We start from the raw sequence: 144,179 nt of genomic DNA, 5'->3' as shown, positions 1-144,179 counted from the left end.
ACTTAAGAAATTTTGTTGAATGAATGAATGACTTTGGATTTCTCTAGATAATTTTGTTTAGTTCAAGAAATACACTTTCCTCCACCCACGGAAAAGTTTCTGGTTAATCACCTCAACTGTTTATTTAGTTTTAACTGCATAAAACCAATCTAAGAGAGAGCCTTGGAAAATATGATATTTAAACGTTTTAAAATAAATTTTGTGCTTGGTGCAGTATAGTTCACATGATGCAGCGTATTAAATAAGCACGTGTCATCAGAAAGCTGAAACACATTAATAAACACATTTGCATGCACTAGACCAAGGGTAATAGTACACAAGGGCAAAGGTTAAACAGTTGGAGGCCCTGGTTTAATAACAGACCTGAACTGTTATTTAAATGTCACAAATGTCAGTGTTCGTCTTCAAATGGTATTACAGTAGGATTAGTGTCCTAAGCCTTGTTCCAATTTATGGAGAATCAGGGAGAATGATTCTCATCAACTTGGTCCAAAGCAGGAGAAGATTGATTTTCCTTTACCACTCAGTCCGCTTTTATGAGTTTTCCAGACCCTACCTCTCCCAGCCTGCATCATGGATGGAAACTGCCAGATCTGCTTGGAGGCCATATGTGAGCAGTGAATCTGAAAGAGTTACGGCTCATTGAGAAACCAATGAAGAAAATCCTGCCACTATTGACCACCTCCCCCCAGCTGGGGCCCCCTGCAATTGTCCTAACCTTTAGTGGTTTAAACCCCCGGAACAAGTGTAGAACCCACCATGAGAAGGCAGAGACTACCAGAACCAGGATGGGGAAGCTCATCCTGTGTCTCCATCAGATCGTTTATCTTTGCTCAACCCCAAGAAGGTACATGATTCTGAAGCTCTTATAATCTTTATTAGAACTTCTGTTTGTTATGCTTAGTAGTAAAGCGCATGTATTTGAGCACCTACGCTGTGCCAAGTGCAACATCTCCCTTCATGTTCGCAGAGCTGTATGAGTTATTATTATTATGCCTGCTTAAATAATGAAGATAGGACTACAGGTCACACAACATAGCAAAGGTTACTTGAATCCAGGCACCCGCCAACAATTATATAAATGGAGCACCTTGCAGAGATGGAAAAGGCAAAAGATCTCAAGGCCGCAAAGCTTTACCCTTTAAAGAATTGCCCACCACAGACATGGGGCTGGAGAGCTCAAAAGGCTGTAGCATGTGAGGCCTCAGCCTCCATTAGGACACCCAGACTGGTACACCATTTGAGATTTCGAGCTGTCGAACAACCTCCAAATGAGAACAGTGTCTGTCCTTGACATAGCCCTTTCCCCTTTAGAGCTTTGGATGTATCACAGGAGTGATTTCTCAAACAGAAGGTAGAGGCTTTCCCACCACAAAGAGGACATAGGGCATGTTGGAGGAGGTCACGAAGACCGTACTGGGGGCCTCCTAAAGCTCTCATAGGGGAATGGCAGAAAATGGCTGGCCAGGCAAACCAAAGGGAAGCAGCCGTTTCTCTACTCCAGCACTTTCCATCTCCCAGGCCTTTGAGATTTACTGTAATTTCAGAAGAGAAATGACTTTCTGGTTATGCTGAGGATTATGGATGTGTGGTGGTGTGGGAAGTCTGCATGAGGTCCCAGAGGGTCCCCAATAAAAATATTTTCACAAATAGCCACTGCAAGGCAAGGAATCAGACGTCAATCAAGATGTCCAGAAAAAAGGCACTGAGGGCAGCGAGGGCCGTCTCCACTCAGTTTGAAAAGAGGCGTACCATCTATATTCCTTTTATCATTTGAGTGTGATCAGGTGACACACCTAAACAATAACATAGATACCTGTTGTTGAACTACATTGACTACCAAGGAGATAACCTCAACATACCACAAGGTGGATGCCATGTTGCAAAAAAAAAAAAAAAAATAGCTCACTATTTAATCAGTAATAATTAATCCTTTATATTCTGTGAACATGAAATGTACTGAATACTTACTGTATGTCAGGAATTATTAGGCACTTGCCCATACTCAATTTTTTTTACTCACAACAGCCCTGTGAGGTAGGTGATGCTATTAACTCCTTTTGTACAAGAAACAATTGTGTCTCAGGACTTTGTGTCACATGACTTTTCCGAAGTCCCAGGCTAAAAGATTCTGAACTGGGGTGTTCCAGTTCTAAAAATCTTGCTCTTTGTGTTTCAGAACACTGAGAGCTCAGCAAGGCAAACAGTCCATGTGGGCAGGTACAAAGAAGGGGGTTGTGAAAAGGTCATTATCAAGTAGAGATTTTTATTCTGACCAAACCTTGCCTGGGTCGGCTCAGGTTGCCAACATTGATAGTGTCAGGATACTTCAAGGGGGATTCATAGCAGGGCTGGAAGCCACAAACTGTGAGATCATGACCTGAGCCAAGATCAAGAGTCAATCGGTCAACCGAATGAGCCAGCCAGGCATCTCTATCTTCATATTTTAAAAAGTATTATTGGAGCACGTGGGTGGCTCAGTCAGTTAAGCACCCAACTCTTAATTTCGACTCAGGTCATGATCTCATGGTCCATAATGTCATGCCCCACATCAGGCTCTCTGTTGACAGTGTTGAGTATTCTCTGCTTGGGATTCTCTCTCTTCTCTCTATCTCTCTCTCTGCTCCTTCCCTACTCATGCTCCCTCTCTTTCTCGCTCAAAATAAATAAATAAACATTAAAAAATTGTTCTTGAAGGAATTGGAACTTGGTACCAAGATCAATCAACCATCATGTCATTCTATATAGTCCAAATTCACTTAATAAATTATTAAATAACTCTTAATTTTGCTTGTGCAGATGTGTCTTCACTATGGTCATTCCTTCCATTAAAGTTTCTTGTTTTCAATAGTTCATGCATACCTACAGACCCTAAACACTCACAGACACACACACACACACGCACGCATGCACGCACGCACACACTAACAAATTAGATTTGAATAAGAGGAAGGAGGGACAGCAAAATTCAAAACAATTCTTGTTTGGTGTTTTCAAGGTAGCAATTATCCCATACTAGTTTCTTTAAGTCTACCTTTCTTGGAAAGCTTGTTTTTAAATTTAAACAAACTTGGAACCTCCTCTGTTAAAAAGTTTACACACACAAAAAAAGAAAAAACTCAGCCCCAGAAATCACTGGGAAAAAAATTATAAGGTTTTGTTCTGGAATCTTATGCTACATTAGAAAAGAACTTACCGTATAGTATCATCTCAAATGATTTTTTTCCAAAAATAACAATATAAAAGTCTCTTTGAGCTGGAGTTCAGATTTGTGTTGTAAAGTGACCAGGCTTTTATCCTGGTGTCTATGCCAGAAAACTTTACTTTGCTAAGAAACTCTAGGTCTCATCACTTTTAAACATCTGCATCCCTCCTAAGATGTTTGGCAACCAATGTGTCCTAAGGAGTGAGCACGTGCTATTTGACAGAGTAGTCACTTTACTGAAGAAAAGTAGAAATCAAGAGATGGGGGACCCTCGTTCGAGGGCAGAGCAGTGCGGGCAAAGGGGTGGTAGGGAGAATCGGAATCCAGGAAAAAAATGTTCTTGGGCTACAAAAAGGCTTTTCAGCTTGTAACAAAAATCCAATTCAACTTACAAATTAACCTTTTCTTAGTTCACTAATAATCTGAAAATAATGTCTACATTAAGCTAGGAAGTAAAACCATTCAATTAAGGAATTAAAACTATCAATATGAACTAAGAACCTTCTGATGGTAAATGGTATAATAGCTCTTTTGTTAGTTTGTAAAATAAGTCCAGGAAATATTTTGATAGATTAATACTCAAATGAACAGCAAGTTAAATTTTTCCAGCACAGTAATACAGCCTGCTTTATTGAGCACCAAGCAGAAAGTTGCAAATGTCCCCACTGGATAACAATCTCTACACTGTTAAATTTTAGCAGGTGGAACTCTGGCTTGCCAAAGACTCAAAATTAGGAAACTGCTCTTCCAGCCATGTCCAGACTGCCAACTCTCTATTTGGTGAGCTGAAAACTGTAGGAAGATTGTCCTTAAATATGTGATCAGATCTTGAACCAATCTTTTGTTTTCTGTTACATTCCAAAGAGGTCTTTAGGCAGGGCAAATAACTCAACAGTCCACTATTAAGTGGATAAAGAAAGATGATGGAACATCAGTGAATGCTGATCATAAGATTTCTGAAGGCTGACTCTTGCTTCCACACACTTATCTAGTTTACCCAGAAGGCAGTAATGAGAATTACTAGACACATCAAAGAAAGGAGGCCCCCTTATTGGATAAAATAAAATAAAATAACTAAGCTACATATGGAGATTTACTTCACTATAGTATTTTCTTCCTCTAAGATGTCTTAAAATGTTTTAATTTAAATATTATATGCCATTTTATAAAGAGTTGTTTTATTGCTCCTGGACCCTAAAATAGTCATAAGTGTTATATTAACTCAGTGAGCCATGAAGAGATGAGCTGTAAAACCTTTAATATAGGACCGCGGTGGTTATCCACAACTGAATAATGAATTGCATGTCACACAATGCATGATAGTTATCTATGTTGCTGAAGTTATAGCTGAGGAATTATTGGTCTCTCTTATCTGAAAAACCAAATGTAGTGTGAGATCAAAGGAGGCAATAATTGTGCAGGAAACAACATCTTTAAAAAAATTCCTCTGAGGATGAGAAACTGATTTATAACGCTCAAGATTAGTAAATACTGAGTATCATTTTAGGTTACTCAAGTTGGATCAAACATTTTTAGCAATATGTCTAATGGATCATTTGCAGCAAGAAAAAAAAACACTACAAAGTTACAAAATTGCCAAATCGGGGATCCCTTCTGGGGACTGAACAAAACAACATATGAAGTTATTTTCAGCCCTGTACGTGGAAATGGAAAAAATCCATATAATACAACATAATTACATAAATGTCCTTCATTGGAAAGAGATGACCCTTGAAGCCCATTCCAGAAGCCCCACAGACCAAATCAGATCTCTGCAAAGGAGACCAGGGGGAATATCCGGGCCCTGCCAAGTGAACTCACTCAATGTTTTCTAAACTGTCAGCCTCTGGTGACTCAAGAAACACCTGGTGCAGACTGATGGATGGTTCATATCAACTGATGGTCAAGGAGTAAGATACCAAGCCAGATTATTTAATCCATTTACCAAAGCACGCCAACAAAGAAAACTTTTGGAAGTCATTAACAACTGATTACCAAACATAATTTATTAACGTCCTTAAAGGTCTGCAGAGGTAGAAATGCTGAATGTCTTTCCCATTTTGTATGGGCTTCCCTAGTAAAAGTTTCTCACTCAAAAAATTCTCCATTCAAAACTTGATTTACGTGAAGTGAAAAATTAGGATACAAAACTTTCTATAATAACTCCTAAACATTTAAAACTAGATGTTTGCAAAGAAGGAAAACAGGGATTGACAATGGCCATCTCTGAATGAGATTAGGAGTGATTTTTGTTTGCATTTTCATCTTCTCTTTCTTTTTCCTAGCTAAATACAAGAAGCACATATTACCTTTATAAATTCAGACAAACAAAAATTTTTAAGAAACATCCATAATGTGGACTTCAACTTCAGATAATAGATGATTTTTCATTCCCCATTTTACTTAGGTTTAATGCCTGCCTTTCCAAACACAATCATGTTTCTAATACTTTCCATTTCTCTTTGTTGACTCTTTGGAATGTTCTACAAGCACTCAGGTCTCATTTGTTTTGCCGACCAATGGGGAAAAAATCCAGAAATGTTGTTGTGCAGTACTAGGTTAAGACTTTGGTAAGCCAAGTGAGGGTTTGGTCTTCCAGCTATGCCGAAAAGATAATAACAGCCAAAACTTTTCTCCTGATTCAGATATAGTTTTTTATGATTATTTGCCTTTCTGTGATCTAACACAGATCTAGCCTTAATACTAATCAATTCTATACAATTTCCATTCTATAGTGAGATAATCTTGAAACAAACCACTTTCCTTTTACATTTTAAACAAAAGAACATGTATAATTAATACAGGATGCAAGAATACAAAAACAGCTATGAATGAGAAGTTTGCTTCATGTCAACCACTGCTAAGTTGGAATGACATTAATGTCATGTTTTTTACCTTCTGTGTTAGAGATGTTAATATAGATTAAGTCTTGTCCCTGAATGTTTATAGCCCTGTCTGGGATTTTGCTCACCTAAACCGTATATACTACCTCATACATGGACAGATACACACACACACACACACACACACACACACACACACACACACATTTCCTTTTTTCTCAAATTGATGGGGGGCTCCTTATGCCATTTTTCAGTTCCCTACCCCAGCAACCTCCCTCCTGACTTTGGTGCCTGGCACCAATGTTCAGCACATACTTTTGGCCTCTTGATTTGAAGGACTAAGCTTGACTTCACTTTCTCATCTTTAGCTATGTGCAGCCACAGTACTCTGTCATAACTGGGGAGGCAGAATGTGGGGTGAAAAGTCCAACAACCTGGGAGACAGGGAATCAGGAAGCCCGGTTCCAACTGCCTATCACCCATGTGCCCTTGGACAAGGTGTTTCACTCTCTGAGCTTTAGGTTCCTCATTTGTAAAATCAAAGTGCCAGACTAGGCAGACTAAGACCATTCCAGCTCTTAGGCACTATGTTTCTACGTGTTTAGAATACCTAGTTTAGAACTCCACTAGTTCCAATGCAGCCATTTAAATTTAAATTAACTAAAATCAAACACAATAAATAATTCAGTTGCTCCTTTGCATTAGCCCCATTCAAGTGCTCAAGAGTCATATGGGACTAGTGACTACAGTATTGGCACAGATATGGAACATTTCTATCATTGCCAAAAGTTTAATTGGACAAATCTGATCTAAGGCGATAACAAATATCATAGTTGTCCCTCTAGTGGTGTCCCAAGAAATCCAATTAACGTTTTAAGTATATTACTCTCATTTCATTGCCAGCTTTAATGCTGAATGCAATTCATACATTACAAATGCAACATGTACATTTTTTAAATGACAATCATGTATGCTTCTTTTTCTTGAAAAAAAAAATAGCAACGAATGTCTCAATTAGAGTAGCAAGCTGGAAAACAGGGGCCTAAGATCCACCATTCCCATTCAAATTCCCTAGTTTGCTGAACTATTTCCCCACCCCTCACACTTGGCAATTTCCTGTGGGCATACCTTTTTTGCTTGTCCTGTTTCTTCCACTTGGAATGGTTTCTCTTTCTTCCCACCCCCCTCTCTAGGTCCAAATTCCTCAAGACCCTCTCCAGAGTTACTTTTGGCAAAGTTCAACAGAACTATTTCAGATGCAGCCATGATAGCTTAGCAACAGGGGGCAGAATGGATAATTTAAAGGGGCTGCATGAGGAAAATGCCCAGGCAGCCTGGTACTGTGCTTGCCTCAACTCTATCAAATACGCTAGTTTCGTGGTGCATTTGCTGACACTGGGACAGCCTGAGAAGGTGCAGGCTAAGCTCACCACAAAACACATGCTAAAAATGAGGGGACAGAATCAACCATGGGGGCGCCTGGGTGGTTCAGTCGGTTAAGCCTCCTACTTCAGCTTGGCTCATGATCTCAAAGTTTGTGAGTTCCAGCCCTGCATCTGGCTCTCTGCTGTCAGTGCAGAGCCCACATCCCTTTGGATCCTCTTCCCCACCCCACCCCACCCAACCCCCCCTCTTTCTGCCCCTCCCCCACTGGTGCACACGTGCTATCTTTCTCTCTCTCAAAAATAAACATTAAAAACAAACCAAAAAAAATCAACCATGAAACAAGAGTCTTTGGATCATGAGTTACACCTGAGGCAGTCTGCCCATCCTGTGCATCTGCAGAAACACCCAAAACAGCCCCACTGGACCGCATGGAAACAAATTATGCAAGTATGTGAAGTGTCAGCCCCAGCACTAAGGGGGGCAGCTGGCAGGGCATAGTCTTTTCATCAGCTCCCGGCAATTTACCCAGTCAGTGTAGACTTCGGATAAATCACTGTATTGTCAGTAAAATATTACATTGCATTTTTGTTATTCCAATTGTCTTGTGCTCCTGGACAAATGCCACTGTCTCTCGCTTACTGAAAGCAATGTCTTCCTCTTTAGAACTGCCATAGTTTTCTAAAACGCTTTTGTTCTCCCCTGTGCACTTCTTAATTCTCCTACAAGACTCTAAGGTATTTTCCAGAGTTTTAGCACAATGATTATCCACGAATAAATACGGAAGGTGACACGAGATAGATGAATCAGTGAACTGAATAAATTGATTTATGAATGAATGAAAACCCTGTAGTGAATCCTATTGCCATAGCCCAGAAGTACACTGTCCTACCTTAACTCAGTCTTTCATCCATGACTTTCTTAACTTCTTTCTGTAAAGGTCACAACAACAAGAAATGTCCAACGGCAATTAACTACAAGGTTCAGTCATCCGTGTAGAGAGCAAGTTGAGAACTACTCAGGAAAGTGTTCTTTGGCTGTACTCCCTGAATTTTGCCTTATTTTCTACTTCTTATTTCTTCATTTAAAATAGTTGTTAGTGGGGCGCCTGGGTGGCTCAGTTGGTTAAGCGGCCGACTTTGGCTCAGGTCATGATCTCGCGGTCCGTGAGTTCGAGCCCCGCGTCGGGCTCTGTGCTGACAGCTCAGAGCCTGGAGCCTGTGTCAGATTCTGTGTCTCCCTCTCTCTGACCCTCCCCCGTTCATGCTCTGTCTCTCTCTGTCTCAAAAATAAATAAACGTTAAAAAAAATTTTTTTTAATAAATAAATAAAAATAAAATAGTTGTTAGAATTCTTCATTTCATACTTAATTGGATATCAAATAGAATTACCTGGAGATAGTCCATTCTTTAAATGGTACATGCTAATAAGCACGAACTTGTTCTCACAAAAGTTCCACCTCAGTGACAGAAGAATTTTCCCCATCATTCGCAAAGCTAACAGCATCTAAAAATTACCCCTAACTGAAAAATATTATTCACAACCAAATATTTCACTCATGCAGTTGTCACGGGCTCATACTTTTTATGTAAGTCATTTTCTGTATCTCAAACAGGCTATCTAGACTTTTTTCATTTTATTTTTTTTCAACATTTATTTATTTTTGAGACAGAGAGAGACAGAGCATGAATGGGGGAGGGTCAGAGAGAGGGAGACACAGAATCTGAAATAGGCTCCAGGCTCTGAGCTGTCAGCACAGAGCCCGACGCGGGGCTCGAACTCACCAACCTCGAGATCATGACCTGAGCCGAAGTCGGACGCTTAACCGACTGAGCCACCCAGGCGCCCCTAGACTTTTTTCATTTTAAATTCGCTGCTTGGCTCTGGCATTGCCCAAAGGACAATTGTAACCCCCAGTCACACTATTCTAAAGCTTCTTCTTTGTTGGCTTTCCCTCAGTTCTTTAATTCTTACTATAGCTCTAGAATCCATATCCTTCAAGTGTCTACACTATCATGTCAAGTGTAAAAGCAAAATAATTTATATTCTACTACCACGAAAAAATGACTTAGGCGTAGAGGTAACTTGGAACATGAAAATACTGAATTGTACAATGTGGTAAGTTTTTCATGATTTTACCTCATTAAAGTTTCCATTTTTACCTGCAAATCCTACTTTGAGTTATTAAGTCTACCTATGTCCCTGCACACATATAATACATGTATAAGGTTATTCATTTCAACATTGTCTATAAAAAAATGAAAAACTGGAAACTCAATGTCCACCAAGAGGGGACTGGATAAATAAATTATGGTATATCCATTCAATGGATAATAGGCAGATGTTAAAGAATAAGAATGCTTTCTGTGTAGTGCATTCCAAAATAATTTATTACATTGCTGTCTGTGATAGAAAATATTGGGCACCATATCAAAGTTCATCAACAGGTGACTAGATAAATAATTTACAGTACATCGATTCAGTAGATGTACTTTACAACAGTGGGGGGAAATTAGACTATTCTGCATATATAAAATGGTCTCCAAGATACATTGAGTGAAAAACAAGCAAGAATAAGAGCAATGTTTATAGTGTGTTAACCCAGGGCGCCTGGATGTCTCAATTGGTTAAGCGTCCAACTTCAGCTCAGGTCACGATCTCAGGGTTCGTGGAGCCTGCTTCGGATCCTGTGTCTCCCTCTCTCTCTGCCCCTCCCCTGCTCATGCTCTGTCTGTCTCTCTCTCTCAAAAATGAATAAACAAATTTATTTATTATTTACTTATTTATTTATTTATTTATTTATTTATTTATAGTATGTTAACCTTTCATTAAAAGAGGGGAGGGTTTAAGATATAGGTGCATTAAAAAAAAACTCCAGAAGAGTACACTGGAAACTAACAAAAATGGCCATAGAAGGGAGATAGAATTGGGTACATGAGGGACAGAGGAGGAAGCAGAACTTCTCTTAATACGATAGTTTATGTTTTTCATTTTTAACCTTGTGAATGTATTATCTACTCAAAAAATTGCAAATACATATTTCCATTACCGTATCTTATTGTCTGTTTAATAATAAATGGATTTTAAGAGAATCTTCAATAATAGTATTCTCCATCTTTCTCTTGCCAAACTTCCCTCTGTACTCTGGCCCTCCCCTCTTCTGTAACAAACGCCTTTTCCGTGCTCATAAAGATCTGGCTGGGGAAAACAGCTGAGGCAGAGCACTTTGGAATGGAGTAGATCTTGATCCAAGACATGATGCGAAATAGTGAAGTAATTTGAGGGAATATGTGTGCCTGGGAATGAACGGTGGGATGTGTGGTCTGGGTAATGACCAAAGTGTTGAATAATACAGAGTTAGTTGTAGCTGCTTCTTGCTAACGTTTTAATGGTCTAATTAACAGAAAATTTAATATAAACGTTTTCATTCTTAAACAAAGATAATGATTTTTAACCACTCTCCGAAAAACTAAATAACATTTTCTTTCACCGGCTTCAACAGGTTTTAAGGAAAAGGGGAAGGTAACTGAATACTCATACTGAATTTTTTTAATACTAAGCCAACTATTTAAATATTCAAGCCATTAATCTATATTTGGAAATATGTAATCATCTGAGGTTTATTTATTAAAAATAATTTACACCAAAAAAGCAATAATGCTTCAACTTGGTGTTCAAAAGGCCTTCTCAGCAAGAGGTATTAAAATGTCAACCTCATTTAAATGAGACATTATTGACCCCCATTAGCAGGACACGTGCATGGTTTGGCTTTCTCTAATGCTGGTGATGGATTTGCTCTTGTCCATCCACACACTCCTGCCATGTCGTCTTATGACCTGGGGCAGACATATGCTAGACAGCTGGCTGGACCAGGTCTGTGGCCACCGAACAAAGCAAACCTTTCTGGCCCACACAAAGATTGAACCTGTGACCTTGTTCTCATTAGCTCAATGCCCTAGCCACCTGAGCTAAACAGCCGCATACACACACACACACATACACACACACACACAAAGTGAAGTTTGAACACTGTGTAGATAAGATGTCTGTGTTTGGATATCAAAGCCAGGTATAATACAATATACAACAATGGACATAAAGCTGGTATTTAGGTATTAAAAGAGGGTATTATGGCTCTTATTAAGGTATATATCTTGTATCCCATTCCCCTATATATCTTGTATCTCATGCCCCAGTGGCATTTTGCAAGGTGAGAACCAAAATATAATGACCTTAAAAGTTCTGTACCACAATTCAATATGGTACCAACCCTGAAGTAAAGAAATTGGCCATCAAAATGGCACTTAACCAGAATGCATTAGGGGATCCCAGAAAGCAGTAGATTCCACGTCTCATCTGATTTGTGTTCCACCGAGCCTTGGGCTGAAAGGAGGAGTAGAGATAAAAATAGTAGCTGACAGAGATATAGGTGAGAATGGGAGCCAATAATTTGTGGCCAGAAGACACAGAAGCTGTGTATCCGGGCAAAGCTTCATGAAAAAGACATCTGTGCTCAGCCAATCTACAATTTTCCATTGAGTATCCAGGTGTTTTGTGTGTCACAGGGCCTCTGGTTACAGAGATCTACTAACAGGGAGGGGACTTCCACTTATAGAACATACAGTCATGGAGAGAGGCACTATGTCTAGATTATCAAGTTTCTCCTTAGCCCTGAATAGACAGTTATTCTGGTGCCAAGTTCCAAGGGTCATCATGACTGTAGACCCAATGCAATACTCGCTGAGTGTGGAAAATTCCAGATTAGTGAGAAATTTAACCACAACTGCCATATGAGTAGTTTCAGTGCCAAGGTTTTATGTCAAGGGATGACATAAGGTTCCATCCATAAATACTTCCTCCTCCTTCACTTGGATGGACTCTCCATCAGGATCTTGCTCAACATTACAAACACAACAAGCACAACATTAACCCCCAACCACTAGGAGACAACAACCATACTCATATCTTGGGTCACAAGAAATATATTCCAAAAATACCATCCAAAAATGCCATTTTAAAACTCCTCCCCTTTTGAAAGATATAATTCCCCTCAGCATAAAGTTCCAGTTCCTTACCCTGGCATCCAGCAGAAATTCAGGGCTAAGTCTTCTTTGTCTTTGCATCTCCACACCTAGCAAAGGGCTTCCCGTATAAAATGAGCACAATAAATTATTGAATGAAGAAACAAGTGAATGACTAAATCTGATCCTGATTTATCTTTCCACATTATCTCATGTCACCTCTCTTACTTCATCCTTCCTTCCAAGACTCCTAATAGTCTTCCCATCTTTCCATGGACATAGGCGGCTCTCTCCTTCTGTTTCTCTCCAATTAAGGGCATAGGCATTTATTATGTGTGAATGGTGTATTGCTTCCTGTATTTTATCTCATTTAAACCTGAAAACAGTCATTATACCCATTGTCCACAAGATGCTTAGAAAAGCTGAGTAGCTTCCCAAGATTACATAGCTACAGAACAACGGAACTAAGATTTGAACCCAGGTTTGAAGCCTGTCTGGCTCCAAAAAGAAATTCTTCTCCCAATTAGGGTATTCTTCCACCTTCTTGTACCCAAATTCTGCCTTTCCAAAATTGGTCTTTCTCTCAAGGTTTAGTAAAAGCTGTAAGGAGAGAAATTCTTACCTGTTCACTCTACCCCTTAATGGTCTTTCATTCACTTACCTTCATGTTATTAACACAATGTCTCAGATAACAACCAGAGACTACTTCAACACTCCATCTACTATTCCTTCAATTTCTCCTTTCAACTTTTCACCAATCCAGTCCTTTTCAGCATAACTAAATTGTAAGCTCAAAGGACAGATTCCACAAGTTATAATTTGCTGTATTTTTCCACAAGCATGGAAGGAGACCGCCATGCAACAAATGACTGACTGAAAGTGACTAATGTTGAAACCCCCATCCTCTCACCAATAATTTTTGTGCCAATTCCTATAGTCATGAAGAAACACTCCTTGAAGTATTCATCTCTTTTTTTTTTAAGTTTATTTATTCATTTTGAGAGGAAGAGAGAGAGACAGCACAAGTAGGGGACGGGCAGAGAGAATGAGAGACAGAATCCCCAAGCAGACTCTGTGCTGTCAGTGCACAGCCCAACATGGGGCTCAAACTCACGAACTGTGGGATCATGACCTGAGCAGAGTTCAAGAGTCGGCTGTTTTATCCACTGAGCCACCCAGGTGACTCTGAAGTATTTATCTCTTAAGGCTATTGTAATTAAGAGAGCGAACAAAGTTTGCAAAATTAAAAAAACTACGTTTGTAAAACATTTTAAGGCCTTTCATTATTAACCCTCTGGAGCATCTCTTCTTCTGAGATGTCTACCAAACCAGTGTTTGTGACATCATCTTGTTAAGATTTCCTTTGTTTCCTTCAAATACTCTCATTTTCAAAGATTAATTACTTGCTTGTAAAAGTGCACTCCAGAATGAAATCTAACCTATGAGTTCTTCACCTTAAGGTGAATGTTCTTAGCATTTTGTTTTGTTTTTGTTTTTTTCAAAAATAGAATGTCATCTGTTTAACCAATTTGAACACATTTTTATAGGAGAATTAAAAAAATAAGAATACAGAGGTTCCTGGATTTTAAGCACTTTTGAGTATTTGTAAAATACATTATGACTTTGATGCTTGAAAAAATATGAAGTGGTGCTTTTAGCTATAAATCAGCACCAGAAAATAAAGCTGAGCTAGAAGTTGGGATGTCTTTAGGACAAAATGTTTTTGATCATCCAAAATGTTGATCATTTGTGGGCCATAGAAAAGAAAGATTTATTATTTTTGAATGATATAATCTTTAGTAAGATAGAGTTGTATAATTTGAGAGAACATCAAACAGAATGTGGTTCTTATTAATATCACATAACCTTTCCTATAAAACTTTTCCTTTCTCCAGCCTAGCTCCCATTAGAACCAAACTAAACATGGTGACAGCTACAATTTAGGAAGGTGTTAGGCCAATAGTCTCCCCTTTTAAGAAACTGGATCATTAATTCAAGATCACATTACCAGTTTTCTTCATAAACCAAATACATGGGGACAGACTCAATTCTATAGGGTTTAATCACACACGAGTGACAAAAACCACAGAACACAGATCCTGATCAGCTGGGCCTTCAACCACAAATTCACTGTATCCACATATGTCACCTCCATTATCATTAGTATGAATAAAAAAAACTCTAACTTATTTTACACATGTGGAAGAGGCTGGATCTCAGTGTTCGTGATTAGAAATATTCTTGTAAAAATTAAATTGTTTTTATTACCAAATGTGCTTATGCATATCAATATGTTTTAGAATTTAATACCCTCCTCCTGAGTAAAATAAATAATTGTTTCCTGAACAATCTGTAACTTACTTATTTCCTATTAATCCTAAATCCTCATATAAATCTAAAGTTAACATTTTTGTCTTCGGATTTTTAAGAAAAGCAGTGAACTCTAGCATCTCAAGTTGGATTTGTTTTCGGTCTTGTATACAATAGGCATTCAATTAATACTTACTGAAGAATGAATTAATGAATCTCAATCACCCGAACTGGGGAACCCAACCCATAATCACAAACGGGTGCACCCCAGAGGAGATCCCAGATGTTTTTTTTTCAAAAATAGAAAGTTCAGTCCACGATAAAAGTCTCAAAAACTAGGCTCAGATCTGCTTCATGTAATCTATTCCACATAATTCTGAGTCTGAATCCCAAGACGAAATAATTTTAAGGTTTCCAAAAGATCCAGGCAAAATTAGTTGTGCAGAGGTGAAAGATAATAGATGTGACTATATCTTTAGAAAAACTGGCTTGGACCTTCCTTTGTATAAAAGAAGAGAACCCTTGGAGTTTTCTCCTAAATCCCCTCTGAAAGCCATCTCTGAGTTGGTGAATGCAGAGTGATATTCCAGAGTTGAATGACTCTACATCAAAAATGGCCCAACACCTAGGGCGCCTGGGTGGCTCAGTCAGTTAAGTTTCCGACTTCGGCTCAGGCCACGATCTCACGGTCCGTGAGTTCGAGCCCCGCGTCAGGCTCTGGGCTGATGGCTCAGAGCCTGGAGCCTGCTTCCGATTCTGTGTCTCCCTGTCTCTCTGCCCCTCCCCCATTCATGGTCTGTCTCTCTCTGTCCCAAAAATAAATAAACGTTAAAAAAAAAAATTTAAAAAATTAAAAAAAAATAAAAATGGCCCAACACCAATGCATTCTAAGATCACCCTGCCCCCAACTTCCACCTCTACCACCATTGTTACTGGCACAGCTTATATCCCAGTAGGGGACCTGCCCACCTTGTCTGTGACCTGAGATACACATCAGGGCCCAGTGACGGTGCCTGACATTGAGGGGTCACATTTAAGTGAGCTGACCTTCTTACATACTCAATGGAGAGCAGAAGGAAAAAGACAACCAAGGTTGTGTGGGAAGGAGTCGGGCTACCTATTTTTATTAAGGAGCTTATATCACAATCAATGTGCCATATATTTTAAATTTTTTTTAACGTTTATTTATTTTTGAGACAGAGAGAGACAGAGCATGAACGGGGAAGGGTCAGAGAGAGGGAGACACAGAATCCGAAACAGGCTCCAGGCTCTGAGCTGTCAGCACAGAGCCCGACGCGGGGCTCGAACTCACGGACCACGAGTTCATGACCTGAGCCGAAGTCGGCCGCTTAACCAACTGAGCCACCCAAGTGCCCCTCAATGTGCCATATAAATATTGACTAATACCTTCTCGTAACATCAAGTACTTTATATAGTAAGTCATTAGCTTCACGCCCAATAGGCTATAAACTCAAAGAGTACAAACATCCATCTGGATTCACTAAAGTATTGCATACATAAAACCCAATGCCTGTGGTATACTAGATGTTCAATTAGTAAGTGGCAAGTGAACAAATGAGAGTGGATAAGAGAATGCAATCAAAAGCCAGTCTGCATGAGTTTCATTCCTTCCTGTTACTCAGTAGCTGTGTGACCCTAGTAACTTCTATGTGGTCTCGGTTTTTCATCTGTAAAATAGGGTTAATTGTATCATAGTACCTGTAAAAAATGAATGAGTTAATATGGGAAATGCACTTAACAAGGGGCCTGTCAGGGGCACCTGGGTGGCTCAGTCAGTTAAGCATCCAACTCTTGATTTCATCTCAGGTCATGAGGTCACAATCATGAGATTGAACCCCCCATTGGCCTCAACACAGTGTTGGGATTCTGTCTCTCTCCCTCTGTCTCTGTCCCTCCCGCCCCCCCTTGTTCTCTCCTTCTCTCTCTGTCAAAATAAATAAACTTAAAAAAAATAATAATGATAGGGCCTGACAACTATCAACAATAACCAAATTATGGAAAGAAACCAATGTCAATTGACTGGTGACTGGATAAAGAAGATGTGGTATATAGATATACAACGGAATATTACTCAGCCATCAAAAAGAAGGAAATCTTGCCATTTGCAATGATGCGGATGGAACTACAGTGTATTATGCTAAGAGAAATAAGTCAGTTAGAGAAAGACAAGTACCATATGATTTCACTCATATGTGGAATTCAATAAACGAAACAGATGAACATAGGGAAAGGGAAGGAAAAATAAAATAAGATAAAAACAGAGAGGGAGGCAAACCATTAGAAACTTAACTATAGAGAACAAACTGAAGGTTGCTGAAGGGGAGGTGGTGGGGGGATGGGCTAACTGGGTGATAGACATTAAGGAGGGCACTTGTTCTGGGGCACTTGGGTGACTCAGTCAGTTAAGCACTCGACTTCAGCTCAGGTCATGGTCTCGTAGTTCATGGGTTCGGGCCCCACATTGGGCTCTCTGCTGTCAGCACAGAGCCCGCTTCTGATCCTCTGTCTCCCTCTCTCTGCCCCTTCCCCTATCAAAAATAAATAAACATTAAAAACAAAAAGGAGGGCATTTGCTCTGATGAGCACTGGTGTTATATGTAAGTGATGAATCACTAAATTCTACTCCTGAAACCAATACTACACTATATGTTAACTAACTTGAACTTAAATAAAATCTTGAAAGAAAAAAAAAGAAAAGGGCCTGACATACAATGTCATTACAATTATTATTCCAACCTCTAATTCCTTTTTTTTTTATATAATCCGTATGCCCAACGTGGGGCTGGAACTCACAACCCTGAGCTCGAGTCCCATGTTCTACCGACTGAGCAAGTCAGGCACCCCCAACCTCTAATTCCTGAGGTGGGGCAGAACAAGACCTTGACTAACTTCTAGGACTTCACACTCTCCTAGAGGTGCTCACTGCTCTGTGCAAACATTCACCCTGTAATAAATCATCTTCCTTTTGCAAATGAGAAGACAAGGTCCACCACCCAGTAAAACGAATTCTCCAAAAGGCCTAATGTCTTATAACATTTAGAAATATTCTCCAGAGTAAGAAGCTTATCACCACTCTTGTCCTTGATAATTAAAAAAAGAAATAAATAAAGTTGCATCCAAGTAACTAACCCAAAGTCTGCTGATATTAAACATAAAAAATCACTTCCCCACATGTGCATAATTTCCACAAAATGCCATCAGTGCAACTTTGACAGGTATGAGGAGACTCCCAATATTGCTAGCTGTTCACTGGGTTTAACCTCAGACAGTGATTCAGCTAAATGCTATATTGGATTTCATCGGTTCCATTTACACTGCCCCTGCAGTAATTCTCTGAGGGGTTTACGGTTATCTAGAAAGGCCCGAGTGCCTGGGTGTGTGCACTCGGGTCACTGTGGAAGGCCGTGTTAGTGGAACAGGAATGGGAACATCTTAAACCAAAACAGCTGCATCAGAAATGGTCAAGGATTGGGAGCAATACGATAGCTGCTATTAAACCCCACTTTGAGCTTCCCCTGGCTTTGATGATCTCTTTCTTCCTCTCAAAAGTTGATCATTCTTTCCTTGACCTCGAATCAACCTCATAAAAGCCAAATTTCTGTTTTGGCTCATATGAAAGTTTTTGTTGTATTATTGTTGGTTTGGGGATTTTGACTGTTTGTTGTTTGTGTTTCCTTTGTCTATTTGGTCTGGGAAAACTATAAATTGAGGTGGACCAGTCATGCTACAGTCTCTTATATAGATGTGGGATGAGGACTTTTTGTCCTCTGGCTTTCACCTGTTTCGCATGGCCCCTGTATCCCCTGGCACTTCCTCCTGGTAAGCAGCTGGAAATGTCTATGTGGGCTGCAATTTTTTTTTCAGGCTGTGTAGTATCAATCACCTTTTTTTTTTAATATGAAATTTATTGTCACATTGGTCTCCATACAACACCCAGCGCTCATCCCAACAGGTGCCCTCCTCAATGCCCATCACCCACCCTCCCTTCCCTCCTACCCCCCATCAACCCTCAGTTTATTCTCAGTTTTTAAGAGTCTCTTATGGTTTGGCTCCCTCCCTCTCTAACCTTTTTTTTCCTCCCCCTCCCCCATGGTCTTCTGTTAAGTTTCTCAGAATCCACATAAGAGGGAAAACATATGGTATCTGTCTTTCTCTGTATGGCTTATTTCACTTAGCATCACACTCTCCAGTTCCATCCATGTTGCTACAAAGGGCCATATTTCATTCTTTCTCATTGCCACGTAGTACTCCATTGTGTATATAAACCACAATTTCTTCTTCCATTCCTCAGTTGATGGACATTTAGGCTCTTTCCATAATTTGGCTATTGTTGAGAGTGCTGCTATAAACATTGGGGTACAAGTGCCCCTGTGCATCAGCACTCCTGTATCCCTTGGGTCAACTCCTAGCAGTGCTATTGCTGGATCATAGGGTAGGTCTATTTTTAATTTTTTGAGGAACCTCCACACTGTTTTCCAGAGTGGCTGCACCGATTTGCATTCCCACCAACAGTGCAAGAGGGTTCCCATTTCTCCACATCTTCTCCAGCATCTCTAGTCTCCAGACAATCACCTTTTTTTTATAGTTTATTTTTCAGAGGTGGGGGGGAGGGACAGAGAAAGAGGGAGACACAGAATCTGAAGCAGGCTCTAGGCTCTGAGCTGTCAGTACAGAGCTCAATGCAGGGCTCAAACTCATGAATCGGGAGATCATGACCTGAGCCAAAGTCGGATGCTTAACCAACTGAGCCACCCAGGTGTCCCTCAATTGTCTTTTTTGACATCTTTCATTCCACTGCAAGCTGGTTGAGTTGAAAGACTTCATTTTAGCATCCAACTACGGCATTCTTGAATAAATTGTATTATACAGTATTATAAGAGAATAAGGGATTAAATACATCGTTAGAATAAAAAAATCTTTTTCAGTGTGACTGAAAAATTTAAGAATTAAATTTAAGAATTTAATGCACTTAGGGGCGCCTGGGTGGCTCAGTCGGTTAAGCGGCTGACTTGGGCTCAGGTCATGATCTCGCGTTCATGAGCTCAAGTCCCCATTGGGCTCCGTGCTGATGCTCAGAGCCTGGAGCCTGCTTTGGATTCTGTGTCTCCCTCTCTCTCTGTCCCTCCCTCACTCGCGATCTCTCTCTCTCCCAAAAATAAACATTAAAAATAAAAAATAAAAAAAGAAAGAAAGAAATGCACTTTAGGGGCTCCTGGGTGACTCAGTTGGTTAGGCACATTCAACTTGGGTTCAGGTCATGCTCTCCCAGTCGGTAGGTTTGAGCCCCGCGTCCAGCTCTGTGCTAACAGCTCAGAGCCTGGAGCCTGCTTTGGATTCTGTGTCTCCCTCTCTCTGCCCCTCCCCGGCCCGTGCTCTGTCTCTCTCTCTCAAAAATAAATAGATGTTAAAAAAAGAAAACAGAATTCAATGAGCTTTAAGTTCCTTGGAAAAGATGTGTGTGTTGTAGTAACAGTGATAGAACTGAATATATTATAAAAGAGCAGTTCTAGGGTCTTCTAATGCTGCAATGAGAGAAGTCATTTAAGTGAACTATAACTAACGTTCCCTGGATTAACATATGTTAGTTCCACCACTGTATTTAGCATAATCTTCTCTGACGGTGGTATTTGATAAACCGTCACTTAGAGACTGCTCAGTGATGTTGAAATGAATCCTGGGCTGACGTTGGCCAATTCATTGGGACTTTTTTCAGCTCCCAAAGACCACCTGGGACTCATTTCAATTCTCTGATGCTGTGTTACAAATAAGCCACTCAAAGATACCACTTGCTGTCAGCAAGTCCCCTGATTTATTTAACCCTTCCCCAGAATATGTCCTGAAATTCTCCCGATGGAAGCCCTATTTGCGGTGACGGTATCTCCTCTGTGATGACGAAGTCACTCTCTGGCACTGGCAGGTGTTTGCAGAGGGTCCTGTGACTGTGCCTTTATCTTCTCAACAAATCATCGTTTTTTTATTTACACATGGAATTTCCACTATACCTCTCCAAAAATCAGAACATCCAAGCCTACTGCACGTACGCAGTACTGTGTGGAGAATCAATATATCTTTATATTCTGCATCTTAAGAATGACATCACTAATTCCATCTACAACATGTGCACTTATTGGATTTTTTTTGATTAAATAGTACAGTATCGGGAAATATGAGTTCAAATGGAATACGGGGGAAAAGAGAAAAAATAAGTTTAAAAGGACAAAGAGAAAAGAAGGATAAAAATAAATAAATACTCTTCTGTGACTTTAAGAATAGATGTGACAATAAGACCCAATGTAACCTAGTTTCATCTTTTTAAGTTTATTTTATTTTATTTTGTTTTATTTTGTTTTATTTTATTTTACTTTATTTTATTTTATTTTATTTTATTTTATTTTATTTTATTTTATTTTTAGTAATGTCTACACCCAACCTGGGGCTCAAACTCATGACCAGGAGACCAAGAGGTCCATGCTGTTCTGACTGAGCCAGCCGGGAGCCCATCTAGTTTCATCGTCTACTCTGTAAGTGAGAGAGCTGATGGACTAAAAAAAAATAACAATGGTTTGCAAACTAGAAGTCCTACGATGAAGAGGTGACATTTTTTTTCTTCCCCAAAATAGCAGTAAGAATTGCATGATAATCCATAATAAAGATCAGAAGGAAAAAATTCAGACCCAGTTTGAGCGGTGCACTGAAAATAATTCTTAAAGTTCACAATTCCCATTCTCAATCCCAACTTTCCCCTATTTTCAGGTCAGTTCTGGAAGCCACTGAAGGTCAGCTGACTTTCTTATTAAGCTTTTTATTTTGAGGTAATTATAGATTCTCATGCAGTTGTAACAAATAATAGAGACCCCTTGCTCCCTTTACCCAGCTTCTCCCTATGGTAACATGCAAAATTATAGTAAAATATCACAACCAGGATATCGACATTAATACGGCTAAGATACAGAACATTTGCATAACCACAAGGATCCCTCTTGTTGCCCTTCTGTAGCTGCACCCACTTCCTGTGACTCCCACTGCTGCTTAACCTCTAGTAAACCATTAATCTTTTCTCCATTTCTAAAACTTGGTCATTTCAAGAATGTTATGGAAATGGAACCATACAGGGTATAACCTTTTGTGGTGACCTTTTTTTTTCTTTTTAACCTGGTGTAATTCTCTAGAGATTCATTTGGGTTGTTGCCCTTACCAATAAGTTATTCCTTTTTTGTTGCTGAATAGTATTCCATGGTATGGATGTACCACGATGAGCCCTACATGCTTCACTGTTAATGAAATGGTTAAGTTTGTTTATCCCTTGAAGGACCTCTGAGTTGTTCTCAGTTTGGGGCTGTCATGAACAAGCTGCCGTAAGCTCTCACGTACAGGTTTCTCTGCGAACTGAAGTCTTCATCAATCTGGGATAAATGTTCAGGGGTCAATTGCTGAATCACATGATAGCTGCACATTTACTTTTGAAGAAACTGCCAAACTCTCTCCCAGACTGGCTGTGCCATTTTACATTCCCACCAGCAGCGTCTTTGTGATCAGTTTCCCTGCATCTTCGCCAGCATTTGGTGCTGTCACGGTTGATTTTTAGCCAAAGACAGAAAGCCAATTTGGGATAAAAACAGTTCACGAGGCTTTCAAATTTAATACACGTTGTTATGTCAACATTGCCCAGATACTGAAAATATGTATTTTTAATGGCCACTGTCTTTGGTTTGAACCCTACAATTTAAAACCTGTGCGCTTTAGACAAATTACTTAACACCTCTGAACTTTCATTTCCTTGTATGTAAAACCTATCCCTTGAGGTAAAGAACTGTTTTAAAGGAATAGTGTGTGTAATGAGCACAGGGGAAAATAAGTGCTCAATAAATGCGAAGTCCTTTTTTTACATGACTCCATTTGATCCTTATATATCCCAGCGTACCTGCTTCCTCTTCATCCCTTCCCAGCACCACTTAGAACCATTGCGTCTGTCCAGTTTTGTACCTCCATCTCCCTTCAGCTCAGACAAATATGAATACAATTCCAAAGTCAGTTAAGACGATGGGACAGAAACAGCATGATATTGCTTGCAGAAAACAAGTTCAAACACAGCTCTGCTGCCTACAAACTGTGTGAACTTGGGACAATTATTTCACCTCTCCAGTCAATGCCACCGACGGTTCATCTCTTCTATCTTCAGAATGGACAGAATCAGAACCTGTTTGTCGAGAACAAAGTCCAGGGCACCTAAGGGTCTCATTCATTCTGCTGTAGAACCTCAAAGGAGAGAAATGCCAGAAACCATAAGAATGGGGCGCAAGACCATATTAGAAATTCTCTTTATGTATGTTTTTATGTAAACAATTAGAAATGAGTTCACCAACACCTTCACTTGGTCCTGGACAATATATTCCTGAGGCGCACGTGGTATCCTTAGGGAAGGAGGAGATCTCTACTGTGGAGGAGTTTATAGTGGCCTCCACACAAGCTCACATAGACTGAGATGTGTTATGGCTTAAATGGCTCAGTTAGGTGGACGCAGATTACATACTCTAGTTTTAACCAAACTCATCTTCACCAAATGGACAGAAGTTTGTTTTTTTTTTTAAAAGCCCTACAGGGGTTCCTAGGTGGCTCAGTCATTTAAGCCTCCAACTCTTGGTTTCGGATCAAGTCGTGATCTCATGGTTCGTGAGTTCAAGTCCCGCATTGGGCTCCACACTGGCAATGCTGAGCCTGCTTGGGATTCTGTCTCTCTCTCTCTCTCTCTCTCTCTCCCTCCCTCTCTTCTCTCTGCCTCTCCCCTGCTCTCTTGTGTGTGTGCATGCTCTCTCTAAATAACTAAAAACAACTTGAAGAAAAAGAGCCCTACAATGGACTTCGGATTAAAGATAATTCAAATACGGACATAAACCATCAAGAAAGTGGTAGAACAGACACTGGAAGAGCTTTAATCAGCCACAAAACAAGGCAGAAACAATAACAAAACAAATCAACCATTAAGTCAATCAAAGCATTTTCCAATGACCAAGACCACTTATAACGTGGATTTGCATCTACTGCCAATGATACTAAATTTATCTCCCCTGATGATACTGAATTTATCTCACCTGCAAATATTTAAACCTATTGTTCAATTCTGTATCTTGCCCATTTTTAGTTCACTTTTTGAGTGGGTTTATAATGTATATATCAGTAGAGTAGTGCAGACACATAATTTGCAAATAAATATGTACTTAAATGTTTTACTGTTAGAGTGCTCAATTAAAACAATGGGGAGACCATTGGGCCTAGAGTATTTCATTTCCTTCCTGTGTCATTTTCCTCAGTTTAGACCTTTGTGTCAGGCACCCGCTGACCACACTACACATGGCCAAGATGACAATAAGCTAGATTTCCAGTCCAGCCATTGCTATCCCTGGGACCATCTCGCCATACCTTTCTAGAACTTCTGAAGACAGACAGAAGTCATTGCCTTTACCCTGTCGACATCGAGGTCTGCAAGCCAATGTAGGCTTCTCATACAAATGCCCGTGAAATCTGTGGGCTGTCAACTCAGAAAGGTATCTGTGGCATGCCACTTTTCAATGTTGTAGAGCTACGCCAAAAAGAAGAGCTAATGTTTATTAAGCATTTACTCTATGCCAGACCCTCAACTAAGAGCCTCGTGGGAGTCATCTCACCACATGTTCATCATGATGCTGTAACAGTCTATAGTCATTATCCACCTTCTGTAGATGTGGTAACAGAAGCAGAGAATAGCTATTTTCCCAAGATCACACGCTGAAACATATTGTAGTCAGGATTCAAAACCGCCTCGGGACTCCAGGAGACTTGCTCTTAATCACCATGTTATGCAGCTTTCCATGCATAATAATAGCTTAATTTCCATGTATTATTATGATGATTTATTAACAATTTACTCAAAATTCATTTTAAAAATTTGTCTCATTTTAAATGTGATTTTGCTCCATCTTGGGATCGAATATTCGCCAGAACACATCATTGATCTTGTAATAAACATCAAAATTAGTTACGATTAGATTTACAGGGATTACTTTGCCAGACTTTTTTAAATGTATCTTTCCAATTCTTGAAAATATGGCTTTAGATTCTTTCTAACATGACACAGGGCATAAACAATAATATAATAAAAGGTATATGGTTTACTATTTACTCATATGTATCTGAGATTATAAGCTAAAACTATTATTCAAGGCAATGAGAAAAATTCAGTGCGTAAACCAGTTGTTTCCACGGGTTCAGAGAGTGAACAACAGGACAAAAAACAGGAACAGCTGAGTGAGTTTCTCAATCATTAACGTAGTTATTATTAATATCATACGATATTAAAGTATTTAAGGAGAGAAAAGCCCACTGAACTACAGCAACCCTTAAAATTCTGTGACTTTTAGTAAAATATAGCAAGTAGAAACATGACAGGGCAGGGGGTTGGGGGGTAAGGGAGCAGGCTGGGAATGTTATTCTGAAGGCAAGTTTCTCTATATGATTGTGTGCTCCTGCCTGTGTACCTTGAGGACTCCTGACGTTCCCTCCAGGATATCCTCATTACAAATACCTAGGTCACAGGGAATCAGGGTGACTCAGTCGGTTAAGCACCTGACTCTTGATTTCAGCTCAGGTCATGATCTCATAGTTCATGAATTGGAGCCCTGTGTCAGGCTCCACATTGACAACACAGAGCCTGCTTGGGATTCTGCCTCTGTCTCTGTCTCTCAAAAAAGCAAACAAACAAAATAAACTTAAAAAAAAAAAAAAAAAAAAAAACCTAGGTCATGATTTAAAGGCACTAAAATTTACAAAGTGCAGCTCACACCCCACAGATTCAAATACTACTTTGGTCTCATGACTGTTTTACCTTTGACGAGCCATCATATTTATCGTTATAAACACTTCATTAAGTATCACTCTATCTGAAAAAAGAAGAATTCAGCATTCAAACAACTAAGCACTTAAACAGCCCATATATAATTTATATTTGTATTAAAGCAAAAATAGTCACTCTATCAGATTCTGTAATTTTGTTGTTAATATCATCTTTACTTGAATAGTAAAAGAAAAAATGCATAGAACTGAACAATGTTTGGAAAAACGAAAATAATTACTAGGAATGTAAGGAGGCAGTTTCTTGCTCTATTTATCCCAGAATAATAAGAAAGTCCCCTGGTTTGTTCCTGAAAAAAAAATTGTTTTTCAGTTTTTTTCTCAGCAACTTGGGAGTTTATGAAAATCATCTCATGGACATACTTCATTATTCCAGTTTAATACCAGTTTGAAAAAATTCGCTGCTTTTAGACATGTATTCCTTAAGAAAGAACAATGGTACAGTGGATTAAAGGTCTTTATATTTTAAAGCAATATTTAAAAATCATGGAAGCTAGCGTTTTCCAATATACAAAAATCTACATATATCTCCTTAATTGGGCTTCTTCATCCGGTGAAAAGTCTACTCTAAAAATCACCCAATTGAAGAAAACAAGAACAATCTATTTCATTATATGGATCCGATTCATCACCCTCCTGTTTATAGAAAAAGAGCCAGATCCTGTCTAAGGAAATTATCTTTTCCAGATTTTATGTTTCTGCATTCCCTTTTATATTTTTCATCCCCCTTTTCAAGCCATCATTCATAAAAGTACTTAGAAAAATCACTCACTCGATTTTCCTGATTTCACATTTTAGCAGAATTTCTTTTAGACGGACCACAAATGAACTCAAAAACTTCATTTTCTGGTAGATTCCACAACGGGTAGGCAGTCTGTCCATCCTACTGTCCATTTGTCACCCCACACAAATAGGGAATCCTATTACCTACAAAGGTATTAAGAAAGTGCTCCCAGCTGAAAGCATTTATCCAATTCCAATTGTTGTTTGGAAGTCTAAAATACTAAGACAGTAGCTTCCAGGAGCTACTGTCTAAAACAATGCAATGCCTGTTTAGAGCGAAAATTCAGTACTTGAAAATCTGAGTTGGTTTAAAAAATAATAACTGTGCATCCAAAAAAAGAATTCTTAAAGAAACATTTATATGCCGGGCACATGTTTTCAATTTTAATAACATTGGCTTACCTAAATAAATATGTAGAACCTAATAATTGTTCTCTATATTTTGATGTTTTTTGTATATTATTCTAATTTAGTGAGTTTTCAAAGAAGCTAATGAATAACAATGTTGAAAAAATATGTATCTGTCAGCACAAAGTTGTTGTGGTTTATAGATACTGTGAAATGCAGTGTTGAAAAAAATTGTATTAAAAAGTAATTGAAAACTGCTCTGATTTAAAGAGAAATGAATGTAGCCATATCCTTATAGGATAATGCCAGATAAAAAGTAATCATGTTCCCTCTATAATTGTGTTTGTTGGCGTTTATATTAGAATAATAATGCTTTAAGGTTATTTTCATGGTTGTTCACTTAACATGGGATTAACATCAAAATCTTCATAATTATCTGAGATCACCCATTTGAAAGCAGTGTGGTAAAACATGTTAATGGTTAAGACATAGCAGTTTTAATACTAAACAGATTAACACACATGAAAGTAATATTATAATTTGTGCATTGGATAATATGCCAGACCAGTTTTGGGGTTTTTTTTTTTTTTTTTGGTTTTTTTTTTTTTTTTGGTGAAGACAGAATTCTCATGAAATGGTACCCTTTCTAGCTACTGCTTCCTATTTCTTGAGAGAGATACACGGGCGTGCATGACATATGAACTTGAAATATTATTGTGTGGCTTTGACATTGCACAACTTTATGAAACCATTATTTCTGAGGTTTGCTTTAAATAAAACTGAAAATGAAAAATGTTACCATAGGAGGGTGATCCTGAAGAATGAAGCTACAATCTAGGTGGGATTATAAACCAAAAAAAAGTAAAGCTTTAAAGAGATTGCTGATTAACTTGAATAGCCATGAATTTATTTTATGCCCACCAGCAAACAAATGTAGGTCCATACCTTACGCATTTTGACATAATAATAAAGAAGCATATTTTAACGTGTACCCCAGAGTCCCCTAAAAATATTTCTCTGCCTCAACTCTCCCACCTCCTTCAGAAGCCAACAGGAGAGGAAAATGGGTAGTCATTTATAAGGTAATATGAAGTCATAAAATAATGACCCAAGTCATGTGCACCTCTCTGGAATCAGTGTGAAAATGGGCTTCACCTCCCAGACCTAATTATTCCATAATCCTCGTTGCATTTGCCTATGTGGGTTAGGGTGGGGTGTGAAACCTCGGAAACGAAATTGAATGTCACAAATGCAGGTGCCGCCCCCCAGACCTGAAGACTGTGTGTTAAAAGACAGTATCTGTACAACCTCAGCTGTGCCTGAGAGGAGGGTGAAGGCGTCGGAATTTAAATCACGTTGTTTCCACTTATGCAGGGAAAATCCATAAAAAGAGATTTATTATCATATTTTCTCTTTGAAATGTATTTGTTTTTGACTTTAAAAGTGCTCCTCAGTACAGAGCAGAGTAAATATTACAATTTTGTTCAACAGCAGCCAAGATTTAATTGTCTGTGAAATACAAGGCTTAGGACCTGATTTGAGTTAACTACTGTTCTGCTGATACAAACTCTGCTGGCCGGCGCGGTGACCGAACGCACCCAGCGGCAGATTTACACCAGAGCCATCCCGCAAGAACTGAGGGGGGGAAGGGGGGGAGGGGGGAGGGGGAGGGCAGGGGGGCAGCCAGGCGCCTGCAGGAGCCCATCCAAACCATTTGGAGCTTTGCTCTTCCTGCAGCAGATTTAAAGTGCCTTTGCACAAGAAGTCAAACAAGAATAAGCAGCTATGGAAAACATAACAAATCATGCTTGCAGTTTAACAGCAAGAAAGAAGGGGAAACCGGTAACCGCTAACAAATACCGAAGAAGCAGTGGAGACGGAAGTGAGGGGCAAGGGAACAGGGGGGGAAAGGAGCCGGATAAGGACACGACACTGGTTTCGGCAGGCGTACCGCACGTTTTATTGTTACTGTATGTATCGCAGGGGCTCGGCCAGGAACCTGAGAAGTCCAGCCTCCTTCCCAGGGCCCGCGCCCTTCGCACGCGGGCTTCGGGAAGGCTCCGCCGCCCGCCCCTCGCCCTCGCGCCACCTCCTCCAGCGCCACCCCCCTCCCTCCGGCGGCGCTGCGGGTCGCTTCCTCCGCCCGCCGAGGGTGCCGAGGAGAAAGCGGGCGGCTGCAGATTTGCCCCGGTGGCACCGCAGCCACAAGCCAAGCCGTAATTGCAAAGCAAACAAGGCTGAAATATTGGATTGGTCTCAATCGTGACAAGATCTACGCTTTTGCCGCCAATTTGTTTGTGCAGCTCTATTTAAAGGCACTTGATTGAGGAAATGTTGAAAATAGCGGTGAGGGTTTCCCTAATGAGACCTCAGGAGGGAAGCGGCGGCCTTCGCCCGCAGCCCAGGGCTCTGGATTGGCCGCGGGGGAGGGGGGGGGGGAGGGGGGAAGGGGTGCTCTTAACCCCTTCCTGCCCGCCTCCGGCGAAAAGTCCTCGGAGACGAGCTGGGGGAAGCTGGGGGTCCATCCGCCCCAGAGCAGTGACCTCCCCTGGCCTAAGCTGCGGCGAACCGGCCTCCTTGGTGGCGGGCACCCCGAGCGGGAATGGGGAGCAAAAGGAGAACTTAACCAAGGTGAAGGAGGCGGCCCAACAGCCAAGGCAGGGCTGGAGGGCCGGCGGCCTAAATCCGGAGCAGCGCCCCTTGTCCCCCAACATTCCCGGGTGGCGGCCGCAGCCCCACATCTCACTCTCCAGCGCCCACGGTCCTGCGAGGCCTGAGGCCCTTGCGATCCCCGCGGAACCGCGGTTGCTCTTGGCTCGGGGCATGCAGGCAAGCGGTGACCTCCGACGCCACCTGGCCCGTCGCCGTCGGGCTAGGTCTTGAGGAGGCTGGAAGGGAGGGGAGGAAGCTGAAGAGGCAGGAAGAGACAGTACATAAGTAATTATTGAGCGCAGCCTGTGTGTCAGGCGTCTCGCTCTCCAGTGCATCTTGATCTCATCTAATCTTCCCTACACACCCTCAAGGACGGCGTCATTAACCCATTGTTCAGATGAAGAAACTAAGGGTTAGAGAGACGGATGATCTGGTTCGAGATCACGCAGCCAGTATTTGGGTGCCTGAGAGTCCGCCCTGCCCAGCTCTGACTCTGGCGCTCAAGTTGTCCAGAGGGGTTACCCGGGGAGGCCAGGGCTGGGGCTGGGTTTTTCACTCTCGGCGCTGATGCTGATGGCTCAGACCCACTGCAAGTGGAATCTATCCTGAGGAAGACTTCCCTGGTTCTCCCGAGAGAGTCTGGAGATGAAGGTCCGTTCCCTAAGGTCCACCTCCTAGCTCTGGTCGCTTTCAAAATAAAGAAAAGCAATCCACTTGCAACTGGGATACGCAGAATTCACCCACTGTCTCCAAGTCATTCCTTTGATACAAGCCGTTAAATCCCAGGCTGGTCCCAATGCATTGACTGGACTCTCAAGGAACCCACAGTCACTGGAGTCTACCGGAGAATATGTGAGGGGGGTGCACCGGAGAGGGGACTTAATGTGGGGGAGCAGAGAGAGGGAAAGCAATACCTGGAAAAGCTTCCTGGAGGAGGTGGCATTTAAACTGGGCCTAGAAGAAACAAAGTGAAGTGTGGATTCTTTAAAATGGGACAGACATGGATTGTTTGATAGCTATGCTAGCAAGTCAAGGAATGCCAGACTTTAGTCCGGGACAATCTCAGAGTCACAATTTCACCACCTGCTGCTGTTTCAGGACTGCCCCTCTAACTTGGAGAACTGTGAGTTGTTCAAGCCCTGAGCCAAAGTTCCAACCTCTCCTAGGATTGAAAACCTGGGGCTTGGGCTTGACACCAGCAGCTAGACCTTGACCCTTCCGGAGACCTCGACTTGGGCCAAAAGGGATTGTCAAAGACAGGGGCAGCAAAATGGCACTAGGGACACTCTCACCAGAGTTCTGAACAATTAGAGTCACACATTCCTGAGCTTTTCCTAGAGGGATCTGGTCAGAGATGTACCTTGGCCAATCTGAAGTCTCTTTCTGGAGTCTCAAGCAGATGTAGGCTGGAAAACGAAGACTCCAGAGGGCAGGGGAGGGCTGGTTTCGGTTGGACTTCCCCGAGAATGATCTGCACCTTCTGTCAGCAAAACAAAAAAGCATCAGTCATACCAATTTAGTGAACCCTCTAAATGTGTTTTGAATGGAATGCTTTTTTTTTTTTTTTTTTTTTTTTTTTTTTTTTGTATGCAACCAATTCCTTCTTTTGAAGTTGGATGCTTCGCAAGCAGAATGCAATTCCATTTTTTGTTCCTCGAGGTTTTGGCCTGTGTTAACTTAAGTGAGCACTCACACAAGTACTAAGAAGAAAGCCATTCTTTTCTGGAAAATAGAACAAAGTAGTGCCTCTCCTATCACGGTGCAGATATATAATCTGTAACAACAAATTAGCCTCCTCGTGCTGCGCATTTCCAGCAAGCATCCTGCCATCTCTGTTTATATTATAACTTCTCTGCCTGCAATTATTTTTATTTTAATTTTCTGTCACTTTAACAGAAACCAGAGCCTTCTCTTCTAATGTTTTGTACACAGCATGTTCATTTTGATAAGATGTTCTTTCCTATCCTCTTTTAGCTTGCCTTTCCTTGTTTAGAGTTCTGTATCAGGAGTTTCTAATATTTCTCCCTCTTCTTTTTTTTTTTTTTTTTTTTTTTTAAGGAACTTGTCCCTGTCTTGCTTTATTTGTTTGTGTGAAATTTAGTTTGAAAGGAGATCAGAGAGAGCAGGAGGGGTTTGTAATAAGAGAATGACCGAATGACCCAAAGGCTGATTATCTATCATTAACTGGAGACTCGGTGTACCCAAATTACCAGAGAGACCTCAGTCTGCCAGATCCTTACCCAGCCAGAAAGGCAAGTGTGGAATGCACACAGCTGAAACAGGTCTCCGTGGCATTGCAAATGAAGACAGTGTGCTCACACATTTTGTTAAAGGCGTTTCCTTCAAAACTCAACTCAGGTTCAGTGGACGAATTTATTAGCTTCTGACACGTTGTGCACAGGTAAAATCCTTGCCGAAAGACTAACTTTAACATTTTGGTAACTAACATTTTTGTGTTGTTTCGTTCGACGCAAAATTGCAGCTAATTGTCTAAGCTCCGGAGAATATTGAGAAATCGAGCCAAGCTGCTTTTGATCTGCTCGTGCCGCTAAACCTAAACCTTGTAAAAATCGAGGTTTGCCATTAATATTGACAATAAAAGGGTTTCTTTTTGTTAACCTGAAACCTAACCATCCTGGCTCAAGTCCCTTGTCTAGAAGCAAAGGCCCTAGAATAAAGTAGAAAAGGGTTGGAAGAAACTGCCAGGGCTAAAAACAAAACAAAACAAACAAAAAAACGACATGAATTCGCAAAGGAAGCTTCCGAACAGGACTTCCTAAGAATTCTCGCTACACCGAGGTTACAACTGGGAATGCATGGGGCCTCCAGTCACAAACAAAACCTTCCCTCACTTAAATGGCTTGTCCAAAACTCCACATTTTAAGTTGCCATTCGCTTTTGTATTTCATTCTGAACCCTCTTGCAGACTAGTTGAAGTTAACGACTGCTTATTTTCCCATAGACCGTGGATGCAAAATTACAATTGCTTCCTCGTCATCTGAATGTGGAGTGCTTTCCTTCTGGCTTGGAAGAAAATATTGCCAGTGTGTATGTAATTTGCTTGAAACAAAGTAGTTAGGAGAAATCCTGTGGCATGTATTTTCTCACACCACTGGTGCTCTAAACTATCTATGCTTTACTAGAAAGCAGCAATGATCAGATCTACCTTACCTCTTATAACAACATCAATAGCACCTCCTATATACACATCTTGCTGCCTCTAGGGAGGCCCTTTCAGGTGCATTCTCTTTTGTTCCCTTTTGTTGGAATAAGTATTTTAACTTGGATAACTGGACAGGTATCAGTGAAAACCTCCCACAGCAGCAGCCCATCTGCCAGTTAATATGAAGATCTTGTCAGGGACCGTTTGAAGAAAATGCAAATTCCCACTACCTGTAAGACTGGACAGTGACATTTTTCTTGCACATTGTACGTCTTAAACTTACACAGCGTTATTTGTCAATTATATCTCAGTGTTTTACAAAAATACTTATTTTTCTTAAAGGACTAAAGGAGAAGCCAGTATCTTATTCTTCACCAGTTTCAGGTTCAATGACCTGAAGGGATCAGAAACCTCAGAAATCCAAGCACTGCTCAAAGGCAAATTTGAAGTGGGGGGGGGGGGCGGTAGAGAGGAGGAGGGAAGGAGGGAGAGAGAGAAAGAGGAAAGGGCTGGGAGGGAAGAAGGGAATATGAAAGAAAGGCTAAATGGAGGGGAGGCACTAAACAAGTCCCATTTTCTCCACTGACTTAAATGTTTCCTAATCAAAACTGGACTGAAAACAAAAACAAAAACAAAAACACTGGACTGAAGGAGTCGTAAGCAATCAGCCCCTCCACAGTCATTGCAGCTGAATCAGCCCCTCCCTCCCCCATCTCCACAGATCTGCTCTAGATTGGAAAGAAGAGGGGAGAGGAATCACTCCCCAAATACCCCACCCCACCCCAAAATGCAAAAAGAAAGTGCTCAGAACAAATAAAATCTCATAAGAGCCATGGGCAACTTCTTGTGAAACAGATATAAGAGTCCAATCAAACGTGATCCTGCATTGTAGTAGTATCCTCTGAGCACCACCACATTTCTGGAGTCACTGTCACTTGCCATGTCTGTAGACAACCATTTCCCAAAAGGCAAACCAGAAAGGGAGGGACTATGGAACCCGAGTTGGGAGATCCTTTGCCGCCACTCAGACAGTATGCCTTATTCTTCATGTCCTGAAGGTTCTAAGACCAAGTGGCTAGCTTATAAAATGACTCAATCCCACCCTAATTCAGACAAAATGCAAAGTCATCAGGGTGTCATAAGAAACAACTTCCTTGGAACAGGTGAGGCTGAGGTTACTTCTCCAAGAACACATTTCTTTTTCTGCCACCTTCTGGGTCTGGTGTTCTTTCTGGAGTTCTCGGCACTTTCTGGGGTTCATCTTATGTAAGAGCGTTATAGATATTTAAAGGAATGCCCCATCACTCCAACTATGTTGGTCAGGAAAATAAGGTAAAACGAGATTTGAAAAACGATGAAGGGAATTGAGCCATAATTCCCGTAAACATAAAATGTGTGTTTATGGCCCTCTGGCCTGGTTCTTTTCAGGTCCAGTTTATTTTGAGTTCTCATGAGCAAAACATAAGATACAAACTGCCCTTGCCTTTGTAATAATAAATACCTCCGAGAGATCTGTATTTTCCCTAAAAACAGACTGAAGTTTTTAAAAAAAATATTTAGTTTAAAGCAGATTGATTTTAAAAGGAATATCTCACAAGACCAAAACGTTTGCAAGGGAGTTAGTTCTCAGCTTCTCCCAGGCTCTTTGAGTCTTTTCCAGAGGAAGGGGTGGGAGTGAAGGGAAAGAGCCAAGAGACATGGGCGCAAAACAAATTGTTGAACCCGGTTCTGTCTGCTTAGCTGGAGGCGGACGTATCGCCCGGTACAAGGGTACAGCATCAGCTACAGCGGAGACTGGACACGGAATCACAGCATGTCTCCAAAAGGGGGCTGCCCACTTGGGTAAGACTGGTTGCAACTCAGCCCATGGCCTCAGAAAAGGAGAGGCAAGTTAGTACACCCTCACCAGGATTCCTCCTGCGGGCACCCAGGGTGGCCAACAGCCTGCATCACCTCAGATGCTAGCGCCCTTTGAGTACTTGGAACTTGTGCCCTTAGGGGGACAGCTCAGCAGCGTGCACATTAGTGCAGTCCCTGGCTGACATCTCAGCTGGGAAATTCACCCTCCTCCCTTTCTTTTCCCACTGTTCTCCTCCATCACTCTCCCCCCTCCCCCACTACCACCAGAAAGCAAAGACTGTCTAATCGTCTAAACTGGGGGTGGGGGGGGGGTGGGAGGGGGCAAACTTGAGGTGGATCTGCCTCACAGCTTTCCAAAGCAGCAGACTAACCCAGCACCCCACTAGACCCGCAGCAAAAGGTACAAAAGAGGACTCTATGAGAAAAAAAGGGGACTCATTTGGTTGTGAATTGAGAATGGCCCTCAGCCAGTCTGGTCTCTGCGAGTTAATAACTACAGTTAAGGACGCTGGAGTTCACCCATTTGTCCCCCGCCTCCAAATTGCCTTTCTGAGGCTGTATGTAGTCTCTGGGTCTGGCTCTCTGAGCTACATGAAGCCCCGGACTGTTGCACAGCATTAATTAACTGATAATGACACTGTCAGTGAGGACTGATGCTCAGATTAGCATCTTTTACGACTTTTTTTTTTTTCTTTTCTGTCCCGTGTTCTCCATCTCTTTTATCACTTGCCGTGATATCTGGGGCCATGAGGAGATTTGCCCATTTTTGGTTTCAATTAAAAGAGCATGAGAAGGCTGAAAGTGGCCAATTCTGATGGCTTCGACACTGAGGCCACTCACCTCTGATGGACAGAGCATCCCAGTCCCCAACTCAGCCGTTCTTCCTTTGAGTTCCCAAAACTCCCTCTGGGTCTGAAAGCAGCCTGCCAACTTCTTTCCCTGAGCAGTTATCTGTTGCTAGCCTGGGTGCCACCATCATACTTTGTCTACCTGCTTCCAGGGCCTCGATGTGTTCTTATAAACAGACTTAAAAAAAAAAAAAAAAGTATCACATGTCAGAGGATTGAACTACCAGTATTTACACATTCAGGGTTTGCCTCCCTGGTGAAAATGTAAACAGAACCCCATCACACTACCTATATTCTTTCCTTGAAGAACAAGGTCTTTAAAACACCCTGCTTGTGCTAAAATCTCAGACCCATCCAAGTTGGGGGGTCGAGAGCTTCTAGCTCGCTATTTTGATCCATGCCCAAGTGGCACTTTACCAACAAATCTGATTTCAGCTTCTCCCCACCCCCTGCTCTCTGCCTTAAAATGCTATGCTGGGGGCATCCAGGGAAATTGACCCCTTGCGGAGGGGAGGGAAAGGGCCCCGAACGGACACTTCACTCCCACACTGGGTTTCCTAGCCCCTCTCCGAGGATCTTCCCCCGTCCTAACGCCCAGCCACGGAAATATCTAAACAGTGTTTCTTCCACGCTGCTGCCCAGGGCTGCAAAGGCTGAGGGAGCCGGCCCTGCATCCCCCCGCAGCACAGGAGGTGGGCGCCCCCACCAGCCCTCCCGCCATTAGCACTGACCTCGCTTTCCATCCCCAACCGCGGACTCCGCCGAAAGCGCCCAGCGGGAAAGGAATGGACTGTCCTTTCCGAGTCCTTGGGGTGGGGCTCCCTTTGTGGGGTGGGGCTCCCTTGGCGGCCTGGGGCCTGACTCTGCCTGCTTCCAAAGTATGATATCCAAGGTGGAGTTAAAGGTCTCCCCTGGGTGACCCCAGCCAGGCCCAGTGGCGAGTCCCAGGCCGCCCTGGCCGGCCCACGCTTCTGTGCACCCTGCCTTGGGCTTCCTCTAATTTACGGCCGCGTGGGGTCCTGGTTGACACCCTTTTCCACACCAAACTCCTTCGGGTCGAATCCTGATCTGCATAGCCGGCTCCCTTTGCGACTCCCAACCAAGTCCTGAGGATGTTTCAGCTCCTGCCCCTGTCCATCCCCGCCCCAGCCTCTCTCCAGCTTCCTCAAGATGCTCACGCCACGCGGGCGCCGCGGCCCTGGTGCCCCGCGCGGCCCGCTGACTTACAAATGGAGATCCATTTTCCGTTATAATGCGTTCAAGATCACTAAGGCCAGCAGTCTAAACATCCACGAGCCGTCCTCCCGCTCTGCCTCTTAAACTGCTGTTTAATGGTTCCCCTCCGATAACTAAACCTGCTTTCCACAGATGCCCGCTTTTATGGGAGAGTCAGGAATGCAGAGATATATTTATATGTTTGTTCATAAAAACTGGAAAATAAGCTCTGAACACGCTGTAAAAAATATTCAGTTACTTACCAAACAGGCTAGTTAAACCAGGGGAACAGTGATACCGGCCACACCACGAATTCGGGGGATCGAGGTGCCTGCGCGTTGAAATCGTCCAAGGTCGTCGCTGGGGCTGGTGTCCCTGAAGAACATGGAAAGACGGGTATTTACAACCGGCTTGACCGTCCGTCCGGTGGTCTTAACCATGATCCTCAAAAGCAGCCACGATAACAGAAGCCACCTCAGACGGCCCTGGCCACGTAACGTGGTGGGTAAGTAAGGAGACCTCGAGGCGGGCACTCCCAGCCTGCGCCCAGGTCGGAGGCGCAGCCTTTCCGCGCCGCGCCCGCTGAGCGCCTCGGCGAGAAGACAGCGCCGGCCCCCAACCTCCCCTTTGCAGGGACCCCGCCGCCCGCCGCCTCTGCGCTCGGCCCCCGCGCAAAAATAGCACGCGGCTGCCTGCTGATTTTCTTGCCTCGGTTACCTACAAAAACACCTCCAAAAGAAATACCTGCGTCCCCTCCACCTTTTTTTGTTTGTTTTTAACCAGAAAAGAAAGCAGAGTGATACTATACCTGGTTTGAGATTCTTCAATATTTGAGACTTGGGGGGGAGGGGGGGCGGGATAATTTAATAGGACAGCATCTGTTAAACACTTGCATTAACCTCTAGCTGATAAAAAGTTTTTTTAACCCTGCCCCCCCTCGTTTTAATTATCTTATGGTTATGAAGGGGCAGCCAATCCTGGAAGAGGACTTCGACAATTAGCAACGAGAACATCAAAAAGTTTTATTGCGGAGAGCGAGAGGCACCGCCCCCGCCGCCCCGGGATTGGCGTGAGGAGCCTCTGACGACATATATTAACCCGAGCAGCCCTAAAGATGTAGCTGTACATGGAGATCTTGCTGGGAAAATCCGCTTCCTCCCCTCACGGCGTCCAGCCCAGGAGAACCGCCGCCGCCGCCGCCACCCAGGAGCTCCCTCGGCCACTGCGCGGACCCCGCCGAGAACCCGAGCCGCCGCCTTCGCGCGCCGAGGCGCCCGCAGGGCCCCAGATCCTTCCCCTGAAAGAAGGAGAGGATCTGAGAAAATGGATGCACTGAGACCTCTCTGAAAACCCTCCGAGGGAGCCCGGGAGGAGTGAGGACACGTTACCCGCTGCTAAAATCACATTTCCAGGACCAAAAACAACAACAACCAAAAATTTCATTAAAACAATAAGCGCCCAAGAACCCAGACCGGGCTGGTGGGGGGAGGGGAAGGGGCGGGAAGGGGAGGGTCGCACGGAGGTAGCTTCACAGTGAGCAGCCGACCCCGCCGCCTCCCTGCAGAGCCGGGCCGGCTCTTCCACCCGCGGCTCGGACTCGCCCTGGGATTCCGAGTTAGCTTCGGTGCCGGGATCGCGGCCGCGGTGGAGGCCGGCGACTCCGCGAAGCAGCCTCGAGGGAGCCCGGGCACCTTTGCATGAGCACGAGAGGATTCTGCCTCCCCGCAGCTGCCCGGGAAGCAGGAGCCGGCGCGCGGGCCGGGGAGCAAGGCGGGAGCCGGCGGCGGCCGCGGCCAGGGGCGCACGGTGCCGGGACCAGCTCGCCGCGCCCTATGGGGAGCCGGCGGCCGCAGTGCTGCTGAGGCAGGCCCGGCGGGCCAGGCGGGGGATCGGGGCCCGGGCTGCAGCAGCCCCCTCTGCGGCTGCCGGGCCGGCCCGGGCGCCCGAGGGCTGGGGGGCGGGGGGTGGGGGAGGCCGCCCAGCGCCGAAGCGGGGGCCCCGGCCGAGGGCGCGGCGGGGCTGCGCGCACGCTGGGGCGCGTGGAGGGGCGCGGAGGGCGATATGAGTCTGGTGGGGGGCTTCCCCCACCACCCGGTGGTGCACCATGAGGGCTATCCGTTCGCCGCCGCCGCCGCCGCCGCCGCTGCCGCCGCCGCCAGCCGCTGCAGCCACGAGGAGAACCCCTACTTCCATGGCTGGCTCATCGGCCACCCCGAGATGTCGCCCCCCGACTATAGCATGGCCCTGTCCTACAGCCCCGAGTACGCCAGCGGCGCCGCCGGCCTGGACCACTCCCATTACGGGGGGGTGCCGCCGGGCGCCGGGCCCCCGGGCCTAGGGGGGCCGCGCCCGGTGAAGCGCCGGGGCACTGCTAACCGCAAGGAGCGGCGCAGGACTCAGAGCATCAACAGCGCCTTCGCCGAACTGCGCGAGTGTATCCCCAACGTGCCGGCCGACACCAAACTCTCCAAGATCAAGACGCTGCGCCTGGCCACCAGCTACATCGCCTACCTCATGGACCTGCTGGCCAAGGACGACCAGAATGGCGAGGCGGAGGCCTTCAAGGCGGAGATCAAGAAGACAGATGTGAAAGAAGAGAAGAGGAAGAAGGAGCTGGTCAGTACCAGGGGGCAGGGGGCAGAGGGGGTGCGGGGTTCGGGGGAGCGGTACCACTGGCCTCCTTCCAGTTGGGCTGAGCAGTGACATCCCCCCTCCTTTGCCAGCATCCTAAGCCAAAGTTGTTAAAACCAGGTTATGGAAAGAGGCTGAGGAGATGGGGGAGGACGGCAGCAGGAGGAGGAGGTTAAGAGGGATGCTCCGCGCTGGTGATCTTCCCTCCGAGTTACCGCTATTCCCACAGGCACTTCGGGCATGCCTTTCGGACTCAGGGTTCCCCCTGATCTTTCGATTGCACTGGCCCAGTCATTCCATGTCTTTTAGAGCCTTCATTTGGCCTCCAATCCGATCTTGCTTTCAGGTATTTCTAAAATAAGTCGCCTGCAAGCGCTAGGTTCCAATTATTCCACTATCGGCCCCTTATCCCTCCCTGGAGAACTAGGCCACCGCTGATGGTAAGAGAGTTTTAAGGCTGTTCTCATCGCAGTGCTCAGAAGACATAGAGGTAAACGTAAATAATAAGTACTCTTAACTTCAAAATGCAGCTCCGGTTTCTCTTTGGCGATGAGGTTATACTGAAACTTCCCAGATGAGTGTACTTCGTGGGTCTTTCTTGTTTTATTCCCCTGAGCATTTTAAGACAAACAGTAAATACTAATATGGTCGCTGTCATTGTTGTTATCAGGAACACAGAACTATAACTGAAAAGCAGTTTTCTCCAGTTCCGACCAAGTGCCCACAGGTTGGTGGTGTTCAGAGCAGGGCTATTGCCATGGAGGACCTGGGAAATAGTCCCATTTGTCTAGTTTTTCTTCTTTGGGGCCTGTGGTGCTTTAGTCTGTGCATAATCGAGTGACCTCTGGAATAACTGGGGATTTCAGAGGCCTTGGAGGAGAGGCACTGCCGAGTTGGTGACCCAGAGCCCCTTGCCGGCCAGCCCAGGCCAGGGCAGAAGAAACGTCTCCCCCATCTACCCTAGAGCTCGAATCTGGGATTGCGATTGAAAACAGGGAAACCAGATTTAGCGCAGACCCCCGCTCGCGCCCCTACATCTGGAGTCAGAGAAAAGGCCCCCAGCCCCTCCATAAACGACTTGGAAACGGCTGGTTGTTTATAAGCTTGCCTATCCGGTAGTTGAGCGTTGCAGGCGCGTGGAAGGCCTGGGCGGTAGCTAGGGCTGCGCAAACCTTCGTCGTTTTCCTGCCGGGGCTGAGTTGAAACCATCCCCTTCTCATCCCTTACTCGTTCTTTCATTCTCTCCTTTTCTCCCCGGAAAGTGCAGGGGGTGGCGTGGAACCAGGTCTCCTTTATGAATTTCTCTTTCCACTTTTCTCTCCTTCGCCTCTCCTCTGCCCAGAACGAAATCTTGAAAAGCACAGTGAGCAGCAACGACAAGAAAACCAAAGGCCGGACAGGCTGGCCGCAGCACGTCTGGGCCCTGGAGCTCAAGCAGTGAGGAGGAGGAGGAGGAGGAGAGCGCGAGTGAGCCGGGGCCCAGGAGCCGGAAGCAGACCCAGGACTCCGGGCAAGCTCTCCACGCTCCGCTCTGAGGACTTCTTGCATTTGGAATCATCCGGTTTATTTATGTGCAATTTGCCTCCCCTCTCTTTGCCCCCCTTTGAGGCATCCGCTCCCCACCTCCCCCTCCAAAAAAAAAAAAAGGTGGATATTTGAAGAAAAGCATTCCATATTTTAATATGAAGAGGACACTCCCGCGTGGTAAGGGATCCCGTCGTCTCGTAGATTCTCTGTGTGTGAATGTTCCCTCAAGGCTGTGTAGACACCAGCGTTGCTCCCACCCCACTTACCCAACCCCTTCCAGATAAAGACAGCAGACAATAGTGTGTATGTAAAGTGTATCTTTAATACTTGGCCTTTGGATATAAATATTCCTGGGGATTATAAAGTTTTATTTCAAAGCAGAAAACGGGGCCGCTAACATTTCAGTTGGGGTCGGTATCTAGTGCTGTCTTTTCATCTGTGGTCGTTCCCTATTTGAAGATGTTTCCAACAGCTACTTGTTTTGTGCACTTCCGTCCTCTAAAACTAAGTGGAATTTAATTAATATTGAAGGTGTAAACGTTGTAAGTATTCAATAAACCACTGTGTGTTTTTTTACAAAAACCCCAATCTTTTAATGGTTGATACCTCAGAAGAGTTTTGAAAACAAAACTGTTATACTTGTTTTCATAATATTTAAAATATTCAGAAGTAAACTAAATTATCATGATTGCCTCTAACTTTATTTGAAAGAGTTGGTAGTTCCGATCAGTCATCAACGTGAGCTCCCGCCCTCCCAGGGAAGTGGCCTTGGTGAAAATCCTACTAAAGGACCTGGGCTCCTTGCAAGTCCTGTCTCCTTCCCCCCACCCCCCCAGGCCCCAGCCACCTGGAGAAGGTTGAGTGGTCTGTAGTAGGAGGATCTGGGGCCGAGGGACCTTGGCAGTTCGCTGGAAAGGTAGAAAGTTGTCCTTGTTTTCCTGAAATCAACCAGATGCCATTCTGTGGGGACTTTGGTTTTTGTTTGGGGAGCACCTTTTAGGTGGAGGAGATTTGAGGAAGATCCCAGGCACTATTGCAGCCGCAGGAAATAGTCTTAGAGTCTTTAATTCAAAATATAAGGTTTTCATCTAGGAAAAGAAAAAAGAGGAAAAGAGGAGGTTTTTGCTTGTAGTCTTCATCAGGGGGATTCTCCTCTGAGCCGGCCAGGGGAGGAGAAGAGCTTTGGGGGGGGGGGGGGGGAAGGTGCATGATTAGGTAACAAGGAATTTTACGTCAAGTAAGAAATCGCTAACACAACCAAGGATTTAAAGGGGGGTGAAGGGGGGGGTCTGGATTTACAAGGAGCTACAAGGAACTCAATATTAACTGTGCGGTGACTGAAGTCTTCCCGGCCCCAGGCCAGCCGAGCAAGAGGCTCCCTCCCTCGGCTACCAGCCGCGAGGGACTTTACCCGTCTGAGGATTGGTCTCCAGGAGTCCCAGCACATCCCGAAAGGAAGTCCCTGAGGCCTCCTTTGCCCGTAGTCTCGGCTAGAGCCGGAATCTGTTCTAGGAACCAGAGAAACTGAAGTGCCATAAAGGACTCCGCAGGCCAGGGAGGGGAGGGAGGAGGGGAGAGATGAAGTTGGGGGGGGGGGGCGGAGTGGAGAAAGGTGAAACGTATTAAAAAGCGGTTTGTTTCATGAAACGCCACGTATATAAATCTGGTGTTAGGGAGGTTTGCCAGAGGGTTTCCATCTTGGAACCCATCCTCGGGGTGATGTTCGCACCTCGGCTCCAGGCACAGACCCTCCCCCCGATACCCCAGAGGTTCCCACGGCTCGCGGGCGCCCACTTTGAGCCGGCCGCCTGCAGCGGGCAAATTCGCAAGTGCTGGGAGAGAGACGAGCAAGTGGCTCTGTGGGTTCCTTCTGCGGGCAGCTGACAACGCGAGGGCGAGGGGTTAGAACAACTCGGCCAAAGCGATCTGAACTTTCTCCCCTCGGGTCAGGCGGCGCTGGGCCGACGTGGTGGGCGCGGGATGTGTTTACAGACACTTGCCTTTGTTTATAGCACGGGGTGGGGGGGCGTAGGGAGGCGCGCCCTGATTTTCTATTACTCTCGGGATTCCTGATGGTTTGAGTGGCTCTCTCCCTTCCCTGTCTCCAGCGGCCTTTTGCATCTTTACTGTAATCCGAGAGAGAGAGAGAGAGAGAGAGAGAGAGAGAGAGAGACTTCAACATCCTAGGTGTGGAAGAAAAGAGATTACCAAAACAGTGGAGTGAGTGGTGGCGGAGGTGGTGAGGTTTTTAAAACAGGAACTGGAGAGAAGTTATCTTCAACCCGCAAGTGTGCCTGCGCTTGCCTTTACCATCTGGGCCTTAATGCACTTTTGCAGGTCTAACACTTTTTCTGGTTTATTAAACACCAGCAGAGGAGATCCAGAAGACCCTGGCAGCGGCATCGCTATGGGGCAGCTTGCTGCTACGCATGCTTTAAAACCCGCGCTGCAGAAATCCGTCCTCTTTGTCTGGCCCGGGCCAGGCGCTGCCCGCCTCCTCTCCTGCCTGCCGGCGCAGTTCCTCTGGCCCAGCAGCACCCGGCCGCGACACCTCAACCATCTCCACATTGCAACCTGTGGGAAATCCCAACCGGCCAGACGTCCAGCAGACCCAACGCCTCCGGGGGCCGAACCACTGACCGGATGCACACCCTAAGTGTCAAGACACCCCAGATTTTCCATCTCCACGGTCGTCCAGGACATCCCAACCTTTCCAACGCTCCCGGCCACCCAACATCCCTACCCCACGTTGTCAAGTACCGGGAAGTGAGTGCTGTGCTGGGCAGGAGTGTCTTCCGAGTTTCCATGTTTTTCTCTTCTACGCATTCATTTCTCTTTTAACTCCCTTTCTTCTTTGCTTAAAGAAAAAAAAAAAAAGTTTCCAACCTCTTGCCTTGCAGAATCGGCTAAAAGGCCTCTGTTTTAATTGCTCGGATAATGTGGTTGCTGCCATTTTGTTAAAAGCAATCACTCCTGCAGCGAAATCACAAGCTCTCTAGACAGGCCGGAGCCGACAAAAATGCAGGATTTGACGTTAAAAGCTAAATGGGAAGCTGGGGCGGCGGAAGGTAAATTGATGGTAGATCTGGCTGTCAGGGGCCGGCCCCAGACCGCCTCGCAGGCCGAACGCCTGATAACCCTTGAGCCCTGGCGGGGAGAGGGCTCGCCCGCTGTGTGTGTGTGTGTGTGTGTGTGTGTGTGTGTGTGTGTGTGTGTGTGTGTGTGCGCGCGCGCGCGCGCGGGGGAGGGGGGGGGCGGGGGCGCGCACGCGCGTGTTCCTACAGACCCATTCTCAACTTCTTTGGAAGTAACCTGGAAAACTCAACAGAGTGGGACCTCAGCACACTCCTTGCTCCCAGTCACAATTTTCCAGGACTTTCACCGCCCTCTCCCCCAGCTGGGACACCGACGGCAGCTTTAAGAGCTTTTTTTCAGGTCGAAATCATGAAAATAAGACAGCAACGTCACTAGTGGTTCTTCCTGCCTTCCAAATCCCCGCCCGACCCTCTGGGGGCTTGGTGGGAAGCTCTAGAATCGGAGTGGGTTAGCCCTTAGGTCTGGGCACCTAGGGAGGGTGGGCCTCCTGGCCTAGGCCGCCCCTCTCAGGACCAGGTGGTCTGGTCGTCCCCGCGAGGAGGTGGGTGCAGCCCTGTCGCCAGAGAGGGTAGCACGTGGGCGAGAGTCTGGGTGGAGGGTGGCTCGATCCCTTCCTCCTCATCTATGCCACTACTGGCTGCTGCCTGCTGCTGGCGAGGATCACAGAGCTGGTATCCCACCGGTTGATAAGGAAGCTGGAGGGAGAGTTGTGTGCCGATTTCGCAGGAAGGGGTGCCTAGGGTGAGAGTGAGCTCAAAATCAAAGCCACCGGGAGCGGAAGGAGGCCTGTAAGCTACTTCCGAGACTTCAGTTTTGCTGAGAGAACCCCAGCCGCTTGCAAGGGCTTGAGGTGTGCGCGCAGACGACGATGCACTGGCCAAAGGATGCCACAATAGCCAGAACTGCATTTGCGCTACGGGTCTACAAAGCGCGGGAAACCTCTCAACTATTCCTGTAGCTTTAAAGAAATGCTGTGTCTAACACTGCGCGTGCGGATCGCAATTTTCTCTTCCACAGCCGCCTTTCGTTCTCTCTGCGCGCGAGTCCCACCCACGCGCCTGGATTTGGAAAAAGAACTGGTGGTAGGTGCCAAGCGGAGATGATCTGCAAAGGAGGCTTACGGCTTAGGCCTCGTGGAGGGCCGAATCTGGACCCTTGGCCTTGCTGGTCTTCTCTGGATCTGTTGACCTGAGGAAACCCTTCCTTCCACGCAGCCCCAACACCTACGGTCCATCCCCTTGCGCGAGGAATAGGCACTAACGAGTCTCAGCGACGCACTGGATTCCCCTGGCCTGTAGCAGCCCGTGGATCCCTCGCAGAGAAAGACCTTAGAGCCGCCCTCCCTCAGACCTCGGCTCGAAACTCCAGTATCCCCCTTCCTGAGCAAGCTCAACCTTGGTGTAGGGTTTATGTCCACAGGGTAGCGGGGAGGGGGGTGGGGAGGTGGGAAAAAGAAGCATTTTTTTAACTGTTTAGAAAGGGGAGGAGGGGAGAGGGGGTAACTCCAGGAGAGGAAACGAATCGCACATTTCCGGGGGCTGGACAGCTCGGAGCGCGCAGCTCTACCCTCCAGCTTCTGCCCCACGCGTACTTTCCGCACAGCTACTGTCTGCCGGCTTCTAATTGGCCTCTAACAGCTCCGCGGCTTCGGCCAGTCAGGCTCGTGGAAGTTAAAGTGCACTGTATCTGACTTACACGCGCACAGAAGTTCGACTTCTCTCCCTGTTCTCGCTCCACCCTGCCCAAGTCAGTTTCCTTCGAGGATCCCGTCCCCCGCCTCTCCCCTAAACGTGACCCCCCTACGCACACATTCCCTTCAAATTCTCCCGGCATTTGGGCCGCTTTGATGATCAGATGGTAGAGCCCTGATTACAAATTTATTCCCGGCCGCTCCGTCCGTCTTTATCTCCGCTATTAGGGACATCTGGGAGTGATTAGCGCCGCGCCCGCGCCCGGCCGCGCTGCCTATCTCGCCGCGGCGGGGCCCGGAGCCTCGCTGACGTCAGGGCAGACGGCTCGGAGCCATCCCAGCCGAGCTGGGTGTAATCGGCGGCCGCGCGGCCAAGTCCTCCCTGGGCCAGGCCGGCAGCTGGAACGCGCCGCCTGCTTGCGCACAGGGACTTTCTAAATATGTATTTTTAGCCCAGAAGACGTTTTTGTTTTTCTTGTTGGAGGTAAGGAGGGGCCAGTTACAGTTTCTACTGGCCCCCTCCTCACTTGAAATTTTCCAGCTCGCTGCGTCTGGTGCTTTCAGCCTGGAAAAGCCTCCCACAGCGGGCCCTGACCTGCGGGCGCTCCTCTCTCCCTGCCCCAGGGTGCCGCTCTCCTACACCAACAGCTGCGGCCAGGGCCGCGGTGCCCGTGCCGGCAAGAGGCAAGAGAGGCGGCTCTTGGGGCTGCCCTTTCCGCACTGGTACCCGCTTGGGCCCCACAGGCCTCAGGCCAAAATAGTAGGAGTTTCTGCCTACTGAGGTGTCCGGACAGACGCTAATTTCCAAACAGGCCACCTCTTCGAACCTTTGTCTCTGCACCTGCTGTTAAAGCCCAATGGATCCAAAGGACAGAGACGCTAAACTTCTTCCGTCTACCCTCCTGCTTTCCCCAGTGCGAGTGGTTTGGGCTGAAACAACGACTGGCAGCAGCTTGTCTCCTACTATGTTCCAGTGCCCAGAGCAGAGGCTGGTTTCATTTGTACCATTCCAGAAGGGGAGAGGACCCCCTGGACCTCTGACTTTAGCGTCCTGTGGCACCGTCTGATCTCTAGGATGAATCCAACTCCAGAGCACTTTAGGTTGGAGCTGATCACAGTAGTTACCCAAAATCTCTGAAGAACTTGATAAAATTATAAATTCAGGCCTCATTTTCACCCCACCTTTACCAGAAATTCTGATTCAGCAGGTCAGGTCAGAGAAATGAAGGCTTCAGCTTCTAAAACTCCCTCCCCCCCCCCCCACCTGGTGTTCAGGAACCACTGCCTGAGGCCACACACACCTACGGCATGCAGCCGATTCCTCAGTCTGGGCTCTCTCTCAACCACCGCTGTGAAACACTGGACCCTAGGGATGAGGATAGCTTTATCAAGGATGGGGGAGGGGAGGGCAAGGCCTGAATCAGAGCCTCCACAGGGAGAGAACTGGCCACATCATGGATCAGTCCCACAACTCGATTTAATTGGGCAATGCAAGGACTCAAAGCAAACCCAGAAGATGTTATTTATTTACACACAGGTTGCAAAGCCCAAGCCAGTGCTTACAGTGAATTTAGCTAGAGGGAAAATAATTCATAGCCCATGATTTGAAGGTAGTGACAAGAAGATCTGTTGCAGGGGGGGGGGGGGGGAGACATCAACAATAAACAGGGAATCTGGTAGAGAAAATTTCCCAAACATTCACCCCTCTTCAATTCTTTGAGGCAACTCAGTACACTAAATTCCAAAGTGTCTTCGTGTAATCTACAGCGGATGAGGACCATTTCCTCCTAAGTCAGTGAAAATGTCACATTTGAGAGAGTTTGGCTCCCCCTTCTACCCACCCTTATCCCTGGCAGAAGGGGAAGAAAACGTGGAACTGGGGAGTGAGTGGGAGAGTTTGGGGGCTAGGAATGGAGAAAGGGACTTTAAGACAACTGAATCCTTAATGACTGGAGGAGGAGGGGCCTAACTGCTTTTAGGGGGGAGGGGCAGATAATAGCTGCATACTGTAGTTTGCCAGGGGTGCTGGTAAGTGGCTTCTCCAAGATCTTCCTTAATGATGGAGTACTCAGACAAGCGGGCAGTTTTCCGAATCATACAGACCATTAAAAAACAAAACTAACAACAAACACCCACATTACTTTTGCCTGTAATACCTTTTTATTAATACTTCCTTGCACACAACTAATCATGAACAACCAAGCCCAGCCTGACGCATCCCTGTGACCAGATGGAGTGTTTCAAAACATCATTCCTTATTGTAGAACGAAATCATCATGGCAAACAAGAACTAGACTTAGGGAGACCTGCAGATTTTTCTCTAAGAAGCGGGGTCATTCGCTGTTCACTTGTTTGCTGCTCCAACAGCTGACAGGATTTGAAACAAACAGTTTTTTATTTACTCGGGGGCAGAGTTTTCAACTTTTATTGTAAGTCACCTACGGAAGAGACCAAAAAAAAAAAAAATCATTCTAAACCAAAGTGGTGGCTAATACCTCCTTCCTGAAAAGATGGAAGCCCATGGCCACTGAGGCCAGTGCCTGGTTGGCTTCTACCCAAAGTGGGTTGTGGTTGCCTTGAGCTGATCTGTTTGCCTTTAGGATAAGGCAGAAATGCAAGAACAGAAAAATGCGTGTTTGTTGCTTTTATTTTTAAAGACGAACATGCATCCCAAGTCTGTAACTAGAATTTGGCGGAGAAGAAAGCTGGTGCGGTTTTCAGGGGAGAAAGTGGCCGCCAGGCCGCCTGACCATCGCCTTTGCTTTGCAAATCTGGTTTTCATATTCTCGCTCAGTAATTACCCAAAGCCATAACTGTCTCTGAAATTATTCATTAAAGTCATTTTCAGGGATTCTCACAGGATGACTCTTTTACGTTTATGATCTTCTGAGAGCAATGACATCAGCCTCTGTCTCCTTTCCGCTTTTAATTAATGTGCTAGTTAAAGGAGAGGGGCCGTTGCTGTGTCCGTGGGGAGGGGGGCGGGCCGGGGGGGGGGGGTGGTGTTGTGTGGATTTGCTGGCCGTTCTGCTCCCGGCGCAGTCAGCTGAGCTCCGGCGCGCAGACATCCTTTGATTAAGGAGGGTATTTCGGGGAGTGCAGGCTGTGCAGAAGATCACGTCTGTGCCCTGTGGTGCTGTCAGCAGTGACAGATCCCAGATGGGGCCGCTACTGTATGGCAGATTGAGTTTCTCAGCAGAAAACTCACCCTCCCTCCTAAACGTCTTCAAAAACCTTCTCCAGATACTACAGGTCGCTTCGTGTGAAACTGAAAAAGTCCATCAGCAAAGTCAGTTTTGCGTGCTTGTGTATGTCAACACCCCCCCCCCCCCCCACTTTTCCTTCCTCTTCTGTTTTCTCTGCACTTCCTCCTCCTCGGAGCATCTTCGACACGCTAGGCTACCCGGCTGCTAGGAGAGCAGATCTGGTGGGCCTGGTGGTTCCTGTTCGCACGACCCACGGCGCCGCGCGGTCGACACAGCACCGAGGGGCCCCGAAGGCAATCCGGTGGGTAGAGGCACGGCGTCTGGGACGTGGGGGCAACGTGGAGCACTCCAGGCGGCTGGGGTGCGCCGCAAGGCCGAACACTCCCTGTGGGGAAGGGATGGGGGAGAGGATTGACTCTAAGGCGGAAGCAGAGAGTACCAGCTCTTGGCTCCTGCCTCCCCGTCCTTGTTTTCCACAGCGGAGCGCCGTCCCGCCAGCCTGGGCAATTTCGAGGGGCAGCGTCGAGCCTAAGAACGGGGGGGTGGGCGGGGGGGGGGATGGCGCTGTCTGCAGGGATCGTGAAGCGGTGTGAAGGCCAGGTACAGGAGCCTTCCGGGGCCCAGCCGGATCCGGGATGGGGAGAAGCGGGACATGAAAGTCTTGGCTGCGACCCCAGCCGGGAAACTGGACTAGGGCATCTCCAAGGTGAGAGGGGGCGCAGGGAGACCTGGAGTTCTAAGTAATAAACATCTGCCCAGTTGAGACTTGCCAGTCTGGGTCTCGAGGTTCGCATCCCTGGGCCCACACTGGGTTGGAAACTAAGTTGCAGAAACAGTTGGACTTATTATAAGCCTTTATTTAAAAAATAAATGCCCCGTGTCCCTGCTTCCTCGAAGGCGACAGAGAGTCCTCCTCTCCTCCCTACCCTTCCCGAGGATTCCTAGGCCGGCTCCCGGGAGCAGTAGTGGTCGGGAAAGCCGGGATGAAAGGCGGAAAGGAAGGGCGCACGACACTCTGATTCTGCTCTAAATGTCTAGAGCCTACCCATTCATACCCCCACGGTATGGGGTATGGAATTTGGCGTGTTCCCATGGGCCTGGGCCAGGAGGGGGGGCGAAAAAGAGAAAAGGCAGTAAGGACAAAAACCTAGAGACTTTGGCTTTAATTTAAACGTAAGCAATTTTTTTCCCCTTCAAAATACCCATGCAGCCGCCTCCACCTACTCCCACACCCCCTCCAAGTGAGGGCAGTTTGGAGAGCCTCCGTTCGGTTTACAAAAGAGCCTCTAGGGAACCCAGAGAGAGAAGCTAAAAATACCGCAAACTCGAGGCCCAAGTCCGGGAGGAGGTAGCCGCCTCCCCCAGCCCTACCCTGCCCAGGAGGGGACCGGCTGTCAGGTCCCCTTCTTTGAGCCAAGGGCCAGAGCCGGGCTTGGCTGGGCGCCCTCCCTGCAGCCGCCCGGCCAGTTTCGCCTGGTCTTTGCGCCCTGAGCAGGGTATTTTGTAGCCATGCGGGTTGCTCTTAGAGAAGGATTCCAGTCCAATCGCCAGTAAAAATGAGATGTTACACTTCCTGACGCTTTCCATTCTGCCTCCTCTGCAGACTCAGTTTTAAAGACTCACTTTTAAAAAGAAAAGAGGTGAGACCAGTGGATCCCGCTTTACGTCAACAATAATCCGGTCACGCGAGTATTGTCCCCCAATTTGTATAATGATCTATATGGACGCATGCAGTTGTTTCCAGTTTGGGGACACAAGCTAATTTGGGAGAAACCTGTGAACTCCTGTTGCAGCCCTCTTCCGAAGTAATAATAATAAAAAAAAAATCTAGCAGTTATTTCCCCCACAGTTCCCCCTAGGTTATCAGGTAAAACCACAAAACTCTTTATATAAAAGCAAAACACACACTAAATTTCAAAACTCCCGCTCGCCCCCTTTATAAGGCAGCTTTTATTTTCACGGCCCACGCTGGATGAAAGTGGTTTATTTTGATTTTTTCCCCCCTTGTACCCACACGCCTTGTAAAAAGTTCCTGCGCACTGGCCCGGCCCCCCTCTGATGACCGCAGGGCCTTGCTTCCAGACTGCAGCCCCCCGCCACTTGGTTTTTAAGTCCTCGCCTGGAGCCGAGGTGTAATTGTGACCCCGCCCGAGCAGCGAGCCTCCCGGGGGGACGTTTGGCCCGGCCTGCGTTGGGGCCGGGACCTCCCAAGTGGCGGACCTGGGAGCCCAGAGCTGCGCGGTACTCTCCCTCCCTGCCTCCTCCCTCACTCCCTCCCCTGCGGATTTTGCTGGTTTTCTCCCCGGCTCAACAGCTCTCCTGCGCTACAGCGCAGAACGTCTCTTTCCCATTGCTTTTCTGGTTTTGTCTCGCCCGATTCCTCTCTAGCACCTTTTTACCGCTCTCTCCGTCGCCTTCACGCTGAAATCCCAGGCCCCGAGAAGCAAAGCGAGGCTTTGTTGGAATCTGGGAGAGCGAACTAGGAGCCTCTGGCCCCTGGGCGCCGCGGCGGAGTCGCAACAGGGCGCGCTTCTGCGTAACGTCAGCGCGCTGGGTAATTTACCTTCCCTGGGCGTCTGTCAATATGAGTAATTTCCAGCGGGGTCAAAATGCCTTTCTCCGGCAGTCCATCTTGGAGCGCTCTCTTACGCAGCAGACCGGGTTAGTTGTTTTGTTTCCAGCCCTAGGAATAAATACTCCTGGGGGCGTCCCTGCCGGGGCAGCCGGAGAGGAGTAGCGGAATATACACGGTGTCAATTAGACGCAGTTTTGCTTGAACTACGAATTGTGATTAGGTCTAAACGACAGCGACCTGCTTGCTCTTTAGTTCACATTACCTAACTCGTCCTTGATACCAATGCTTTCTTTAGAAACAGGAAATCAAAAAAAAGAGAGCAATAATTAATTGTTCCAGTTTTTCTCTGTCGCGTGTAGATCCCATAGAAACATCGTCTCCGCATTTCGGGGTGTGATTTAAACGTAGAATACGCGCGTGTGTCTTGCTAATCTGGCCTAAACAGACAATATATCATCCGGGTGGTGTTTTACAATAATTTCGAAACTTCTACAGCCTTCCAGGTGTGAAATCAGTGCCGTGGATTTAAGTATTCCCTGGGACTCGATACAGGCTAATGATGCTGGTTGCATAACTCCGACTCACTCTTGAGAAATGTGCTGGAAGAAACCAACGTGGCTAGCTAAGCTGAGGCAGGGCAAATCCCAGTCTGCAACGTTCTCTCCTGACTGCAACAGGGGCCGCAGACGAGGCGAGCCCTCGCCTTTGAGAGCACGGAGTCGCATCTCTTGGATGTTGGGGGAGGTAAACTTTTCCAGTCCAGGAATGGGGTCCAGCGGGGACCGAAAGTCGTCAGACAACCTCTTTCCCTGCCACCTAGGCTCAGGTACTGAGGCCCCAGCTAAAAATCTTCCACGAGTTAAATTTGTAATGAACTTCTGAAAACCACGTTTCAATCCCCCATCCCACTTCTTGTGGTCTTTAGGCAAGCAAGTACTTGGACTTGGGGCAGTTAGGCGCTCCGGTGGAACCCAAAAGAAATGTAAGAACTAAAAACAACGAAGCAGAAGCCCTAGGAAGCCTCACGGAGGATGGTTTCTACTCGCCTGTCCCTGAACTCTGCTCTCCTCAGGGGTGGCATACCCCTCCGCCCCAAGACCCTACCTCCCAACCCCCCCCCACCCCCGCCCCGCCGCTGGACTCGCACGCACGCGCGCGCGCACACGCACACACGCACACACGCACACACGCACACACCTCTTGCGCTCTCTTTCCTCTGTTGGTGCATTTATGACCTAGTGAAAGTATATCCTTTAGGGAAAATTCTGTCTATAAAACGTGAAATATGAAGAACCAGTTTGGATATTTCCACTCCGGGCCAGGCCTGATCTTGAAGTTTTTTAGCATGAACACCTTGACTCCTGCTGCTGCTTCCATAATCACTATTATTTTCACTAAATGATAAGAATTGGTTCTAAGCGACCTCTGCCCATTCCACTATGGAAGGAAGAAATGTCTCCAGCCTGAAGATGTATCTTTATTTGGGTAAAGGCATGTCTTAGGGGGGGGGAAATTTTACTGCCTATCCCTTGTCATCTTTGGAAAGCCCTGGCACCATATGTTCCAACTTCTGGGAACAGCTGGGGAAACCAAGGGCTCTTTCAACTCCCTTCCCTTTCCTTCCTACCCCCTCCCCTTTCCCCAAATGCCACATTTTGGGGTTTCACAAACATTGACCAGTTCTTTCTCCTGGTCCATCTTCTGAAATCTCTCTTGGTTTCTAATAAAAGAATACCTCCTTGGAAATCACGTAGTTAACCACCTGTTTTTGTGGGAAAAGGTGATCTGATTTTGTGTTTCGGGAGGATTTGTTTATCAACACAGGTGGGTAGAGCTAAGATTATTCCCTATTCGTTTTCTATATACCATACCTTGAAATAAGAGTTTTTAAAAGCCCCTTTTGTTTTGCAATTTGACCTTTGCCATGAGATTGGTTTCGGTTGTTTACTAGCAGGGGCTATGCAACAAGAAAAACCGTAGGAGATGTAAACACTAATGTTAGCTGATGAACTGCATCCCCCAGTAGGGTGGAGTGGTTTGTTTGAATATATTTTAAAGAGCATGGCAGTTTGGACTTCAAGTCTTTATGGCGTTCAAGGGCCATCTAAGGACCTGGGGGTGGATTGGGTTGGTTGTGTTAACATCACTAAAGGAATTTATACTCTCCTTTTTTTTTTTTTTTTTTTTATTTAGCCTGGAAATATTGTTTCCTGCATAGAATTTGCCTAATAAAAACTTTTGCATCTGGTTAAAGCCTAGGGAAAGGAGCAGACGTCCTAGGACAAGGTGTTTAGCCCACCTCAGAAGACTGTCAGGGTGTGCTCGGAGGGGGAGCCACCGAGGGCAGCCATTTCCAGGGAAGGATCTTGTCCTCTTCATCCAAGGGAGGCAAATTGTCCATTTTCAAGTGTCTGTTAGGAAATTTCAGTCTTTTTTCGGTTGTGTTCTAGCTTAACCTTTGTACTTAGGACTGAGGGCTCAGCCAGTCCAACAAGTATGTGAAACCTGACTTAATGGGAGGAGCAAATAGCTTTAAACTGACAAATATTCTCATCTGGGAATAGGAGAGGAATATTTGAGGAGATGAGTACTGTGCATTTTGCTCACCTAAAGTTTTATACTTCTGCATACATCTGCACAAAATACTATTTTCTAGTCATATTTCAAGCTTATGACCCATGAAGCAAAACAGCAAGTTTATTGCATGTTTTTCTAGATCTCCTCTAGATCCTCCTCCCTAATATGTGATATTATGTCTGCATATATTTAGCATCTAGCATCTCTCACATATGTCCTGATCAGGTTAATTTCTAAGGACTATGCAGTACATTCTCATGGCTCAAAAATACACCAAAAGGCACATGTGAATAGTCTTACTGTCAACATCTGTCCAGGTGCTTCTCCCATTGTACATTTCTTGCATATCTTTCCTGAGCTCCCCAATCCATAGAAAAGCAAATAGGAATATAATCTCTATGGATCTAGAATGATGCAAGTTACTCCGTGTGTATCCGTTTTGCTGATCTGGAGGGCTTGAGATGGGTGGGGTGGGGAGAGATCCCTGGAAGCTTTGAAGAACTTTGTGTTTTTAAGTTTACTTACTTATTTTGAGAGAGGGAGAGGGGGCACACCCGGAGTGGCAGAGAGAGAGGGAGAGAGAATTCCAAGCAGGTCCCTCACTGTGAGCATGACGTGGGGCTGGAACACAAGAGCTGTGAGATCACAGCCTGAGCCGAAATGCAAAGAGTCAGACACTTAACCGACTGAGCCACCCAGGCGCCCCTAGAAGCTTTGAAGAACTTTAAAGAGGCTCGAACCAAATACAATCTGGCCAGGGTGTAAGATGCCTCCTGATTGTAATTAAAAGTATCTGGGAAGGAAAAGACAGGGCACATGCAGAACAAACGATTTCTAAAGCTCCAAACTGGGTTGTTTTTTTCTCTGTGGCTGAGTCCAAAGAATAAAGAAACAGGAAAGAAGGGAAGGAAGAAAAGCAAGCAGAAATAGTGAGGTTATAACATCCTAGAGTTGTGGGGATATGGCTCCTCATCGTTGGAGGAAAACACATCGGAACATGAATTGGAAAGGACTAAATTGTTACGCGTCAAATAAGTAATGAATTCCTTCCCCCTATAAGAGAGGTTTTGCCATGTTCTAGCCTGTAGATATTTTGTATGGATTATAACTAATGGGGAAAGGGACTGGGACGGGCACACATATTATAAAACAGCAGATACATCTGGCAGTGTAATAAGTAAGCAGATGCAGACTTGAGAGACCCCAGGCATTTTGTCCTTTACAATTCAACAAGAGATGATGATGATAAAGCCAGAGGTGATCGCTCCCAATACAGAGCAGAGATATATATCAGTGCAGTGCTCAGAGAGCCTAAGAGGTCTTGCTGGCTGGCAGTGACTGACCTTGACCGTGCTCTATCAAGGAGTCAGATGTGGATGGAGTAAAAAGGACACCCTTTATAGGAAAAGTACCATGCGTGGGGCCCCCTGCCAGGGATGGAGCCAGTTCTGCTATCTAGGATGTTCTGTGACTTTCTGGTACCTGGCCAGAATTGTGGTTGCTAAATTGGCTCAAGCCTACGTGCTCCTCCTCACCAAGCCTTCCATTATCCTTGGAAATGGGGTTGGAAGCCTCTTCAGGTTTTTGATAAACTAGAGTCATTACAGTGTGTGTGTGTGTGTGTGTGTGTGTGTGTGTGTGTGTGTGTTCAGAGAGAGTGTGGTTAAGTGTATAAATGCTAAAAATTTCTTTTCTTTCGCTTTGGGCTTCCCCTGCCTTCTCTCTCTCTCTCTCTCTCTCTCTCTCTCTCTCGTAATGAAACCAGATGTGGTAATAACAAAAAAGCTCACTACTGATTTTCTTTATCTTCTTTGAACAAATTCTTGCCTGTCCCTTGCAGGGACCCACTGCCAGGTTTTACTCTTAGTGACCGTGGTTAACTTTCAGGGGATTGGCTTTCAGATCACCCACTATGTTCAGCTGATGCCCTGGCAGGACCAAAGGGCATTGGTAGGTGAAAAGGACCCCAAACCCTTTGCCCCCTGAAGTCCTGGAGCCGTTCATCAGGCTGCAAGCCAAAGGCCCACATAACTCTAATTAATGTGTGCATATGTTGGCCAGCCTCTTGGCTGGTTTTATGGGGTTTCACTGGCGTGCTTGAATTGGCAGGGTCAGATGAGGATTGAGGTTCCTAATGAATCATGTGACCACAAGTGGACTTAGACGCTGGCTGTGTTCAGGAGACCTATCCTTGGTGTTCTCTTTCTGCGCTCAGAGGGAAAAGCTGGTTTGGGAGGAAGCAGCCAAAGAGGGTACCGTCAGAAGTTTAAAATGTCCTCTTCGTCTGCACCTTGTCACAGAACCTTCCTGGAATGTACATACGTGTATATCTTCAATAGTTCAGAAGTAAGAAGAAACGTTGTGTCTGAAAAGTATTGAATTTAAGAGTGGAAATCAGCCTTTAGAATTCATCTCTTCTAAGCATTTCTTTCCAGATGAGTAGACTTGGGCTCAAAGATGTTCCTGGTACCTAGCCAGCCTGTGCCCCTAATTGGTGAAACTGGGAGTGGTGAGAGCCTCTCCTCTGGTTTGGTAGTTATTTCCAGGGATCTTTTCTTTAAGATAAAGGCATAAATAAGGAAGAGGCTGCGTTCGGAAAAGTTTTAAGGAAAAAAAAAAAATGATGCAGAGGGCCAGGCAAGAGCAGAGGTAGCCAGAGAAATGACAGTCTGGGGGATGGGTTACTTGAGCAGGCCTATCTCCATCATTTCCTGAAAGTCTTTACTCCACTCCAAGACAACTGTTAAAGGCTGATGTTTTCACAGCACAGATACTTTTCGTATGTGTGTGTGTTTAAACCAGTCCAGGAAAATAGATCCTTTTCTCTTGGGGAAAGGGAATGGTGTTTTCAAAAGGGAAGCAGCTCTCATCAAAAGCCCTCGTGGATCTGGTGACAACACGGACACGCGCTTCGCCTGGAGCCTGGAAACTGTCAGGCGGCGGAGGTGGGGGTGGGGGACGACTCGCATTGCGAGGTCCCAAGGTGAGCGGGCGGGGGTTGGGGTGGGGTGTGGGGGGGATAGTTCTACGCTGTACCGGGGAGAGCGCGGCCCCAGGCCTTCTCCAGTGCCTTTCTGGAGCTCCGGGCTGGCCGCGTCCCGGGACCCGACAGAGGCGGTGGCTCGGCTAGGGAAGTAGCGCCGATTCGCAGGGAGTCGCAGAGGGAGGAAGGTGGGTAGATCGCTGCGACGACAAAGATGAAATGGGGGAGAAGAGAGCGCGGGAGTGGAGGGACTGAATAGTCACGAAACAGGGCTTCCGGATCTCTACCGGGAGACAGTCCACGCGACGGGCAGCCCCATCCGCTGTGGGGCCGATAGTGTCTGGGCTGGATGTGCCCCTGTGTGTGTGTGTGGTGGGGAACCACCGAGGTGGCTCTGAGTTTTGCACAATTTCACGCTTTAAAAAAGGATGGGTTTTTTTAAAAAACTCTTTTGGCGTGAGTGTCGGTGGGATCTGAGGCTGAAGGCTCTCCAGCCTTCGGCTGTGTTTTCTTTCGCCCCGGAAACAGAACTGGACAAAATAGAAAATCAGCCAGGGAAACTAAACAACAGCTTCTCCCCCCCCCCTCCCCCCCCCCCCCCCGCCCCAGCCATCCCACAACAGAGCTGGGGAGCAGTATTCTGGCTTCAGCGCTCAGGTTCGAAATCCGAATAAATGCAGCCAAATCTTGGATTACACCCCGGGGACAGCACTTTAATGTAAATGTAAAATATGCTTGTAATAATCACTTGTGAGCCCTGAAGCCGCTCTAGAATCTCTGTTTAATTATGGGGGCAAGCGAAGAGAATTACCAGCTAATTAAACCCAATCCTATTTGTAATTCTCCCTCCGCTGCTGCCGACTTTAAAATGCGAAGTTGCTTTTTCAACGTGCTTGCATATGAATTTTTTAACGCACGTGAAGACTAAAGGAGAACAAGGGGACAAGGAGCGGGGGAGAAGGAAAGAAGACAGCCGCAGGCTGCTGGGCCCGAGTCAAGGCGGTGTCACGATGAATCTGCCCGGTCGGGCCTCGCTCTCTCGGCGCTCCTGCCCGCGCGAAGTCTGGCGACGGATGAAGCCATTTTCTCTCTTCGCAGAGGTTTCGACTTCCCCTTTCCTGCTAGTGGAGCTTCTCTCCGCTCACGGACGTCGCCTCGGGGAAGGACAGGGGCGCGGAGAAGTCGCCGCGCCCGGAGTCTGTGCGCCCCGCCGCTGCGGCCGGCCCGGGAGCCGGTTCCGGCTGACGCAAGGGAGCGGCGCGGGGAGGAAGTGAGCTCACTGGGGAAGGCAGGAAAAGAAAGGCGGTTTGGCCGGCCGCCGCCAGGCCCGAGGCGCAGGGCAGGGGTGCGCGGGGCCCGGGGGAGGAGCTGAGAGCTCAGGTCGTGCCGCCGGCGCGGGTGGAAGAGGCCGGGGGCCGAGGCTGGCTTGGCCGCGTGCTGGGGCCGCAGGCATCGACTCCACCTCGGGCCGCGCGTTCCGTCCTTCCCGCTCCCGGGAGGAGGAGCGCGGGGCTCGACTCCGGAGGTTCGGGGGGCAGAAACCTGAGGCTGGAGACTTGCGAGGGCTTTTTTTCAGGCTGACGAGGTCCCCAAGTCCCGGTGCTTCCCCGTTCTCCCGCGGCGCGAGCGTTTGCTTGTCTGTCCTGCCCGCCCCCCCCCCCCCCCATCGGTGCCCCTCTCAAAATCAGGTCCTGGAACTTTGATTTTGGATTAGAACGTTGAATGATGTGCATGAGAAAACCAGGGTGACCGCGGCCACCGATTCTGGAATAGGCCTTAGTACTGGGGAATTGGAATTATATGCTGGGGTCTGTTTCCAAACCTGGTACTATCTGCGGCCAATTGCACCCGTCGCCCAACTGCTCCGGTGCAGTCTGGTCTGCGGAAATGTTCTCAAAAGGGAGGCGGGCTATCTCTCCCGACCCCAAGCGTTTCCAAACTAGCAATGCGCCCCTCAAATGCAGTGGTACCTGTCCCAGAGGGAGGCATTCGCACTTCGGCCTCCCGGGCTGTGAGTGCTACTCCAGCCAGACGGCCCCGAGCGCAGAGGCGTCACTTGGTAGCAGAGTTCGCGTCTGGAAAAGACCTGGACGACGGTCCAGAGCCCGGTTCCGGGCGAGTTGGGTTGGGGGTTGAGAGGTAGTTCTACGTTGTACCAGGGAGACCCTGGTCCCAGGCCTTCTCTAGTGCTGTCCTTGGAGGCCCCGCTCCCGTCCCAGGGGAAGTCGCTTAGGCACCAACCTAGCCTGGGGGCGCGGCCTGGGGTCTGGCTCCCCCTGTTGCCGTTCAGTGGTTTGGGAGGCCTGGAATTTGGGATTGCCGAGGCCTGGGAGGTGGGAGAGTCTAAACCCCTGTGTGCGCCAGGATGGGGGATTATTGTCAGATGGCGAGGAGGAGTCCTTGTAGTGTAGGGATGCTTGTCGGGTTTGTGCGCTCTCGATCTGGAATTGGAGAAATTTCCATCAACGAGGACCTTTCCATTTCACCTCCACTCCCACCACCTGCAGAAAGCACCCGCATACTTCTTGTCATTTTTACTCAGTGGATTGATAGGCTGTTTCATAGAATTAATAAAAAATTAGTAAGAAGTCCGTCTTTATCGGTGCATTCGGTAGGGAGGTGGTGAATTTCCGAGAAGCTGCCAGGGGTCTGCCTCCTCAGCCAGGCAGGGAGAGCCAATAAGGCGTTGCCTAGGTTTCTCCCTTATGCTGCCAGCTTGACTCCCGACACACCTTCCGCCTTTTGTAGACTCCACACCACCCCGCTCGTCGGGTCCTTAATCTCTTGTCCACAAGTTCCCCCAGTGGTCTCAGGCCAGTGGCAGCGCCTCCTGGCGCTGCTCGTGAGGCAGCAGGGACTCTGAGCCTTCCAGGCGGGGCAGTGGAGGGGCCTCGCTCCCTGCTTTGGAAACTCTCCATTTTCCCACACTATTTCACATTCATATTCCTTTTCACACCCTGTTAGGCAGTAATAGCACTGAACCTGCTAAATACTTCCATGCACCAAGCCAGCCCTCCGGGGGCGACAGCTCCAGATCATCCGCCTTCTCCTAGTGATAGGAATGAATATTGCTCTCTCATCCTGAAGGGCAGTTTGCTTCTTCTCTTCCTTCCTGGATCTACCTCCAAAGGTTAGTAAGGTGGTGCCCACGTCGGTTGCCGCTGACTGGGGCCCTCAGGTGTGGCGGGGCGGTTGTGGGGGAAAAAATAAGATTTGGGGACTGTTTTGGCTTTTGGTAATTGTATAGGGTTAGGGTGGCAGGTTTTTAAAAAAACAAGGCCTGCCTGTAGCCCTTAAGCAAGGAGTAGGGCCTGGCTTAGGTAGTAGGCACCACCTCCTTGCCTTTGCTCCTGGACAAGCATTTGGGCATTAAGGGATGTGGAGACAGCAGAGCCCAGGGCTCCCCACGTTCCTTCCTCCTCTAGCAGCCACTCGGCAGCCCTGAGAATCCCAGGCTGCTCTGTAAATCTGGGTAAGGGGTGGGCACTGGGTAGGGGGAATTAGAGCCCAGCGCCCGGTGGGGCACAATGAGTGTGCCTGCTCTGGAGGAGAGGACAAGGCAGCAAGGCTGGCCTGGGGAAGCCACCACTCTCTGCACCAAGAGTTGCTTGCCCTTTGGCTGTCAAATGAACTCAGAGTTACTCACGTCCAACCTATGGCAGGAGCTTTTCAGAGTCTGATTACTACAGACTGGGCCCCCTTTGGTGCAGGAGGCCCTGGGCTCCTAGTTGCTATGGGGATGGGGGGGGGGGGGGAGGAGCTGAGAGTCCACTACCACAGCAGAACTCAGGTGCTGGCCAAGGGGCTCAATCTAAGTCAGGGAAGTTATGGGTGGTCCTCTGCTGCTCTTCCAGGACCTGGCCTGGGTTCTTCCATCAAGAAAACAGGAGTAGGGGTTCCTGACCGGTTCAGTCCATAGAGCAAGCAACTCTTGATCTCAAGGTGGGGAGTTTGATCCGCACCTTGGGTGTAGAGCTTACTTAATTAAAAATATATATATATTTTTTTAATTTTTTTTAACGTTTATTTATTTTTGAGACAGAGAGAGACAGAGCATGAACGGGGGAGGGTCAGAGAGAGGGAGACACAGAATCCGAAACAGGCTCCAGGCTCCGAGCTGTCAGCACAGAGCCCGACGCGGGGCTCGAACTCACGGACCGTGAGATCATGACCTGAGCCGAAGTTGGCCGCCCAACCGACTGAGCCACCCAGGCGCCCCAAAAGATTTTTTTTAAGAGAAGTAATAAAATCTGCCTGCCCCTACTTCCAGAACATGAGAGAAAGAACTACTATTAGTGAGAGCCTATTAAGGGTCCAGCATTTTATAGGCTGTACATTGCTCGATCTTGACAAACCATAAGAGGAGTATTTCCAAACCTTGTGTACCTGCAAGGACACTGAGGTGCAGAGAGGAGGCACCTGATCAGAGCCATAGGTCTGTGCATCCAAACGAATTTTAGGGATCCTTACTACCATCCTCTTGCTTCTAGCAACATCCTGAGAGTTGATGACACAGATAGGTCCTGCAGCCTGGGCTAGGTCTCTGGTTGACCTTGAAGAGAGAGATGAGCTGCTTTCCATGTGTCTCTAATATATATTCCTGGAGAGTGATGTAAGTGGTGGGAAATTGGTTCTAAGGACTCGAAGCCTTGGACACCATTTTAAGCTGTAGCACCTTTGTACCTATTCCCCCAAAATATTCATGAGAAGGTCAGTTACCAGGAATCTCTTACTCAGCCAGAAGAGTCCAAAGTCTACCCCACACTTTTCTTTCCCCATCACACCAGGGTTGAGAAGATTTAAACTCAGATTCACTGGACCTGAGTTTCTGTTCCTGCCACGAGCATCTGAACTGAGCCCAAATACTCCCCTTCAGCCTGGGGCTTTGAAGCCCGGGGAGACCTAGGAAGGAATTAACATGGTCCTAAACTTCCAAGTGCCGCCTCGGACCTTTCTCCACCTGTCAGGGCCAGGCTTTGTCCAGCGAGCAGAAGAGACCACTTGCCCCTAAATTGGGGGGAGGACTGAGTGTGGGCTCTGGAAACCCATGGTTCAACTCCTAGCAGTGAAACCCTGGGGGTTCCACCACCCAAACATTCTTATTGGCACCCCTACTTCCCAGAACTTGTTCAGTAGTTGCTTCTTGGTGTCATGGACTTCCTTTTCATCCACAGAGAGGCTGTCTGGTGACTGCTCGCCTACACTTGAGAAAATGCCTTAGATTTTGAATTTGAGGCATTTGCAGAAGGAAAGAGGGGACAGACAGAACAGGTAAAGCCAAAAAGCAAGGAGGGAGGGTGTAGAGGTCTGTGTGTGGCCCGGGGCAGGGGGAGCAATTGTGATTTGAGACTCGCTTAGGGAAATTTTTGTTTCCTCTCCTACACAGGCACAGTCCTAACCCAGATGCTCTCCATTGTCTTTTTACTTCCCCATTTTCCTTTTCCTTTAGTCTCCTGTTGCTGGGCCTGGGCAAGGAGAATTAGGGAGCCAGATGCCCACATTCTTCTCTTTTGGTCAGTACAGCTGCATGGGGCACAGACTCCAGGTGGGCGTTCAAGATGAATTGTTTTAAAGAGTCTCTAAAGCTATACTCACCCTTGTTGAGCTCCCTGTTCCCCTTGGGCATGGATGGGAAATTCAGGGGTATCAGGTGCATTTCCTCATTTTCTGGTTATTCTAAGACCTCTGGGCCCTAACTGCCCCTGGAGCACTGTTCCAAACCTGGAGGCGGCTAAATGAATGATCATTTAATAGAATAAAAAAAAAAAAAAAAAAAAAAACCCTATCAGGGTATATTAACTCACTTTATAGTCCTTGTGGTGGGAGAGGGAGAGACTATGATGATTTCCTAAATGCCAGCTAGTTAAGTCCCTCTACCTCCTCCCTCTGGAGTTAAGAAAGCCTCCCTGCATCCATGTATTTCTCCTCTATCATAGTTTGCTACATTTTTTGCGGCTGCTCATGGCACCACACTTGACCTTAGGAACGCCAAGTGGAAGAGCCTGACGATGAGACTGAGACTAGGTCGCCAATTTGAACTGAACTTGGTTTTTCCTCCTCCAACCAGAATGGCATGACTCAGGTATAAAATCTCCTCTCCTCTCAGAGACTCTGGCGGTCTGGAAACTATAAAAAGAAAAAACAAAATCAGTAAATTCAAGAGAGAAATGAAAAGAGCAAGAAAACTGTAGGAAGAGAGGGAAAGAAAAAGGAAAATACTTGTACACAAAATTGGAAGGGTGTTTGGAACCCCGCCTCAATTTCTAACAACTGAAGCTAAGTCTTGTTGGTCTCCACTGGGTTCCTCCACTGGTCTCTCCAACCCAATTCCCTTGTTCAGGATCTGTGGGGTTCTTTGCCTGGGAAAGGCACATTCACATGGTCTGGTCTATGGCAGGGCTTTACCTCCTGGCGGTGGGTAGGGAAAGGTGGTGGTGGCAGCAGAGAAGGAGGTGGGAAAAGCCCTGGGAGGTGTGGCCACGTCAGGTGGAGGCCCCTCCCCCACCCATACGGAGGGGCCCAGCATCCACCACCCCAGGGGAGCCTCTTGGGCTCCAGGCCATCCTGGGTGACTTAAGCCAGAGTGATCTTATTACAGTCATTAGTGACCAGAATGATTTCTTATGCCAAGAGCAAAAAGAAATGGATCCAAATGAGAAAACCAGGACAGCTTAGGTTCTGCGAGATGGCTGCGAGCTGGGGATTGCACCGATGATAAAGCCCATAGCTGCTTCTTTGGCATCCACTCCATGTCAGGCAAAGTCAAGCACACAGGTAGGCTCTGAGCTCCAGAGTTTGTAGTTGTGCAGGGCTGGAAGGCACTTATGGGTAACAATTAGACTATAATGTGCTTATGGGTTGGCAGAAAATGGGAGACATTCCTGGAGTACTTAAGAAGACTTACTACTCCCACTTCCTTCCCAGCGGTAGGTTTAAGGTAAGTCTCTCCTTTGCTGATGATGACCAACCCTGCCCCCAGAATCCATCAGGAGTTTGGACACATCCACAGCTCCCGGAGAAGATCCCGCTTGACCTCCCTGTCAGAGGCCAGTGCTTAGTGCATTTCTGAGGCCAGGTATACCTGGGTTGGGTCTTAGCTTCTAGACTGGAGCTGGCATCTTGGCCTCAGAGTTTATTTCTGCCTTTGCAAAACTGGGACATTTGCCCAATAAGGGGTTTAGAAGTGCCGTTCCTAGCCCTGATGATCCTCATCATAGTGCATTTGTTTATTCATCTTTAGAGAAAAGATGCAGTTTCTTTCTAGAAGCTCTAGAAATGTGACAAAACTTCCAGCTCCCCTTCCCATGCCAAGGTATGGTTGCTGGGTTGATCACCTCCCTCCCCCCACCAGTTACGAACAGCTCTGCAAAATTCCAAACCCTGACCTCTGCATCTCACCAGTGCAAGTTTGAGAACTTGCCCCCGTGTACGTTCTCTGACCCTAGTTGGCAAGGTTTGATCTCTGCATTCTTGCTATTGCTCTTCACTTACTTCTATTACCCTCCAGCTGCACTTCAGCTGCCCACATTCTACAGACCCAAAGGATGGTCCCTCAAACAGGCCAGAACCTGTGCAAATATCCAGACCTGTGATGCCCATGGAGCACGGCCTCCTACTCACGTGCCTGTGGGCCAGTCCGCACATGCATGACTAGGCGTTCTGGGAGTGGGAGGATGTGAGGACTAGCTGGCCACAGGGACTGAGAGGTAACACCTGCATCATCCTTTGCTAGGATCTGGGACTCTCTCAATGCACAATGCTTCCCAGGGAGTCTTGAAGAGCTAGCCGGGCTCCCTTTGCATTTTTTTTTTTTCCACTAAAGAAAGTAAACATCTTGCATGTGTTTCCATAGTGGTTAGGCACTGATTATGGGAGACCGCCTTGCAGAAACTTGGCTGTTGTGGCCTGAGGACACTGGGACTGAGTAAGGCGCTTGGGACTTTACGTAGGGAAAAAAAAAAGTTTAGTTTGCACCATCTGGGTAAGGTCTGGAACAAACAGTTTGGGTGCCAGAAATGGGGGACACCTGGATTCCCCATCGCAAAAAGGGGAGCCTCTATGTCACCTGGCAGGTGAAAACTGAGGAGGCAACGGATCAGTGAGACCTGGACTGCGCCTGTCCAACCTGAGCAGCTGCCATCTGTCAGGACCCCTTCGAGGGCATGCATTCAGCCAGCACCGCCATTCAATGCAGACCCAGAAAAATCTCTCAAACTCGCAGACTTGGAGAGAGAGGAAGGTAGCCAGGCAACAGAATTGCGGAAAACATCCTCTAGGTCACATGAACTTTATTGTAGATCAGGAAGTTATCTAACAGCTGCCAAAACTCTTTCTGACTCCAAATGTTGACTGTTTCTCACACCTCACCATTGGGTATGGAGTCTGCTGCCTTGGGGGTTATTCAGATTTCCCATTCCTTCTCAGACTCCATCTACCCCCACCTGCCTGGTTGCATTTGGAGATGATTTCCTTTTTTCCATTCACGAGACCATGTGGCTTCCATACTTACCTGGGCTGGCAGTTTCTCTACTCACCCTCCAAATCTCTTGAGGAGGAAAAGCCCAGTTGAGGAAGGGTCAGAAAAAGGAAGCCAAGCCCGGAAGTGCAAGCATACATTATCATATTCTTCTCAGGGTGCCTTTAGTTCATTCCAGAAAAAAAGTGCAGCACAATAAGTAATTTTAATGGGCGACCTCCCTTTCTTCCACTAATTCCCAGTCCTGAGCAAGGTTCACGAGCAAGAACCTAGTCTTCTGTGGCCTTGAATGCCCCAAAGGGTCTGGTGGCGATATTGAGCACACAGTGGGAGCTGAGACAATAGATCCTGGTTGACAAAACGGTCGCTTCAAAGGAAAAGGGGCAATTATTTGAGAGCAAATGTAAGCAAAGGCGCGGGCGCACACACACACACGTGCGTGTGTTCCGTGCCTTTTCAATTAATTCCAGGCTCATATATGAGACTACCTCGAGGATCTGCTCCCATTTCTCAGCCCAGCGCCCCAACACAAGCTGATTCCTCCTGGATAACAAGCACCTTGGCGTCGAGGGAGCCCGCTCCAGCTGACATTTGCAGATATTAGTTACTTCTGCCTCGTAGTGCTCCTTTCTTCACCCTCGACGGTCCAGAGCTGAGCTCACAAGACTGAGGCAGGCCCAGTCCAGATGACCAGGAGCAGAGACCTTCCTAGGCCAAAGCACAGAAAGGTCATCTCAGCGAATTTACTCGGGGTAAAGGGGTGACTTGGGCCGTGTCCGAGTACCTGCGATCATGGGTGGGACCAGGATGCTGAAGCGGCGCTCTTGTGCCCCCCACCCCGCCCCACCCTTCTCGAATCTCTGGGTCAGCAGAGTGTAGATGTTGACGTGCTTGAGCCCTGGGGCCTGACTACGGCTACTTAGAGGGGCCCTACTGTCACCCACCCAAGCGTAGTCATAGACCACGGTCATCGCTGTGCTCTGTTGGCGCTAATCTTCTCCTCGGCTATTTGTAATGATCTGTAAGCGCAGAAACCAGCCACGTGGTGCGCACCCCGGAAGCACTTGCCGAGACCCGGAAGCAGCGGGGCCTCGCCCGCCGCTCCTCTGGCTCGAGAGCCCTCCACGACCCGCCCACCTTGGAGGTACCCCAGTTTGGGAAGCATCGCTCGCGCGAGAGCGGGTCCCGGGTTCGCGCCACGATCCTGCCCCGTGGTAGAGAGTTTCCAGTCTGTTGGTCTGTCGCTTACGGCGGGCCCAGGCCTCCCCGTTCCCCGAGTGGATTCAGGTCCCCCGTTAAGGTCCCCGTTGTGTCCGGCCGTGGGTCGAGGGAGGCACAGAGAAGGAGGAATTTACAATCAGCCCGTGAGTGACTGATCAGCTCCCCAGAGATCGGAGTGTAAATTTACTAGGGATCTTCGGTTGTGATTCACAATTCTGCAAGTAATAAAATGCCCACCCCTCCAATTTCCCGCCCTGTTGGCCTCTCCCCAGCGAGCCACCGTGGGCGCGAACCCGGGGAGTGCGGGAGGCCCCCCGGCGCACCCCGCAGCTCGCGGAGGACCCGGGCTCGCGGGCGCCGGGCGGGCCCCGTGACCCGCCGTCGTAAGAATGCTTCAGATCCAACCTGGGCTCGTTTCCGTGACGCAGGAAACATCTGGGGAGTTTGCGCCAGGCGTTTGGGAAAGTACTTACTTCCGAACTTGGCGCGAAGATGTTCTAGGACACAGACAAACGCGGGCCTGAACGGGGGATGGGGCCCGGGACGGGTTGGCAACCCGGGCGGCAGTCGGGGTGCACACGGGGGAGCTAACTGGTGGCGAGCACTTGGGTGAAGGACGAATTAAACACTTAGAGCCGGGTCCGCTCGTTCGGGCCTCATTGTTTTAATGTCTGTAGTACTTAGGCACAGTTTGAGAAAGAATAATGTCTTTACTTTCAGAAAAAACATCAAAGACCAGGGCCTGCTCAATATGGAGCACATATGGTAGTCTCCGAAGGCCTTGCCTGCCAAAACATGTTTCTCAGTATTTTTCGCCTTTCCTTTTTCGATTCCACCCCCCCGCCCCCCACATCCTTTTTTTCTTTTTTCTTTTTTTTTTTTTTTTCTCCCCAAATGGGAGGGAGCCACGGGCTCGGGTTACTTGGGACGTCTAGCGTTCACAGGAGCAGTTGGCCGCTGCCCGAGGCGATCAATGAGGCCTTTCAGGAACTGAATGTATCCCAGGACGGGAACCTTGAAGATGGGCCGGTTGAAGAAGCCAGGCTGGGGAGGCCGTGACTTGCCCAGGACCCAGAGCCAGCTGTGGCAGAGTGATGCATTGTCAGATTCAGAGGCTATAGGTCACTTTTGGGATTATACCTGAAAAGCACGTTTTCCTGTTACTGCTTCCTTAATTGGTAGGGTTACACTGGTTGAATCCCCAGGCCTTAGTACATGGGGCACTTAAATATTTACCGAATGAATACTGAATGAACTAAGTGAAGACAGTAGCCTGCAAACCACTCTTAGACCCTAGTCTAGACAAGACTTAGGTGCAGTGGCTAAAAGTTGGGGCAGTTTGCTTTCGGAATTTCTCTAGATGACATCTCAGAATGTCAGCGTTCATTAAAATGATCTAATTCAACTTCTGAATTTCTCTGAAGATGAACTGAGACCCAGAAAGGTAAAGTTATTTGCTCAGGGCGCACAGCTGGGATGGAACAGGGGAAGTGCCCTCTTTCCCATGCCTAGTGCCCACAGGGCTCACTACCCCCACATTACCCTCAGTGGAAGGACAAGCTGGATAATTTCCTCTTTTAGCTTCTCCCATTAAATGGATCCCTATCATCACCTCTGAAAAATGATATTCTCCTTCAGCGAATTTACATGTAGCGTTAATATTAAAAGGAGGGGTAAATTCTTAGAGCCCCCATTTAAAAGAAGAAGCATGCTGTCGCCAGAACTTGCAGCTTTTTCTAATACAGTATTAATGATGGTGGGGGAAGGAAAAACACTACACATGGAGCTGATTACAGATGAATCTTATCACATCATCCGGTGTTCTGATGACTTACATGACTCATACAGAGACCAGTAGGCAAATTACCTGACATGTAGTTCGAAAATCTGTACTTTGGACCTGGCTTTGTCATCAACCTGCTGCATATCTTGACCGATTTCGCTGGATCTATTTCTCTCCCTCATGTATATACAACATACACACACGCACGCACACACACACACACACACATATGCATATATATGTACACACATGTGTGTATTATGTGTAGACAATATAATATACACACATCTATTGATTTTTAATCTAGGCGGTCTATTCATAAATCCAATTTCTGTTCTTACATTCTCTGATGCTATCACGTGTCAACATACAGTGAACCCCTTACCCGTACCAGATGGAAAAGCAACAGAGGATAGAACGCTGTTTATTCTTGTGTTAGGACTGCGTGAATGCTAACCTTGCAGAACGCTTTAGAGATGCTCCTGCCCCTTCCTTCATCCTGGAGCCCAGAGTGCTGATTTCCCCAGATTGCACAGCTGGAGAGCCCGGGGTAGCTTCTTAGTCGGGGCGCCTTACTCCCTGAAGAGAGTTAGCTGCAAATATGGGGGTCCACCAGTCTCCATGACCGGTTTAGCTGAGTATGGATCAACTCTCTAGGATACTTCCTTCTACCACTCCATCATCCACATTCCTCACCCCACGTTCTCATTCAAACCAAGAATAATTTAGCCAAAATATAATAGTCTTGGGTTCAGAAGGGCAAATTTAAAGCAAAACTGGAAGTCTGTACCATTTTACTTGGGCAGTGCTCCTTTAAATATGTCAGCTCTGTTGCATGGGACTTTGAGCCTTCAAGGGCCATTGGGACAAGGTGATGTTTCCTCTAATGAGGAGTATAGCAGCTAGTCTTACTTGTGTTTAGAGTTTGAATCCAACATAAGACAAAAACTCGAGTCAACTTTAATAACGAGGCAAAATAATAATTAGAGTAAAGCCAGTGTTCAGAATTCTATGCAACTGATCCTTTCCTGTCACACAACAAACTCCCAAATTATCAATGTTGGGCGTGCGTGGAGAGGCTAACAAATTACCCACCATTAAGTATAAGACAAAGCTGCTCTTGCTTGCTTTCGAGGAGCACCTTCTCAATGTGAGACAATGACTTGGGCAACTGTCTGCCACACTGAAAATGAAGTCTAGGGCACTTTGTCCCTCCTGCCTGCCTGGCCCTGGTTGACCTGGACTAGGCTGATGCTGCCTAGTTGGAATCCAAAGTGTCTCAAGGAACAGTTGTGATCTGTTTTCCCTGGGTGTGGAGTGGAACAGGCAGTTTTCAAGGCACTGAAACAGCCTTTTCTTCTATCACCTTCATGCTGGGGGACCTTGATGACTTAGGGGCTAAAAGAACCCCACAGGGCACCATGTTTGAGGAATCTCCCTTCGCAAAGGCTTAAGCAGGTGGGAATAGGCTGTCCAACCCAGACAGCCAATCCAGGATGTTGTCCTAGGCATGCAGAGAAAGGATGGAACTGAAAATTCCGCCAACTGGAGGTAGATATGTTGCCTCTTGTGTATAGCAGAAAGTGGTCTCCTGCCATTCCTCTTAAACATCAGCCTCAGGATCCTCTTTTGGACCTTTCCGTATATGAAAGCCACTCCCTAAGCACTACTTAATCGTCATACTTCCTTCCTTCGGCTGTTATGAGGATTAAATGAGAAAATCTACTGAAAGTGCTTTTCACAGTGCCAGATACATAACAAGTACTCAGTGCATGGTCGCAATTATTATTTGCCATTCTATGATTTCCTTTGAGGTTAATGACATATTTCTCTACAATTCAGACCTTTTCTTGGAACACTAGACCTGAATAGCCAGCTCCCTACTGGAGGTCACTTACGTGCAGGTGGACCTAGATTCGTAGAACCCACTCTGCTCAAACCAGATTGGATTTCTAGTCCCTGTTGTACACTGCAAGTGGCTCTACCACCAATTAGGCCAGCTCCTTGGCTATTACCAGTTCCTCCTAAATATCTCTCAGATCCACCCGCAACAACCTCCTGCCTTAGTAATGACAAATATTAAATTTTGTCTGCATCATTACATCATTTCTCCTCTGCCAGGGTATTCTCCAGTCTGTCCTCACAGCAGCTGGAGTGATCTTTATGTAATGCAATTTGATCGTGTCATTTCCCTACTTTAAATCTTTTCTTCATTCCCTAGAGACATCAGGAAAATCCAAATGCCGAGTATAGGGGGCTCTTTATCCTCTCCTTTCTCCCCCCCCCCCACCGCCCCCACTTTCCCATCACACGTGCTAAGCCCTAGCTCTCTTGAATGACACTGAGTTTCTTTTGCCTTTGTGTCTTTGCACGCATTGTCTTTCTGGCTGGTACACAGCTCCCTCCTTCATTAGACTCCTGCGGCTTGTGCTTCAAGATTCCGCCTGGCTGTTCTCTTCTAGGAAGCCTTCACCAAGCCTCAGGCTGATTACAGAGTTTTTATCCTACAAGATTGCAATTTCTCTTCTCCACTAGGTGTGAATTCCTTGAGGGCAGTGGAATAAATCTTGAATCTTTGTGGCCATAAGAACACAGTAGGTGTTTGCCACATATTTGCCGAATATAGGAAGGGCCCAGAATTAGAATAAAGGACTGGTTCTATAGCTTCATATCATCATCAAATTTTGGGGTAAGTTATCTTTCGGAGCCTCAGTTTTCTCCTCCGTAAGGTGAGGACTAACGGTACCCCCTAATATTGTCAAGATTTAAAGAAAAGTGAATGCAAGTCTTCTGTAAACTGTATAGCACTGTACCTGAGTCATTGTGATAGTAAGTGCAGACCCACACTTCCCATACATGTACACATTTTCATACATGCACTTGATATGTACCTATTCTATGCATCCATGTGTCTGTGTTTGTGCACCTGCATGGTTACGTGGAAAAGCAGTTTCCAGACATACTTTTCTCTAGATCCCACCCTTTAAAGTCATGATGAATAATAGGTAGATGAATACTTTTGATAACTAGTCTAGGTTCTAGATAAAACATTTTGTAGCAGTATCCTCGAAATATTAGTCATTCTGTGATTTCATTATATCCAAACACACAAATACAAACAGTGCATATTTATAGAGCACTGAATGGGTAATAACAGCCCATTACTATTTTCACTATGACTATTATTGTACCTTCCTACTAAAATAACACTGAAGCACTTTCCCTCCAAAGGGAAAGGTTTTTTCTTTTCTTTTCTTTTCTTTTCTCTTTCTTTCTTTCTTTCTCTTTCTTTCTTTCTTTCTCTTTCTTTCTTTCTTTCTCTTCCTTCCTTCCTTCCTTCCTTCCTTCTTTCTTTTTCTTTTTTACATGGGTCACTTGGAGCAGTTATTGAAGGCATTGTTTCCCCCATTTTGCATGTGAACAAACCGAGGCACAGATTTGTTTCACAAAATGCCTCCTTTCCAATGTTGCAACCGAGTGGAGATCAGAACCCTAGGATGCCCCCTCTCCCGTCTTCTTTCTTTTTCCACGGCCAGTGTAGGAAGTTTGCACAGAGTGATTGATAGAAACGAGCCAGAGCTGGCCAATGTGTAAACTGATCGGTGCTTATGTGTAACGCTTTGAATTGCCACAATTATTTCTGCACATTGGGCCTGCCTTAAATGTGGAATCCGCTATTCCAACATCAGTTCCCGGGTTTTTTTTTTTTAGTTCCCGGCAGGGTAATTGCCTCTCCTTCCGTAGCGCGCAGTTGCCAGCTGCCCGGCTGCCCTGGGAGCTTTGAAGTGGAAGGCGCACCACGGCTTTTCTAAACGCCCCTCATGCGCGCGCTGGAAAGGAGGGCGCTGGGTCATCCTCAACCTCATCCACCTCCCGATCCCGTTCTTCTTTACAAAGCCAGGTGGCGCCAACTCTCAACCCCTGCTAGAGCTGGAGGATCTTCCTGCAGCGCTCGGGGTGGGGGGAGGAGAGTTGGAAGAAGGGCACCACCTCAGGCCCGCTCTTTCGCTCTGCGCCCTCCGCTCTGCGCCCTCGGCTCTGCGGAAAGGGACGCGTGCTTTTCTCTTCTTCCGCACCCCTCGCAGGATGACGGCAAGCCTAAAGGGAAACGAGGTGTCCTGTGTGCCACATGGAGCTCGGGGAACGGAAATAGTTAAAGCCATGAGGTTTCCTGGCTCTACGCGGTGTTTACGGTGGGTTTTGATTTGGGGAAGGAGAGCGAGGAGAGGTTAAGGCCGGTTCCAATCTGCCAGCATCCTGTATCGGTCTGTGCAGCAGATGACGAGTGCGTCCGGGAGGGCTCGCGCCCCTCGGTGTGCGCGTAGCGGGGGGGTGCAAGATCGTGTCTCTGGGTGTCGTGTGGGGTGGCGTACCTACTCCGAAGTAACAGAGTAGGTGCATGTTAATTTCAAAAAAAAAAGTAGAAATCCTCCCAGCTGGGAAAGGAGGGCTCTAAGATCCCTCGTATGACAGCGGAGGGTCTGAAGCTATTAAGGAAGGCACCCGTTTTAGTTTTCAAACCCCATTTTTATTCTTGCAATGTTTCCAGTCTTTGAACTACTGTCGTTTAACAGGGGGAAGGAAGAGACTCTATTATACAAGCATATCGGCTTACTTGATCTAAACCAAACACCGCTGAACAAAAATGTTGGTTGAAGCCTAGCAAATAACTACTAATCCGGTAACGAGAATTTAGCCATACGCAAGTGCTGCTGTTGCAAATCATCACCAAATTCGAAGTTAAGATGAACTCAATAAAAGGTGTTTTTTTTTTTTCTCCTTTTCAATTCGCAGGAATACTAAAAGTAGAGTTGGTATCATGGCCTATAGCAATTTTAAGATTTTAATTGAAATGACAGTAACATACATACAAACACACAGAACACTCAACAACGTTAGTAATGATGACAGTGTGCTATTAATGCTGCTTTTTATATGGTGCTGGTGGTGTTTATTACAGTGTGCGCTTCAGAACAGTGTTTCTCATACTGCAGGTTGCCAACCATTAGTGACTCATGAAATCAGCACCGTGGGATTTTGATCAGTATTTTTTTTTAATTTTTTTTTTTAACGTTTATTTATTATTGAGAGACAGAGAGAGCCTGAGCAATGGAAGAGCCAAGAGACCGGAGACACAGAATCCAAAGCAGGCTCCAGGCTCTGAGCTGTCAGCGCAGAGCCCAACGCGGGGCTCAAAGCCGCAAACCGAGAGATCATGACCTGAGCCAAAGTCAGATGCTTAACCGACTGAGCCACCCAGGCGCCCCTGGTCAGTACTTTTTTTTTTTTTACAGGAAATGGGAAAGACTAAAAAATATCAGAAGTATGTAAGAATAAATAGTCTGTCATAAATCTTCCCCCCCCCCCCCATTTATGTGTTGTATGTATGTACTGGGTCACAATGTAAAATGTATTTCTTATCGTGGACTACATTAAAAAGGAGCTTGAAAGCTGTGGTTTTAGAAAAATCCTTGTTGCTCTAGGCAGGTTCCCATCAGTACTATGCTTTTTGACTGGGGGGTGCAAAGCTAAAGCCCCTGCTGCCCCTGCTGATGCTCTACGCTGAGCTAGAGTGGGTATTTTTTTTTTAATTTTTTTTAACGTTTATTTATTTTTGAGACAGAGAGAGACAGAGCATGAACGGGGGAGGGTCACAGAGAGAGGGAGATACAGAATCTGAAACAGGCTCCAGGCTCTGAGCTGTCGGCACAGAGCCCGACGCGGGGCTCGAACTCACGGACCGCGAGATCATGACCTGAGCTGAAGTCGGACGCTTAACCGACCAAGCCACCCGGGCGCCCCTAGAGTGGGTATTTATCACCCTTGCAGATTCCACACTGAGCATGACCCACAATGCAAATAAGATTGGGAAGTGGGTGCTCAGTTGTTTTTTTTTTTTTTAATTAATACAATTTTATTTTATTTTATTTTATTTTATTTTATTTTATTTTATTTTATTTTATAAGTAATCTCTAAGCCCAACCGGTCTGGGACAACCGGGCTACCGACTAAGCCAGCCAGGCACCCCAGGTATCCAATCTTAAAATCTCAACGTGGTTCTTTCCTGATTGCGAAGACTATACCAGATAAGAGGTGGAGGCAGGCTTCAGGCCCCAGGGAGAAGATAGGCAGGAAAGGATCACGTGGAGCCCCAGGCCTCAGAGAGGAATGGTAGCAGGAGGAAGGTTACCCTAGGGATCTTGAAGCAAAGACCTAAGCACAAGCCTGCTTATTCAAACTAGGTGTGGGAGGACGGTCTCTCTCTCCCGTCTCTCTCTCCCAAACGGTGGGAGGAGGGGTGGCTGGAGTCATGTGTTTTGGAAAAGAGACTCATCTTTTTTCCTTTAATTTTTTAAATGTTTTTATTTATTTTTGAGACAGAGAGAGACAGAGCATGAGCAGGGGAGGGGCAGAGAGAGAGGGAGATACAGAATCTGAAGCAGGCTCCAGGCTCCGAGCCGTCAGCACAGAGCCCGACACGGGGCTCGAACTCACAGACCGTGAGATCATGACCTGAGCTGAGGTCAGACACCCAACCGACTGAGCCATCCAGGGTCCCCAAAGAGACTCATTATCTTAACAAGAGCAGGTAGAATAACCTTCAACCCTGAGAAGCAAGTTAGGAGCTCAGTGATTGATGTTGGGGGTGAGGAATGCTTTTGTCCCTCCTCCTCTCTGTCCCAGCGTTGCAGAGGAGCAGATACTATTACTGTTTTAGGGCACTGATTAAACCATATTTACTACAGGCCAGGTCATTTTGTGTTTAAAGGTAATGGCTCCCTTTGGCTCTTTCTCCTATTTCCTGGTAAGTGGACCTACTGGGTACAGCCTGCCCTAAGGGATGGCAACCCTTAATTGGTTTAAGCCACTAAACCATTAAGCCCTTAATGTCAACCATTTAAGGGTTGACATCCCTTTCTCACTTCAAATACTAGGACTAGTTAGCTGAGCCGAGACTCACTTGGGTGTGGCCTTCCCTTTCTCTCTTCATCTGGTCCTGGCTTTGGGTTCCTCCATCATGTGGTCAGCCCCAGGGAGAAGAGATGTTGTTTTGGACTTTGGGAGAGATGGACCTACCACAGGCCCCATTTAGCTTGACTACAGCTCTGCGCTGAGATGTATGCTGTTTTCGCCCCTAGTAATCCTCCGGGCACTGTTTTCCATGTTTTGTTGTTCCAGAAACATCCAATTCCCTATAGCAGTTGTTCTCAAACTTAACATGCATCAAGTCGCCTGGGGAGCTTTTTAAACCACAGTCTGCAGGGTTCCACACCTAGTTTTGATTTACCAGGTCTGGGGTGGGGCTTGAGGACTTGCCTAACAAGTTCCCAACCGATCCTGCTGCTGCTGTCCCAAGACCAACCTTGAGAACCGTTTTGCTCCATAAAATTCTGAGAAGGGTGTGGAATAGGAAGGTGATTTACGGGGAAAGATAAAAGCACTCCAGTCATCTTTGCATCGAGGATTCAGGGTACAATCTAGGTTCTGAGAATGAAATGCAGTCACATAGGATCGAAAGGCAAAAAAGAGCACACTCCCTTCCTTTAGCTTTGTGGGTGCCTAAGAGGGCTCTGGAAGGCACGAGTATGGGCAGTGGCTGCATTCCAAGGTTCACTGTTTAGTCACCAGCTTTGTGGTGAGGGGGACTCCTCCAGCCCTTCCACTTGATTAACTTCTTTAAATCCCTCTGAGTTTGAAAGATCTAGAGTGTCTTCTGTTTCCTGTGTTAAACCCTGACTGACCCAGGGAACAAAGCTATGTGGGTGCTTTGTACCTGAGGTCTGGATTAGTGTGGGCAGACGGTGGCTGGCAGAGACCCTGTGCGTGGTGAGATGACTGTCCTTAGCTGGGGGAAATTTGGGAGTGGTGAGCCTGATCCCAGAGAACCTGCCTGCTATCAAGAGGGGAGTGTGCTGAACGGCTGTCATCTTGTTCTGCCTGTCTCACAACATAGCTTCACTTCTGCTGGTTCCTGTTCTGATTTTCACAGCAAAGCAGGAAAGACAGGAATTTTGGGAGAGTTCAGGCGAAAAATTTATACTAGGGCTCAGTGACTCTGTCCGGTCAATTTTGATGCTTGATTGTGTACTGTCCTGTACTGTGATCTAACTTCTGGGCATTCACTCCATGATGAGGTTATAACCTGTTGAAGGCAAGGTAATGAGTTTTCAGTTTCCGACCTGAGAGTAAATGCTGAGTTACTTGGGCAAATCTGCTTCACCCGGTGTGATCTGGGAGCTGAGTGGACATTGCAAATTTCTGCTGCAGCACAGAGAATGGGACCGTCCCCTCTGTCCACCTTGCTGCCTAAAACCCCACCTTAGGGCCCTGAGCCTGCAGATATTATTCAGGAGCTGATTCTGTGACTCATCAGTTCTTCCTGAGCAGAGACAAGAGCGAATATATATCACTTAACTAATTTCTATCCAGAAGGAGTTGATTGCTCTGGTAACCGTGTCTTTGTTCACAAATGCATGGTACCTCTCTCTGCAGGAGGCACACACATCCCCACTCTGTGGCACACAGCTGTGGTCATGAGACTGGCCCTGGTCAATGAAGTAGGCGTGGAAATGACTGTCTTTGGTCCTTAGTCCCTCTAACCACATTCAGCAATGATGCAGATACATACATCTATCTAGTGGCTCCAGATAGAGGCGGGCGCCCCAGAGTAAAGAGTGTGGAGCAGGGCTATAGGAATCCGGAATGGACATGTTGCTAAACCTTCTGTTTTTATATTAATTCTGTACTGGTTAATTTACTTCCATGAAGTGGTTGAGATTCTAGAGGCCTAATGAATCACACCTCTCATCCTAGCCTGAGTTTGGTCCCAAAGGGCTGGACTGGGCATGCCCAGGTCCTTCTTCCAAATGTACCAATCAGATTGCCCCTCCACCTTCACAGGGGCGAGAGGGGGGCAGGGCATTACTCCAAAGGAGGTCCTACCCTCAGAAAACTTTAGGCAAGGGAAATAGAGGTTTCTGAAGAGACTTTGTAGAATTATATTGCTCTATGCATCTAAAAGATTTTGTCAGAAATAGAAATATTAGGAGAGGCCATAAATAAGTTAACTTTTGTCTCATTTTTATTCTTGCATCTATGAAGGCCTGGGGGAAACATTCATGTGACAGATCAAGGGCATTGAAATAAAAGTTTAGGCAATGGTAATCCTAATGGTTACATTAAATAAAGGTAACGCATTAGCACATAGCTGCAATCGGGAAGCTACTCTATAGAAAATGAGACCCAAGGCCTGAACGTTAATATGGCGGACTTTCTGCCAAGACGTGCCTCGCTCCAAGGGCCTGGCCCACTGTTAATTGATGGCCTGTGGCTCCCAGCACAGTGCTCTGCTCTGGCTGCTGGGCCTGAGGGACAAGGGGTTGTTTTGAAACCCAGTTTCTTAATGAAGCAGATCCCAACCCTGAAATGTGCAAGAAAATAATCTGAAAGTGTGATGAAAAACTGGTCTATTGAAAAGTCAGTGACCTTTCCAGTGTTGATTTTAAGATAATAGATTTGTTTTATTTGACACTTTGGTAAATGATACAATAAAACATAAAAAGTTCAAAGAAATTACCCAGTGTGTTTCATGTCCTGCAGCCTGGCGTATCTACACTATATGCTTGCAAATAACAATTATTATTAGCGAAATTTTGTTGCAAATTTTGGCTTGGACTGTTTTGGAGTGCCAGACTTTTAGGCGCAATCACAGAATTGGCAAGATTTGAGGGATTTTTTTTTTTTTTTTTACTGATTTAATAGCATTTTTCTTTATTGTCTCCATAATCACCTGCTTTATGAACTGTGGCAAGAGCTGATGTTGCAACTGGTTAATTTTCTTAGAACCCAAATGCATTTATATTTTTCCATCTTTTGATTTCCATCATTTCTGGGAATTGTTAGTCGATGGAATAAAAAGAGAATACATTATAAACAATTCAAAACACCAAAAACAAAATTCCTTGGACCTTTTACAGATACCACACATGCAAATAAATGTGGCTTTGCATTCCAATGGCATTCGAGTGGGGATTACATTTTCCTCATTAACCTCTTTGTTAACCAAACAGTATTGCTTTTCAAGCCTGTTTTATAGAAATCAAGTTTGACATTTTAAATTGATTCACACTGACTCCGTTCAAGTGAAGAGGTAGAATGTCTTCTTTTGATCCTGGTCATTTGGGCAATCCTGGTTGAATTGCACCAAAGTAGCCTACTGGTTTAGGATGAAACCGGGAGATTGGATTGCTTGCAAAACCAAAACATGAGAGGGACTAAGTGTGCTTTGTGCTGCATTTCCAAGGAAAGAGGGAGAAGAAGCAAGAGTGATGTGCACCTGAGATCTGAACGTGCCCGCTTTCCTATGGCAAACGGTTTCTAAAAAGAACGTACTTATTTCTAATTGAAAGAATACTCGATCTGTTTTCCATCAGTCATAACCAGTAATTCCTCTGCTAATATGTGGACCTTAATGTGAAGCAGTGGGAATCTTCTCTTTTCTCGAGGAGAGCCGACAGAGTTGCTCAGAACGATTGCACAATTTTTGTAGGAGGAGAAATGTAACTTGAGTATTTTTAAAGCTTCTGTAAACACTCCTGCACGAAGCTGCAGTTTTTGCAGTGTGTATTGTTTTCGGTGTTGGTGGATGAGGAAATATTTGTGTGTTTATAGGTCTGTCTAGCTAAGTAAGATGAAAAGAGACTTAAAGTAACTCTCAGCCTGAGTTAAACCTACCAATTTTGGGAAATCCCGTATCGGTTGTGTTCACTGTGCCCTTAGCTCCGTCTTGTTTTGGCAGGCGTTCTCTTTCATTCCACCATCGTCTCATGCATTGTTTTTAAACTCCGGTAATCCCAGCTCAAGATGGCATGAGTTAGAGTCGGGGAGAGGACCAACACTAGTTTTCTTAGTGTCCACGGTTTCAAAGCACACCCTTTCGTGTCACTCGACACCATTTTCTGCATGTGCTTTCTTTAGAACGTGGAAGAACACGTTATCGAGAGTTTGTCCGATGAAAGCAAATTGCCAGACATTTGCAAAACTGAATTATTGACAGAATGCGTGTGATTCCGCGAGGGCCTGCTTGATTGAAAGCAGCCGCAGTGTTTCAACATGAGAATGTGGCGTATCCTTTCTGTTCTCTGTTTTTAGATTGCTATAGAGCACACCTCTGGACCTCCGCTATCCCCAGATAGCAGTTTCTACACAGCTAACTCAGAACAGACTAGAGCTAGCGCTTTGGGACACTGGATGCCTCTCATGCCCCAAGCGAACATTCGGGACAGTCGCATCCTCCCGTTCTCCCAGGGGCGTCTCTAATTCCCAGGAGGCTGAATGCCTGCAGTGCCGGACGCGGCCTACCCACCAAGCTGCACAAGCACGCCCCTCGGCTCCCAGCTTGGGCTGTGGTTGCTGAGACACAGCCCTGCCCTCAGTAGGCCCTTTGAAGAGATGCGTATTCAAGTCCTGCAGCTTCGGGGTTGATGTGTCGCTCACCCTCAGAGGCCCCAGTTTGGCTGACATTCAGCCTACCTCTGAGAACGACCCCTAAAATCGGCTCTGCCACTAACCAGAAGCAAGGCCGTTTCTATGGTGAAAGAACCATCGCCTCACGGAAAATTGCCTTTGCAATTTTGCAAAATTGCATTTTGCATTGGTAATAACTACCAATGAGAGTTTAAGATTTTTTTCAGAAGCCCAAATGTGTGGTGCGTGTAATGTGTGGTAAGAGTTTCGAAGATCGAATGTATTTGACATCTCAATTGCCTTTTGACGAGTGGAGAATGGGCATCCTGAAAACTGACCAAAGAAGGAGAAACCATTTGGCTTCATTTTCTCATTTTAAATATACTTCCTTTGTCAAATGACTCCCTTAAGTAATAAGGGAAACCATCGAGGGCAATGTAGTTCATCTTTATTTGGAATTTCAGAAAAGCTAATGTCCCTAATGTCTTCTGAACTTTTCAAAGGACCTTTTGCTGTCTAGTTTCGTCTTTTTTTTTTATTTTAATTTTTATTCATTTTATGTGTTTTTTTTAAGAGAGTGTGTGTGCAAGATGGGGGGAGGGGCAGAGGGACAGAAATTGAGAGAGAGAGAGAGAGAGAGGGAGAGAGAGAGAATCCCAAGCAAGGTCCTCACACAGTGCAGGGTCCCAGCTTGGGGCTGGATCCCACTACTGTAAGATCATGACCTGAGCTGAAATCCAGAGTCAGGCGCTCAACCGACTGAGCCACCCAGGCGCCCGTGGCCTCATCTTGTTTAAAGATGTTAGAGCTGTGTTGAGGTTGATATCAACAATCAGAAAGTAATATCATGGTTCTGGTTGTCATTATCCTGTTTAGACACGCTAGAACTAGATTGCCTGTGTTAAAACTTAATGGACTAGAGAAGCATCCAGAATCTTAATGATGGGGGCTTCCACTCTCCAGGCATCTGCCAGATGTCTCAATTTCTAAACTCACAACATCTGATAAATCCATGATTTGCCTCACTTAGTGTTCTCAGCCCTGGCTGCACATTAGAATAATCCCAGAATTAAAATTGTTTTTTTTTGATAGGGAGGCTCCACCCATTCTAATTTAGTTAAAGCAGAATTTCTCAGGGTAGGTCCCCAGACTTCTTTTTTAAGTACCCCCAAATGATTTGAATGTGCAGCCAGGTTGAGAATCACTAACCCGCACGATAATTTCATCTTTCAGAAGGCAGAGGAAGTGATGAGGATTAACACCCTGCTTCTAATTCTGGCCGACTCAGAGGCCCTGTGTGGAAAATCAGAAGTGACAGGAATCCTGGAAGAGGGCCACCTGGCCATCAGAAAATTCCAGAGGGATGTGGTCACTGCCAGACACACACTTGGTTAGTGGGAGTTTTAAAATATCTCAGGAAATTATAAAAGCGGGACTTTGATCCCCACACCCCACCACCCTCCCATCTGAGATTCCAAAAAGAACAGGGGAGAGTCCTCAAAATAAAATTCGGATGCTACTATTGTAAATGGTCATAGACGGTGGGTGGGGTTGGGGGGAGGGGGAGGAAGAAGAAGAAAAGAAAAAGGAAAAGGAAGGAGGTAGCCAGAAAGATTTAGTGTGTTCCTGCAGGAAGGAACTTTCCTGCTGAAAGCGGATGTATTTTTAGACGGTATATGTAAAATGTGAAAGATGATCTAGAAAAACAAGCATGGGTATAAAAACTCTGTCACGAATATGTGAGAGAGGAAAAGAGTCGGAAAGATTAAATCCAGAAGGAGGCTAACATCCTAGATGACGAAGAGGGCTGTTTGAAACAAATGCAAGCAAGTGTAGAATCCCTGCAGGGCTGTGATCGCTTCAGGTGGAGGTTGTGTCAATGGCGAAAATACAAGGTGGCCACACCCTCAGACGCCATTTTATTCTTTAGACGAGAAAGTGTGGGAGGAAGTTTGGTAAGAAGGAATTGAAAAATAAGATCACTGAGCAAATGCTAGCTGTCCTAAATAAGCTCAAGCACTGGAAATAACAGACCAGAACATTAATAGAATTTTCAAATGAAATTGCTTTAATCTTTAAAAACTAGGGAGAATGAGAGAGGAACCGCGAACTATAGACTCAAAGACCTGCTGGTTCTTCAGTTCAAAAATTCTAGAATTTACTTTTAAATGCAGTTTGAATGTAAGACTTGCCAAGTTAAATCCTACCTGTGACATAGTTCATGAAGAGACTGGAGACAGGAAACATAAAAATTTGTTTGTTTGTTTAGTCATCTTTACACCCATTGTGGGGCTCGAACTCACGACCCCAAGAATAAGAGTCCCATGTTTTTCCAACTGACCCAGCCAGGTGCCCCAGGAATCATAAAATTTTACATAATTCAAATTCAGAAGTTTACAACCTTTGAGAATTAGATAAATGCACTTTAGAAATGGCTAGATAGTATAGTATAACACACTATCCCAAAACTTAACGGCTTAAAACAGCTACTGTTAATTTGTTCAGACACAATTCGTTTCTGTGTCCATCTGGGTGGTTCTCCTGCTGGTTTTGTCTGGGATCACTCAGGTAGCTTCGGTCACGTATACCTTAACTCAGGATAGACGGTCCCAGATTGCCTTAGTCACACGTTTGGGGGTTGCTGCTGGCTGTCAGCTGAACCACGTGTCTCCAGCAGGAGAGCAGGCTCTGATTTACATAGTAAGGGCAGCATTGCAAGACAACCCAAGCAGAAGCTGCAAGATCAAGGCTCCGAAGTCACATAACATCACTTCTGTCTGGTTCTAATCGGTCAGAGCGAGTCACGGGGCCACCTAAGATCAGTGGTCAGGGAAATAGAAAATACCTTTGAGTGAGAGGTGCTGAAACTCATATACCCAGTCTACCATACCCCTCCTCAAGAAAATGCTTCTATACTAATGCTTCTCCATGCTTCTATACATCAATATTTTAGTTTCAGGGGATCCATGGATCCTTCCAATCCAAGTTAAGAGCCTTTATTCTAACCATGGCATATTTAAATGAGGAAATTAAAGCCGAAGAAGATTAAAGATTTGCACAAAGTCAAACAGATATTTATGTAGTATACAAGCGTTTGAGTGTGCCTACCGTGGATGTCTTATAACTACCAATCCTGTGCCATTTTCATTATGCCCAATCGACAATCACTTTATTATTACAGGAAATGGATTTTAGCAATTTTATAAATCACCATTTGATTACCAGATCAGGATAATTTCTTTTTTTTTTTTTTTTTTTTTTTTTTTTAAATTTTTTTTTTTTTTAACCTTTTATTTAATTTTGAGACAGGGAGAGACAGAGCATGAACAGGGGAGGGTCAGAGAGAGGGAGACACAGAATCTGAAACAGGCTCCAGGCTCTGAGTGGTCAGCACAGAGCCCGATGCGGGGCTCGAACTCACGGACCGCGAGATCATGACCCGAGCCGAAGTCGGCCGCTCAACCGACTGAGCCACCCAGGCGCCCCCAGATCAGGATAATTTAAGTCAAATGTATGTAGGAAAATATAAGTATTTAATTGAATTAGCATACTCCATACATACATCCAGATTAGGAAAGTGGGCTGGTGAAAATATCTGTGAGGACCAAATTATGTAATTAATGTACAAACAGGCACAATTATGTACAAATTATGGGCTTTTCCTGAAGTCTGACTCTCTTTTTACTGATAGGTAGTCTATGCTTCAACTAACTCATACTGAAAAATTGATTACAACAGATACCTTGTGATGAGCAAGATCGTTTTCACTTTCAAACCATCTACTTAAAAGTCATTCATTAAGAAGAACAGCAAATAATCAATTATATTGATTGTAACTTACATAAAAACCAGGCACTATTGCCATTTCAAGTTTTTGGGTTTTTTCCTCATGAGATAAAGATAATTAAAGGGAAGGTGATGTGGTTTAGTTTAAATTGTTGCCTTTTTGTTATTGTTCTTGCCAGTAGATGACTTTTCATGTGAGGGCCACAGGTTCTAGTTAAATTTTTTTTTAAATGATTAATATTTATATATTCATTTACTTTATTTTATTTTTATTTTATTTTTTGTTTGTTCCTTTTTTATTTATTTTCTTAAGTAGGCAACTTGCCCAACATGGGGCTTTAACTCATGACCCTGAGATCAAGACTAGCATGTTCTATCAACTGAGCCAGCTGGGCACCTCCACTTCATTATTATTATTATTATTGGTAGATTTGGCAGGTGTATCTGATCCACAGATGGGGAGAAACTAGTTTGAAACATCCAATTTTCAGATTATAAAAGTAAGCTTTTTCTTTTTATCATAAGAATGTTCAAACATGCAGAGAAATAAGGGTGCCTGGGTGGCTCAGTCAATTAAGTGTCCGAATTCGGCCCAGGTCATGATCTCACAGTTCGTGAGTTCGAGCCCCGCGTCAGGCTCTGTGCCTACAGCTTGGAGCCTGGAGCCTACTTCCGATTCTGTGTCTCCCTCTCTCTCTCTGCACTTCCCCAGCTCATGCTCACACTCTGTCAAAAATAAATAAACTTAAAAAAAAATTAAAAAAAAAAACATGCAGAGAAATAGAAAAAAAAAAATAGTACAATAGATACCCATGACCCAATATAATCAATAGTTACCATTGTTCTATCTTTGCCTCATATGTTTTGTTGTTGTTGGACCATGTTAAAGTTAACCACCCCCAAGAACTTAGGTATACATCTGCGAAAAAATGAGCACATCCTTCTACATAACCAAATTATAACATATCCCACTTAATAAGTTAATACTAATTCCCTAGTATCATGTAATACCCAGTCCATATTTAAATTATAAGATTGACTGGAGTTACCATTAAAAAAAAATTATAATGTTGGTTTTATAGATTTTTTTTCCAATTTAGAATCCAGTTGAATAGCACATACAACAATTATGTCTTCAGTCTTTTTATTTTTATTTATTTATTTTTTTAATTTTTATTTGAGAGACAGAGCTCAAGTGGGGAGAGGAGCAGAGGGAGAGAGGGAAAGAATCACAAGCAGGCTCCACACTTAGTGTGGACCCTGGCACATGGCTCGATCCCACGACCCTGGGATCATGACCTGAGCCTAAATCAAGAGTTGGATGTTAAACTGACTGAGCCGCCCAGGTGCCCCTTTAGTCTTTTTAAATCTAGAATATCATACATACACAGTTTCCACATGCCATGTTGGCTTTTTGAAGCGTTGAGGCCAATTGTCTTCTAGAACATCCAGTTCTGGACTTTTGATTCTTTTTTTCTTTTCCTTTTTTTTTTCTTTTTCTTTCTTTTTTTTCTTTCTTTTTTTTTTTTTTTTACAGTTTAGTTATTTATTTTTGTTTTTTTTAATTTTTTAAATGTTTTATTTATTTTTTAATGTTTATTTATTTTTGAGACAAAGAGAGACAGAGCATGAACGGGGGATGGTCAGAGAGAGAGGGAGACACAGAATCTGAAGCAGGCTCCAGGCTCTGAGCTGTCAGCACAGAGCCCGACGTGGGGCTCGAACTCACAGACCGTGAGAACGTGACCTGAGCCGAAGTTGGAAACTCAACCGACTGAGCCACCCAGGCGCCCCACGTTTTATTTTTGAGAGAGACAGAGACAGAGTGCAAGTGGGGGAGGGGCAGAGAGAAAGGAAGTCACAGAATCCGAAGCAGGCTCCAGGTTCCAAGCTGTCAGCACAGAGCCCCATGTGGGGCTTGAACTGACGAACCCTGAGATCATGACATGAGCCAGAGTTGGACGCTTAACCGATGGAGCCACCCAGGAGCCCTAGTTATTTATTTTGAGAGAGAGTGCAAGGGGAGAAGGGCAGAGAGAGGGAGAGAGAGAATCCCAGGCAGGCTCCACACTGTCAGCACAGAGCCCCACACAGGGCTCAAACTGACAAACTGTGAGATCATGACCTGAGCTGAAATCAAGAGTCAGATTCTTAACCGACTGAGCCACCCAGGGCCCCCAATTCTTTTTTCATGGAGCTTAAACCTACTCCTCTATCTTCTGTCTGTCCCTTGGGTCTAGTCTTGATGAGATTTAGGGTATACGTTTTGAAGAAGAAGTGAGATTATCTGCTTCATATTGTGTGAGATCAGCAGCACATTAAAGCTTGCTGCCCCACTGCTGTTGACACCCAGTTTGATCCTTGAGTTAATGTGATGGCAAACATGCCTCTTTTCACTAATAAGATGCATTTTCCCTTTGTCAGTTAGTAGATCAATCAGGGGGGTGGTGTTTTGGCACCATGAAAAATTCAGTTCCCTAAAGTCAGGTGTTTTTTCAAAAACAACTCATTGTGCTTTGGGTTTTATAAAGGATTATATTCAGCTTTTCAAAGTTTTCATCTAGCTGGGTCTCTTCAACCTAAAATTATGAAAACAGACCAATGTCTGTATTAATCACTTAGGTACTAATTCATTCTCTGCTCACATCTTTGTCATTTGGGGTGCCATTTTGGTCTACAAGAGTCATGCACATCTGGGCTAGTAAATTGGGCCTTGGAGGGTTCCCAGAGCCATGTGTCGGTAGTTCTTTTATTCATTCATTTTATTGTACGATTACTACATGCCCCAGTTGAGAAATGGAGCTATGTAGAGGGTTATGGAAGTGAATGTCGTATTGCCATGAACAATGAAATGCAATCCCAGCAGCACCCACTGTACGAAGAAACCAAGCACTGACAGGAGGTATGATGGCCGCTAGGCTCTTACCATGAACTAACTGTGCCACACGTTGAAACTGAAGCGTGGGTCCCTCGGAGTAACTCCTTTGAGTAACTCCTTTGTTTCTTTTTTCCAAAAGGTCAGAAGACACGAGTGAAAAAATACCAGCAACCAAACATGGTGGTATCAAGCCTAATTAGGAATAAAAAAACCACATTTCTAAAATCTGTGCCTGTTCGTTTTCTTTATTTCATTAGTTTCATTTCACCCTCATCTGTGATTCATTTGCCTTTCGTCATCTTCCACAATGGCTTCTGTAAGAATATCGGTCTTGAAACATACAACATGGCTCGCACCCACTTCAAACATTGCTTAAAATCTCATTTATTATTTTGTGCTGTGGCCTCACTAAAAGCCAACGTTACCGAGACTGCCGAGCACATACTTCAATTCCCAGGGTAAGATGGGAAAGAGAGAGCAAGAGCGAGCCAGAGGGAGGGTTAAAACCAGGAGATGCTCCGCGGCAGACACGTGAGGAAAATAAGACAATTCAGAAGTCTTACAGCCAGCTATTCTCTAGACACCATAAAACTGGAAACTGCCCAAACCTGGGCTCAGTAGAGGACAGAAGTGTGTTGAAGGCCAAGAGTGGTATTTTTTCCAGCAAGAGGTTACTTACTTAAGGACCTCATTCCCAGGATTACAAAGATTTGCCTGAGTAGCCCAGGGAGCACTTATCTGCAGGAGAATTAGTAAAATGGAGAGATGGGATTCTGTGTGAGCCACCTATTACCTGGGACTCTATTTAGAACTTGAAATGAACACTGGGAATACATATTATATATTACATACACATACATACATATTATGTATTACACAATACATATTACATTGGTATCAGCAGATGAAAACTATATTAAGTAGGAATTACATTTTTCTAATTAGCTTAACTTTTCAGATACTAAAATCCAGGTGTTTGGGGGAGCCAAACCTAATCACTAGGGTTTAGTGTCATTCCTTTACAGAAAAACAAAAACAAAACCATGTGCTGAATATCTCAGGCCGGGAACTCAATCATATGAATTCAGTTCACCTTCCTTCCTCCACCAGGGAAGAATAGTCACCTCCAGGGGCACTTGGGTGGCTCAATTGGTTGGGCACCCGGCTATTGATTTTGGCTTAGGTCATGATCTCCCAGTTCATGGGCTCGATTTGGGATTCTCTATTTGGGATTCTCTCCCTCCTTTCTCTCTCTGCCCCTTCCCCACTCCCTGTCTCTTTCTCTCTCAAAATAAAAAAAAAGGAAAAGAAAAGGTCACCTTCAATGGACGACTGCTTCTACATGGGCTGCTCTGGCCTTGGAAGGGGACAGTGTCCCAGCTGTCCATAGATTTGTGCTCTATTTTTTTGTTGTTGTTGTTTATTTATTTTGAGAGAGAGAGAGAGCGACAGTGGGGCGGGGGGAGATTTCCAAGTGGGCTCCACGCTCAGGGCAGAGCCCAACAAGGGGCTCGATCCCACAACCGTGAGATCATGACCTGAGCTGAAATCAAGAGTCAGATGCTTAACCGACTGAGCCACCCAGGCACCCTAGGTATGTGCCATATTGATATATCCCCACTTCAACACCTTGGGGAGACGTACTTTGAAGGACAGAATAAGAGTATTTACCTAAGAGGGAAGAGAAGATGGAAAGGAAACTTTCCTGTTTCTGGTGCAGTGAATATTTTTTTACCCTTTTTCTGAAAAAGTTCTAAGTCACACCTTTATACAGAGCTCAACTTCCAGACCACACATATGTTTTAGGCAATTATTTACTCAGCAGCTCACCGCAGCAGGGTGTCCTTATGCGGAAGCAGCAATAGGTATGCATATAAGAGTGTAACGGGAATTGAATTACAATTTTCATTCCTCTTGCTGAAGAGTCTTTGGCTGGAAGAGCCTCCCCAAGCCTCCACCTTTTACCTACCGTTCGTTTCAATAAACTTACTTGTGTGCAGCGCGACCATTTTCAACTTCAAATTCCGATAGATGGGCAGACAATTTCTTCCCTCTGTTCCCGGTAAAATAAAGAATCCATAGACAAGGCATCACACAAAAATGCGCATCGAAGTCACAAATGATGGAAATTCTCATACAAGTGAAAACTTCGCGTGGGCTGTTATTGTGAAGGCCCCAAGTGACTGGATAGCCTTTAGAGAGCTGGAAGGAATGCAAGGATTGATGTGGGAAACAAAAGCAGAAGAAAAAAGTTACATTTCCTTACTACTCACAGCCCATTGACAAGTCCTTGAGGCAGGCAGTGACCTTCCCCTAGGAACTCAGCTGCCTGGATGTTAATAGTCTGCTAAGGGCAAAAGGCAATCTTAGCATAACATTATCCTGACCTCAAGGATCCTGTAAGTCTCCTTTAACTATACAAATTCCTTTGGAGGGGTGCCTGGGTGGCTCAGTTGGTTAAGCATCTGACTCTTGATTTCAGCTCAGGTCATGATCTCAGGTCCATTAGATTGAGCCCCACCCCCCACCCCAAGTTGGGCTCTGCACTGACAGTGCAGAGCCTTCTTGGGATTCTCTCTCTCCCTCTCTCCCTCTCTCTCTCTCTCTCTCTCTCTGCCCATCCTCACCCACCCTGTCTCTCAAAATAAATAAATAAACATTTTTTAAAAATTTCTTTGGAAACGCATTCCAGAGGCTCACGTAGTTCTTCACGTTGTCCATCTACTCAGAGACACTGAGTTGCCCATCAACCTGGGTTGTCTCTGATTACAAATTCAATCTCTTCAACTCTATCCACCTTATGATGGGGGCCGGTTGCCAAGGAAAACTTCAGTCCCGGCCCTCGACCTCTGGGGAAGGAATTGGGGCTGGAAGTTGAATCAGTCACCAGTGGCTGGTCGATGAGTGAGTCAACTACGCTTGTGTGGTGGAGCCTCCATAAAAACCAAAAGGAGGGGGTTTGGAGAGCTGCTGAGTTGGACATGGGGAGCTGTGGGGAGAGTGGTTTGTTCTGAGAGGGCAAGGAAACTCTGCTCACTTTCCCCACACCTTGCCTTATGCATCTCTTCCATCGGGAAGTTCCTGAGTTCTATTCTTTTATAATGAACTGGTAGTCTCATAAATAAACTCTCTCTGAGTTCTGTGAGCCACTCCAGCAAATTAATCAAACCCAAGGAGGGGATGGTCATGGGCACCACCAATTTATAGCCAGCTGGTCAGAAGCACAGGCAACAACCTGGACTTGCGACAGGCATCGGAACTGGGATGGAGCAGTTTTGCGGGACTGAGCCCTTAACCTGTGGGATTTGATGCTGTCTCCAGCTAGACACCCAGCTTGTGTCACATTGGTTGATATGTGGAAAGCCACCCAGCTGGGGTCAGAAGTGAAAGGGTGTGAGGGTCAAACAGAGACACACAGGAGTGTGCTTTTCCTTTAGAGACAGGAGTGAGATTCGTCACTGCGTTCATTTTGTTAATATAGTTCATACGCTTTTTTGAAGGATGTGTTGTATGCAAGTCTAGGCCTTTTTCGAAAATCTAAATTTGTCTGACACAAAAATAAAAATGACAAAGTAACTCATAGTTACTCAAGAGAAGAAAGGAAACAAGATGAGTTCATCTTTTGAAAAATTAGCGTGGACTATTATTGACTGGGCCCCAAGTGACTGGATAGCCTCCCCTCCCTCCCTTTCCCCTTCTTGTCCCCTCCATTCAATTAAACTAGGCCTTTCTTTGCTTATTGAATCAAGGAAGTGATGTGACAGCAAGACAAAGGAATAAGAGCCTCTTTCAGGACTTTGAATTTTCAGAGACAAGACCTTAAGGCATCAGAAAACATTCAAGGCATAGATGAGGGGTTTCCAGGGGACAGCTTCCTTCCACCCCTTAGGGTACCTTTGAAAGTGTAGTGAGGGGTAGGAGTAGGTGTTTGTCACAACAACTGGGAAACATTATCCCACTCTGTGCAAATAGTGGGTGGGGCCAGGGATGCTAAACTTTCTGCAAAGAGTGGGACAATCCTGCTGACGCAAGTGCCAAGAGCACCCTGTTTAAAAACTCACTGGTAGGCAAGAATACTGAGAAGCTGGAGCTCTTGGTATTGCTAGTGGGAAGGTAAAATGAGGCAGCCACTGTGGAAATACTATAGCAGTTCCTCAAAAATTGAACATAGAATTACCATGTGACCCAGTAACTGCATGAGCCTCTGGAATGCGTTGGCTCTGTGTAAACCACCCTAGAGTTCACATGTGACGAGGGACAAAGAAAGTTCCTGAGCTGACTGGATGATGGCTTGAAATAGAATTGTAGTTGCACCATTAAGCTATTATTTCTTGTACCTAGAATCTCCAGTCTAATAGAAAAAGCCGTCCTCGGTGTGGGCTTTGGAGCAAACGGTCAAGAAAGAATTCTTGAGGCTTCTTTGGCGCAAAGAGGTGGTTTTATTACAGCACGGGGGCAGGACCCATGGGCAGAAAGAGCTGCATTGGGGTTGTGACAGGTGACTGATATATGCCTTCAAGTTGGGAGCAGGTTAGGGATAGAGTCTCTAAGAAATTTTGGAAGCAAGGTTTCTAGGACCTTAAGTGGGCTAGCTGTTGTAAGGAAAAGGCCATTTATTACTGTTTAATAAAACCGTCGTTATGAGACCCTTCAAATGTGTATCAGTGGGCCATATGCTTGAAGGATGATTGCTAACATATAACTTGGGGGATAGCGATAAAGGAAGTTTCCAAAGAAATTTTTAAAAAATGTTTATTTTGAGAGACAGGGTGGGTGAGGATGGGCAGAGAGAGAGAGAGAGAGAGAGAGAGAATCCCAAGAAGGCTCTGCACTGTCAGTGCAGAGCCCAACTTGGGGTGGGGGGTGGGGCTCAATCTAATGGACCTGAGATCATGACCTGAGCTGAAATCAAGAGTCAGATGCTTAACCAACTGAGCCACCCAGGCACCCCTCCAAAGGAATTTGTATAGTTAAAGGAGACTTACAGGATCCTTGAGGTCAGGATAATGTTATGCTAAGATTGCCTTTTGCCCTTAGCAGACTATTAACATCCAGGCAGCTGAGTTCCTAGGGGAAGGTCACTGCCTGCCTCAAGGACTTGTCAATGGGCTGTGAGTAGTAAGGAAATGTAACTTTTTTCTTCTGCTTTTGTTTCCCACATCAATCCTTGCATTCCTTCCAGCTCTCTAAAGGCTATCCAGTCACTTGGGGCCTTCACAATAACAGCCCACTCGAAGTTTTCACTTGTATGAGAATTTCCATCATTTGTGACTTCGATGCGCATTTTTGTGTGATGCCTTGTCTATGGATTCTTTATTTTACCGGGAACAGAGGGAAGAAATTGTCTGCCCATCTATCGGAATTTGAAGTTGAAAATGGCCGCGCTGCACACAAGTAAGATTATTGAAACGAACGGTAGGTAAAAGGTGGAGGCTTGGGGAGGCTCTTCCAGCCAGAGCCTCTTCAGCAAGAGGAATGAAAATTGTAATTCAATGCCTGTTCTTCTCCTCTGTTTGCAGGAGGACTACCTCCATTTCCACTGCAATCTGGACTTCCTAATTAAGTTCTTTCCAGCTTATCTCTTAATTGGGGCAAAGACCCTGCGGGCAAAGCACCAGGTGATGGGCAGGAAAACTACCCCCTCAAGCAATAGGGACTGCCCTGGGGCCAGCCGGAACCAGTGTGAATAAAAGCCCAAGGCAGTGATCAACCTGACCTTTCCTGCCCACTACAAGTAGCCATATTTTCCTTATCTAAACCTACAAGTTTTTTCAGCACTTTGGGGACAGTCTTTGTGGCCCCAGTCCACCATCTTCCAAGTGTTGGCCTCACTGAAATACTTTCCTTTCTTGTTTGGTCACACCTTTCTCTCTGCCTTTGGATTCTGTCAGCAGCGAGTGGCTGAACCTAGTCTGTGCGGGCCCCCCACCCGGAGCCAGGTAGGTACAGGTCCGGGTTCCGTGTCCATACCTTTTGCAACTTCAGGTGTGAGAACAGCCTGGTGCGGTGAGCTGCTGAGTAAATAATTGCCTGAAACTCATGGGTGGTCTGGAAGTCGGGTTCTTTATAAAGGTGTGAATTAGAGCTTTCTCAGAAAAAGGGTAAAAAAAATATTCACTGAACCAGAAACAGGAAAGTTTCCTTCCCATCTTCTCGTTCCTCCGTGTGATCTTGAATTATTAAATGGCATTTCCTATCCGTGGTTTCATCTAAATTAAAAAAAATAGGGGCACCTGGGTGGCTCACTCTTGATTTCGTCTCAGGTCATGACCTCACCGTTCATGAGTTTGAGCCCTGCATCAGGCTCTGCACTGATGAGCGGCGACTGCTTGACATTCTCTGCCTCTCTTCTCTCTCTGCCCCTCCCCCATGCTCATGCATGCACACACTCGCTCCGTCTCTGAAAACTAAACTTTTAAAAATAAATAGATAAATAGATAGATAATACATACATACATAAATACATAAATAATAACATTTTAAAAATACCCTGAAGAAGCATATGAGTTCAGGGAACAAAGAATATCATAATGTCGGTGACAATGGTCAAGTGATAACTGAGAAAGGCCTGACATGAAGCGAAGAAAAGTCTTGTTTCTAGTTCCTCTGGACCCCTGTGGTGCTTCTTAATAATCAGTGAGAAAATGAAAGCTTTTCTGTAAACGTTATTAAATGTGCTGACCTGAAATAACAGCTTCTATATGTTTTTTTGAGAGGGAGAGAGAGAGAGAGAGAGAGAGAGAGAGCAAGTGGGCAGAGGGAGAGGAAGGCCAAAGGTTGGAAGCAGGCTCCATGCTGGCAGCAGAGAGCCCAACGTGGGGCTCAAACTCATGAGCCCTGAGATCATGACTTGAGCCAAAGTCAGTCATTCAACCAACTGAGCCACCCAGGCACCCCGTGGCTTCCGTTGTCCTAAAGGGTGAGCATTTCTTCGTGATTTCCCCCTGGGGAAAGCTCACAAGTGTGGGGAATGGGATCTAACACGTCCCTCAAAAGGCTATTGTGAGGATTAACTGAGGCAACATGTGTAACCTGTTTAGCCTAATGCCTAGACCTTAATAATCATCTCATAAAAAGCTCTAAAATTGTGACGGTGAAAATAATAACGCCATTAATTCCAATATTTACCTAAGTTTTCAAAAGTTGGCTCAATTTAATAAATACTCAAAGTCAACTTTACACAGACATGTTTATTTTTCTAAATCGCAAATGTAACCTAAACCATTATTGCCACGACCCTGCCAGCGTGTCATCATCACCAACAGGATGTGTTCAGACTCCTCAGCGTAATACAGAGAACCTTCAGGGTTGAGCTACCGTGAACCCCCGCAGCCTTACTACCTCCTCCTAACCCCTGGCTCCTGCTGCCCCAGAGACGTCAAAATATTTAGTTATCCTGCACCGGCTACTGGTCCCTGCCTCCTGACCCTTATGCACAGTGCTTTCTTTCATTTACTCCCTCTGACCTGTAAACACCCAGCCTCGTTTCTCAGGATCAATCTCGGGCTCTGTGGGGAGCTCTCCTTCCCTCCCTCCAATAGGTAGCCCAGCCTCTCCCTCGCGGGCATCCCTACTGTATTCCATAGAAGCTTCTTTCATACCACCTATAGCTGGGTGGCTGCACACTTTATTGCCCAAACAAGGACACCTTTGCAAATAACGGGGCTGTTAATGAAGTCTATCACGACAACAGATGTAAGGAGGGGCTGCTCTAGGCTAGTAGAATGTGTGGTCATCCTACCATTCATACTTCGTTTCACACATACATCGAATCACTATGAATCGTTATGAATCATTTCACACATCGAATCATTATATCGTATACCTGAAACCTAATGTTATACGTCAGTTATGTGTCAACTTAAAAAATAAATCACTCACTTCATTTCCTAATTTATTTATTTGGCTGTCTCACTTACCAGTGAGTTCCTAGCTGGCAGGAACCAGGTTTCTTTCCTTTGGTGTCCGAATGCCTCGCCTGGCATGGTGTGGGGCACATAGTAGATACTCAGATGAAGTTTGATTGATAGATGAATACATATGCATGATTGATAGATGAATAAATTAAATAGTGGCTAATATTCCATTTTTATTCAAATAATAGTTTTGTAGATAACACTGTGAAGGCTAATTTCTCCTTAATGTCCTATAGTCAAACACTTGAACTTATAATAAAAGCATAATTATATACATATAAATCTACCAGCAATCATTTAATCATACAATTGAACCTCACTGGGTGTGGTGGTTAATTTTCTGTGTCAACCTGACTGGGTCACAGGCAGCCCAGACATTTGGTCAACATTATTCTGAGTGTGTCTGTGGATGAGAATCTGATTTTTTTTAATGCTTTTTATTTATTTTTGAGAGAGAGACAGAGAGATAGAGTGCAAGTGAGGGAGGGGCAGAGAGAGAGGGAGACACAGAATCTGAAGCAGGATCCAAGCTCTGAGCTGTTAGCACAGAGCCCGATGCGGGACTAGAACCCATGAACCGTGAGATCGTGACCTGAGCTGAAGTCGGATGCTTACCCACTAGCCACCCAGGTGCCCCAATGCGATTCCCATTTTAATCAGTAGACTGAGTGAAGCAAATTGTCCCCCACCCCACAATCTGTGTGGGTCTCATCTCCTCAACTGAAGAGCAATAGAAACGAAAAGGCTGATCCCACCAGTAAGAGGGAATGCTTCCTTGCCTGACTGCCTTCCCGCTGGAACACCAATTTTCTCCTGCCTTTGGACTCCAATGGAAACACTGGCTTATCTTGGGTCTCGCGCATCATTCTCCCAGGTCCTTAGCTTGCCGGCCACAGGTCTTGCGAGTTCTCAGTTTCTATAATCATGTCGGCCAATTCTTAATCACAAATATCTTTATATGTATATAAGATATATATGTATATAAAATAAAAAAGCAAAAGAAATCTAATGTTGTCAAGTTTGGCCGTGAAGTATCACAAAGGTTCCCGTAAAAATAATACCTCTAAAGTTAACATACTGGAGATGCAACCGATAAAGGACATCATATACAATCAAGATAAAATATAGGTGAACATGTCTTGCATATTATTAGCTACTCCATAGCCGTGTGTTAGACACTGAATTTTATTTTTCTTTGTTTTCCTTTTTATTTTATTTTTTTAAATTAATTATTATTATTATTATTATTTTTATCTTAGAGCGCATTTGAGTAGGGGAGAGAGAGAGACTCCCAAGCCAAATCCATGCTCAGCACGGAGCCCAATGCGGGCCTCGATCTTACAACCCTGGGATCATGACCTGAGTGGAAATCAAGAGTGGGGCGCTCAACTGACCGAGCCACCCCGGCAACCCCTTGTTTTCCTTTTGAAAAGAAAGTTTCTCCCATGAGAAATAACAGCTTCCATGATAAATAATCAAATAATAGGTGAAAGCTTTGTGCCACAATCAAGGGGGCAACAGGGTAAGGAAAGGAAGAACCAGAGGCGGTAAGAGGTCGGTATGATTCTTCCTTTCAGAACTCATTTCCCACCCCCTTCTTAGGAGTGCCCTCTCATGGGCTGGGCCTGCAAAAGGCTACCAGAGTGACCAATTCAATCTAAAAACTAGTTTACCTGGTTTGTTTGTTTGTTGTTTACTGTAAAATGGTTGTTTTAAATTTTTAGTATTTTATAATTGAATTAAATACTCATTTGAATGTGTGTGTGTGTGTGTGTGTGTGTGTGTGTGTGCTTGTTGGGGGAAGTATTGGTAGAAGCTTAAAGAGGGAACTGTTCCAATTTCTACACTGAGCTGCCTCAGAGATGGGGGCAGAATCTTTTCCAGAATGTAGTTCACGTGTGAAGCCCTGTGGAGGCTTAACCATAATGAAGAAGCTACAAAGAGTCTAGAAGACTGTTAATCCTCCAAGCCCAAAATGCATTATCTTCTACCAGATGACCTCGGTATCCATTAACAACCTACTCTGTGCTTGCCATTATACAGGTGACTTTAATTCTTTGCCTTCAAACAAATGTGACATTTATTGTCATAAATCTGTCAGGTGATTTCTTTTTTCTGACTCAGTCAATACTGCATTTCTAAGCTCGGTATCTAAGAATAATGGACTTTATACGCTCTTTGCGCATAGCCAATATTATTTCATCAGGAAGCCCAGTGCAATGTTTCTTTTAATTTTCAAAAATATATGTAACATTTTCAGTTTTTATTTCTTCATAAATACTAACCTTCAAAGGTAAAAATACTCAGACGTTTCAAACTTCTTAATTCTAACCCTTTGTTCTTTGGAGAAAAAATGTGTTTAAAGGCTATTGCTCACAGAGAGTTTTTTTTTTTTTTAATATCTTATTTCCTATAGTCCACTGATATTTCATGAGATTTGTTCATTTTATTCAACTTTTGGTACTAAACGATGAATATGTCTTTTAAAAACTATTAAATAAAACTTATATTCCATTGCTTTTAGTTAGGATGACTGTGTTTCTGAAAGTTCTCACAATGCTAAAAAATAACAAATCAAGGCACTGAATACAGATAATTTCATTGAGCTGTATTGAAAATAAATAAAGAGGGGTGCCTGGGTGGCCCAGTCGGTTGAGTGCCTGACTTCAGCTCAGGTCATGATCTCACAGTCCGTGAGTTCAAGCCCCATGTCGGGCTCTGTGCTGACAGCTCAGAGCCTGGAGCCTGCTTCACATTCTGTGTCTCCCTCTTTCTCTGCCCCTCCCCCACTCATGTTCTGTCTCTCTCTCTCTCAAAAATAAATAAGCGTTAAAATTTTTTTTAAATAAAAAGAAAGAAAAGAAATAAAGAAGAAAAATATAAAAAGAAATAAAGGAAAAAGTCATAAGGCTTCTTTAATTTTGTATAAAAAGTTCGTCTAAGTAGGCAAATGTTCATGTGAAGTACATTTAAAACAGAAAATGGTAACTGATACAATTTGAGTTTTCATTATTTAATTTGCTTTGGGGGAAGGGTGATTTTATTTCCCTCTATAGTCTTTATGGCCACTTCTCAGCAACCAAAGACTACTGGACAAATCAATATAACAGAAACACCAAATCACCTGTGAGCTGATCTCAGTCATTTAGACTGTAAAGTCCCAGGAGGGAGGGATTATGCCTCATTCATCTTGAATTTCCCTTATGACTTGCAAGGTGGAATGCTTATAAGAGATGTCCAATATAGGTTTCCGTACCAGTGAAGTCTTATTACGAGGGCACCTGGGTGGCTCAGTTGGTTAAGCATCCAACTCTGAATTTTGGCTCAGGTCATGATATCACAGTTTGTGAGTGAGAGCCCCGGATGGGGCTCTTTGCTGACAGTGCGGAGCCTGCTTGGGATTCTCTCTCTCCCCTTCTCTCTCTCTCTCTCTGCCCCTCCCCTGCTCATGCTCTCTCTCTGTCTCTCTCAAAATAAATAAACTTTTAAAAAAAGTCTTATTACCTTCTGTTCTTATAATAGCTTATAACACCTGGTAAACATATATTACCAATGATAAATGAAAAAAAAAAAAAGCAGGAAGGAGAGAAGAGGGTGGGAAAAACATAGGGAGGAGACAGATCACTAGTATGAACTATACCCCTTGTTCCTAACTCTGAGTTCTCTACCTGGGGTGGGTCACAGGCTCAGCCTCCCAACAGAAAGTAAGACCCCGGGAAGGCTATCATTCATTTACTAGGGAGATGTGCGCACATGCACAGAGCCTGGGTAGCAACAAAACAGTGGTATGTGACATAATATGCTTCTGATAGAATCCGTGGACATGTGTAAACAATGAAGCCAGCAGTAACAGGCTCCCCCGATGCAGCCATGAACTTGGAAGGAGTTGGAGAAAGTTCTTCCTCTTGGTGTATCTAAATCCTCTGAAGGAGAGAATCTGTGATGGGCAGAGATGGTTTCTTCTTCCTCCCTGCAGGTTGACATGGGTATCTTATGCCAGGAGAAGAATTCAGCAGATGAGAATTTACTATTCACTCATTTATACAGCATTTTCCCTCCTGTGAGAAGAAAACTGCTAGTCAGGTCCAAAAATATCTCATTCCAATAGGGAGTTTATAGCATTTGCTTCCCACCAAAGCAAAACCCTCAATACATGAAATCTGAGATCTTGCCAATTTAATGGATCCCTAATAATTTTTAAATAGCATATATTATTTTAATGCTTTACACAGTTGGAAGGTTATTGAGGGATAAATTGGCAGAGTCTCTATTTTCTTTCGAAAAACAAATTCATAAAAATGAAGTAGTCTACAGCATTTTATATCATTATTCTGGCAGTTTTATTTTTATGACCAAGTTCTGAGTCTATTATATTGTCTGAAGTCTAAAAAGATTCAATTGATTACAAGACAAAATTTATTTAAAAACTTGCTTTGCCATTTTTTTCTCTGGATAATTCCTGAGTTTTGTTATACTTACTATTTAAAGGACTTAATTTATTTTTCATGGCCCATCACCAATATCCAAGATAGTATCCAGTTTCTTAATTCTGAACTCTGCCTTGAGTGACTTCCAAAAGAAATGAAATGAAAATACCTCAGGCAATCTTTGTTTATACACGGTGGCAAAATTAAGTTACATGGATCACTGCACTGGGGATACTTCTGAACCTCTACGTATGCTGTCGTGTAGAGGACTTCTAACCACCTTCTCTTTAGATACTAGAGAACAAGATGTTTTGAGCACCTACCCTGAGCAAAATACAGTGCTGAAAGTAGAAAAGTGGTCAGGCTCAGTCCCTGAATGGACAGTCTTTGCTGGAAAAGGTTCTTGAACTGTGATGTCACTGTACATTGGGTCTGTAGAGGCCAAACATTTGTAAGTTTTTAAAAATTTGTATTTTATTTTATTTTATTTCATTTCATTTCATTTCATTTCATTTCATTTCATTTTTATTTGAGAGAGAGAGAGAGAGAGAGAGAGAATCTTAAGCAGGCCGGATGCCGGGCTCCATCCCACGATCCTGGGATCATGACCTGAGATGTAACTGAGAGCCTGATGCTCAACTGACTGAGCCACCCAGGCGCCCGAGGGTTTCTTTCCGATGCCTGTCAATGGCAACACGAATAAAATCACAATCTCCTCCTTTTGGATTGTGAGAAAATGTGGTAGAGAGACTAGATGACATCCAGTCAGTTGTCCTTGTCTAGGTGGAGCCGTCCCTGAGAACAGCACTCCTAGCAGAGCCAGGGGGTGCTTTTTGTTCATTTCCCTTATACACCAAGTGTTGTCTAACATTCAGCCATGGGCTTGGCACATAGTAAACATTCAGCAGAGGCTGTTCTCAGTGAATGGACAAATGGGTGGATCTGGTGGGCCTCTGGGCCAAAATATCTAGGAAGCCACTGTTTGACTTAACACCTAGACATCATTTGTCAATTACTTGTCAATGATTCCATTTTTGCAAAGCCTTGTTGCCATTTGGGTTCAATTGCTTGGGGACACATCTCCTCACTTCCCACCTTCTTATAATTAAAATGCACATCCTGTTAAGATTCTTTCAAAATGTTTTCCACTGCCAACTTCCATAACTTGCTGGCTTGGCTGACTTGATGCAACTCAACCTCAGTGGAATCTAAGAACACGTGTAGCTTTTAGAATTCAGGTGAAATGGAATGGGGAGCAGATTAAGTTCTTCTTGAGATACTAACCCTCAGAGGACCATTTTAACACGACTGTTTTAATGCTAATAGTCAGCCCCAGCTGGGAGGGGTTATAAGAATGACAGGAAAATGCTCAAGGTACCATCTTTCCTAATTGTCCGCCAAGTTCTCCCAAAACAATCCAAGGCAAAATATCTGGCCTTGGGTAACTAGCAATTTTTGTCAACAAATGCAATCTCTTCCACTCTCCCCACATTCACATGAACCCAAAAGACAATAGTTAGCATGTCAAGAGTCGACTGTTCTGTGCATATGCTTGTTTGTCTCCTGGGTTCATTCACTTTTGACCTTGTGCGCCAAGTAGTCACTTAGGTTAAACTGGTGACTCTATTTACATAATATAGAAGGTGTCTAGATTCTAGACCAATGCCAAAAAAACCTAGGTGATGTGATGTTTTTAGTACCATAAGAAAATACTTTTTGTTAGTACTCACTAACATTCAAATCAAGGAGAATAGAGGAAATTAACTTGATAATTATAGTTATAATTAAGAAAAATATTTTCTTTAAAAATATTGCTTTAATTCATTGTATATTCCCTAAGAAATCATTTGTTAATCCAAATGATCTGGAAAATTCCTAGCTTCCTGGGGCATCTGCGTGGCTCAGTCGGTTAAGCATCTGACTCTTGGTTTTGGCTCAGGTCATGATCTCAGGGTAGTGGGATTGAGCCCCGTGTTGGGCTCCAGGCTGAGCGTGGAGCCTGCTTGGGATTCTCCCTCTCCCTCTCTCTCTGCTCTTCCCCCTCTCGTTCTCTCTCCCTCTCTCTCTATAAAAAATAAAATTTAAATTTAAAAATATTTTAAAAAGAAAATTCCTAGCTTCCTACTTTTCATGTGTAGATACACATGTCCCTTGTTGTACTAATGGTAGGCCAAAATTTGGAAGAGGGGGAGAAGAACTCAGAGCTGAATATCCAGAAACTAGGGAAACTAGTTTACAGCCAAGTTTATTTTTTTTTCCTGTGGATATTCATAGGTAAGGTGGCTATATCAAGTTTTGTGAGGCAAATGGGATATTGGCATATTTTTCTTCAAATGAAGTAAATGAACGTAACATTTCAGAATTATGAAATTTTACATTTAAAATCTATTGTAGTCTTCTAGTTGGTATTCACCTGTATAATTAATTACATTTTTGCAGTTTGGGGTATTAATTCCATTTTGCCAAATATCACATGGCTGAATGCTAAAATTTCATTATTAGACCATCTACCTGTTTCAGGTACTTGAAACAGGGACTGAATTAAGCAGTTGGACTCTAAGATTATGTCAAATATTTATCAGGCCTGAATTATTATTTTTTCCATTCTTCCTAAGTGAAAATCTCATACCAAACCCAGCACTGTCTTCTGATTAGAATCTCAGTCTCCCCTAACACCAACACTGTGTTGGTTCCAAAACTCTGTATAAGGTTCCAGCCCTCGTTTTCCCATTTGACTGTATCTCCCCACCTGGAAGACCATGGAAAAATGTGGTCAGCACTGATGAAAGGACTGGGAGATTTTCACTCTCCGTAGACCGAACAATTGTTTGTTGGGAATTGCTCACTTGGATTCCTACGCTACGATGGAATGTAACATGTTCCAGCTGACGCTATTCAAGGCAAGAAAATATATCATGATTAACTTGACAAATGACTCCAAACCCAGCACTGCTGCTTGGGAATTTTCCCTTCAAGTACATTGCTTAGGACAAGTTTACGCACCAAATAAAAAAGAAACTTGTTCCATTTGTCCCCAAGTAAAAGCAGTCTGAAGTTTCGCAAGATTTTTCTTTACCTTCTTCTTCCTTTTCTTTTGTAAGCCTGTAACCCCCATCTTTTTTTTTTTTTAAAGAAAACCTTCAGATTAGCCATTTCATCCAAAAATGTTTACGCCAAGGGGAAGTGGGCTTGACTCTAAGCTAGTGACAAGTTTCCCTTATTGCTACTTTTCCTCCCTGTTCAAAAGCAGGCTTGAGGAAAAGAAAACGACACCTTCTGTCACACGTGGGAAGACAGACCACTTGCCTCACACACAAAAAGGTAAGGTCAAAGCATTGTGTGTATCGTCTATGTATACACACACACACACACACACACACACGCATGCACGCACACACCCCACATATAAAATATGGTAGAGTATACATTGCATAACATTTCTACTTTTTTAAAAGTTTATTTAAGTAATCTCTACACCCAATGTGGGGCTCACACTCATGGCCCCGAGACCAAGAGTCTCACACTGTTCTGACTGAGCCACCAAGTGCCCCTCATTTGCACTGTTCTTAAGCACGCAGTTCAGGGACATTAAGTACATTCACACTGATGTGCAGCCGTCACCACCACCCATCTCCAGAACCTTTCCTCCTTACCAAACTGAAGCTCTGTACCCATTCAGTAATAATTGCCCATTCTCCTCTCCCTCCAGCTCCTGGTAACCACTATTCTCCTTTCTGTCTCTATGAATTTCACTACTTAGGTACCTCCTATAAATGGAATTGTGCAATATTCGTTGTTATCTCTGGCATATTTCACTTAGCATAATGTTTTCTAGGTTCACCCCTATTGTAACATTTACCTGAATTTCATTCCTTTTTACGACTGGATAATATCCCAATGGATGTGTATACCACAGTTTGCTAGGCCACTCCTCTGTCGGTGGACAATAGGACACAAGTACAGGATGAACAGAACCTATGAATCAAACTCTCTGGGTCTCATAGGAACAACTTTCACACGCCTCTTAGATACTGCAAGATGATGATTACTTTTTTAGCAAGCAATATAATACTGCAAATGGCAAGGTCTCGTAATATAAAACCTGTGTTACAAGTGGAGTCATGAAAGAATATCGGGTAACAGTTGTCAAGGAGATGTCAGAGCCCTGAGTGCAAGGCCTGCTGGCCCACACTGGGAGGGTAGACACCTCACTGGGAGGTGAGTGGGGAGACTGTCTACAGGCCATGCCCCAAGGATCAATCATGCTTTTAATGAGTAAGGATGGTTACCCAATATTTTGTCTGTGAAAAACAGACAAATTCAACTCAAAAGTAAAATACATACACACATATATGTGTATATATATGTACATATATTTCTTCTCTTAACAACAAAGAAACATAAGGAATTGGCTCACTCCCCCGGAGTCTTCTTTAAAAAAAAGTTTTTAAAATTTATTTTGAAAGAGAGAGAGAGAGAGCATGCATGCATGTGAGTGGGGGGAGGGACAGAGTGAGAGACAGAGAGAGAGAATCTCAAGCAGGCTCTGCCCTGCTGGCATGTAGCCCAAACCCACGAACCATGAGATCATGACCTGAGCAGAAATCAAGAGTCAGAAGCTTAACCAACCGAGTCACCCAGGCACCCCTCCCCTGAGTCTTTTAAAATACGAGAAAACTCTTTTTCTTTAAGTGTCATTATCAGCATCCTAACAAAACACTATTTGTGTGTCTGTCTTTGGAATTTGCTGCATTTTTCTTCAAGCATTCTTTCCTTTATTCCTCTGTAGGTGTACAGGTCGTGGCCTGGGCTTACTGGTGAGCCCTCTCTGCCCTCTACCCCTTCCCCTGTGGGAGCCTTTTCTAAACAACACAGGTAATGGCAGAGTTCAGGCTGTCCTGGCTTTCGGCACATTTAATGATAGTTTTGGTGAGAAGGAAACAAATATATTGGCTTCTAGTTCTCTTCTCTGTCTCCCTGGCTTCTGTTGTAGAGATGGAGAAAAGAGCCTCCTTGACCCCCTTTCTGGCTCCTCTGAGATTCAGGGTTAACTGTTGGCCATAAAGCAAGGAAGGCCAATGTCAGCGCTAAGAGCCAGAAGGCTGAGAGCCCCTGGGAGACAGGGATTTTGACACCTGCTCCGCCCCTCACCTCCACCCTGATGAAGCACAGGTAAGGGGACGGAAGTAATCTTCCAGGACATTACCAAAAAATCCCTCACTTCTCTCTGGAGCAGGTGAAACCTTCCTTACTTTTGTGACTTTTCCCTTAGCCCTTAGAATTAGTTTCTCTAACTCCTACCTAACTTTATACATATTCGTAGCTATGCAACAAACATACCCGTTGAGCTGTCAGTGCTGGGAATACTTTGCAGCTGTGTTTCCACCTGTGAACACCTGTGATCTCTGTAGCTTTCAGTAAGAATTCACAAATGGGTGAACATTACACCACACAAAAAGTTTGTTTTTTAATATAAAGAAGCAACACACAATGTTAATCAGAGCAATATTTGTATGTATAGGCATCCACATGTGTGGGTTCTAGGTAATGGCAGACCACCAATGGAAATCCTGCAACTAGGAAAGGTAACTTCCCAGGAGAAAGCTTGAAGTGTGGTATAATATTTTTGAGACCAAATTAGACCTTCAGATTCATTAGACCAAATCAGCTCACATAATGATCTACAACCAAATGTAAATATACACTTTAGGATGTTTCCTACTCACTCATGTGAATTTCATTACCGTGTAGTTTTTAATTCAGCATATATTGTGAGTCAAAGTTGTGAACTTTTCACAAGGATACTCTACTTCAGATTCAAGTACCTTATACATAGAACCACAGAATCCTGGGGGTGAAAATGACTTAAAGTTACTTTGTTCAATGATCAGAAACTTGAGTCTCTCAGCAATAGTCTTCCAATATGATTATGCAGTCAAGACTTGAATGTCTCAAAAGACAGATGACTCCATATTTCCCAAACCATCCAGTCCATTTTGGAAGAGCTCTATCAGAAAACACTCCCCCTGGGGCACCTGGGTGGCTCACTTGGTGGGGCGGCCAACTTCAGCCCAGGTCATGATCCCACGCTTTGTGGGTTTGAGCCCCGTGTCGGGCTCTGTGCTGACAGGTTGGAGCCTAGAGCCTGCTTCAGATTCTGTGTCTTTCTCTCTGCCCCTCTCCCACTCACTCTCTGTTTTTCTCTGTCTCTCTCAAAAATAAATAAGCAGAAAGAAAGAAAGAAAGAACTCAACCCTTAGCTCCCATTTTTTTAAAGCTTACATCTGTTTTAATGGTCTTCCCCCTTAATCACTGGTGTCAACCTCTCTTACCCCTGAGAGAACCTTCTTCTTGATAACCTTCAGAGTATTTGAGTATTGAGCTAGTATGTCCTCTTAAGTCTTCTGTCCACATGTATCCTGTTTCTTTGACTATTCCTAATGTGGGATGGTTTTCTGTCCCTATACAACCTGGTTGAATGTATCTTCTCTGATTTATCACTTTTTTTTTTGGCTTATAATCCTCCCAAGTGTGGTGTCAGACATAATCAGACACGGTGCCTTGGGTTTGGTAATTTTCCGTCAATAATTTGGCACTTTGATGGCCTTTTTTCACTTATGACAGCTTGCCTTTCTTGACATGAGCCCTCAGCACACACTCCGGTTTTCTGTGAAGGCTTACATTGGTCACTGGCAGTGAAAACCTCCAAGCGCGCTTTCAGGGAACCGTTTAATGATGGGTCTGAGTAAGGCCTTAGGGATCATTGCCCCTTTGCCAAGTTCAGTGGTTCCCAACTGGTGGCCCACATGCCACAGGTGACCAATGGTCAGGGGACTTCTATTAAAAGATTGCCAATCATGATACTGTTTCAGTGCTAGAACCTTGGTGCATTTGACATCTGCCTTCTCATTAGGTAAGTGTTATTTATTCCCCTCTGGAAGGCCTACAGCAAGTATATGTTCTGTGACAAGTGTAATGTGTTTATGAGCATACGCACAATAAATTATTGGAAATGCTGTGTTTTTAATATGCCCTTACTATATAAAGTTTGACTCCTGTCAGCCATGGGTCTTGTTAAAAATATTCAGGAGTTTGCCTACAGGGTGGTCTGCCAAAGTCTTCGCAGATATTCTAGTGGTCTCGCTACGGAACTGCTGAGGACCCAGGATTGTGGGAGGCTCCCGGAGGATGATGTGAGCCCGGGGAACATTTAAGGTGGCACTTCATTCATCTGTGGAGAGGCAGGTGTGAGGCTTGCTCATGTTTCTTGCAACATGTTCAAGGAGCCAAGACTATTACACAAGAATAATAAGAAATCAGTACAGGACACATAGAATTTCAATCCCCAACATGAGGGTTAAAGACTTGGATGTTTAGCACTTACTTTATCAAGGGGTCTCCACTGTTCAGGACATTTGCCTGTTGGTGCCCTCAATTCAGAGAGAAAATGGCCTTTACATTAGTTTTCTCACTCTGAGGGCTGATATTGTAACGGGTCGCCCATGTACAACAGATGTCACTTCTATCCATCTGTCTGGAGCCCTCCTTTATGCTGGCCAGGAAGGATCCCCTGAATTCTAGACCTGACTTTTGACACCAGGGAATGGCCTGATCCCAAAACGCATGAGAGACTCCAGCACAAAATACACCTGGATGACACCCTCTTGAATGAGAAAGTCTATGAAAGTGCACTTAAGGTAATAGATTTATGAATGACGTCATAAATCAAGCCTTACACAAAGTTACCTAGAAAGTTTGCCTTGCTGCTCTATGGTAAGGGAAACAAGACTGAATAAAATACAGGTGTGTACTCCTGCCAGGTGGCAAACATTGAAATATTCAGTATTTCATGCCTCGGCCATTGCAATAACCTCCTAGTAGTCTGTTTGCCTTGTCTCTAATTGTCTCCATTCTGCCCATCCTAGGCCACATGTCCAGTTAACAGTGCCACTGTCCCTCCTCATTACTGTAGAAAAGTTTCTGGGGGCATTCTAGACCTTCCAGAGACCAATTTCAACCTCTCACATCTTTCCTAAATAAACTTGCCCTTCAACCAAGCTGGTCTTATGTAGGTTTGCAAACACATTGTCACATTCCTGTCTCCACACCCAAATGCATACGTGGAAGCTCTCTCCTCTCTGTCCAGGTTCTCCCTTTCTTTCAAAACCTAGCTGCTTTGCCAGATTTCTCAGCCCCTAGTGCTCGCTTCTCACTCATAAGGGGAGCGCCAATAATATTTAGTGTTTTGGGAAGTTGGGAGGCACTTGGCATGGATGCACTGCCTCATATCTGTTGGGAGATGGTTCTCCATGGGTCTATGTCTCTAAACATCTTTCAAGCACAGACACTCCCCACCTTTGTTCTGGACTGTGTTTGTAAGGATGTTTATATAGCAAATAACCTTGAAATAGAGAGGCAGTACTTCCCTCTGGAGAAAAAGGGCAGGCATGCTTACTGCCCATTATAAAAGACTCCAATTCCTTAAGCTCAGGGTTCCCCTCTTGTAATGCAACCCACTGCATGTGCAGCTATCACACGGCCCTTTGTGTCACCCTATGGAAACTAGGGCCTGGAGACCTTGCATAAGTAAAGGGTGATGCTCTGACTAAAGCCATTTATTTCTGACCCAGGAGTCTTGTATTCTGTGCCAGCACCCAGGACCATGTCCTTTTTCTCAAGAGGGAAGTGCTGCCTCTCTACTTCAAGTCTGACTCAGATTCAACCCATACTCATTTTTGCTACCCTGTAAGGCCCTGGCTTTCTAGCAGTAGGGTCTTTTTTTGAACGCATGTGTGCAAAAGGGGGTAGGGAAGAAGGGGGGGATGCGTAGTGAATAAGATGGAAATATGTTCAAGAAGCAAGCTATCGCAGAGACTCTTACTTGGCTCTAAACGTTACCTGTCCCTTTTTTCCTTTGTAAAAAAAAATCCAATTTTTTTTAGCTGAGAACATTATGGCTAAATAAAATAATACCCTTCTCAGCCTGTCTTCCAGCCAAATGTTAACATATCACTGAGTTCTAGCCAATGAGATCTAAGTAGAAGTAGAAAGGAGAGCACTCCCTTCTTCTTGTCCCTTTTTCCTTCCTACTGTCTGGATTGCAGATATAATTGGTGCAGTTCTAGCAACCATGTCGGACCACGAAATGAATTTGGAAATAGAATCCATACATAGTGGAATAGCAAGATAGGTGGAACATGAGCCCCTGATACCATGAAGCCGCTATACCATTTCTGAACAATCTATTGACCTCTTCACATGAGAGAAAAATAAATACCTATTTTCTTTAACCACTGTTAGTTTGGATTTTCTGGGAACTGAATCCTAACTAACACACAAATCCAAGTTTTACTGAGTGTGGAGTGTCATGTAAACCACATTTCCTAAGAACGGTGCAGTCCTCTATCTTTTTTGACACTCAAAATCATTGAAAAGTGACAGCTCTGATTAAACTACATACATGTGACCAAGCAGTCCAAAAGAAAACCCATTACAAACAATGGAATCAATTCTACTTTACAAAGAATTTAGTCTAACTTACTCACATTCATGGCGTGTCTTGGGCATATGTGCGTAAACATAATGAGGAATGGTTTGTCTCAAATATTTTCTGACAATTGAATGCAAAGATTTTATCACTTCAAAAATAGTTTAGAGTTACTTTGAAAATACTTCATAACACTGAGTGCCACCAGCAATGTCCGAGGTCAGGTTGGCCTAACTTCCCTCCTTGGCATCCTTCCTCTTACACCCTAGTCATATGTTCAGCCATGATTTAAATCCTGAGGGCCAATCTCAAGCTAAGTCAGGAGTTGCTCCAGTGCCATCCTCTCCACAGTCTGAGACCTCAGCTGTAAATGAGCATTGCTGCTCACGGACTGCTTTCTGTAAGTGTGTGAGCCCTAATAAACACTGTGCAAGGAGACAAGGGAGCATTGTGGGGGCAATGGTAAGAACACTAGGGTTCTAAGTGCTAATTCCAGCTGTTTCATTTACTAGTTCTAATACCTTCAATAGAGTATGGATGTTCTGGTCTCAGATAGAGTAGAGTACTCAGTAGAGTACTCAGATAGAGTAGAGTATGGATGTTCTGGTCACCTGATAGAAAAGGAATGATAACTAGGGTTTGACTGTCTCCCTGGGTATCCCTGAGGTTTCATGAAACAATTCATGAGAAAGAGAGCTTTGTAAACTAGAAGCTTTGTAAACCCATCGTGTCTCAGGACATGAAGATAGGAACTCCTGACATTTATTTTTTTAATTTAAATTTTATTAACATACAGTGCAAATATTGGTTTCAGGAGTAGGATTCAGTGATTCATCCCTTACATACAACACCCATAGCTCATCACAAGTGCCCTCCTTAGTACCCATCACCCATCTAGCCCATCTCCCACCCATCTCCTCCCACCAACCCTCAGTTTGTTCTCTATCATTAAAAGTCTCCTGTGGTTTGTTTCTCTCTCTTCTCTTTTTTTCCCCTTTCCCGTACATTTATCTGTTTTATTTCTTAAATTCCACATGTAAGTGAAATAATATGGTGTTTGTCTTTCTCTGACTGACTTATTTCACTTAACATAATACATTCTAGCTCCATCCACGTCATTGCAAATGGCGAGATTTTATTCTTTTTGATATCTGAGTAATATTCCCTTGTATATATATGCTACATCTTCTTTATCCATTCATCAGTCGATGGACATTTGGGCTCTTTCCATAGTTTGGTTATTGTTGATAATGCTGCTATGGACATCAGGGTGCATGTACCCCTTCGAATCTGTATTTTTATGTCCTTTAGGAATCCCTGACATTTAGAAATCCAATGAAAAAGGAAGGAAACCATATGGGATAAACTTATTGGACAAACATTAATTTTAGAGGGATGTCAGTCCTTATAATCAGTAACTTCTTGGATGTCTATCAATCCAAACCTATTAGGATCTTGCACGAGTTATCTCAGAGTAACCACAGCTGACTCATGAACTGCACAACTGAAAATCCACATATAACTTTGGACCACCCCAAAACTTAACTAATCTAACAGCTTATTGTTGACCAGAAGCCTTACCAATAACATAAACAGATGGATAACACATACTTTTGTGTGTTTTATGTATATATTGTATTCTTACAAAAAAGAATTTATATATACAATATATAAATTTATTATATAAATTTATTATATAAATTTATTATATAAATTTATAGAAATTTAAATAAATATAAATTTATTATATAAATTTATATAAATTTAAATAAATATAAATTTATTATATAAATTTATTATACAATAATAAACATATTAACACTAGACATCAAAAATGAAAAGAAAACGTGAAAAAAGAAATGTGTGCTTATTTACAGGTATAATAATTCATACATTGATAATGAAGAAGCAGCAATATGATTACCTTAAAGTACCCTAGTGTAATCAATACAATTGCTTTGCTGTAGTCTCACTTATATGCTAATCAATGAACTGCTATAAAGTTTTTATGGTATACAGTATTAGAGTCCTATTCATAATATAGTTTTGGTAACTTTGTTACACTAAAAAAAATACTTACCTGTCCTAACAGGCTGATATGCAGTTTCTCTAGTTACGAAAGAGAGGAGCATACTGTACGGTAATGAAATTCTTAGAAAGCATAGTTACAAGACTGAGAGAACTAACTCATTATCAATTTTATGTAATATCACTCACCTTACGCCTACGAAAGGAGAGGCCATCAATTTCCATACAAGTCTTGCACACAACGTTCTACATGATGAATACTTAGGTGATATTGATGACATTAAAATGTCTCATGCAGTTCTTGCTGTATAGTTACTAGATTTTCATACAAATTCACTCATACACATACGCCACAGATGAGTCTGTTAACTATATGGCATGATGATTATTTACTATCCATTACGTGGAAGTGGATCATCATAAAGTCCTTCCTCCTCATCATTTTCACATTGAAGAGGAGGAGGAAAGGTGGAGGAGAAGGTGGAGGGAGAGGAGGGGTTGGTCTTGCTGTTCTGGGGGCGGCACAGGCAGAAGATATGGAGGAGGTAGAGGGGAGGCAGGAGAGGCAGACATACTTGGTATAACTTTACAGAAATACATCATAATTTCTGTCTGACTTTTTTGCCTTACATTTCTCTAAAAATGTCTTTATATGGTACCAATCCTTCTTCCACAATTTGCTTTAGTTTCTACATCAGTGTCTGTATCAAACAAAGGTCCATATTGTAAAAGAAGTCGAAAGCAGTCTTCAATAATCAGAACACTTCTGCCAGACTGTCTGCTGTCAGTTTGCTGACTCTGCCTCTTCGATATCTTCTTCCTCATCATCTGGAACTGGTTCGGAAGCACCCATCTCCATCAGGTTGTCTTCTGTTAATTCCTCTGGTGTGGTGTCCATTAGCTTTTGAATTTCTCCAAGACCCATACCTTGAAAGCCTTCACACCCGACCTTTTTTGTTATATCCACAATCTTTTTCATGATTTCCTTGATCGACTCTCATAAATCCTGTGAAGTCATGCACAACATGTGGACATAGTTTACTTCAGCAGGAATTTATTGTTTCGGGCTTGATGAGTTTCATGACTTTTCCTATAAGAATGATGGCATCTTCAGTAGTGTAATCCTCCCAGACTTTCCTGATGTTCTCTCTGTTGGGGTCCTCTTTCATTGCATTGACAATCCTTTACACAGAGTGTCATGTGTAACGAACCTTAAAGGTCCTTATAACTCCTTGATCCAGAGGCTGAATTAGGGACATTATGTTTGAGGGTAAGTAGGCCAGTTCAATAGCTTCAGTGTCACACTCATGGGGCTTTGGGTGGCCAGGAGCATTTCTAGTATCAAAAGAACTTTAAAAGGTAGTCCCTTACTGGCAAGGTACTTCTTGACTTTAATGACAAAGTATCATTGGACCCAATCCAGAGAAACGGTTCTCATTGTCCAGGCCTTCTTGTATAACCATAAGAACAGGCAGCTGATGTTTACCTTTCCCTTCAAGACTCAGGGGTTAGCAGCTTTATAGATAAGGGCAGTTGGGTTATAAATCCAACATTGGCATAAAACAGTAGTTAGCCTATCCCTTCCTGCTTTAAAGCCTTAAATCCTGGTGCTCGCTTCCATTCCTTATTAATAAACGTCTTTAGTCGCATTTTCCCCCCAGAATAGTACACCTTGTGTTAAAAACTTGTTCAGGCAGATATTCTTTCTACTCAGTGATTTTCTTACTGGAGTCTAGGAACTCATCTGCTGCCTCTTGGTCAGCAGAAAATGCATCACCTGTTATCTTGATAATTTTTAAGCCAAACCTCTTTCTAAAATTATCAAACCATCCTTTTCTGGCATTAAATTCTTTAGGTTTAGATCCTTCACCTTCCTTTTGCTTTAAGTTGTCATATAATGACTTCACTTTTTCTCAAATCATATTCCAGTCTAGCGGTATGCCTTACTTATAGCAATCCTATTCCCATATAAAAGCTGAGCCCAATGTGGGGCTCGGTGTCACCAACCATGAGATCATGACCTGAGCCAAAATCAAGAGGCAGATTCTTCAATGACTGAGCCACCCAGGCGCCTCAAAAGATGCATTTTCAGTATGGGATAAAAAGGTAATTTGCAAAGAGTACAAGGGTTTCCTACCTGCTGGCACAGCTGCAGTGAAGGCGTCATGAATTTCCTTTTCTTTGTTTACAATAGTCCTTACACTAGATTCATTTATCTTGAAATGACGGGTGATCACAGCTGCAGACCTCGGTCTACGGTACATATCAAGCAATTCAACTTGTCCTTGTGAGGTAATGAGGACTTTTCTCTGTTTCTTGGGAGCACTTCCAGCATCACTAGTGGCACTTCGTAGGAGTCCCATGGTGTTATTTAAGGTTTACAGTATTGCACTAAACATGATGAAAAACACTCGAGAATCTCAAGGGATCACTTTTTCCTGTAATATGCAATTTACTGGAGTAACGGACTGCTCACGTGAAGACGATTAGCATCACGCAGTGTTTTAAGTGGATACTTGCAACACTTGAGCTCACAGCAATAGCAATAGCAGGTGGCTACCAAAATTATTATAATGAAAAATACAGTATGTGCTATAGTTAATTTTATGTAGTTATGATTTGATACTGCATCGTTATGTTTGTTTACATTTCCCTAGACTGAAAATGGCGCCATGTAAGGTCTATGCTTGTGTGCATAAGTTTTGATAAATTTTAACTTCTGTAATCAATTTGTGTACATTTTATGGTAGTAAATGATAAAATAGATTCGTATATGCATACATTTTATTCATTCACAACATATCTTACTTTTTCTTAATTATTTTGGTATTTATAGGCTATGTAAGTTGTGGGTTTGTTCAAACTGTCACAAATCTCCAATATTTCCAATATTGGGAAAAAAAATTCACGTGTACGTGGACCTGCACAATACAAACCTGTGTTGTTCAAGGGTCAATTATATTTCCTTCTGACCTCTTGTCCAAAATGCGTAATGGAGGTGAGGAACTTATGCTAACTCACCAAACCAAATAAGGTTTGTTAATGAAAATAATTTCGATATTGGTCTTAAACAGCAGATTTTGCATGGTACCTTCAAAATGACCAAGGGACAGACGGTGGCATTTTAAGTGTTGGCCACTGTAGCAATGCTACTATTTATTTACTATTGTAACAGGCCATGAGGGATACAGTTGAGGCTCATTTTTCAATCGGTGGTTTCTCAAACATCATGAGAACTTTCTGTCTTCTTGATGAAGTTCTTGGTCAGAACTTTAGTGAAGAACCCTGTAGCTATGAGACAGAATTGGAGGAGTAAAATTCAGGGAGGTCTGTGAATTGAGCTCACTTGTGGACCTGCTCACCCCTGGTAGATAGGTCTCAATTTGGATTCCAGCTTTGCTACTTAGCTCTTATGTGATCCTGCTCCCATAACTGAACTTCGGTTTCTTCATCTATAAAATGGTAATAACAAAACTTTCTTTATACTAGATGCTTGCTAATTTTCAATCCCATTCCTCCTAGTTACTCTAAAAAAAATAGGATAACTGGAAGATAAGAGACTGTGGCTACATGCACTGGAATCTTGGGGAATCTGTACCTCTCTTCTAGTGTCCGTAAAAGACTAAGAGAGTAAAGCTGTCAGAGACATTTATTGGAGAAACAACTTCAAAAATTGTGTCAGGTGGCACTATATTGGATGGCCTCAAACCAAAGAGAGGCCAAACTGTGAAATAGACAAAGTATGTTTTCAGTACCTCCACCCTTCTAATTTCAGGCCCTTTCTCTCTCTTGATAAGATGTTCTTGCTTGGACACCGAGTATCCCTTTGTTTCTCATGGATGCTCTGGCTCAAGCCTGCCCTTCTGGGGAAGCGCAGTGATGCAGGCTGGGTCTCAGTTCTCATCCCTCTTACCAACTATCCTCATCATAACTTTCTCATGCACAAAGCTACTCTAAATTAAGACTCTTCTCAAAGAAGATCCAATAAGGCAATTCACTCTGAGGTTAAATAGCTAAAATGTTTTTCTTGGTTTCCCTATCCAAGACAATTTGCAATTCCTCCTGTAGGAGATTTTAAGGCTAAAACACCATAAGGGAACCCTTTTACTATCCTTTCTAACCCCCATCCTGAACCCACTTGTAAAAAGATTTTTATTTGCCAAAGAGGCAAAGTAATGAGCAGTCAACTTGCTTGCTATCAGCATGGGATCACCAGTGTTGTACCCTGACCCGATCTAATTACCACTGCTGCCCAAAGCTAGGTTGTCTGAACAACCAGCAAGGTGGGGGCAGGGCAGTGAGATAGTTCCAGTGGCTTGTGGACACCTGTCATTAGGCTTCAAGGATGACCTTTTAGGAATTTGTAGCCTTAAAGAAAAAAAAAAAAAAAGATTTTGAGCACAGACTGTTGTGGAACCATTTTTAAGGCAACAAACTATGTAACTGTCCACTTAGTCTACCTACAGGGGATGCATATCTGATCCAAAAGCATTTCCTCTGCTGTTTCCTAAGACAGGCAACACTGTGAAAGGGGGAAAAAGTTATTTCAGCCTCTAAGATCTTTCTAGTTGAAAACATTCAATTTTCAAGTGGCAAAATAAAATCGCCAATAAAAGCTAATGAGGGGGCGCCTGGGTGGCTCGGTTGGTGAAGGGTCCAACTCTAGATTTCAGCTCAAGTCATGATCTCGCAGTTCGTGAGACGGAGCCCCCTTTGGGTTCTGTGCTGACAGTTCAGAGCCTGCTTGGGATTCTCTCCCTCCCCCTCTCTCTCTGCCCCTCCCCTGCTCCCGCTTGCTTTTTCTCACAAGTCACAGTAAAGGAAAGAGGCCTTGCACTAGCCTGCCTGGCTAGCTTTGGCATGAGAGACAGTAAGCAGATCAGGCAGGAGGTATAATCAACACGAGGCCCCAAGGGAAAGATGTTCAAGCAAAGGAGACATTTGTGGAAGGCTGGAGCCAAGAGGCTGTAACCAGAGCAGCTAGGACTGCCGCAGACAGAGACACGATGATTCTGTGACAAGACACAAACACAGACACAAACCAAAAAAAAAAAAACGTTCTCCACATACACTCTGCAGAAAGGCCTTATCATTTGTCACACTCGGGTATTTTCAGCCACACTTGCATCCAGGGATAACCACAGTGTCAACAGTGTCATCCTTGACTACAAAGGACAACAGTGACAAATCTCAGGGCCCTTGGAATTTGAAGATAGCATTGTTAACCACCATGAATGCCAGATTTTCTATTGTCAACAGAGCTTTTCAAGTTATTTATGCTGCAGTCACTTGTATTAGATCAGCCCCCTCTTTTAGCTGCTTCCCTGTGACATGTCAGGATGAAAGTGAGACTGTTGTCACCAGTAACATGTCCTACATTGCCTGAATGACCACTGAAATTGGAGTTCCCAGATGTAAGCTTGAGACCTCTCACTCTGTAACCTCTCCACTTTAGGCTGTCTCTGTGATTCCCCTGGGAGCTTATCAATGGCATAAAATGGTATCTCATTCTTCATTCTGGAAACCTTGAAAAACTTCCAGAGGAATAAATCATTCTATAAGGCTCCTTAAATGCCCGGTCCAAACCATGCCTGCAAGGATTTTTGAAGAACCTGCACAAGGAGGCTATTGTCTGCATATACAAATAAATGACACAACCCAATGGTTTAATGCTATCTGCCAAGTTAAACTATTTCAGAGCAGCTGTGCACATTTAAAATGATGCCTGGCACGACTGGTGATCCATAAATCAGCAGCAGCATACTTTCATCCAATTAAGAGAGTTAAATAAGAAAAAATCCACAAATTAAGATGTGTCTAAGACATGCATGACATCATCATTCCTCTCTGTATGCAAAAATAAATAAAAATAAAAATAAGCCTTTATTTTCGCCACGTTAACTCCCGGGTTCCTTTTCTGGGGATGCAACTTTTCCAGCATGTCAAATCCTGGCATGAAATCTTGTTCTTAGGAGGTTCACTTCAGCCTCTTTAGTTTGTCTTTCTGTTAGCAGGGCAAATAGAAGTGATAACTCAACCTGAAAAGCAGTAATTCTTTAAAAGGAAGGGATGGGTAAGCCAGAACCCAAAGCTTTCCAGGGAAAATTATAACCATATTGTAAGTTTGGTGCCCTGTCTCTGTGCAGTCAGTCCCTTTGTTCTGGCTTGTTCACCTGCAGGACAAAGACATACAGCAGCAGGTCAGAAGGCTGGGCCCTACAAATGTCTCTATCCTGCTTTGGTTGGCCTTGAGTGTATACCCTTGGCTAGAGAAGCCAGGTCAAATTAAAATGAAGAGAAGTTGCATAATTAAAAAGTTGGGTCACTGGAGAATAGAGTGGCTAACCATCGTGTGTTGCCTGGGTCTGAACGGTTCCTGGGATGCATGGGTTTTAGTGCTAAAACTAGAAAAATCCTAGGAAACCTAGTAGCTGTCACCCTATTAGTCACCCTGATTGAAGAGCAAGTTTTAGGGTATCTAAGGATGAGATACCACCTCACACCTGGCTAAAACTAACAACACAAGAAACAACAAGTGTTGGTGAGGATGTGGAGAGAGGGGAACCCTCTTGCACTGTTGGTGGGAGTGCAAACTGGTATAGCCACCCTGGGAAACGGTACAGAGATTCCTCAAAGAGTTAAAATTAGAGCTACCTTCCAGTCCAGCGATTGTGCTACTAGGTATTTACCCATAGGGTACAAAAATGTATATTCCAAGGGGGACATATACACTGATGTTTATAGCAGCATTATCAACAACAGCCAAACTATGGAGAGATCCCAAACATCCACTGACAGATGAATGGATAAAGAAGATGTGGTGTGTGTATATATATATATATATACGTATATATATATATATGATGGAATATTATTCAGCCATCAAAAGGAATGAAATCTTGCCATTTGTGATGCCATGGATGGAGCTAGAGTGTATTATGCTAAGAGAAATAGGTCAGGCAGAGAAAGACAAATTAGATATGACTTCACTCATATGTGTAATTTCAGAAACAAAACAGATGAACATATGGGAAGGTGGAAAGAAAAGAGAGAGGGAAATAGACCATAAGAGACTCTTTACAATAGAAAATAAACTGAGGGTTGATGGAGGGAGGTAGATGGGGGATGGGCTGGGCATTAAAGAGGGCATTTGTTGTGTTGAGTACTGAGTGTTACAAGTAAGGATGAACTACTAAATTCTCCTTAAAGTACTATTATACTATGTGTTAGCTAACTAGAATTTAAATAAAAATTTGAAAAAAAAAAAAAGGAAGAAAAAAGTTTTAGGCTATTTAGAAAACCTCAATTATCCATTAGTCTAAACAAGCTCAATAACAAGTCATTATTAACAATCCAGGCCCCAGCCAGAACTATGTAGAACATCACAGATGCCCCAATTAATATCAATTCATTGAGCCTTTGTTTTGTGTTCAATATTGTACTATGTACAGAGTAGGGATAAAAAAGGAAAGTGCAATTAATTCTTCGCTCTCTCTTAAGTCACCTTCATAGAGTACAGCCAAGTAAACCTATGCCAGCCACGGCAGGATCTCACATTACATGGATAGACTTGCTTTTATTTGGAGACGGAGGGGGCTCTCCTGGGTAACTCCTCTACATGCTGCTTTGCAGCCTTGCTTTATTGCTCTCAACACCTCTCCAGGTCAACATCAACCACCACGCACACTGTTAGCTTGAGTTGGCAGAGGAGGGAGGTAGAGAGAGTGCCATATCTTTATGAAGATAGAAGACTAATTTCCTCTGTGGCTGACTCTCTCTACACAGAATTCTTCAATAAAGGTTCCAAAAAAACATCATTTGAATAAGCATATAGCCTTCCAAGGGAACTCCTAGAAGGAAATACACTCATTTGACTTTGTGTAGTTTCTTTATTCAAAAACTTCATCATCTTATAGTCAGACATATTAAATCCTCATACATAACTAATAAAAGGAAAACATAATGTTCTTTTGGCAGCTGCCATTATTATAATGCAAATGTATGATCTGTGGTTAGAATTGAAATCTTATTCTTCCTGATTATAAAGTCAATTTTTTTTTCTTATGGAAAACTTAAGAAAATTCATGAAAATAGAAGAAAATTTGAGTTACTTAAATTATTATTGTTTTTTGTTGTATGTCATCCTATTCCTTTTCTGTGTGCATACATATATTTTTACTTAATTGGAATCACTGTATATCAATTTATACATTCTGATTTTCACTCCTTAACATTAAGTTTCCACTATTTTCATGTTTCATTAAGTATTCTTCTAAATCAGTGTTTGGTTCTGGGTCGCTTTACAGTCTTAAAAATTATTGAGTTCCCCAAAGAGGTTTTGTTCATGTTAGTTGATTCTACTGATATTAAACATATTGGGAATTAAAATGAAGAAATTAAAAATATATTATTTACTTTATGCTAACAATATTCCTTATGAAAAATAACTATTTTCCAAAAAAAGTAGAGAAGTATTGTTTTAACACTTTTGCAAATTTTCTTAGTGACTGATTTGATACGAGACAGCTGGATTCTCATATCTTCTTCTGCAATCAATTCATTAGGATATGTTGTTTCGTGAAATATATGAAGAAAATCCATCTTTAAACAGATAACGTAGTTGGAAAAGGGAGGAATATTTATTTATTTATTTATTTAAAAAATTTTTTAATGTTTATTTATTTCTGAGACAGAGAGAGACAGAGCATGAGTGGGGGAGGGGCAGAGAGAGAGAGAGAGAGGGAGACATAGAATCTAAAGCAGGCTCCAGGCTCTGAGCTGTCAGCACAGAGCCCGACGCGGGGCTTGAACTCACAAACCGTGAGATCATGACCTGAGCCGAAGTCGGTCGCTCAACCGACTGAACCACCCAGGCACCCCAGGAGGAATATTTAAATAGCCGTTTCAGTCAACTATAGCTGTTCTTTGACACTACACCACAACTGGACAAGTGTTAATTTCTTAAAGTTACTTACAATGTGATATCTGAAACCATATCAATGAACTATGTGTTTGTTTCCTTAAAATCCATTAGTCCAGCCTGCACTTTGAATGGATCTCTTACCCATGCATGATTTCATAACTTAAGGCATAGATTATTTGGAAAATCATAGTTAATTGAGATATATATATATATATATATATATATACATATGTATATATATATACATATATATATATATATATATATATATAAAATGTTTATTTTTGAGAGACAGACAGAGAGAGAGAGAGAGAGAATATGAGCAGGGAAGGGGCAGAGAGAGAAGGGAACAATGGATCCAAAGCAGGCTCTGCAGACTGACAGTAGTGAGCAGGGCTCAAACTCATGAACTGTGAGATGATGACCTGAGCTGAAGTTGCATGCTCAACCGACTAAGCCACCCAAGTGCCCTTAATTGAGTTATATTTCAAATAATAACATTAATAAAACAACTAATCTCATCATGCCTTTAAGTATTGAGAAGCTATCAAATTTGTAGTGGCAAAAACAAATTTTTCAAAATTCAAATTTCACTTTAAAACTTAAATTTTATGATTGGCAACATTCCTTCAAGTAACCAGCTCACTTGGTTCATTTAAAAAATATATATCTACTAGGGCACCTGGCTGGCTCAGTCAGTGGAGCATGTGACTCTTGATCTCTGGGTTGTGAGTTTGAGCCGTATGTTAAGTGTAGAGATTACTTAAAAATAAAAATCTTTTGGGGTGCCTGGTGGCTCAGTCAGTTAAGCGTCTGATTTTGGCTCAGGTTGTGATCTTGCGGTTCGTGAATTCGAGTCCCACATCAGGCCCTGCACTGATGGTGCAGAGCCTGCTTGGGATTCTCTCTCTCTCTCTCTCTCTCTCTCTCTCTCTGCCCCTGTCCCACTTGTGTGTGCTCACTCTCTCTCTCTCTCTCTCTCTCAAAATAAATAAATAAACTTTAAAAAAAAATTTAAAAATTTCTCATTAAAAAATGAGAAAACACTTAAAAAAATCTTTAATAAATAAATAAAAATAAGTGAAGAAACAAAGAAATAAAAATAAAAATAAATATCTGCTAAAACTTAATCTGAATCTGAATAACCATAGTCTGTCAGTCATTCTTTCAAGTCAAAGGGCATTCACTGAAAAAAGAGGCTAGTGAAGTTCATAACACAAATGTCATAAGTGCTTATTCTCCAGACATCTTTCATACTTCAGTATCAGCAGACGTGTTTTATCTGTGTGCCCCATTTTGTTTCACAGAATATTAAAAACATATATACTCAGGGTTGAGAATATACTGAGGGTTGCAATTTTATGAAGGCAATAGTTTTTACTGATTTTTCAAGAACATTCTTTTTGTTGTTGTTCCTGTGAGTTTATGACGTTGAAGAATATAGTGACTACTCACACAGTTAGATGACACAGCCTTGTTTCATGCTAAGGCACCAGCAGTTTTACCCACCATTGCTTTTGTGCCATTAGTGCAAACTTCAACCCAGGGGAAAAGGTAAATAATGTGTTACTATTGTAAAAATGGTTTTGACCTCACAGACTTCCTAAAATATAATGTTTATATTGGCTACAGGGTAATCATAAAGAAGGAAATAAATATTAGTATCCTCAGGTGCATAAAGGGGGAGCCATTACTTTTTACTTCTGTATTGTCTGAATTAAAAAAAAATCATGTACGACTTTTGTTGTTAATAAAATAGAAAAATTAATGGGCCTAGAAGCATCTCCATTAAATCCTCCATTGATCCTCAACAAAATAATTCACAAACTGAATTAAATAATACAGTAAAAAGATCATATACCATAATCAAGTGGAACTTATTCCAGGGATGCAAGGATGGTTCAATATTTGCAAATCAATCAATGTGATACACCACATTAACAAAGTAAAGGCTAAAAATCATATTATCATCTCTATTGATGCAGAAAAAGCATTTGACATAATTCCACATCCATTTATGGTAAATTTCATAAATTTATTACAAATTTGATATCTACTTAAGATAAAATAATCTCAACAAAGTGAGTACAAAGGCGACATATCTCAGCATCATAAGGTCCATATATGACAAGCCCATAGGTAACATTATATTCAATGGTAAAAAGCTGAAAACTTTTCCTCTACAGTCAGGAATGAGACAAGGATGCCCACTCTTACCACTTTTATTCAATATACTATTGGGAATCCTAGGCAGGCAATCAGGCAAGAAAGATAAATAAAAAGCATCCAAATTGGAAAGGAAGAAATAAAACTGTTTGCAGATGACCTAATATTATATATATATATAACCCTAAAGACCACACACACACACACACACACACACACGTGCGCGTGCGCACACACACACACACAGTTAGAACTAATAAACAAATGCAATAAAGTTGTACGATACAAAATTGATACACAAGAATCTGTTGCATTTCTATACACTAATAATGAACTACCAAAAAGAAAAATTAAGAAAACAATTCCAAACAATTTGCAACTGCACCAAAAAGAATAAAATATCTAGGAATATATTTAACCAAGGAGGTAAAAGACTTGTACACTGAAAACTATGAGACACTGATGAAACAAATTGAAGAAGTCACAGATAAATGGAAACATATTCCATGCTCATGGATTGAAAGAATTAATATTGTTAAAATGTTCATACCACCCAAAGCAATCTACAGATTCAATACAATCCCTATTAAAATTTCATGGCATTTTTCACTGAAATAGAAAAACAATCCAAAGATTCATATGGAACCACAAAAGACCTTGAACAGCCAAAGTAGTCCTGAGAAAGAACAAAGCCAGAGGTATCACACTTTCTGATTTGAAACTATATTACAAAGCCATTGTAGTACAAACAGTATGACATTGGCACCAAAACAGACACACAGATCAATTGAACAGAAGGGAGCCCAGAAGTAAACCCACACACATTACGGTCAATTAATTTATGACAAAGGAGGCAAGAATATACAATGGGGAAAAGATAAATGATGTCGGGAAAACTGGGCAGCCACATGCAAAAGAATGAAACTGGGCCACTATCTTACATCACATCCAAAAATTAACTCAAAATGGATTAAAGACTTGAATGTGAGACCGGAAACCACAAAACTGCTAGAAAAACACATAGGCAGTAAGCTCCTTGACATTGGCCTTGGTAATGATTTCTTGGACCTGGCACCAAATGGGAGGGCAACAAAAGCAAAAATAAACAAATGGGATTACGTCAAGTTAAAAGCTTCTGCACAGCAAAGGAAACCATCAACAAAATGAAAAGGCTACCTATTGAATGTGAGAAAAGATTTACAAATCATTTATCTGACAAGCAGTTAACATCCAAAACATATAAAGAACTCATACAACTCAATAGCAAAAACAAACAAACAAAAACAAACAAACCAAACCAAAATCAAAACCCAAACAATTCGATTAAAAAAATGAGCAGAGGATCTGAACAGACATTTTCCCAAAGAAGACATACAGATGGCCAAGAGGTCCATGAAAAGGTGCTCGACACCACTAATAATCAGGGAAATGTAAATCAAAACCACCAGATATCGCCTCCCACTGTTAGAATGGCTATTATTGAGAAATTGTAACAGGTGTCAATAAGGACGTGAACTATTGGTAGGAATGTAAACTGATGCAGCCACTATGGAAAACAGTATGGAGTTTCATCAAAAAACTAAAAATAGATCTATCATATGATCCAACAATTCCCTAAGAATACAGAGAAATATTCTTCAAATTTCCTATCCCATCTGTCCTATAGGACTCCTCTGAACACTAAGTTTGAAGTTAAGGTGGTGATTTTAGATTCTTCATAAATGTCATGAGGTGAAAACGAGATGGGAAGTAGTCCTGGCAGTTTGAAGGAAGGAGAAAGATCTGCATCATCTGTCTCACCAAGGAGTCAGTGATGGGTTTGTCCTATCAGTGACCCTCAGACTATTAGCAGGTGCATCATCTGTCCCACCAAGGAGTCAGCGATAGGTTTGTCCCATCAGTGATTCTCAGACTATTAGCAGGAAGTTCTGAGAGACACATCTGAGAAATGGTTGCTCCCAGAAAGTTACACACCTTCTTTTTAAGCCAAAAACAGGGTGAGAGTCACAATGGAAATATAACAAGGTGTCAGGGATCCCAGCAGGGCTAAGTACTAAATTTCAAAGCTGACGATGACTCAAAGGCTTGAGGAATTAAGCACACTTAAAAGATCCAAGCAGGCAAAGGCCTAGAATCCAGCTCTCAAGAAGTTTAATGTCAGGAATAATTCCTTCTGCCCCATAATGTTTAAACCTTTTTATTCACTTCGGCAAATATCTCTTGAGTAATTATTGGGTGCCAGAAAACATATTGTTTATGTTTTCTTTTTCCCTGTTAGACTATAGAGTTTTTGAGGACAGGACATATGCTATATTTATCTTTTTAAACATCTTCACACTTAGGACAGTGGTTTGCACACTTAACACAGTGGTGTTTTGAGTTAATACTGAAAAAAACCTGTGGAGTGAATGATTGAATGAATGAATGAATGAATGAATGAAGTCGGGTCTGATCCTAATGCAGTCAGCTTTTACACTTTCTTATGAGTGAGAATAGTTTCAGCCTCCAAATCAGAGGAAAGTGAGAGGCCTACAGGTGTTTCATGTTTATAGTTGGAATAAGGCCAGGAGGCTGGGATTACAGTGAGATTCTTGCACTAGGAAGTGTTAATGTGATATGTATTTAGCACATGGACTCTAAATATTTCACAGCTGAGAATAAAGCAGGATTGCCTGGATTAAAGCAGTGAAGGAGACATCGCTAAAAAGAAAGACAAAGTAAATGTTTGAGACGGAACCTTGTCTCAACACAGTAAAATTTTCTGTTTGGAAGGCATTTTTAAAAATCTGCTTTCTGGGGTAACACACATGTTTAGGTGATAAGCCACCTTATTTCTATTTTAACTTCCATTTACCCTGCGAGATACAGCTCAGCTATCATCTCTTTCTTCCTCTAGGAAGTGACCTGTGATCATCTTTCTGACTCGCATGGAAAGCTTATACTGGATTAAACAGTGTCCCCTCAGAATTCATGTCCACCTGGAAGCTGCGAAGGTGACATTATTTGGAAATAAGCTCTTTCAGACATAATCAAGTTAAGATGAGATCATGCTGAATTGGGGTGGGTTCTGAATCCAATTTGACTGGCGTCGCTATAAGGAGTAGATGCGGACCCACACATGGGGGAGAAGGCCATGTGAAGACAGAGCCAGAGAGAGACTGCAGGGATGCGTCTATAAGCCACTGGGTGACAAGGACTAGCACCAGCCACCAGAAGCTGGAAGAATCAAGGAAGGATTCTGTCTGGGAGATTTCAGAAGGAATATGGCCCTCCCAACACCTTGATTTCACTCCTCTAGTCTCCAGACCTGTGAGAGAATAAATTTCTGTTGTTTTAAGCCGCTCAGTTTGTGGTAATTTGTTACAGTAGCCCTAGATAACTAACTCAGAACTCTTTTCCTTTTATATCCACCTGCATACAAGGCCTCCACACCACTGTGGACGTGTCATTTTGTGTATATGCTCCTCTCTGAGGTTATAATTTCTTGAACACAGAGAATGTCTTACTCATTTCTGTGTCCTTAGTACTCATATAATGTCTGGGAAAATAAATGCTATTAAAGTAAACTGATTGCGGGGAGTGCCTGGGTGGCTCAGTCAGTTAAAGCGTCTGACTTCAGCTCAGGTCATGATCTTATGGTTCATGGGTTCGAGCCCTGCATCCGGCTCTGTGCTGACAGCTCAGAGCCTGGAGCCTGTTTCGGATTCCTTGTGTGTTTCCTTCTCTCTCTGCTCCTCCCCCATTCATGCTCTGTCTCTCTCTGTCTCTCAAAAATAAATAAAAGTTAAAAAAAAAAACCAAAAAAGTAAACTGATTGAGATATGATTGGCAATTCTAAATGTCCACCAAATTCTCATTTCTGATGTCTACCAAAATTCAAAACTTGTACTAGCCCCTGTCAAAGCCTTAGAAAGGCCCTACCTTATCCTGCCACTTATTCCAAAGTGAGAAGTAGGAGAGAAGTAACAAACTATTAAACTCAAATTTATTACCACTTAATAAAAGTCTTTAGTGATTTAAGATCTTTCAATATACATAGATTTTGTAGAGGGCAAAAGTTAGAAAATGAATTCTTTATGGTAAACATGCTGAATATCACTGGCCCAACCCATAGAGTATTCACAAAAACACAAAACCTGTAGGGTTTACCAGTTGCCAGACAGGAAAAATAGGGAGAGAATATGATGTTCATTCAAGCACATTCTAAAACATAAACCACCTAATTTTGACAGTAATATCACAATATTCTTTGCAGAAATACAGCTAACATCTCAGAAGGATTTCTCTTGAGTCTTAACCTAGAGGTGAATTTCTCTGAATCTAATTCACTTGTTCATTAGTTGAATTAAGAGCCATAAAGGAAGTTATCCATATTAGAACCTAAAAGAAAATATAAGTTTGGTGGGGACAGTCATATGTCCTTGTTCAAAACAAGGAAATGATAAGTAACCATATCATTCTGTGTCAAAGGCCCTGGCAGGAGCATCTAATTGCTGGGGTGAGGGCCACATACCATGTTCTTCCTGTCAGGGAGAAGAGTCCTAACATTAGCTATAGTGGTAGGAGGTGAGGACCTGTCCTATATATTTGCCCCAAATAGAAGACTTTTATGTGCTAGAGAATTTCCCATGTTTTATAGTAACATGTATATCCAAAATTTTTTTAACACACAAAAAGCTTTATTCTTTGACCATATAAATGGATATTCTTGACCAATGGGAAGTGTTTTTTCAATTAGTAATTTTTGGTACCCAACTTCCTTCTATCTTGTGACTCTGCTATTTTCAGTACATGGTTTTCAAGGGCCCTGCAGTTATTTGCATTTAATTTGGCTGAAGAGGAAAGAAAAAGCATCAAGAAGTGGTCATGAGATGCTCTCAGGGGGAGAGTCCCTGAAGTGTCCACATCACTTCTGCACACGTCCCATTGGTTCAGGACCTAGACTCAGGGCCACGTCTAAGAGCAACAAGGGCCTTGGAAACCATGTGCGCTCAGGAAGAAGAGGAATCTGGTTTAGTAAATAACCAACAATCTATGTCTTACTATCTATTATTATTATCCACTATAACATTTCAAAAAAGTTTAAGTCTTAAATCAGAAGAAGCAAAATTATAATGATGCAGTCTTACAAGAAAAATTAAATTAAACAATGAAAGCTTTATTGAAAAATGTGAACTCTGACAAAAACAAGGTATGTAGACATTTAGAATCCATCAAACATCTGGATGATATTTTCATAACTTTTCTTGTAGATGTTTGATTTTTTTATTTTTTTGAAGTTTATTTATTTATTTTTGAGAGAGACAAAGACAGCATGAGCAGGGAGGGGCAGAGAGAGAAGGAGAGAGAGAATTCTAAGCAGTCTCTGCACGGTCAACACGGGGCCCAACGCGGGGCTCAGACTCACGAAATCACAAGATCATGACCCGAGCTGAAATCAAGAATTGGACGCTTAACCGACTGAGCCACCCAGATGCCCCTCTTGTAGATGTTTTATTAAGAAGCTCATGATTGGGATGCCTGGCTGGCTCAGTTGGAGTAGCATGATCTTATGGTCATGAGTTTGAGCCCCATATTGGATGTAGAGATTACTTAAATAAATAAACTTAAAAAAAAACAAGTTTGTGATTAATCTGTTAGTCACTGACTAATCAACATATTTCTCAGATTCCAATATATATATACATTGGATAGTACATAATTTATATGTGTGTATGTGTGCACCTGCACATGTGTACGTTTCTTCATCATCTCCAAAGTTTAGAATCTAGGGAGTGATGTCAAAAGATGGCGACACAGGTTGTTCCTGACTTCACTCCTTCTCACAAGAAGAATTAATAACTATTCAAGAACAAGACAATACTGAGAGAATCCTAGCATATGGGGGTAAGGCTGAAGCACCTCCCTGTGCCACAGAGACTAAGGCACAATGCATTAAATGGATAAGAGAAGTGGCTACACATTGACCAAACTGCCCTTCCCCTAGGCCAGTGCAGCACCACATGAAGAGATCTCCCTTGAACCTTTAGTTCTCCCAGTGGGAAAAGGGAACCCAGGGGAAATAACCAGCCATGCCTAGTATTGTGGGTGACTTTGTAGGAGTTCTTACTCTGATCTCACACCATAGGAATTGCAGGGGTATCTGCAGGGCTCAACCACTGAAAATCTAACTCTGACAGAGATGGGTATGGGGCTTGAAATCAGCAGTACATGGATCCTGGCAGACCAAGTTCATACCTGCAGTTCCCAAGTAGTAATTCCAACCAGTAATTTTGCTCATCTGCAGAACCATGTCAGGGGCACACTCTAACCAGGAAACTTGGTTCCCTATCCAAATAAGCCTGCAGGAAGGGCTCCACAATTGCCTGGATTACCTGGTCATGCTTACTAGATGGGACTGGGTATTACATTCAGTAATAGGTGGGACTATGAATGAGCTTCCCTTCCCTGGCAGGGTAGCAGGACAGCACCCAGGGCCTGTACAGCTCATAGTTTGGTGATCCAAATCAGGCCAGAGTGTGCACTTAATTCCTTGGTTAGGTAAGGCCACCAGTTTTGCTCTGCAGTCAGGGGAGGCCACTGGCTGTGCTTTCTGTTTATTTTTTTTTTTTTTTTTTTTTTTGGTTGGATACAGTATACTTTATTGATGGTACATGATAAGGTAGGGCTCCCCAAGCCCCTCCCCTTCTTCAGGGGGTCTGGGATGGAAACTGGAGGTCAGGAGATTCTCAAGTGTGTTGGGTGATGAACGGGGGCAAGGACTCCCCAGCAGCTGAGGGCCTCTCTCTTCTTCCTCTTGCTGGGGCTGGTGGTCCAGGGGGCTCTTACTCCTTGGAGGCCATGTGGACCATAAGGTCCACCACCCGGTTGCTATAGCCAAATTCATTGTCATACCAGGAAATGAGCTTGACAAAGTGGTCATTGAGCGCAATGCCAGCCCCAGCGTCGAAGGTGGAAGAGTGGGTGTCACTGTTAAAGTCGCAGGAGACAACCTGGTCCTCAGTGTAGCCCAGGATGCCCTTGAGGGGGCCCTCTGATGCCTGCTTCACCACCTTCTTGATGTCATCGTATTTGGCAGCTTTCTCCAGGCGGCAGGTCAGATCCACGACGGACACATTGGGGGTGGGGACACGGAAGGCCATGCCAGTGAGCTTCCCATTCAGCTCAGGGATGACCTTGCCTACAGCCTTGGCAGCGCCAGTAGAAGCAGGGATGATGTTCTGGGCAGCCCCTCGGCCATCACGCCACATCTTCCCAGAGGGGCCATCCACGGTCTTCTGGGTGGCGGTGATGGCATGGACTGTGGTCATGAGTCCCTCCACGATGCCGAAGTGGTCATGGATGACCTTGGCCAGAGGGGCCAGGCAGTTGGTGGTACAGGAGGCATTGCTGACAATCTTGAGAGAGTTGTCATACTTCTCGTGGTTCACACCCATCACAAACATGGGGGCATCAGCAGAAGGGGCAGAGATGATGACCCTCTTGGCCCCACCCTTCAAGTGAGCCCCAGCCTTCTCCATGGTGGTGAAGACCCCAGTAGACTCCACAACATACTCAGCACCAGCATCACCCCATTTGATGTTGGCGGGATCTCGCTCCTGGAAGATGGTGATGGGCTTTCCATTGATGACAAGTTTCCCGTTCTCAGCCTTGACTGTGCCGTGGAATTTGCCGTGGGTGGAATCGTACTGGAACATGTAGACCATGTAGTTGAGGTCAATGAAGGGGTCATTGATGGCAACAATGTCCACTTTGCCAGAGTTAAAAGCAGCCCTGGTGACCAGGCGCCCAATACGGCCAAATCCGTTGACTCCGACCTTCACCATCGTGTCTCGGGGACGCGGCTGGCACTGCACCAGAAGATGCGGCTGTCTCTCGAACGGGGAGGAGCAGAGAGCCTGTGCTTTCTGTTTAAGTGCCACTGTATGTGGGGCTATTGAATGGGTTATACAGCTTCCATATGCTCTGGTTACATTCCCTGGTAGGACAGGCTGACAGCTGTATTCAGCATACAAACAAACAAACAAACAAACAAACAGAAATCTGAGAAAGTATCAGTAACCTGGAGGATAGGACATTCGAAATTACCCATAAGAACTAAATAAAAATTTTTAACAGAGTGAAGAAAGCCTCTGAGAATTATAGGACACAAGAAAAGAAACAATATTTGCCTTATGGGAATTCCTGAAGGAAAAGAGTAAAAGAAAGGGATGGAAAGTAGAAGTAAAAGAATGCTAATTAACATCATAAAAACATTAAAAGGTAGTATAAATCTTACTGGTAATGATAAATATATAGTCATAGTTAGAGTCTGCAATATGGTAATAGTGGTACATAATTTATTTATAACCATAGTTTAAAAGTTTAAAAATATAATACAAATAACCATAACTACAATAATCTGTTATTAGTTTCATATGATAAAGATATGTAAATTTTAACAGCAATAACCTAAAATGTGAGGGAGAGGGGAAATAAAAGTGTAAAGTTTACAAGTTCTATTGAAGTTACAAATGTAAACTTAAAGTAAGTTTAAGATATTTTATGTAAGTCTCATGGTAATCACAACAGAAAATCCTGTAGCAATTGCACAAAAGAACACAATAAAGAAGTCAAAGTATACTGATACCAAAAGACATCCAAACAAAACAAAAAGACAGCAGAATAAGAAACAAAGAACAGTGAATCTACAAAACAACCAGAAAACAGTGAACAAAATGACAACTTAAGTCCTTACCTATCAATAATTACTTTAAAAGTAAATGGATTAAATTCTCCAATTAAAATACACAGAGTTGGTGAATGGATAAAAAAATAAGATCCAAAAAATATGCTGCATATAAGAGACTCACATTAGCTTTAAAGACACACATTAGGGGTGCCTGGGTGGCTCAGTCGGTTGAGCCTCTGACCTTGGCTCAGGTCATGATCTCATAGTTTATGGGTTCGAGCCCTGCATTGGGCTCTCCTGACAACTTGGAGCCTGGAGACTGCTTTGGATTCTGTGTTTCCCTCTCTCTCTGACCCTCACTGACTTGTGCTCTTTCTCTCTCTCTCTTTCAACAATGAATAAACATTAAAAAAATTTTAGAGACACACATTGAGAGTGAAGGGATGAAAGAAAATTTTCAAGCAAATGGTAACAACAACAACAACAACAACAACAGAAAACAGGGGTTGCTATATATATAGCAGACAAAAAAGACTTAAAACTAAAAATGGTAGGGGCACCTGGGTGGCTCAGTTGGTTAAGCATCCGACTCTTGATTCCAGCTCAGGTCATGATCTCATGGTTCATGGGATGGAACCCCACATTGGGTTCTGTGCTGACAGTGTGGCATCTACTTGGGATTCTCTCTCCCCCTCCCTCTCTATCCCTCCCCTGATCATGTGCTCACTCTCTCTCTTTCAAAATAAATAAACATTTAAAAAAAACAATAATTGTATAAACTAAAAATAGTAAAAAAAAAAAAAAAGACAAGGAAAGTCATTATATAATGATAAAATATTCAGTACATCAAGAAGATATAACATTTAAAATATTTATGCACCCAGCATTGGAGCACCTAAATATATAAAATAAAAGGAATATATATAAAACATATATATATGTTTATAATATATAAAACATATATATATAATAAAATATATAAAACAAATATATAACTGAGCTAAAAGGAGAAATAAGCAGTAATATGATTAGTTGTGGACTTTAATACCCTACTCTTAACAACAGATAAATCAGACAGAGAAATAATACAGAAACAGTATATTTGAAAAACACTATACACCAAATGAACCTAAAAGACATATCCAGAACATTTTATCCCAAACAACACAATACATATTTTCCAGTCTCTTAATAAGAGACTGGAAAATTTACAAATACATGGAAATTAAATACTCTCCTGATCAACCAATGGATCAACCAATTTCTTCAAAAAGAAATTAAAGGATAAATAGAAAATTTCTTAAGACAAAGAAAAATGAGAACACAACATACCAGAACTTACAGGATGCAGCAAAAGCAGTTCTAAGAAGGAAGTTCATAGTAATAAAACACTTGTATTAAGAAGTAAGAAAGATTCCAAATAAATGATCTAACTCTATGCCTTAAGGAACTAGAAAAAGAATAAACTGAGCTGCAAGTTAGCAGAAGAAAGGAAATAATAAATATTAGAGCAGAAATAAATGAAATAGAAAATGGAAAAACAATAGAAAAGATTAACCAAATTAAGAGTTGTTTCCTTGAAAAGATAAACAAAACTGACAGACCCTTAGCTACACTAACCAAGGAAAAAGGACAATGGACCCAAACAACAAAATTATAAATGAAAAGGAGATATTACAACTGATACTACAGAAATTCAAAGGATCATAATAGGTTTTAATGAATAACTGTAAGCCAAAAAACCAAACAACCTAGAAGAAATGGAAAAATTCTTAGAAACATACAACTTACTAAGACTGAATCAGGAAGAAATAGAAAAACTGAATAGAGCAATTACTAGCAAGGACATTGAATCAGTAAATAAAATTTCCCCATCAGAGAAAAACCCCATCAGATGGCTTCACTGGTGAAATTTACCAAACATTTAAAGAAGAATTAACACAAATATTCCTCAAGCTCTTCCAAAAAATCAAAGAAGAGGGAATACTTCCAAACTTATTTTATGAGTCAGCATTATCCTGACACCAAAACCAGAAAAGGACACTACTAGAAAAGAAAACTATAGGCCAATATCTTTGATAAATATAAAAAGATGCAAAAATTATCAATAAAATACTAGCCAACTGAATTCTGCAGTACATTAAAAGGATCATACACCATGATCAAGTGGGATTTATTCCTGGGATGCACTTGACAAAATTCACTATCTATTCATGACAAAAACTCTTAATAAACTAAGCATAGAAGAAACATATCTCAACAACATAGAGATCTTATATGACAAGCCCACAGCTAACATCATACTCAATGGTGAAAGGTTGAAAGCTTTTCCTCTAAGATCAGGAACAAGATAAGGGTGAGCACTTTTTTTTTTAACGTTTTATTTATTTTTGAGACAGGGGGAGACAGAGCATGAACAAGGGAGGGTCAGAGAGAGGGAGACACAGAATCTGAAACAGGCTCCAGGCTCTGAGCTGTCAGCACAGAGCCCGACGCGGGGCTCAAACTCACGGACTGCGAGATCATGACCTGAGCCGAAGTCGGCTGCTTAACCGACTGAGCCACCCAGGCGCCCCAAGGGTGCCCACTTTTACTACTCCTATTCAATACAGTACTAGAAGTCCTAGCCATGGTTATCAAGAAAGAAAAAGAAATAAAATGTATCAGAATTGGAAAAGAAGACATAAAACTGTCTCATTGCGCAGATGACATAATTTTATATACAGAAAAATCCTAAAAAGACTCAACAAAAAAACCTATTAGATCTAATCAATAAATTCAATAAAATGGCAGAATATGAAGTTAACATACAAAGGGGCACCTGGGTAGCTCAGTTGGTTAAGATCCAACTTCAGCTCAGGGTCACGATCTCATGATTTGTGAATTTGAGCCCCACATCAGGTTCTCTGCTGTCAGTGTGGAGCCTGCTTCAGATCCTCTGTCTCCCTCTCTTTCTGCCCCTCTCCCACTTGCACTCTCTCTCTCTCTGTCTCAAAAATAAAAATAAATAAATAAACAAATGTCTAAAAAAAGAAATTAACATACAAAAATCAGTAACATTTCTATACACTAACAATAAATTTTCTGAAAAAGAAATAAAGACATGTATCCCACTTATAATAGTATGAAAAACAATAAAATACTTAGGAATAAATTTAATCAAGGAAGTCAAAGAGTTGTACTCTGAAAACTACAAGATATTGATGAAAGGCATAAAAGAAGATACAAAATAATGGTAATGTGTCCCTGTTCATAGACTGGAAGAATAAATATTTTTAAAATGCCAATACTACTAAAAGCCATCCATCGATTCAATGTAATCCCTATCAAGATTCCAATGGCATTTTTTACAGAAATAGAAAAAAAACTTCTAAAATTTATATGGACCACAAACCCCCCAAAGAGCCAAAGAAATTCTGAAAAAGAACATAGCAGGGATACCATACTTCCTAGTTTCAAGCTACACTATAGTCATCAAAACAGTATAGCACTGGCATAAAAGCAGACAAATAGACCAATTGAACAGAATTGAGAGCCCAAAAATACACTCAATCATTTATGATCAACAAATATTTGGCAAGGGAGACAAGAATATTCAATGGAGAAAACACAAGCTCTACAATAAATAGTGCCGGGATAATTGGATATTCACATGTAAAAGAATGAAACTGGATCCATATTTTATACTACTCACAACATATTAACTCAAAATGGACTATAGACATAAATGTGAGATGTGAAATCATAAAACTTCTACAAGAAAACAATAGGAATAAAGCTCCTTGACATAGGTGATGGTAATGATTTTTTGGATATGATACCTATAGCACAAGCAGAAAAACCAAAAACAAGTTGGGACTACGTCAAACTAAAAAGCTCTGCAAAGGAAAAAAAAATCTTTAACAAAGTAAAAATACAACCTGCAGAATGGGAAAAAAAATATCTTCATCTGGTAAGGGGCTAATATCCAAAACATATAAAGAGTCATACAACTCAATAGTAAAACAAAACCAAAAAAAACAAAACAAAACAAAACAAAAATAACCCAATTAAATAATAGGCAAAGGACCTGAACAGACATTTCTCCAAAGAAGATATATGAAAGGTCAACAGGTACATGAGCAGATGCTCAACATCACTAGTCATTAGGGAAATGCAAATTAAAACTACAATGAGATACCACCTCATGCTTGGTAGAATGGCCATCATCAAATAGACAAGAGAGAACAAATCCTGGTGAGGATGTTGAGAAAAGGGAACCCTTGTGCACTATTGATGGGATTGTAAATTGGTACAGGCACCGTGGAAAACGGTATGGAGGATCCTCAAAATATTAAAAATGGACATACCATATGATCTAGCAACTTTACTTCTGGAAATATATCCAAACAAAATGAAATCACTGACTCAAAATTCTATCTGTACTCCCACATTTTTACACACACACACACACACACACACACACACACACACACACACGGGAAGCATATTATTCAGCCATAAAAAAAAAAAGAAGGAAATCCTACCATTTGCAACAACACGGATGGGCCTTGAGGGCATTATGCTAAGTGAAGTCAGACAGAAAGAGACAAATACTGTATAATCTCACTTTCATGTGGAATCTAAAGAAGAAAAAACAAAAACAACAAACTCATAGAAAAAGATCAGATTTGTGGTTACCAGAGGTGGTCAAAAGGTACAAACCTCCAGGTATAAAGCAATTAAGTACTAGGGATGTAATATATAACATGAGAACTAGAGCTAACACTGTTGTGTGATACGTAGGGGAGTTGTTAAAAGAATAAATCCTATGAGTTCTCATCACAAGGAGAAAATTTTTTTCTTTTCTCCTTTTTATTGTATCTGGATAAAAGATGGATCTATTGTGGTCATCACTTCACAATATATATAAATCAAACCATCATGCTGTATGCCTTGAACTTATACAGTGATATCCTGTATGTCAATTACTTGTCAATAAAACTAGTGAACAAAACGTTTAGAATTTAAAGTAATGCATGTGTAACACATGACAGACACTTAATGTGAGATTTGGCTATAAACCACAGATTCCCTTACAAAAAGCTTAATTGTCAATTTATAATCTGTACCGTTACCTATTGTTGATCTAAGAATGGGTGGGTCTACACAACCATAATTTTGATCAAACCAATTGAACTTCTAATAGTATCCATACCAAAACCCCACAAAGTTTTAGTGTTTCTTGGAATGGTATAGCAGGCTATATGTATTAACTGAAGCAAAGTTAAATTCAGCAAAAAATTTGGAACTGTTCTTTCCTTAGGCTTGTTGGCACAGTCTGTTTTTTGTTTGTTTGTTTAATCTGTGTTCCACTTTGTCTTTTCCTGCAATTAAGATTAAGGTAGCCAGACAGGGATTACGTCTAAGTTGTTTATCTTTAGTGTGTAAAGGGACAGATTGTCATCAGCCTATTTAAAAGATATCATATCCTAACTCAAACAAAATAAGCCTTTGGTAATTCCTAGCTTCTGCTATAGCTTTTGTTTTTTCCTTTTCTTTTCAGCTAATGTATGACCCTAACAAATTGCCATTCTAATTGTACGTTTGCTCAGTAAATTAAAAAATAGAGTTAATAAGGAAAGCAAATGAGTTAATAAGCCCTTTTGTTTTTCTTAATAAGGCATATCTTAAAATCTAAATGTTAAATTACAGAGTATTATTACAAAACCTCTCATTTGATGACATCTGTGGCTAAATGTTTAGGCCTTTTTGTAAGTTATTGCATTAAATAGTGCTGGACAAAATAAGTTGGTGTATATTTTATTAAATATGCTATTGAGCAAATGAGGTTTAAAAACAAGGAAAGATATCCAAACTGTTGTTTTGACATTGACATAGTGTGTGTGTGTGTGTGTGTGTGTGTGTGTGTGTGTGTGTGTGTTGTTTTGGGTGGCTTACAGAGTAAATTGTTCTAAGATTGCTCAATAACAGGGCTGCATGCTCTGAGGAGCTAGGGTAATGTTTGCTTCTTTTCTAAAGTAAGTCAGCAGAGAGCATATAGGAGAAAGAAGATGATGAACACAGTTGATGTTAACATAAAGACAGGTTGCCTTTTATGTCTTCCTGGACTCCACAGAGAAGAATCCCAACCTCATGACTGAGTCATGAATGTTTCTGGTTAATTTGGGTATGTGGGTATTCTGGTTAATTTTTGCGTAAAAGAGGGAGAGAAGAAAGCCAGCCACAGGGTTGCACTGCTGAATAACCTATGACAACCTTTAGAGATGTTTAAATGAGTAAAGCAATTAAAATCAACACACCTGGGAGGCTAGGCAGAAAACTGGAGAATAATAATTCATTAAAATCCATGCATCTAAGTTGTTATAGTATCTACATGAAGCCTGTGAAGGTGGTGGTTCGGTCAGGCATCAAGGTGTCTTGTAAGGCCTAGTAAATCACCAGATGCTCACATCTACTGAAAAACAAACACATCCACACGCGGTCTATGTACAGAGGTGCATGCACAGCTTCAAGTTTACTATCACACATATACAAATAGCTTTTACACATTTGTGAACAGGATATTTTGACACACACAGAAAAGGAATGCATAGAGAACAAATGTTTTGCTTTGGTGTGGAAGTGAACTTTGATGGAACTTAGTAAAACACAGGCCATTTATTACTGTGATGAATGGCTCTCTGGGGAGTCATTTCCATGCCCTCCCAGCTGGAGTATAGGGCTGCAGTGACAGTGCCGGGTAAGAAACGGACGGAACAATAGGTTCTGTGAGTTCAAGGAGCTGAGGTTGCCCTCCCTGAGTGGGTGGTATGAGCATCAGTTCTGCGCAGCACATAATTCAGAGGGGAGTGATGGATTCTTGCGGAACGTGGAAATAACAAAGAGGGTAAAATGAGAGCAAATTATGAAAGTGCACTTGAATCACCCAACGGGCTGAGGATTTTTTGTGTCAACAGATTCCACTATTGAAAGGTCACAAGCCCGGTGAATTTCCTGATCAAATCCAGAACCTACTATTCCAAGTAACCCAGCGATATTATCCAAACTGGACATCACCGCAATTGTCCGATTGGAGCAACTGGAAAACAAGTATCCTTCCCACCTCCTAAAAAAAAGTATCTATTTGCTTGTTTGTTTGTTCGAATTTTAAAAACTTTAAAACAGGTAAATCGGCATGTCTGGTTCATTTCAGTTGCTTCACTGTGAAACACAGGGACAGGGACTGCTTCAGGCTCCCTGCCTTTTCCCTTTGCCCAACGTGTAAAGGTATCTGTTGTACTAAACTTCAAATTTCACGTTATCTTTATTTTTCTTGATCTTAACATATTTGGTATCCTTTCCCCTGGCTTTGAGCACGAAGTTCTTGCCTTCCTCAATTTTGCCAGGTATGAGTAGGAGACACACAGGGAGAGTGTAAGGACCTGTACTGCCAGAGAGATGCCCTTTATTACCTTTTCCACAAAAAGTTTTAAAAAAAATACAGAGGTTCTTGAAGCAAGACAACTGGCCCTAGCTAAAGTTAAATGAGACATTTTCTTGCTGCTGACCATGGCGTGTTCTTTCATTTATTTCCCTTCCCATTTATTTGTTAAGCTCCTGGCAGTATTTGTAGACATGTATGGAAGCCAGGGGTGCACCTGGGTGGCTCAGTTGGTTAAGGATCATTTATTTCCCTTCCCATTTATTTGTTAAGCTCCTGGCAGTATTTGTAGACATATTAAGAAGCCAGGGGTGCACCTGGGTGGCTCAGTTGGTTAAGGATCTGACCTCAGCTCAGGTCATGATTTCAGGGCTTGTGAGTTCGAGCCCCACATCGGGCTCTGTGCTGACAGCTCTGGAGCCTGGAGCCTGCTTCGGATTCTGGGTCTCTGTCTCTGTCTCTCTCTCTGCCCCTCTCCTGCTCACACTCTGTCTTTCTCTCAAAAATAAGTAAACATTAAAAAAATGTAAAAAACCATATTTAAGAAGTCAGATGCCTGGTCACTGTATCTTAGAATCCCACGCCTGGTCACTATATCTTAGAATCCCACGAAGGTAACAACCTGGAAAAAGCTCTAAGCTCTGCACTGATCATAAAAGGGCCACTTATAACTTAGAATCTCAGCATCCTGACAGCAGGCATCCCCCTGGAGCTCCAACAAGCAGACAGAAATGGTGTCGTGGTGTGGAAACCTGCCAGGACTGCCTTAGTCCTGAGATTCCATGATTGGCTTTGACACTGGGTGGAGACGATCAAAAGCCCTTCAAAAATCAGCCTGGGAGGGAAGCTCCATTGCCTTTTGTTTCTTCCAACCCAGTGTTTCCCCACTGCCCCCTGCTAGGATAGAGACTGTCAACACTTGTGCTCTTAGCTCAGACTTTTTTTAAAGTTTATTTATTTTGAGAGAGAGAGAGAGACAGCACAAGTAGGAGGAGGGGGAGAGAGAGAGAGAGAGAGAGAGAGAGAGAGAGAGAATTCCAAGTAGGCTCCACACTGTCAGCAGGGAGTCTGATGCAAGGCTCAATTTCACAAACTCATGAGATCATGACCTGAGCCGAAATCAAGAGCAGGGCATGAACTGGCTGAGCCACCCAGGTGCCCCTTAGCTCAGACTTTCAGTGGAGAAAAAAACAAAAACAAAACACTAAAACACTGAATTTTGAATCTAAGTTCTAAAAAAAATTAGATAAGTTTTTATTCTATATAATAATGGACCCTAATCCTTTCAATTATCAGAATTCCTTGATCACATAGTTTTCCAAAAATAACAGTTCCAGGGGCCCAACCCAGTAAAGTCTGAGTCCCTGGTCCTGGGGTCAAATTCAGTAATCTGTAATTTTAATGCTCTCCCAGATGACTCTAATGATTAGTCATATTTGAGACCCAGAGATTTAGTTATTTTTTAAAACCAATTGTTCTTAAGTAGTCTTTACACTCAGTGTGGAGCCCAAAGTGGGGCTTGAACTCACGACCCTGACATCAAGACTTGAGTTAAGATCAAGAGTCCAAGGCTTAACCAACTGAGCCACCCAAGGTGTCCCCAAACCAAATATTTTAAAATATATCCTCAGAGATTCCATCCGAACCTACTGCTTGCATTTTCAATATTCCAATTCCAATACTCTACTAAATCACACTATCTCTTGCCACTGTCTTGGAATGGTGAATCTGTGGTTTATAATTATGGTAAATATGGCCCTGCAGAAAGGTTACATTTCATTACATTGTACTAAAATCACTGGGTAACTTAACAGATGAAAAAGGACTTCATACTTCTATTTTAATAACACCCTGGAATATATCCTATTATTTCACAAAGGGTGTTGTGAAATCTTCAAAATGAAACTTCTTTGAGGTCACGTGAATTTCCAAAGTCTGAAAAACACTGCTCTAGACTCAAGACAAGAATTCAAGGCTTTTCCTCCCCTTCTCTTCTACCCACTCTCCCAGCCTCCCTCCATCTCCAAAGGCACTCCTGTGGAAGAGCTCTCATGTGCATTCTTTTTTCCACTGAGGTCTAGTTAGGAAAATAGATACCACACTAGGTATTTGAACAGAGAGAATTTGATATGGGAAATTTGTTGCAGATGTTGGAGGGCTAAAAAAAAAAACGCAAAAAGGAGGACCAAGATAACAGAGCTAGGTAGCAGGCAGCTTCTACTCTTAGGGAAGAGGTTGGAACTGCCAGAACCGGAAGTTGGGGGAGGCCACCAAGAGATGGGACCCAACACCCTTGGTAGTCAGGTGCTTTGAGGAGAGGCTTCATGGATCTGGAGCTCTGACTCCCAAGAGGGCCAATTCCTGGGGCCGCTGCCGCCTCACATCAGACTGCAGTAAGGCTCCGGGAGCGTAGAGAGAAGCTGAAGATACAATTAGTTATTGCTGCCAAGTGAAAGACCACTGATAGGGCAATGCCTAGAAACAGCAAACAGAAAGGAAGAAGGAAAAACCTTCTCCCTTCCACCTGCTGCCCTGTCTCTCACAAGGGCAACCCCAAAGGAAGCCAGATGACCAACGTGAAATATGGTTTCCAGAGTTTTGGCCCCTGTATCACAAAGCAGAGGAGAGAAGGGAAGGTTTGGAGCTGGGGGATGGTATTTGAATCAAGCACAGCATCAGACAGTCCTTTGAGTCAAGACAGTAGTGAAATTTGTTTTGGCAGGAATAAGGTTAAAAGCTGTTGTTTCCAGGACTATGCTTTTTTGATGGTCAAATAATTTTGGGAAAAGTGTAATCCACTCTTGAAGTGTCACGATGCCCATTTGCATATTAAAGGAATTGAAAAGTCCTGCAGTAAAGAAATCTGCTTTATTTTAAAAAATGTTTATTCTTTATTATTTATTTATTTTTAATTTTTTAAAGTTTATGTATTTATTTTGAGAGAGAGAGAGTGTGAGTAGGGGAGAGGCAGAGAGAGGGGGAGAGAGAGAATCCTAAGCAGGGTCCACACTGTCAGCATGGAGTCTGATGTAGGGCTCAAAGTGGGGCTCCATATGGGGCTCAAACTCATAAACCTGAGATCAAGACCTGAGCTGAGATCAACACCTGAGTTGAGATCAACAGTTGGATGCTCAACCGACTGACCCACCTAGGCATCCCTTTATTTTGTTTAATTAACTATTTCTAAAGTGTATTTATTTACTTTTTATTTTTTTTTAACGTTTATTTATTTTTGAGACAGAGAGAGACAGAGCATGAACGGGGGAGGGTCAGAGAGAGGGAGACACAGAATCCGAAACAGGCTCCAGGCTCTGAGTTGTCAGCACAGAGCCCGACGCGGGGCTCGAACTCATGGACGGCGAGATCATGACCTGAGCTGAAGTCGGCCGCCCAACCAGCTGAGCCACCCAGGCGCCCCTCTAAAGTGTATTTAATGTGATTCCTTATTTTTTTTCAGATATAATATTCCTTAGAACATGCAAACAGTATCATAAATGTTCTAATAAAAGGCACCACTTAAGTCTAAACTGTTTTTTTAGGGGTGCCTAGGTGGCTCAGTCAGTTGGGTGTCCGACTTCGGCTCAGGTCATGATCTCGCAGTTCGTGGGTTCGAGCCCCGCGTCGGGCTCTGTGCTGACAGCTCAGAGCCTGGAGCCTGCTTCACATTCTGTGTCTCCCTCTTTCTCTGCCCCTCCCTGCTCATGCTGTGTCTCTCTCTGTCTCAAAAATAAATAAACATTAAAAAAATTAAAAAATAAATTAAAAAACCTGTTTTTTTATGTTAGTTTAGTCTTATGTTAGTTTCTAAAGTTGGGGACATATCCGAGTGAAATAGAAAAAAAAATAGAATTCTGTCTGTAAAGGATTTGACCTATTTCTTTTTCATGTTTCCTGATATCTGTAAAAGGAACATTCTCCTCTGCTCTTAACCATACTCTTAGGTACTCACTCAACTCCCAGAAAATCACTATGACTTGTAACAAAAATCATCAGCTTCAACAAAATCTGAAGGAAACAGGGAAGTGTTACATGAAACTGTATAAGTCATCCCAAGAGCCCTGGGATACTGGCTTCCCTTAAATATAAAATTATCCCGTGGGGCAAAGGATGACTTTATCTTTATTCAAGGAGAGAAAAGGAAACTTGATTACCTTTAGGACGATGATTATTCTACCCCTTCCATGCCTGCCTCAGGCTGGAAGAGGCATCTGACTGTAATGCCTGACACAGACTGAGACTGAAGTACAGAATATAGCACAGTAATCTTGGGGGTGGGTCTGAGGCCACCATGTGACAGATGCAGATGAGCGGGGAGAAAATTTTGTCTGCAAAGGCGGATGCTGAGAGAAAAGGAACAACCAGGATGGAGAGAGAGGGAGAAGAGAAAAGGGGGGAGGGAAGGAGGAGGAGGAGGAGGAGGAGGAGGAGGGGGAGGAGGGGGAGGTGGAGGAGGAGGAAGGGAGGGGAGGAAGAAAAGAAGGGAGTAGGGGAGGAAGGAGAGAGGGAGGGAGAGAGGAAGGAAGGAATTAAAAATAACTGCCTGATGATTTTCCAGATTCCTTGGGGATTAGCTCTAAATTTTCCCTATTTAACTAGAATGTTTCATTTTATAACACCACAATGTCCAACTAATTATGAGTGTCCCCATGAAGTTATGCTAATCTGGCTTTTACCTTTGAGTTGGATTTTGCTCATGAAGACAGCTGATTCCTGTCTGGAAATGTGGAAATTTCTTAAGCAAAAGCAGTGTGAATTAATTTTACTATTCCATTCCTTATCCTAAAAACAGGTACCAGAAAGTTCCAAACAATTGATTGTGGGCGAAGGTAGCCATCACATGACTTGAGCACACTGCCTTTCATCATGATGTGCTACCTACAGACCTGATACAGTACTAACTTCGTATTAAGACATTAAGACCCAATTTTAGTTCTGAGGAACTTTTCCATCCTATTCATTTGGAAGCTGATCAGTTAAGACAGAAGACTCTGGTAGTTTTATCTCCAACAACAACATCACAAAGGACAGAAGTTCCTGAGCCAGAGACAGGAGAAACCAAGCCTACTGGTTAAATATGTATAGTTCTAGGAGTTAAAATTTGCTATGGGCGCCTGGCTGGCTCAGTTGGCAGAGCATGCAATTCTTGATCTCTTTTTTTTTTTTTTTTAACGTTTATTTATTTTTGAGACAGAGAGAGACAGAGCATGAACAGGGGAGGGGCAGAGAGAGAGGGAGACACAGAATCTGAAACAGGCTCCAGGCTCTGAGTGGTCAGCACAGAGCCTGATGCAGGGCTCGAACTCACGGACCGTGAGATCATGACCTGAGCCAAAGTAGGACGCTCAACCAACCGAGCCACCCAGGCGCCCCCAATTCTTGATCTCTTAAGTTTGACCCCATGTTGAGTATACCGGTTTACTTAAAAATAAAATCCTTAAAAGAAAAAAGAAAGAAAGAAAGAAAAGAAAAGAAACTCTCCCATTCACATCCTAGCAGACACAGTCTTCCTCTGAAATTAGGCTTCTTTCACTGGATCTGGCTTCACTACTAGTCAAAACAACGCTTAATATTTCCCCAAACCTCAGTCCCCTTTGAAGGTGACCTACAAAGGGTTGCTTCCATTTGTATTCTCTTGCCTAAAGGAACAACACATCCTCCACCTCCCAAATTCACTGGCTTTGTCTTGCTTCTTTTTTATTTGGTTCTCACTCTTTCCACTCTTTTGGAATTAGTCTACATTCCAAACTTGACTTCAGCTGAAATACAAATTTAAACTTCCTTTTGCTCAATGGCCCACAGTTGAAGGCTAGCAGCTGGGCCTATCTCATTTAGGTTTCCTCATGGAAGCCCAGCAGATGCAAGAGGGAAAGTTCTGAAAATAACTCAGAGTATCCTCTTGCCCAAAAGCACAACTCTGGTCCTGGGTTGTTTTGTAAGTCAAACAACCTATGAAAGAGTGCACAAATTAACCCCTTAAAGGCCTGAAAAATTAATCTTAGTAAATATTTTAGTAGTGCTTGTTTCTTCTCTTTAACACTTTTAAATATGCTTATTTTATAATCTATTTCTGAAGTTCTTAGGGTCTAAGAACTTTGTTACTGCTAATGATTCTGGATTGTTTCTTCATGTATCTTGTAATTTAGGACTGTGAGTTCATGTTTGGGGATACTTTATTTAGAGGAATCCTGTGCAGGGTTGAAAATATGTCTTTCTAGAGAAGACTTTTAATTATTTCTCTTGAGGGCACCAGTATTGTTATCAGCCTGAGAATGGTTTTTATACTATTTTGTTGGAGAATCTAGGCCTTCCAGAAAGTGTAAACTCAAACCTCAAATCTGACCTAGGGGAGACTGAGGTTTTCAGGTTTTTTCAGGTTCTTTCTTTCTTTCTTTCTTTCTTTCTTTCTTTCTTTCCTTCCTTCCTTCCTTCCTTCCTTCCCTTCCGTTCCCTTCCCTTCCCTTCCCTTCCCCCTTCCCCAGCAGATCAGGTTAAACAAAAGAATTTCCTTTAAACCTCCCTTTGGGAGAGGATAAACATTTTCAGTTCTCTTTCACAGATGTACAGTCAGTCAAGGGTTCTTTATTTGAGGGTCTTAGATACAAGTTTTTGCCCCTCCTGGACCTGAAATGTGTCTCCTGTACTTTCAAAGCCATTAAAACACAAGCCCATTGTTAACTAGACTGGGAAAAAAATAAACCCAAAACAGT

At 43.7% G+C, this 144,179-nt stretch overlaps 3 protein-coding genes, 2 long non-coding RNA genes and 1 pseudogene across 15 annotated transcripts; 3 read left to right on the top strand and 3 right to left on the bottom strand.

Annotated features, from left to right (window-relative positions):
• Nucleotides 1-27,683: 27,683 nt before the first annotated feature.
• On the bottom strand, nt 27,684-37,838 carry LOC132691907 (uncharacterized). Of its 7 annotated transcripts, none has more exons than XR_013555090.1 (4): nt 37,663-37,838; nt 36,800-36,911; nt 30,811-30,930; nt 27,684-29,706 (listed from the first exon to the last, which is right to left on the bottom strand). XR_013555090.1 is itself a non-coding variant. In XM_060653765.3 (4 exons), exons 1-4 carry the CDS (start codon nt 36,062-36,064, stop codon nt 29,168-29,170), a joined length of 711 nt encoding a protein of 236 aa, XP_060509748.2. In that variant the 5' UTR covers nt 36,065-36,732; the 3' UTR covers nt 27,684-29,167. The 7 variants fall into 7 exon arrangements, 2 of the variants coding, with proteins under 2 accessions (XP_060509748.2, XP_060509749.2); XR_009616054.3 differs by lacking the exon at nt 37,663-37,838 and adding an exon at nt 37,345-37,593; XR_013555087.1 differs by lacking the exon at nt 37,663-37,838 and adding an exon at nt 37,254-37,333.
• A 4-nt stretch (nt 37,839-37,842) lies between these two features.
• Nucleotides 37,843-41,383, top strand: HAND2 (heart and neural crest derivatives expressed 2). The gene is made up of 2 exons (XM_060653768.3): nt 37,843-39,152; nt 40,510-41,383. Exons 1-2 carry the CDS (start codon nt 38,598-38,600, stop codon nt 40,606-40,608), a joined length of 654 nt encoding a protein of 217 aa, XP_060509751.1. The 5' UTR covers nt 37,843-38,597; the 3' UTR covers nt 40,609-41,383.
• A 5,409-nt stretch (nt 41,384-46,792) lies between these two features.
• On the top strand, nt 46,793-71,356 carry LOC132691910 (uncharacterized). 5 transcript variants are annotated; one of them, XR_013555093.2, is made up of 4 exons: nt 46,801-48,987; nt 61,996-62,092; nt 62,758-63,896; nt 64,894-71,356. It is a non-coding gene; the product is annotated as an uncharacterized LOC132691910 (long non-coding RNA). The 5 variants fall into 5 exon arrangements; XR_009616072.2 differs by lacking the exon at nt 46,801-48,987 and adding an exon at nt 56,859-57,009; XR_013555092.2 differs by having other exon boundaries at nt 46,793-48,987; nt 61,996-63,896.
• A 250-nt stretch (nt 71,357-71,606) lies between these two features.
• LOC144616122 (uncharacterized) lies at nt 71,607-86,665 on the top strand. The gene is made up of 3 exons (XR_013555095.2): nt 71,607-72,494; nt 73,397-73,570; nt 86,571-86,665. It is a non-coding gene; the product is annotated as an uncharacterized LOC144616122 (long non-coding RNA).
• A 41,342-nt stretch (nt 86,666-128,007) lies between these two features.
• LOC132661265 (glyceraldehyde-3-phosphate dehydrogenase) lies at nt 128,008-129,276 on the bottom strand. The gene has a single exon (XM_078445603.1). The coding sequence runs from the start codon at nt 129,202-129,204 to the stop codon at nt 128,203-128,205; it is 1,002 nt and encodes a 333-aa protein (XP_078301729.1). The 5' UTR covers nt 129,205-129,276; the 3' UTR covers nt 128,008-128,202.
• Nucleotides 129,277-136,518: 7,242 nt separating this feature from the next.
• LOC132692954 (large ribosomal subunit protein eL38 pseudogene) overlaps nt 136,519-144,179 on the bottom strand; it is an 11,367-nt pseudogene continuing 3,706 nt past the window's right edge.

Source organism: Panthera onca, chromosome B1 (genome assembly GCF_046562875.1).
Source record: "Panthera onca isolate mPanOnc1 chromosome B1, mPanOnc1 haplotype 2, whole genome shotgun sequence".
NCBI classification, from domain to species: Eukaryota; Metazoa; Chordata; class Mammalia; order Carnivora; family Felidae; genus Panthera; species Panthera onca.
Note: the sequence above shows the minus strand (reverse complement) of the source record. Positions and strands in the feature narration are given on the sequence as shown.

Bases quoted from the DNA above. Each gene is read 5' to 3' on its own strand.
- LOC132691907 (XM_060653765.3), bottom strand. The intron at 30,405-30,810 runs GTACATCTCTGA...TGTTTCTTCTAG, and splicing joins GAGACTTCAGATTGGCCAAG to GCCCAGTTTAAATGCCACCT. The intron at 29,707-30,364 runs GTATTGCTTTCC...CTGCCTCTTCAG, and splicing joins CCTCCAGGAAGCTTTTCCAG to CTTCCTCCCCTCCCTTCCAG.
- HAND2 (XM_060653768.3), top strand. From the start codon at position 38,598: ATGAGTCTGGTGGGGGGCTTCCCCCACCACCCGGTGGTGCACCATGAG. The intron at 39,153-40,509 runs GTCAGTACCAGG...TCCTCTGCCCAG, and splicing joins AGAAGAGGAAGAAGGAGCTG to AACGAAATCTTGAAAAGCAC.
- LOC132661265 (XM_078445603.1), bottom strand. From the start codon at position 129,204: ATGGTGAAGGTCGGAGTCAACGGATTTGGCCGTATTGGGCGCCTGGTC.